Genomic DNA, 121656 nt, shown 5'->3' with positions numbered 1-121656 from the left:
TTTTAATTGATTCGCGATGTTTTATGTTTTTTTTTCTGAAATTCAAACATTTGTTTATGATTTGGTACGTACACACTTTTTGCAGTACTTGCTGTTTTGCCACTTCTTGTCTCTATTCCACTGCCAGCACCAAGAACTGTTCAAACGACTTGTCCTGTTTGTACGACACCATTCATTTCTACGACGACACCGGTGATATGTACAACACCAAGTATGCTTGAATTTTAAATGATATTGCAAAACAAACCCAAATAAATATTGTCGTGATTTTTTACGAATAATGCTCAAACACTGTAATGGCAGAATGTGATAAACTCAAATACTAGTACTTGTAAATTTCAGTTTTGGTCTAGAACGAGATCTGACTCAATTGCCCTCAAGAAACGACATTAGTTTATACCACATGTTTGAAATTTGCAGTTTTTACCATTTTCAGACAGGAGGCGATTCATGTATGCCAAGAAGCAAAATTCGCATCTTGCAATATGAGCTTTAAATCGTGTAGATTGACACTTTGTAAAAGTTACGATTCTTCATTTGGATGATTTAAGTGAGAAATAAACGTTTGGTTTTGTTCAAAATATATATGCAGGTTTATATATAAAAATAAGTGTATTTACGTAAAATATCATACATATATGTGCAAGCCGAAAAAAACATTATTAGTTTTATGCTGTTTTCTGCATCTTGAATCACCTGTACCATTCACATTGTCTTAATTTTACGTAGATTTGATATTTCATTAGCACCATATAAAATTCAGACTCTGTAGTAGATTAGCGCCATTTTAGGTTGATATTAGGAAGGAATATGAGTCAATATATACGACATGCTTATGGTACGTAGGTTTACTGTTAAGAACACAATGCACAAATAAGGGACGACGTATAAGGGAAAGAGAGAGATCCGTCCCAAACTTACAATGTATTACACTTGCACATTGTATCGCTGTCACAGGGTAGACTGTCCTCGAGCGATATGGGGATTATTTTGCCCCATTTACTAAGAAACACAAATGTAAAATAAAACAGTAATTTCTACATCAGTATTAGACATAGTCATCAGTAACGTTTTTTTTTTTTGAAGATGTCTCAAGTTTTGCACTGAATAATCCAGAAGCGTGAATTTTGTTGTCTAGCGTTATGTACAGTTGCGCCTAATCCATTTTGTTTCGCTAAACCATCGGTAACTATCAATAGTTGATCGTCAGGTTTGGGTATCGTAATTGGACGGCTTGTTGCTTTTAGCATTTTGAACTTTCATTAAGCCTTTCGGTGCCATATTCAAATTTTGAACGTTGCTGACGTTGCCACAAAGCCTCAACAAAACGACGTTATCAGCGCCAAATACTTTGGCGACATCATATATATATGGCAAATAATTGCGATTTCAGCCGTTTCAAATTGCTGTTGAGCAAATTCTATCCGATCGATATCAATGATATTTTGGAAAACGTTCCTTAATGGTCTGCGCTTGATATTGAGATTCATAACGTGCTAGCTTACTTTCTTTCAACATTCTGCTATAGTGATTGAACATTTCTGGAAACGTTTCCTTATAACGACGTTTCTTATTTGACAATATGTACTTAGTGATACAAATTAAATATAAATCATTGATCTCATTTTCAATCTGAATCGTAGTTATCATGTACCACTTATAAATCAGTCTTTGACAGGGTCGGATTCATAAGGGAGGACCTGTCATAGCCACCCCCTACTCTAAAATTTTGACACACTTTTTTGTTCTAGCATGAATCATGATTTTTTCCTAATTCACTCCAAAAAATTATCTTGCTCCGCGTCGCTCGGCCTTAAAATTTAATTCTATTACATTCCCCTAATCCTGAAATCCTGGATCCGCCCGTTTGGGGACTGTAAACACAAAAAAGCCAAAACGAATCCCCTAATCAATGATTGACACCAAAGACATAAACATGTATCTATGAAATAAAAGCATTTTTAAAAGTGGACAGTTACTATAAGATCGAGAATTAAAGGTGAATAGATAACAGGGTATCAGTAGAGCGAAGATGGGTATACTCTCACTGGGTTTGGTCACGCCCCCTAACTTGACTTACACCAGACACATAGCTATAAACTTTTAAGAGGTCAGCCTCAAATAGTTGAATAAAACATGAAGTAGCATGTTATCTTTAAGTCTGTAAGTCCAGTGTTTACAAGGTTTACCCGTTAAAACAGGGATCACTCCATGTTGAAAATTATGCGGGGCTATAGTTTCTCTTGGTTTGAATTACACTTACATTTGAAAAAAAAAGAAGACCACATGACCCTCCAAATTGTCCATCAGACTTTGCCGAATTGCATAAATGGAACGTGCTGCTTAATCTATCCAGGGAGTTTCTCGCCATTACATATTTTAGTTTAATAGTTCGGACACTTAATTTTCTCTGTGTTCATTACAAAAATGAAATTAGCTACCAACAATGTTCCTTACATAGTACAGATATTTTCAAGTGAATAGGCAGTTAAACTAAGCTGTATTTTGTTTTTGGTACTTTATTCTTTCTTTTTTGTGTATGTCAATGGTATATGTACTAGGTAACTTAACAATAAAAAATGTAAGAGTATATCAAGTATATAAATCTTAATAGATAAGAAGGGGTGGAGCAAATGTGAGTAATCAGATTCAATCAGAGCCAATCAGATTTCAACTGTCTTGATCTTGAAAGCATGATTCAAGGGGGAAAGGTCATCAACAGGGAATATAATGGAGTGTTGTTAGATCCTACATGCAGTGACTGAATGGAACATTGATAGGTCTAATTTTAATTAGATTTCAGTCCATGTTGACCATCACTTTGTTATACTGTCTACAGTTTATCAGTTCAATAATTTGGTTATTACCCTTCACATATTTGGCTTCCCATGATATTTTTTTTCTTTGAATACTTTTTATCTATAGTTCATTGTTTTGTATTTTCATTTCTATGCATTTGGATCTAATGCCGCTAATGAGAGGTGACTTCTTAAAACATGTGTACAGCATACCAATTACTGCAAGGTATGACAAATTTCAGTTCATATCAATGCTACTCAAAAAGTAAAGAAGCAGAATCACAATTGGCAAAAATTGGCCCCATCACAGATTTACATTTAACTTGCTAATAGTATATGTGCCCATAAATAGTGTTTCATGACAAAATATCAAAAGAATAAACCATTTTAGAAGAAGGGGAAATAAAGGCTCTCATTGGCCTAAAATACAACTGAAAATAATTATAAAGTGTTGAAAGATTTGATTGTGAAAATGGAGACTTGATTCCTCAACAAAGTTAGAAAACATACAGACTTTTGATAATTTTTAAATTGAAACAATCATTTATTGTATGAATGGAATGAAACAAACATGTTTATTTGCACCACTTAATATATGGAAATTTAAGAAAAATAATCAAAATATACATGACCAAGTATGGTTTCAAATGGAATAAATGATGGACAATTGTACACACAAAAAATTGTATATAAGTACTTCTCTGTATAAGAATCAGGCAAAATGTGCAAAATGTGTGGCACATTAAGAAAGAGACTTTATTTCATTAACCAAGTATTTATGCCTGTTCACCTCAAGAAATAACCATCAAAGTTAGATTTGCCTTTTTAAAATACCAATAAGTCAAATTTAGTTGAAATGCACTATGGAAAAATAGCATGAAAATTTAATCACACCTTTTTCCTTATATAAGCAGTCAAAAATTATCTATACCACACATGCTTCAGGATAAATTTAAATAGCTTTTCAGTTGTTTTCCAGATGTATTGAATATATTTGAGGCCAAAAAAATACCAAATTGAGAATTATGATGTGCCATCCATTGCCTGATTCTTACACAGAATGATATTTGAAACTCCACATGAATCTTAACACAATGAACAAAAACAAAGCCCTGACTGACAGCATACTTTTCTCAAGGTACAACTGAAGTAAAACGAAGCTGTATTACTTTTTTCTAATTGAGAACATTGATCCTTGCCCTTCTATAAATAATTTGAATGCTGCTCCTGTGTGTACAAAGCGAATATAAATTTTTATGACCTTAAATAGCAGTCTATGTAGGAATTAATCATGCACATTCTGTAATACATTTTGTATGTGATACACCATAAAAAGGGCTACACATTTTTATTTTTCAAATTAATTTGGATTATAGGTCCATATGATGAGATGTATAATTATTCATTCCAATTTGTCTGCTCTTAGGCGATAATTCACAATGAAAATCCAATAGTTTCTATTGTATTTTAGGTCTCACTAACCACTTCTAACATTTCCATTACTTTACATGTAAAAAAAGTTTTTTTTCAAAGTTTCACTGCAAATTCCCAGCACAAATGACATCTTAATGTTGCATACCATGCCTAAGCTTGGAAAATACGATTTTCAAAACCGTTATGCTAATGGTATGATTGTAGAAATTTTTCACAAAATTGACTTGAATAACTGATACTGAAAAACCACATTTTTTCCTTTTCTGCTGACTGAAAGCATGGAGGCAAATTACTCACATATGTAAATAATATTCATACACTTTTGAAGTTAATAACAAATATGTTTTTTAAGTACACATCCTAGCTTTATTGTGAATACTTTTGATCAACATACACACTCATAATACTCCTTCAATGCATAGATCTCGGTTCAGTGTGTTTTTGGTACTATATAGGGGTGGCCTTTTGACCTGGCCAGTGAGAACCTAGTGTCATTTACAGAGTTATCTCCTTAATTTTGGTACCATACATTCTATATAATTTTTATCTCCTAAGAACAAGAGTTATATGGAAAGCTACATGTTACTTTCCATTCAGTATAACATTTAAACAAAATATCAAAAATAAAAATATGTAGGCTTTTCAACCATGAATAACATTTTGCATGATTTTATCACAAGTGCTACATAACACTATCTTATCCTAAATAGTTGAATACAAATAACAAGAATACAGCAAAGTGGAAGTTTCTGATAAAAAAAATGAATCCAGCAAAAGTTAATATATACTGTGGAAGTATTATTGTTCGTGGAGTACCAATTTTCTTGGTTTTCAATGGTTTAGTAAACCACGAAATTTGGTTCCCAACAAAAAGGAAATTTTCCATTTGTTTTTATGATAGACTGGTCAAATCAGCAAATTCTAAAATCTACATTCTGATAATTTTTCCCTAAGCCGAACTTAAATTCGTGGATACCAATTTTCGTGGATTGGGGAAGAAACAAAGTTCGAGGATTCTTGAATTCATGGTTTTGAGGTCTTCGGTATACACATCAGTGGAAATCTCCATTTTTTTTGGGAATCAAATTTCGTGGTTTGGCATACCCACGAAAACCATGAAAATTGGTACCCCACAAACAATAGTACTTTCACAGTTTATAACATAAATAGACTTGAGCCTGTCACATCAATGTATGATACCTGTAAAGTCAGATGAAAGAGATAAAGGTTAACCAGGAAATGGCATGTGCTGTCATTATTTGGAGGTTGTCTCCATCATTCTACATTCACACAGTCTTAAATTGAAAACAGGTGAATCGTACATGATCTACTTTGATGAAATTTGATACTTTTTTATTTTCATATTATGTGTTACTACCAAGAAAATAGTAAAAATAAAACAGCTCAATCATGAATTGTCATGAAATTATAAATCTTAAAACAAACAACTAAGCAATCTTAAATACTCTATAGTAGAATTTAACAGGCTCCACTGAAATAAAATTACCACAAAATAGTGGTAAAACAGGCTCAAATGAATCAAAATTACCACAAAAATAGTGGTAAAACAGGTTCAACTGAATCAAAATTACCACAAAAATAGTGGCAAAACAGGCTCCACTGAATCAAAATTAACACAAAAATAGTGGTTATGGTTATGATAGTTTTTTTTAACTTTGAATCAGATAAAAAAACTTGTAACACTATGCATTTTCATCAGAACTCTTCTTAACGCAAAAATATACAATTCTTTAATGAAATAAAATGATCCTAAGGTCAGCTGCTCTTCTCTTCTACCTTGAGTTTCTGCATGGATTCATGTAACAGGTTACAAGCTGTCTTATGTTTGGACCAATGGTTCACTTGACACTCTCTGTGAAAATAATAACCACATGGTTCATGTATTATAAATTAGTCTAAGTGTAATCATTTAACCTTATACTTTACACAACTTAATATGTAACTAAACTCCCCTGGCTTGCGAAGTAAGGGGAAGGTAATAGTGATGGTGGTGTCTGTTCAACTGTTACTCAGAAAGGTATCCCTATCTTATCCTTTACTCCTCCTACACCACTGAATGGAATGTTTTGAAACTTTTTCACAAAATTTGATGTATATTGAAGATGTGTTCCTCTTATTTCAAATTTTGATCTAAATGCAGACATGATTTTTTTCAGCTTTTAAGTTAAATTCCACCATTTTTTTTTAACAAATCCGGATTTTACTTTTACAATTCTTTTTTTACTGTAAATTTAGTTCTAACTTTGCCAATTTCAGCTTTGTTTGTTGACCTCATAAAACAATTTCTGTAAATGTTTTTTTAAAGTCTCACATACATGTAGCAAACAGATTTTGCCGTCCCTTTTAACAGAGAGCATGGAGTATCAATTTAGTTAGCATTTCTGACAAATTTTCTAGTTTTAAATTGTTTTGATATACTTTTTACTTCAACTACAAATTTGTGTATATATAAACAGTTCTAACATGTTCTAATTATTTTTTGACTTTTTAAGTCTCTGATTTCTAAATAATATAAAATGTGAAATAGCCAATAACAAAAGTATTTAAAATCTACACAAACTTTTTTAAAGTTTACTCCAAATAGATCAGGCCTGGGTTTCATAAAAAAATCTCTGAAGTTAAGAATTTCCTCAAGTCCTATGTTTTCCTTCAAATCTTTTATTTCAAGTGATCTAATTGGTCGAAATTTGAGTTCACTAAAGTTGAGGAAAATCTCATTTTCAGATGTTTTATGAAACTGACCCTGGGTTTCATAAAAAAAAACTTGAGATTTTCCTCAAATGTTCATTTTCAAGCAATATGATATTTAGAAATTTTAGCTGAGAATGGATCTGAGGTAAACAAATTCAGATTATCAATAGAATGATAATTAGATGCATTTTCAAATAATTGCTTGAAATCAATGATTTTCTTTTATCATAATGTTTAATTGGATCTTTATCTAATTCAAGGAGACATTTTTTAAGATCCCCTTAGTGATTGTGATGATGCAGTCTCAGTAATCCGAGAACCTTACCTTCTACAATACCACTCATTCTGACACCTTGAACATCTCTTACTGGCCTCAGCTCCACACATGGCACATTTAGGAGGATCAGCAATCAAACTTTCTATAGCATCAAAATTGTATGTATCTGCCCACCTACAGAAATTAGAAAAATTTGGTTATAATGGATATGATTATTGATCAAATAAGGTATCCAGAAGAGTTGTGGATTAGAAGAGGGTCCCCCTTGGTCGAAAAATGACTAAGTTCATATTTTGCATCCGGAAAGTACAAATGTCATTCAGATGGAAAAACAAATTATAAGATGCATCATGTAATAAAGATTCATAAAATTTTATTCAACAGGTGCAGAGGGGTTGTAGATTAGAATAGGTGACCAACTAAAGGATGAACAGACAGACGGACTCCATAATCACTACATACCTCCCGCTTTTCAAGCAGAGGGTATAAAAAGTAAATAAGAGTTTCAGGCCTAATACAAAGCATGATTTATTCAAATATCAAATGTTTTCCAATGCACACTGGATCAATCATTCAATCAATTACAAAGCCAACACTTGGCTTTCATTGAATAGCAGGACATTTCTATAAGGTCCTTTTCAATGCTATTTAACAAGTTCTGTGGAACCTACAGAAACATTAAGGTTGCCAAATTTATTTTAATACAGATCTGAGATTAGTTTTTTTCCCCATTACTAATGGCAGTGAAAAAATAATAAACACTATGATTTTCCTTAAAAAAAAATGCAAAATATTAGCTCCTAAATGAAATTGTCCTTAAATTCACCTTTTAGCCTGGGCTCTCATATTACTTTCTGATGGATTAAATACTGTTTTAGACTGTTTCTTGGCAATTTTTTTCCACCTTCCTTCATTCTGTTTTAATATATTGTCTCTCATTTCTGGTATCTGGAATAAAAAAAAATGCTTTTAAATGTAAGTTTTTGTTAGAATCAGGCAAAATGGGAAATATCAGAAACATGCATGTCAACATGACACTGATCAGACAAGACAGTTTCACTGAAGGATGCGTTTTCTGTTTGAAAAAAAAACAACATTATTTGATCATTACATCACTGTATTTGCTCAGAATTGTTTCAATAGACTGTTAGAAAAATGAGGTTTTTGACAGAGTTTCTGCCCTTGAAATGTTCATCTTCAGTGCAAATAGTCAAATTAAGTCAAATTAACCATTCAAAATTGTGGGTTTTTTCAAACCATATTTCAGCCACTGCCTGATTCTTACATAGACTGACCCTTGAAAGACACTGTTCAATGATTCTGTTTATGAAATCATTAAATCCAGTGAAAAAATCTTTAATTTTCACCAATTCCTTAGAAAGTTGTAATGCATGTACCAATGAGTGTAAAGAAAATATGACATCAGTTCAAGGAAAACTAGATAAAGTGATGTCCCCGCATTTAACCTTCATACAGCTATATCATAACTCATAATTGTAAAAAGCACTTTGTCAGATGTGTTATCATGTCTGTGAGACACAAATGATGCCCCCGCATGTGGTTTCGAGTCATATCAAATACCTATCAAAACTAATGTAAAATTTATACTCACAAATTTTAATTATATTACATCGATTCATTTCAATGAAATTTTTAAAGTCCAGAACCCATGTCTTCTTGAAAAATCAGTGGATGAAAACGTAAACTTGATCTGTAACTCATTATGGTAGCATGTGTTTTTCAGGTAAATCAAATTTAATATCTTCAAGCATTTACAAAAAAAGTGTGGAAGACTGTTATTTCCATGAAAATTTTAAATCCATAAAACTCAACATAGCTGAACGAAACTTAAACTCAATCTGTAACAAATCATGATAGACTCACATACCAAAAACCAGTCAAATATCTTCAAGCATTTACAAAAAAAAAGCAAAAAACTATTATTTCAATACAATTTTTAAAGTGCAGGGCCCATTATTTTGGTTATACTCAGCGTAGAAGTATGAAACTTATACTCGATTTGCAACTAATCATGATAGACTCACATACCAAAAAACAGTTTAATATCTTCAAGGGTTTACAAAAAAAGTGCAGAAAACTGTTATTTCCATGGAATTTTTTAAGTCCAGGGCCCATAATTTTGGTAAAACTCAGTGTAGCGGCACAAAACTTTAACTCGATCTGTAACTAATCATGAAAGACTCGCATACAAAAAATCAGTTCAATATCTTCATGGATTTTCAAAAAAAGTGCAGAAAACTTATGGGACGGACAGAATTATGGACATAATTACAGACGGACGGAATTACGGACGGACTGACAGGGGTAAAACAATATGCCCCCAACTTATCGTTGTGGGGAATAAAAATGAAATCTTGTAATCCTTGTATCCTGTAAGCACTTTTTGCATTCACTGATTGAAAGTGACATCAATAACATTTTATCATATCAGTGCCATCTTACACCAATCTGCAGATGTACAAAAAATGAATAATCAGACTTGATTTAAATTATGGGATTTCTTATGTGCTGCAAAGTTTTCAATGGAAATTTAACAAGTTGTTTAGAATATAAATTCATTGTTTGAACTAAATTAGTACTACACAAACAACAGTATATAATGATTGTATGCCTAAGCTAAAATTGTCAAACAGTTTTGTATCTTATTAATAACATTTTGCATAGGCATTCTCAAATCAACTGACATGTTTACAAGTCAATGTTTGAATTTAGAAATAATTTCTGGAGACTCCATTTTATCATTGTTTTATCATGGCTGGCCATTTATGCCACCACACTTTAGCTTAGGGTAATTAATAACTTATATGTCAAGCAGTCTTTTTGTTGCATGAAAAGGGGATCATTGAGGAGAAAAATTCTACGGTGGCGTCGGTAAAATTGGGTTAAACTTATCTAGGACATCAGAAAAACATATGTATATCACCACCTTACCTCAGTTGTGGTCTAAAAATTGTTGTAGAACATTATATCAGAATGGAAAATGCACCACATATGTACCAATATATATTTACCCTAATCTTAAATAATGCAACTTAAGTACCTGTTCTAAAATAAGCTCTCTTTTGACAGCTGGTGGTTCCATCATAGAAAGATGCTCTAAATATCTTAAAAGTTCTACTAATACTGGAATCTGGTCTAACATAACTTCTGTCAGATGTGCTCTTAGCTATAGAATATGAAAAAAAAACATTGATGCATTAATTATCTATACTGTATCTCCAACTCCTTTACAGGAGGTGGGAGTTTAATTATTAAGTGCAAAAAATGTGAGGCTGGTTTGTGAGTTTTAGATGACCATTGTTAATAATAATATAAGTGAACTTGACATACACTTTAAACAATATCACATTGTTTTGGTAAGCAATTTAATTTCACAAATTTTGGTCAGAATGGAAAAATCATGAAAATAAAAAAATTGCTTTTTCTTGTCACATTAATTGTTACCAACATATATCTTCTTGTTTATAAAAAGCTGCAAAATTGGTTAATTTGTAAGAACGCAAGTACAGTACATACATAAACAATGCTATTTTACAACCATTTTACAGCAAGTAAAATAGTTAACTCCAAGGAATAATGTTGGAGAATGAATCTTCAAAAGAAGGATACCTCAACTTTTTATCAGATACATTCTTAAATACCTATGGAAGAAAAGAAAGTCTGAATCTCCTTATCAACTATTTTCATACCTAAAGCACTTAATCAGGTGATGGTCTTTCTATCAAGGGAGGACCAACTCTATTTTCTGAAGTTAACTATTTTACTCTCTGTAAGTTGCATGTAATAACCAACGTTTATTACATACCTTTATAATAACATTTTTTCTGTAAGAATCTAGTTCATACTTTTGCTGGCATTGCGGATCCATTAATAATTTGAATATTGATAACCATATCTAAAATTAAATCATATTCATTAGTAAAATGTTGAGCAGATTGTCTATGTAGTGGTTACCAACCACACAGGGTTACATATCTCCTTGGAAATAAAATGCACCATGAAAGATAGAAACCACAACTTGTTCCAAAAATAAAAAAATACCAATAATCAGGACTGATAATACAAGGTCAACGGACAAAGCTGAAATTGGCAAAATCAGAAGTAAATATACAGTAAAAGAAAAGAATCATAATGGTAAAATATAGATTTGAAATACCGGAATACCGCTAAAAAGCAGAAAAGAATAATGTCTGCATCAAACAAATATTGCAAATTTTGGTATGCTGTGCACATTTTATAGAGAACCATCTCATCAGCTGCATTAGAACCAATTATGTAGTAACTTCAAGATTCAAAAATTAATTGTATACAAAAAGTTCTTAAAACCATGCACACTAAGGATATTTAACCCACAAGGCAGGCAGGCGCGTAGCTGCGGTAAGGCAAAAAAGCTTTTGCCTGCACTTAATTTTGCCATTTTTTTTAAGATAAAATACATCCAGGAGAGGCATAAATGATGCTCTAAAACGCTATCTCCGCGGAGCTTCGGGGATATTGCCTATTAGGGCTCTGCCCTGGACCTACTGCCCCCTGCCGTAATTTTGCCTACATTTCAATTTGGCCTCAGCTACATGCCTGGCAGGTCTCTTATGGTGTACTCAACTAATTCACCTGAAAGTGGCAGGGTTTAGTATTGAGAATGTCAAAGGTTTGGAATAATGAATGTCATTAATGTCACTGAAAAAATAAGGTTAAAAAACCATCAAAAATTTTCCACATCACTTTCTTTCTTACCTGGCCTTCAATCTTGGTTATTTTAAAACTGTCTTGTCTACTTATTTCCTGCCATTTACTATCAATATATTTGTATATTTTACCTACAAAAAAGATATTGACACAGTGATAAATGTAGTGGAGGTACAATGCTTCAGTGAAACCTGTCTAAACTAAACCCCAAACAAACCAAAAATCTGTCTAAATCAAACTGGTCTGACAACTGTTCTTTCTTAAAAAATTCATACACAATTTGACCCCATGTAAACTGAACACCTGTCCAATCAGAACATCATCTCCAGTAACAAAGGGGTTTAGTTTAGACAGGTTTCACCAGTGCCAGATCTAGACACTTTAAAAAGAATGGGTGAAAGTCGAGGTTCCTCAGAAAAAGGGGGTACTAGAACATTATTTGTCAATTTTACACATGAAAATGACAAATTTTCCAATAAAAGGGGGGGGGGTTGCAAACCCCTGCTCCCTCCCGGAATCGCCACTGGGATTCACTATATTTCTTACCACTAATGTAAACAAAAAAACAAAATTACCGTCAAACTCATATCTATGTAAATACAAACGGCTATCATTTATGACAGGATAAGAGGATAATGTGATGAGCAATTAGTTTACATTGATCCTGTTTATAGACTCTATTGAGAGAAAATACTGGCTAAAACTATGTAATCTATCAGTAACAAATCTAACCAAAACATAAGATATTGCATTGAAAAAAACAGGGCACTGCTCTAAAATTTTACCAATTTACTATTTTGCATAAAAAAATTGCATAAACGGAAAAAAAACTTGCCAAGCTTATACGTATAACTTTCTCCAAGGAAATATTCACTTGATCTCAATAACAAGAAATGTGAATTCTAACCCCTGAGGGGCAAGAGAAAAAAGAAATTCACATTAGCTGTAGCCATACTAGAAATGCTTACCATCTTTCTCTCTAGACCAAGGTGGATTCTCTATCAAATGTACCAAGAGTATTGGGATATCTAAAGTGTTCAATGTTCTTGTTGTAACTGATAATGGTAAACTGTTAATAATAAAAAAAATTAAGTATAATAAAAATAGGTTGATACAATGTTACCAACTGCTAAAATCCATGACTTTACCAAAATTAATTGTAATAATGAAAAAAAAAAAAACAAAACTAAGAAAGAGAGAAAATTTTAGAAATAAATCTCAGAAACTTATAGCCCAAGATATACCTGAGGGCAATATAATGATATAAATGGCCAGCCTTTGGTAAAACTATGATGAAATGGAAAATGAAGTCTACATTAATTATTTTGATTTTAATAGCACTAGCTAGCTTCTTCATGTTTATTAAAAGTCACAGACTATATGTTGCATGGAAGGGCGACCATTGTTGAGTGAAATTCTACTGAATTTACATGGGTAAATTTGGTAGAACTTTAATTATTACCTAATTATAAGGTTTTTTCTTGTTTATTAAATATACACATATTTTTCTCTATTTTCAAAATTTATTCAGGACAGGGCGATATATTGCACTGTCGATGTACTATTGCACGGTGCAATAGTCTCCTTGAGGAGTCTATTGCGCTGACCCAATAATGACCTTTATCTAAGCCTTTTGATTGGTTGAACTTTTTTTAAGCGCTTCATTAAATTGGAATTTACACACAAAAAACTCATGTGTAAAAAATTTCCTATTCCTGGTCGAATGGTTGTCTCTTTGACATATTCCCATTTCCATTCTTTATTATATCTCATAGACAAATTAGGTAATAAAACAGTTATTAAATGGGTTGGATGCAATAGACCAGATCATTTGTCCTGTGGTACTGAGAATGATCAAGTGTTCTCAGTACCATGGGACAAATGATCTGGTCTATTGCATCCAACCCATTTAATAACTGTATAACACCTATGGTGCAAGAAATAAGACTGTCATATATATATAAAGGTCTGAAAAATTCCCAACGATGTTAGAACTGTCAAATTTGCTATGCAAATTTTTGGTTGTTCCCTCCGCGGGACTCGAACTAGTACCGCTGTGACATCTATGGCAACACCGCCTGCACAAAGTCCAGCCCCCTAGACCACTCGGCCAGCTAGGCTATATATAAAATATAGCTTTCGCTGGCCTGGTCATTCCTCCTCGTAGGATTAATCTAGGCCTGAAACTTAGTACACAATGTATGGTAGTATGGGACAGTTCATTTAGATGTTATTATGTAGGTTAGAGGATCAAATTAATGATGCATGTCACAACAAATCAATATTATACAAACATCTCAAAATGTGACGACTAATCACTACACTGCTCCATCGGATCAAATTGATACAGGGAAGATATGTAAACGTATAGAAAGGTCTGAAAAATTCCCAACGATGTTAGAACTGTCAAATTTGCGATGCAAATTTTTGGTCGTTCCCTCCGCGGGACTTGAACTCGTACCGCTGTGACATCTATGGCAACACCGCCTGCACAAAGTCCAGCACCCTAGACCACTCGGCCAGCTAGGCTATATATAAAATATATTAGGATTAATCTAGGGCTGTAACTTAGTACACGATGTATGGTAGTACGGGACAGTTCATTTAGATGTTATTATGTAGGCTAGAGGATCAAATTAATGATACATGTCACAATGTTGCCATAGATGTCACAGCGGTAAGAGTTCGAGTCCTGCGGAGGGAACGACCAAAAATTTGCATCGCAAATTTGACAGTTCTAACATCGTTGGGAATTTTTCAGACCTTTCTATACGTTTACATATCTTCCCTGTATCAATTTGATCCGATGGAGCAGTGTAGTGAATAGAGTCGTCACATTCTGAGACGTTTATATATATATATATATATATATTGCCATTTTACCACAGCTGTAATCTAAATACCATTGAAGGACATGATATTAGAATGTTTTATCACTCATGGAAGTATCTTTTTCAAATGTATAAGTTATAAAACTACGAAATGTATCATTCATAAATGATTAAACCCCTAGTCCATCAAGGTAAATGTTTGTTGAAAAAATGTGAAAAAAAGAGAGGTAAGTCTCAAACAAATTATGACCAGCTCTCAACTTAATTAAGTTGGTATTTTGAAAGTTTATACAATTGGTAGAAAGGTACAAAGGCCTTAAAAATAAAATGCGTTTGACTCCTTTTTATACCCCTTTTTAAAAAAACAGGGTCTAAAGTAGAAACATTTTGACTTTCAAAGTGCTAATTAACAAAGGTAAAATAAAAAACTTTAGGGTAAATCATTATTATCTGAAAAAATAGGGTGGAAAGGGTAATAAGAAACACTGATCTATTTTGAACATTTGACCTAATTCTAAAAGAACTTTTTAAATGTCAGTGCAAAGCCTACATTCTTAAGTATTTTAAGGTTTCAGTAATTGGTATCAGTAAGGGAGTAGGTCCTTCCACCCATGGATCAATTTCTGAAATTTACAACACTTACCTGTCTAAATGATCTGTGATATATCTAAGTAAAGAAAGTGTCTTTATACAAATCTCAAAGTTCAGTTTCTTCTCCTGCTTTTCCAGTTCCTGTAATATTTAAGTGAATGTGGTGATTTGAGCATTCATATTTAAACTAGAAAAACTGTTAGTAAACCTCAATAAAGGATAAATCTGCTTCCCACCCAAGAAGCCATTTAGTCAAAATAAAATTGGCCAAATATGATGTTGTGGTCACTCAAGAATTAATATGGCACACCTATATACACAAGACTTTTGTAAAAAGTTTGAGTAGCTGTGATAAATAGTTGCAGAGAAAACTGTAAAGAAAAATGTATGGACAGATAGTATGATCACTACATACCTCCTACTTTCAAAGAGTGGGCATAAAAATAACATCGTCTAAATCTATGGCCAATGTCAGTCTACTTCTGATGTACATGAAGCATTAAATGAAACTCACCTCCATGTTAGAAGCTGAAGTCATACTGGTCAACTCTTCTTTTGTGTCAATTTCCTCACTTTCAATATCTTCTTGGGTTCTACAAGTAAGACAAGTGCATTTGTTGACTTGAATATATGGGCAAAAAGATGCATGTTTATATTTTTGCCATGTAAAACTCACTATGTTATACACAATAAACATGGGCATATCCTGATACAGAGTATTGTAAAATGGTTTAAAGAAGACACAGGATTACCACCTTAATTCCAATCAGTCCTGACTTAAATCAGGGTTGCCAAAAAACAAAACAAAATGCATGAATCTATATACTTTATACAAAATATGCTTAAATCACTGTTGTTTCGTAACAACCAGAAGACACATTACAATTCCGTCTATGTAAGGACCATAAACTCAATGCATAAAAGGTAATAACTCAATTACTTTACTGATAATCTCTATAAAGCAAGGATCTAAAAGATTAGTCAAAAAGGTAAAACAAATGGCAGTATCAAGGCAAAAACCTAAAGATGGAAACAGTCACAATGGTCCTGATTTGGTACAGGCATTTTGTAATTGAAATGGTTGGTTAAATATCAAACCTTGCAATAAGTTGAGTCAGCTTTCTGTAACAATAATCTAACAAATCAGGGATAAAATTCTCTGCACTCTCACATGTCTCTTTAAAGAACATGGTAGTCTCTAACAGGTTGACCAAGGTGGCCTCATGAAATAGCTAAAAAAGAGAGAACTAAGTGTTAAAAACACTTGAAACTTTGACTTGCCATAGCATGTTAAAGTTTGATTGTGGTGACAATAGCCTATTATCATTTGTATAAGTTTCCATACAAATTACGTCTAAGACAATTTTTAAAAAAAAAATCACCTTTTTGCCTACAACAGACTTTTTTACTAGTACATGTGATAATGTATTAGACTCCACTGATTCATGTGATTTTAATTATGGTCTACTTATTTGAAATGTATGATATACATATACAACTAGAATAACATACATTGTAAGAACAGAAAAGGAGAAAAAATTATTTTAACCTAGTTTATACAGCAATAACATACTCCACAAAGAATTATGGGGAGAGAAAACTGTTTTACATATATATAACATACATCTATGTGCTATGAAAGTATGCCTAACAGTTTAGTAAGACATTTGACCAACGAAAAGGAGCACATTACAGATAAGGCCGAAAAAAAATAATGTTGTGTTACTGATTACCCCTCTAAAATTTTGTAGGGTCGGTAGGTAGGGATTTAAAAAAAAATTAAAATGAAATACATAACAATGTTGCACTAAACTCAGAATACAATAAAAACCAAAACTACAAAGATTAAACATGCAATAGATGTAATCCATGTACACTCACATGTGTGTTTAAAATTGATGCTGAATTTTAACAACCAGTATTTCTGACTCCTTGTTTTTCCATCTAGGATAAAAAAAAATATCTTTGGTTTTATTTTTCTTCTATTTTTCTATAAGACAGTGGCAGGCTTTTTAATTACCTTTTTTCAAAATCACAGATAAAAACTTAAGGGTAGGGGGTCTGAAGAAGGGTGATTAGAAACATAATAATATTTTATAGGCCTAAGAAAAAACAGAAACATATATACTAGTATATGTACATATAAACATGTATATAGCAGTTCATGTACAATGCGCATTAAAAATACTTACAACCATATAAATAGGAAATGTAGTCTTTGGCTCAAACTCCATATCAATGAGTTCAGGAAAAATCTTCTCTTTCCATATTTCTGTTGTCAGAATATCTTTAATCAAAACCTCAGTCTAAAATGTAACCAGTGTAAAATGTATATCATGATATTAAACATTTAAGAAACTAATTAATATTTGTTGTTACATTCAAGGTTTTCAATAAATAAACTAATTGCTACTAGACTGGATCATTACTGTGAGGCAGGTAAGAATAGAATCTTCACACTCTTCAAAATTTACACACAAATACACATTGTTTAAAGGATGAAAATGAAACATACATGAACCTTGCAATACATCCTTCATTCAATTAATGTAATGAATATCTCTAAACAAAGTCACATCACTGAATGTTTGTCCACAACTTAAGTTAGTTAAGCTTAGATTGAGATGAAGCTATAACATTTATACTAAAAACATTTCTCCTAAGGATGTCCCTAAAAATACTAGAATTTCAAGGGGTTCAAATTAAAATGTTCTGAACTTTTCCAAGTTTGAAATAGTTCAGGGAAATCAGAATTTAGTATACTAAACCTTTCTCCTAAGGATGTCACTTAAAATACTAGAATCTCCAGAGGTTCAAATTAAAAGGTCCTGGACTTTTCCAAGTTTCAAATAGTACAGAGAAATCAGATGTCCTCAGAAAGTGACAATGAAAAGAGTTGAAAGTCCAAGAACCAAGTAAATGAAATTCTAAAAGTCCTAAGTCAGAAATCAAAGGTCCAGAACTCAGACTTTACCCTAATATGAGCCCCTGATCTCATGAAAACAAAACCAGATTTTACAGGTTATGTTATACACTAAAGTTTCAAGCATTAGTAGAATTTTCACATGTACAAATTGATTATGTTAATAATACATGGATTTTCTAAATAACATCAGATCAAAATGCATGTACATGTATCTCTTCACTCCAGCTTTAAAATTGAATTACTGCAATCTGATTAAAATTATCTGTAATGATATGCCACAGTGCCTATGGAGCATAAGGCAGTGTATCTTATACATTCGTAACAGCTGATTTTACTAAGATTGGAATTACTGTTAACTTCCTGTACTCTTTGTATTTTGCCAAGCATTATTCAAATATAAATATCATTTGTACATGTATTTGCAACTACACATCAAGTAGTATATAATGGAGAAAAAAAATTGTCTACCTGTCAACTGAAATTGGCATGAGATTGGAAGAGGGCCTTATATGGGCTTGTATGCTGCTTAACCTACTTCAGTATAAATTGTACAATGTATATTAAATAAAAATACACTTCAAGCAAATCAACTGTTCTTCCATGTACGTGTAGATACCTTATCATATGAACACAGAAAATCTTTGACAAATTCATCTTCCTGTACAGAAGCATTTAAAACAGCTTGCATGTTCAACTTTTCTATCATCTCATGCTGCCTACTCCAGCTGGAATACAGATTCAGAAATGTTAATTTCAATGTATTACAATTCTTAATTTGAATTGAAAATTTACACTTTATGCCTACAAAAACTCATTTAAGTATATTAACTTGATCATTATTAAAAATGGACTTTAAATGTACATGTAAATGGAGGTCTACATTTCCATCAAAATGATAATAACCAAAAATATATTGTTACATAACAATTAAGGCAATAACTTATTATTCAACAGTTACACATGAGAAAAGACAGTCTTAACTTCCCATTTTTTTTTTTTAATTTGTTAAGTGCCATTTCAAACCTAAATGATGAAGTTTCTTTCATAGTTGAAAACGTTTTCTGTACTGTGCAAGTCAGATAGTAGCTCTTTGGTTTTCAAGACAGAAGCAATTATTGCCAATCTGCTCCCCAAATTTTTATTCATCAATGAAAATTGTTGTATGAAAGCTTATTTTTGAAAGCAAAAAAGCAGTAACCTATTACACATTTTTTTCTTAAATTTTTGACATAAAGTTTTTTCACAGAAGAGGACGAAAGATCAGTTGGCGTGAATTACTCCTTCAGTGATAGGGATTAAATTGGCATGTTGAATGACTATTGTGACGCGTCATGTGTATGCATCAAGTATCCATCATTGTTATTGGAGTGTTGTCCCCTACTTATGGCAGTTAAAAGGCATGAACATGCCTTTAAACAAGGTTTTTAATAGCTACATGTGGGTGTTTTGATCGCCACGTTTTCCAGGGAATTTGAGGACCAGGGAATGAAATGGTACTTTGTTGCGATTTGTTGAGATTGCATATTCTCCATCATTTACACATTTGAAAGTAAGGACAATTAAAATTGTATTTCTAAAGAATTTAAATAACTCAATAATATCAGAAAAGTATATATGGACTGGCATTTTCATTTGGAAATGCCAAAGAATTTGTTTTAAGTTTGACCCAAAACAAAAGAAGTTATCTTTTTCAAACAAAAGAAAATATTAATGTTGGTAACTAGAATCATAATGCAAGTGTTGTAGAAACTGACTTGGCAGTTGAACATAATTCTGAACCCCCTCCTTCCCTATTGAAATTACTGACGATGGTGGAATCATGTCATCTGATCCTAAACCCCCCAAAAAATTTCCAAGATGGGCAAAATCAAATTGTTACTTAACAAAGAAAAAGGCTCTCACCTAAAACAACTTAAGATTTGTGGACTATAATAAAGTACTAGTCAATACATAAGTATAAAAACTCAAACAACAGAAAAGGAAAGTGATCTGATGTGCCAATTTATTGATTTGACATATGATACAGTTATATACAATATGGAATAACAAACATTTTTACTCTTGTGGCAGGACGACCTACCTTTGTTGTAGTAGGTAGCGAGATTTAAATTATAAATAGCCAGTTAATTGACTTGGCTAAAGAATTAACTCTTCAGCCAAATTGGTTTGTCACTGGTTTGCCACCGAGCGGTCTAGGGTTCGATCCTCGGTGGTGGAGTATAATTTTGTGAGTCAAATCATGCTCTCCCGTTACATTTGGCGCCCCATGTAAAAATCCACTAGGTTTGGATAGCTGATGAGCTAGTGATAAGAGTTGTTCGTGGTTACGAAGACTCCTAAGGTGGGGGAAATGTGGCAGGACGGCCTACCTGTGTTGTACATGTAGTAGGTAGTGAGATTTAAATAGCCAGTTACAATGTAATTGACCTGGCTAAAGGATTAATTCTTCAGCCGAATTGGTTTGTTGTTAGCTTGTCACCGAGCGGTCTAGGGTTTGATCCTCAGTGGCGGAGTATTATTTTGTGAGTCAAACCATGCTCTCACGTTACACTCTTAATGAACAATTAATCTGAAGTGTAAATTAAGTTTGTTTATGCTACATTTGGTCAGGTCTTCAATATCTACGGCTACCTGGCAATAGCAACTATTCAAAATTTTGTCCCATGGTTTTTTTAGGATGGCCCTTTGAAATTGAAAATGTCTCATTGACATGAAGGGTATTGGGGACATAGTCCCATTGGCAAAATTTTAATCCCATTCACTGCTCCTTGACCAGTAGGGTACAATATATACAAAAGTGTATATTTAAGTCAGTTTAAAAATAAAATTTTATGCTCATTAGTAATCAAATACTGTCTCAAGCCACGTGATAAAGTGGGATTTTGATGTCTTGCTTAACCACTTCAAAACTAGGTCTTTGATGTAAAATCCAAGTACAAATGTACATGTATAAAAGGTGAGGCATCTTAAAGGGTTACATTTTTTCTCTAGAACACAATTATATTTATATTTTGATTGAAACCATTTCAGGTTCGTGTAAAATGTGTATTTTTGTAAGGTTGTTTACCATAGCAACAAAATTTACTTACTCATAATTTCCTATTTCTGAAACTTTAAAAGAATGCAGATATTCAACAAACGATTCTGCCTCAACAGCCATAAGAACTTGTGCGTTTTCTGAAGACATTTCTATAGTAAAACTTCGAAAACCGACCTAACAAAATAAAAGACCAAGCTGAAGCAAAACAAAAAGCATGCAGTCGCTTGTTTGTAAACTTCCGGTATCCGAATATTCCGAATGAATATCCGAATGGAGCTAAATATGGCGGGAAATGGACTTTAGATTGTGACTATGTTGACTGAGGTTCAATTAAGCTTTTCCGAAGACCGAAGGCACATTACTGTCTGAGCGTAACTAAGACCTTAGTGTACATGTTCTAGAAGTCAAACTTTTACACAGAAAAATAATGGCTAGCTATATGATATCTCAGTTTTCACAGACTTTTTTTAAAGAAATTAAGACGTAATATTATTAAACTTTAAAGTAAAGAACTGGGCTAAGCCTGTTTGATGATAAATTTAGGGAAACAGATTTTAAAACAATTAATATTTCAAATCACTAACAAAATTTCCACAATTTCCATCATAAAATATAGTGCCTGAAATTTTAGATGGCACATTGTTCTTTTTTCGTTTTGTTTTATCCTTCATTATATTGAGAAAAAAAACATCTGAGGCAAAGTATAGAGTTCTTTCAGTCGTTCAGAAGGTTTGTTGGATATCACCAGTAAAAATGTGACAGGACCAATAGAAAATTCCTAAACACCTGACCGGAATTCTGGAAAATTTTCGATATTAGTCATTCTCGATTCAGCCTTTCAGGTCCAAATGAACAATAAAACTTGGTTCGGTCCTGAAAATAATATATTGTCCAGAAAAAAAAAAAATGAACCTTTGGAAAGACTGTTCTTTTTTGAATTTTCAGACAACATACATTTTTGAATTAGAGGGCCACTCCCTAAATAACGTTCATTTTTCCTCATCCAACCCTATGTCCTGGTTTTTGGTAGATACAATGTAGGTACATGTAGGATTAATATTTTTTTCCCCAAAAATTCATTAATAGATTCTGAAAAAAAACTGATTAAAGAAGAGCTTGAAAATTATTTAGGTAGGGTCAATTTTTTGGGGTAGGTAGTGTAAGGGTAGCTTAATTTTAATTTTGGTCTATCATGCAACCAGTAATTAAAAAAAAATTTACAATGACCTCATATTTGAACTGACATTTTGGAGAATATTTTGCACATAATAAGCTACCACAAGAAAAGAGAAGAAAAAACTTTCAAATACATCTACTTTGTTTGCATACAGAAAACAACTTGTACCAATTACGAAAAAAAATCAGGACAGTACAATACATGTAGGATATACTTTTTCTTACAAATGTACCGAGCAAGCAGGCAATTGTCTAATCTCTAAACAAAGCCATTATTGAATGTTGTATATTAAATGTACAGTTCACTGTCCCACAGGAAGATATACATATACAGTGAAACTTCTCAAAACCGGCCACCACTAGGACAAGAAAAAATAGCCGGTTTATAGGTGTGGCCGGTTTTGTGAAAAATAGCAATGCATTCTAAGAGCTGCTTCCATTAATGTGTTCTATAACCCTACACCTTGTCAGTTTGTTGGTCGAGACATGTTTAATGCCAATTCAAAATTTTTGGCCTTTTATTGCATTTCAAAGCTTGCATCATTTGTATAGATTTGATTTTACAAACAGTACTGCCAACAAAATAATGTTCACGGTTTTGAAAGAATGTGTATAAAAGATCAAAGGGCTATGGATGGTAATCAATGATTTGTATTGTTTTTGTAAATTACCTATCAACAAAGTCTTGTAATTTCACCCCTATGTTGTTCAGGCTTGGGCACAGGTCACATTAATTGAAAGTTAAAAGATGATACTATTAAATGACCCTGTTGCCTGTGCACACCAATTAACAGCCAAACAGCGACAAAATGTAATGTCCGGATTAAATTTGTTGTTTAAACTACTGTCCCTTTCAATTATCATCTGTCCACTGATGCAAACCAGTTGGTGAATGAATTATTAATTACGTAATATTACGTAATCATTTACAGATTGTTGACACATTTATTACAGGCGAACAAAAACCAGGCAACCGGAATTGAGAGGATGCTTTTATTTGAAATATGTAACTATAACTGTGAAAAACCGGCCAATGTACGGTTTTAAGAGGTTACTGGTCTATTGAAGACTAAACACACAGGTTTTGAGGTATATCAGCCAGGACTTTTGAAAACCGCCGGTTTGAAGGGAAGACTGGTTTTTTGAGGGTCCGGTTTGGAGAAGTTTCACTGTAGTATAGTATGTCCTCGTACTACGATACATCGTGTACTTACATGTAGTTACAGCCCTAGATTAATCCTACAAGGAGGAATGACCCGGTCAGCGAAAGCTATATTTTATAGCCTAGCTGGCCGAGTGGTCTAGGGCGCTAGACTTTGTGCAGGCGGTGTTGCCATAGATGTCACAGCGGCACGAGTTTGAGTCCCACTGTGGGAACGACCAAAAATTTGCATGGCAAATTGGACAGTTCTAACATTGCTTAGAATTTTTCAGACCCTTCTGTAAGTTGACATTGTCTTACCTGTATCAATTTGATCTGATTGAGCAGTGTAGTGAATAGAGCCGTCACATTCTGAGACGTTTATATATATATATATATACATACAGTGTGGGAAACTACCGCTCTCCAGCTCACCAAATACAAGTAGATGTGTATTTTGGCGAGTTCTCATTAGCTTACACTCGTCAATTTGGCGACCGTCATTTGATTGACAAGTTCCACGGAGAGTTAACCAGCCATTTCTTTTATAAATATGAGTTCAGAAATGGAGTACTTATTTTGTTACTGTAAAGTACATAAAAAACTTAAATGGGAGGGAATATTCAAAAATGAAAAAGTTTTTTGTTAAATTTAAAAACAAATGAGAAGATAGTAAAAGAAAGGCAGAAGATAGTCAAATCCATGAGAAAACAGATAGTTGAATTTCTATTTGGCTAGCAAGATCAATATTTCACTAGCCAGAATGGCAAGTTGGGAAAAAAATGGTTTCCCACACTGTACATATGGAAATGAAAAAAACATTATTTGGATAAAACTGACAAAACAGACACTTGAACAACTTTGGTCAGTTTTACTCTTTTGATAAGTCTGTGGAATTTCCAGAGTGAAGGTAGAATTGTGTTGCAAATTTTGTTAATTTTTTGCCAAATTCTGGCAATTAATTGGAAAATGATAGCCTCAACCCCCTTGTTAAAAATGAATTTCTGAGTTGGAAACCCCTTTTTAGCTCACCTGGCCATCGGCCATGTGAGCTATTGCATCACTTGGCGTCCATTGTCGTTAACAATTTTTCAAAACTCTTCTTCTCTGAAACAACTTGACCAATTCGAACTTAACTTGCTATGAATGTTCCTTGGGGTATCATGCATAGAACTGTTGTGGGGAGATTTGATCCGACAAAAAACATGGCTGCCGTTACTAAAAATAGAGCATAGAGGTTTGACTGTAGTTTTTCGCATATATCTCCAAAATGGTTAGGTTTAGACCATTCTGAAAGAAGTAAAAATGTTCAGCATCTGGGGGCAAATTTTCATTTTAATCCATTAAGCCATGTTGGAGTTGCTGCCCTTTTTCAAAGTTTTTTGCTAATTTTAATGTTATTTCTTTCAAAAATCTTCTCCTTTGACACTATTTTACCAATGGAAACAAAACTCGGTATAAGTGTTCCTTGGGGGATCGGTCGAAAAACATGGCCACTGTTACTAAAAATAGAACATAGGGGTCAGACAGTAGTTTTTCGCATATATTTCCAAAACCGTTACGTTTAGCCAAATTCTTTCAATAGCTGAAATGATCCTTATTTTTATGACTACAAAGGTGTTCAGGCATAAAATTTGTCAGATGCCTTCTTATAAGAGTTATTGCTTTTGACAGTTTTTTTTTTTTTTTTTTTTTACGGTTTTCAGCCAATGGCTTGAAAACTATGATAGATTTAGACTTTTAGTTACTGATCCTTATGATAAGTCCTATTAAAGTTTTCTTGAGTCAAAATTGTTGAGCAACTTCTTTTTTAATTTATTGCCCTTGAAAGAAACCAGGTGAGCGATTCAGGCTCCTGGGAGCCTCTTGTATATAGTTCTTGATCTACACGTACCTCTAGAAATGATAATGATCTACAGAAAGTATCAATTTTTTTCTGACTCAGGAATACTACATTCATGATTTGGATCAGATTCTCCTGTTTCCTGTTGCAGAGTACTTTATATTGAAGTGGTTTGATGTGGACTTATTTGTAATCACTACAGGTATTATAAGCATTTCAATTTATTCATAAAACAGAATATTAATTTTATTTGGTAATAAACTAGTGATTTTTATTTTGGACTATAACATTTTGTTTGGCATCCTTTTTGCACATAAATAAGCACCAATGCTGTGTTCTAGGATTACATTTTCCTGAGGCAAGTGTAATTTTGGTGTTGGAGAATTATATATTATGTTCCACTTTCCCTTTGGTACTTTAAGAAAACTTAAAAGTTTCTAGAAAAGCAGAGGACGCTTACCCTACAGGTGCACCTGGTCCATGCTCCCAGTTTTTAGTGGAGTCGGAGTTGCTCATTCATGCTTCTGTTACTTTATATATATGATTTTAGTTACTTTATGTTCTTTGTTGTTTATGTCTGTTTTCCATGTCTGGTCTTTGTCCCCAGATTACATTGTTTTGATTACCGCTATAACTTTGGTTCCCTTGATTATTCTTAAACTTCTGAAAGGATCTGTTAGGGCAAGTAATTTTTATTTGAAGTTTCCCCATGGAAACCTACAATTTTCAAATTCTAGAACACTGACCAATGTTGAATAAAGAACAAATAAAAATTTTCTTTTGAAAACACAAAAACTGATCTCCAGTCAACATGATTTTAGAGATGCTACCATGCATTCATTGAGGTTATTTTTAAGGCCTTGAATCTAACTAAAATGGGCATGTTATAATGTTATGGGTAATGAGTTTTTATATCCCTGCAACTAAAAGCCAGGGACATAGTAACTTAACCTTGTCCTTCTGTCTGTCTGTTTGTTCATCTATCTCTTCATCTTTCATAGTTCTCTTGCTTTCTACTTCCACTTTTTTTTTAGTTGCAGATTTAAAACTTTGTGCAATTTTATGCACAAATTGGAGATGTGCAGGGCCAAAGAAGATAATTTTTTGTAAAATATTGCAGCAATAAAAGGTAGTTGCAGTCTTCACAACTGACTTTCCAGTTCAAATTCTTAAATACATTTTTCTGAAATTTTTATTTAGTGACTGTTGGCCTGTAGTAATTAATTTTACTGGCCCACCTCCATTTTGACAAGCCTTGGGCCTTAGACTACTACTTAACCGTGGAGACTGTAGTTGAACTTAATGATTTTAACATTCCATATACCTGGTAGGATTTAGGAGCTTCAGCTTGAAATTTTGCAGTATGTTTACATAATGAAAATGTACATTTAAAGGACCAACGATGATTGATATGTCTAAAATTTTCCAAGATATAAAGATAGTCAGACATCAGTATCATTATTCCATAGGGTTGCATGGCAATTTTTCTGAAATCACTTCATTTGCTATATACTGATATGTTTTATTTTTGATAAAGGACATTATATTATACATATATGTGCAGGGTATCAATTGTGTGTCTCAATTGTGTGTCTCAGACAAAAGTTAGTTCCCAGGGCAATCTAATACAAGTATTTTTTAAATTAAATCTCATGCTTAACTTTTCTAGTTTTTACTCGCTCGTCAAAAGTTTGAAGGAACCTATTATAGTTTCACATGTCACATGCCGTATCTAAAAAATGATTTATGATTATTGCTTAAAATTTACACACTTGTAAGTTACATAAATCTAAAAATCTGTATACTCTTTGGAGGTGACTCAATATTTTATTTTTATTGTAAAAAATGCTACATTTTTTTTTCACATGTCCCACAGTAACTTGAGAACAACTTGAAACTTGTAATAGTTGTTTCCCATGATAGTCAAACAGACTGTATACTGTGTTTTTTTTGTGTTTTGTTTTGTTTTTTTTTTTTCTCACGTCATGCAGTATCTCTAAAACTGTTTATGATTATTGCATAAAACTTTACACACTTGTTAGTTATGTTAATTTGAAGATCTGTATACTTTTTTGTGATGATTCTTGAATTAATTTTTGAGTTATTGAATTTTTTATTGAGTTTTTTTTGTACAAAAAAGGGGGTGTTTTTTTTCCACATTTCATTCCATATTAGAGGAATTCAGTAATATAAAAGTGGTTGGATCACAAAACACTGCCTTCCAATCTTTATATACATTTATTGATTGAATAGCCCTTAGAAAGAGCCAATATGGGGAATTTTTTTATAGAAACATTATACCATGGAGTTGTAACAATTTTTGTTTTATGGAACTTTAAATTTTTTTAATTTAGTATAGACTTGCAATATTTTTGTTGCAAAAATCTTTGCTCCCTTTAAACACAACAATAACAAGATAATTTATCATGGCCAAGCTTGTCAGAATGTCATGTACTAATGCAGGGACATTTAAATGACGCAAAATTGGACAAAAATGGGTCTAGACAAATAGCCAATGGTCAACGACCTATAAAATTCTGGGTCAAATTTATACACATGGCATACATGTATTGGATATTTGGGTCTAGAATTACGTGATGTTGAATAAGATGATTTAAAAAGAATATTTTGGTAGAGGAAAGTGATATGAAATGAATAATAGTATAGACACACATTACAGGTCAGTTAATTTTTTTAATAAAGTCGTGACTTTTACCAGACTAAATAATGTGTATAATTTTTTTAACATGCATTCAGATTGCCATGAGTTTTTTTAGACAGAGTTCAAAATGATTTGGTAGGCAGGGTTCTTACATGTACATGTATATCCAAAAATTCATCAAAAAATGCCTTAGGCACTAACCACTATCTATCATATACTTGAAAGGGTAGATTTGCCATTAATCATTTAGAAAAAATAGAAAGCAAATTTTTATAACAAGAAATTTGAATTTGTAGGGAAGGAATGATTACTGACTTGCATTTACATTAATTATAAATCCACACAGTATTGTATCAAACCAAACACTTTTAGGTACAAATGTACATGTAGAATCGGCTAGTATTGAAAATTGAAACAAAAATTGTCACAAGTGTCGTACAACAAGATGAATACCTGTATATGAATATTGATTGATGAGCAAGATGTGAAACTGGCGATATTACTGTATATATTGGTTCCGATATTTTTAACGGCAATATCTAAGTTCTTATGATGTCAGGTTTCCAATAAAAATTCCTGATCATCTTTTGAACAATAAGTTGATATCAGTATCTGCAGTGGTGGATCCAGAGAGAGGTGAGTGTAGGGGGTTGGCACCCCTCAATTTTATTAGAAAATTTGTCATGCAAATAATGTCATAGCACCCCCTTTTCTCTGAGGAACCCTGGTTGGCACCCCTCCTTTTCAAAGTGTCTGGTTCTGTCCCTTATCTGAAAGCAAGGCAATCAATAGGAATGCCAAAAAAATAACCAGTACTTGTACTGTAAATTCAGGGGTTTTTTTTTTGTTTTGTTTTGTTTTTTTTATTTTATTGCATTTTCTCCTTTTTTTGGCAAAACTGCTACTGTATTTTTTTGTAATAATTAAGATATTAATGTTATATTTGTTTCCAGTTTATAAAGAAATAACATAATCATGTGGTGTACGCTAAGTAGCGCGTAGGAGGTTATTTTCTATTGTGCACCACAGACATTGAGGTTATTTTGAAAAGACCATTAAGTTAACAGCCATTACTTATAAATTAGATTTAGTACAATGTATCAAATTTAACAAGTATATCATTAAAAAAGGTTGATGAAGTAACAGGCTGGCTTGGATCTTGATTTAATTCTACTTATCCCCCAGAGCTGAAATCATGGGTCCGCCCATGTACCCTCTATCAACCATTTATTTTTAATTTTTTCGGTTCCTTGTAATTATCACCTGTTAAAAATACATCTTGTGTGCACAAACTATCTCTAATGTATGTTTGGATAATTAGATGAGTTTATTAATATCTTCTATTAAATATAATTTCTGGTTTTTAAATTTTTGTTCCTTATGGTTATTTTTGATTAACCTACTAAAACAGTAATTACATTTAAAAAATGCAAGTGACAGCTGTTCTTGTTTTTTTTATTTTTTTATTGATTTAAAGATGCAGTTTATGTACACACCGTTGAGTTCATATAAAGTTCAGTTTATCAGGTGGAGTTATTTGACAATTTTGTACGAGGTCATCTGTGGACATTTTAACTTGATCCTATGTCAAAACTAGTTATGTCTGGACATATTTACTTGTAAGTTATAGTGTTGTTGAATGTTTTTGTTCTTTGTTTTACTACTAAAAGGCACTTATTTATTCATTTATTGAAATTACAAATACAGCTCAGTACGTTCATTAAATCTGTTGACAATTTTAATAAGTTGAATCTTCCCAGTGGTACAATTTATATGGAAGATAGTACAATGCTGAAAATTTAATCTTTTTTAAATGTTGAGTCAAAACTTTAATTTTAATTTGATATTGCTTATATTAGTTACTTTGCTGTATTAAAAAATGTAGTGTAATTACAGTATCATTTTGTATATTTTTATGTAGAAATTAAAAGTTTTCAGATCAAGATACAATTCATCTGAAAACATGTAAATACTGAATAATGACAGTTGTGAAGTTCAAAAAGGTTCTCAACTGATGTTCTGTTTTTTTGTTTTTTTTTTGGTGTAGGCAGTACGAACAATGAAAAAATGATTAGATGGTCTAATCTCTTTCAACGTAGAAAATATACAATAGAGATTAATAATGATGATCCTTAGTTATACTTGATTATCACCCTTCTGTAAAAGGGAAAGTTGATCATGGGTGGTCACTTCGGCATTAATTATAGAAATACCGGTATTGTTTTTGCCCAGTCTGTCTATCTGTATGTATTTCACACTTTGGTAAGTGCTAGTTGTAGGAAACGACTGCACCAAACTTAATGGAACTTTTTCTGCAAGTAGGTCATGATTTGTACAATATAGTTAGTGCATATTATCAGGAAGTTATATGATTCATTGAATTTTATTTTGTAGGCAAAAGCAAACTTTTTACAATTTTGTTCAGCAAATTTTTATCTTTGGATGAACATTGCTTTGTACAGTTGTCAATTACTTGTCAAATTAAGTTGTCACATAAGGGGATCCAGAAATTTGACAAGGGAGGGTTCAAGGCTATTATTTGCTCACTTTGTCAACTTTCTGAACAGTTTTTTTTTTTTAAATTCTTATAAAAGGGGGACTTCTAACCTCCTGAACTTTCTTTGGATCCTCCGCAGGGTAAACTACTAGTTTCTTGAATTTCTTCTGTTTATAAATGTAGAAATTTCAAACTGGGGAGGAGTGTTTGACACACAAGTTATCTTGAATCTGGAAAATATTTGAATTCAGTAGCCATTGTAATAATGTATTCCTCTGTAATTTGTATAAATTACACTCTTGTGAAAAGTTATATTTGTGTGTAATTATAAAATATTGATGAGATCATGATCTACAAAGTATCATTTTTTTTCAGAATAACAAAATCATGGATGATTTCTGCCATTTTGGTTGTTTTGTTGGCTTATTTGTACATCATTCCATCACCAATAGACCCACCACCTTACCAGTAAGTACATGTAGTTCTCAGTGTTGCATGGTCTGAAAATTTACTGTTATTTCAAGGATGGAAGTAAAAATCTTCCTAGGGAAAGTGAACAATTTGTTAAACTTTATCCTTCCCAGGGGTTCCAGGTCTGAAACCCTCAATGTCAGATAGAGGACATTTGAAATTTCATTTAAATGGGCCCTGGACGTTCACACCTTAGAATTGATTCTGAACTGTAGACTTTTAATTGTCCTTAAGAGGACTGTTGATTTGAAATTTGGAAATGTCCAGGACTCTCCACTCTTGAAAGTAAATTTGAACCCTTGCTTTCCTAAATAGGGCCACACTTAATTGAAACAGTGTAAAACTTCCAACTCTTAAAAGTGAATTTCAACCCCTGTGTTATGAGAAAATTAATAGGCTTTCAAATACAAAAAAAAGGGTAAAACATATGCTTTAACACAGCTTTTTTTCTTATTGTAGGTATCCAAAACCCTTGCCAGTTTTAGATGGGGCGTCAACAAAGAATAACCTTTTACAGAGAACTGCCAGACTTTTTGAAGGACAAATTGTTGGTCCTGAATCCTTTGCTGCAAATGACAATGGTAAAGCCAATTTCTCAGACATAAGTTTTTTTTCTGATTTTGATTGAAAATAATTCTTTTATTTTAAATATTAAATTTGCTGTTCTTTGAATTGTAAATTAACTTAAAATTTTACTGATTTCATAATTTTTGTCGGTTAAGTACATTGCATTTAGATATTGGAGCACCATTTAAGCTATGTAATGATTTTGATATTTAATTTTTTTTTTTTGATGAAGCATACTTTTCTTTCACATTTTTTTTTATATCATAAAGTATTGATTAATAGGGGAAAAAAATCTTGAAATTTACATTTTCATTATATTTAAATAATTTCCTTACATGTACATGTATTTGAAAATCTATAAAGTAATTTTAAAATTAAAAAACATTACAAAATTTATACATTAATATGAATGTTTCTAAATCAACAATCGAAACTCTCAGTTGATTTATCAACTGAACACCTAAATGTAATAACAGTTTTATCTAGTACAACACAAATTACAACAACATAATGTTATCATTAAATCACCAGTTGTTGCTAAAAATAGAATGTAAACAACTCAATTTGTCGAACATGGTTATCGTTACTGACAGCTTGTGTACTGTAAACACTTCATTGATTATTTTCTCCTAATCCTCTTATTAATAAAATTTATATGACTTTGTAAAAAAAAGCTATAATTTATTTAGTTTCCATTTTTAGATAAATTTTGAGATTGGTAAGTGTGGTATTGATCGGTTTGCTAATTTCAATTAACAATGTCACCTCGCTATATTGAATATGGAATTTCAATTGGGCAAAATTGAAAATCATGTTCAAGCATACTTACCTGGTACAGGGGATACCGTGATCACAAAGGCGGTTCCCCCAGGTCGAGGCCTTTCCATTGCACTCCGGTTAGGCTGAAGCCTGCGATTGCCCCAAATGTGGGCAACTCGGGTACGCAATTTTTTAGTGTGGGGGACTGCGTTCGCGCTATCCCCCGAAAAATCAAATAAAAGTTATAATACCCAAAAGAAAATGTTTCTTATTTTTATAACATATTTGCTCAAGTCTTTCAATAGAGGTATTCTCAGTTTAACAAAATATTAATTTGTTCTTATAGGCTATTTTTTGGATATGCAATGAAATCAAAACTAATGCAATATTTTATTCTTGAGAAATATGTGATTTGATTACAACTATGGTCATGGCTATTCAAGGCAAAAATGTGAAAAAAAGGGTTGGGCAGCAATTTTTAAGAAGTGTATGGTAGGGGGATTATTTCAAACCATAAATAGTAATAAATTGATATAAAAATTTTATTTTAATTCTATGGGTGGTGGGATATTCTAAAATGGGCTGTCCAACCCTTCCATACACATTTTCCTGGAATAGCCTTAATCAAAATTTCTGTGATTTGTTTACCAAAGCTGAAATAGGATTTTTTTGTTAATAATAAAAAATTTCAATTAAATCTGAAATTATAAAATTAAAATACTGAATATTGATATTTTATGTTTCTATTGTAGGTACTATATTCACTGGTTTGGCTGATGGAAGAGTTATAGGGTTTAAAGATAAAGAATATTGGGAGGTTACACGTTTTGGAGATAATTTGCCAGGATGTGGTAATGAATTTATTTATGTGTTGGTTGTATAAGACAGTTGTTATCATGTTCATTAAGAAATTAAAAAAAATAATAAAAGAAAACTAATATCTTTACAAATACAAAAAAAAGACAAGAAATTGATACTTTGAATATGTATATATTATTTTGAATTTAAATACACAGTTTTTTCTTGAAATAATCTGCCCTGAGGCCATCACATAGATCAAACAAAAATACAGAGTTTATTTACATTTCCACATTTGAGTGTATAGTACATGCAGAAATAGTTTTCATTTTACAATATAATACATGTGTACACATACACATATCTGATACTATTATTAAGCCTGTCATTCTAGTAGGAAGATTTTTAATCAAGCTTCTTAAAAAAAAGTAATTTTTTATTTCATTTGAGAGGTTATTCAAAAAAGAAGGTCAGAGTAAACAAAAATGTGTTTGAATTGTCAGCATATTAATTTCGTGGTTGCTAATTTTCATAGATTCCATCAATTGAACATATTCCCTTGTATCAATTTTCACAGATACATTGTACTATTTTTTGCACATTTTTGTCCTTTATGAGAAGAGCAAAAATTATTATGTTTAGAGCTGTTTTGTTTAAGGTTTGGGTGTTATTCATTATGTACAGTTATTTATGGCATCAGTTATTTTGTACAACTTCCCATTTTTTTTACAAAACTCATAAAACACTTTTTAAAATGATTATTCTTTCATGATGCATGGGTCCATTTATTTTTAACCAAATTCTTGAAGAAAGTTATGTGGTTTTAATGAAAATACATGTTTAGTATAGTTTTAAGGGTAAACTAATACCAAACATGTACATCTTTTTTTGCAGCTGCATGTATCATTTGTAGACAGTTTTATAATATAAAAAAGTAATAATGTGTTGAAAAAAGTTATGAAAAAAGGATATTGTACCAAACAGTTAACTGGTACAATTCCTGTTTTCGCAAATTCTTTAAAAAATTTATAATTATACTGTCATGGATTTTGGATGTAATATTACAAGAATGGAAATGGTGAATATGTCAAAGCGACAACAACCCCACTGGGATGAAAAATGTCAACTCAAGGCCACCTATGGGTCTTCAGTAATTGATGAGAAAACCCTCACACCACAGGGCAGGCTGCACCTGGCACCAAAACATTATACACCTGTAGGTATTGGGAAATAGTTAAACCTATATACTTTAGCATCATTAAAGAGAATTGAAAGTGAATACGAAACTACGTACAGAGGCCAGAAATTATTGACTTTGGTCAAGTTCAACTTAAAATCTAAATGTTTTAAATTCTTGTAAGTAAATTTGTATGGCTAATATCATTAAACGTTTACAGGATCGTTTGAATTAGAACCAGTGTGTGGGAGACCTAAGGGAATGAAGGTAGATAAACATGGAGATTTATTGGTGTTAGATTCCTACAGTGGCCTCTATAGGGTAAATGTCAAGACAGGAGAGAAGACATTACTGTTGTCTAGTGCTAAAGGTTAGATACTATATTCATTGGTTTTTATCCTGCTTATCTCCCTTACGATCATCTGTCCACCATGTAGCTTGCTTGCCTCAAGTGTGGGAGGTTGTTGATTGGATCCTTGACTGAGTCACACCAAGGACTTATAAATTGGTAGTTGCTGGTTTTCTGCCAAACATGTGTAAAACAGATGACACAACCTGATACAACATTTATGTGTCAACTAAGTATTATTTCTATTCCGCTTTCAATAATTTCTTATGAAATTTAGATGTTTGAGGAGTGTGTTTTTTTATCTGGACATATTGGCCATTTGCTTTATCTAACTAAATATTTAGTCAGAAGTTGTTTTTGTGTTATTATACAAATGTTAGTTTGCCCTTTTCCTACCTATACTCAGAAAACTAAGCCCTCCCCAAAATATTTTATTCTTGTTTTAAATTAAAAATATTTAAATTTTTTTTCTGAAAGGAAATACATTATCTATATTAATTATTTATCACACAGTCCTTAATTGTAAATTGTTCTCATTCAAATTACTGACAATTTAAAATGTCATTTGGGAAAGATTTAAAAAACAATAATTTGATTTGTGCATCTTGAGGAAGAGTATTACATGTATCAAGCTTTATGAGGCTAAATGGGAAGATTCTATTGGTGCTAATGATTAGTTTTTCCATCTCTGGTCTGTATCCCTGGATCACATTCTTTTGATTTCCACTGGAATCTTAGTTCCCTTAACTCTTCCAAGCAATACTTGCAGTGATTAAAAAATGTACAATTAATTTTTTTTCCATTCCATTTCATATTAAGAAATTTATTATATTCTTTTAATTGAAATTTTCAGTACCACTTCTGTATAGTATTTTCTCTATTCCTATAAACTTATTTGATCTCCTTTTGAATTTAAGGATATAACAACATACCATTCATGTTCTTGAATGGTTTAGATATTGACAGGGATGGACTGGTTTACTTTACTGATTCTAGTACAAGATGGGATAGAAGAAACTACAGATATGAGGTAAGATGCCTGGTGATTTTAGGGGTTCCAATCAGCCAGAACCCTAGTTGTTGAAAGAAAAACTTATTTTATGGCCAAAAATAGATTCATCTGCAAGGCAAATTATTTGTTTCTGCTAGGTGTGCTTAAAAACTTTCTTAAGATATCACTGGGATCCAGAACAATAACCTCCACCAGCAAATTCAGCATGAATGGATGAGCAAAGAAAAAGTCGTAGTAAAAAATTCAACCATTCAATCTATAATTTGAGAATGGGATCAGAAACAAATCTTGAGGAAAACTTCTATTTAATGAGTACAAGTTTTTTTGTGAAAATTAGAATGGCTGTGCATTTCTGCTTAGGCTTTAGATGAAATTTCAAGATTTAAAGGCCATGGAATAGTTGAGCTTTTTAAGCCTAAGGTTTACACATTGAAAATGTGAAAATGAAAGTGTTTTTATAGCACTTGTATGAATGATTGATGGTATGGAAATGTGAAGAACGAAGAATGTTCAATGGACCAAAATTGATGACTTCAATATAATTGGAAATGAAATACATTAAGAAGGATGAAAATTATTTTAAATAATAAAGCACCTTAAATTTGCAAGCTTACTATGGTAACACTGAAGAATTGAAAAAAAAAATTGAAAATAAAGACAATCTATGTTCTAATACATTGTAATGAAATTAGAATTGTTGTATTATACATGTAGGAACATATTTATATGCAGGTATTATGATGATGGTAGCATTGTCTGATCTCATGTTGTTCTAGAACTATAAAGTATACCATGATGGATTTTAACAATTTATGGTAGAATCTTTGTCTTCTTGCAAAGAAGTATGTTATTTTCATTTTTATTTCCTATTTTGTTCCAAGTTATGTTACTATAATTCAAAAATTAAAATGAAATGGATGGTTATGGTTGCATATGTTAATTTATGACCTTGTACATTTTTATTTTAAATCAGTCCAACAAAAAATATCCTTTATTTAAGCAATGATATATATGCGTTTTTCCTAAATTATTATTGCTATTTTGTAAAGAACTTTTTTTTCAGGTCATGGAACTGAGAAACACTGGTAGATTTTTCAAATATAATCCAGATACCAACCATCTGGAACTGATGATGGATAAAATGTACCTACCAAATGGTGTGGCAATATCAGCTGATGGAAGTTTTGTTGTTGTTTCAGAGATGAACATTTGTCTATTGCGTAGGTAAATGAATTTTTTAGGGTATTGTCCAAACTACGATGAACAGAGTTATTGTTCTTGTACTGTCATTGAGTTTAACTTGTCAGTTACTATCAGCTTGTGAAAAAGATATAAATGAGCACAATTTTAGTTACATATTTCAAGTAAAAACAACCTCTTAATTCTGGCCGCCCCATTATTGTTCACTTGTAATGAATGTGTTAACAAAAATGTAAATGATTATGTGATATTATGTAATTAATAATTCATTCACTGACTGGTTTACATTTCATCAGTGGACAGATGATAATTGAAGGGGACAGTAATTTAAACAACAAATTAATCCAGACATCACATTTTGTCACTGGTTGGGTGTTAATTATTGTGTACACACATCAGGCAATCTGGGTCATTTAATAGTACAATCTTTGAACCGTCAATTAATGTGATCTGTACCCAAGCCAAAACAATATAGAAGTGAAATTATTAGACTTGATAAGTAGTTTACTAAAGCAATACAAATGATTTGTTACATTCATTAGTCCTTTGATCTTTAATACACATTCTTTCAAAACCTTGAACATTATTTTGTCAGCAGTACCGTTTGTAAAATCAAATCATTTATAAATGATGCAAGCTTTGAAATGTAATAAAAAGCCCGAAGTTTTGAATTGGCATTAAGTATGCCTCGACCAGCAAACTGACAACATTCAGGGTTATATATCTTTTTGGCAAATGTTTATGTGAAAATGAAACCGTAATTTTTCTGACATGGCATAATACAAATTAAAAGTTGTATGAATACAAGAAAACAATTCCTGTAGCGATCACGAATGCTGATTTATTGATGATACAAATATCAATACTATACTGTCTTGTTTACATGTTTACTTTCTTAGATGTATCAGCTGGTCCATATAACATAATGTGGACTGGTAGGAAATTATATGGACTTGTTTGCTTTCAAATTAAGCATTTGACATCACAACCGTCCATGTATTGCCATATTATTGAACTTTACTTAAATAATGACAAACTGCCGATGTAGAGTAATGTTAGCATGCTCACCTTGAATGTGGACGGTCATGGGTGAGCTCCCTGGCCAAATCAATGAAGACTTAAATAATTGTAGTAACTACCTTTCCACTAAGCCCATTAATTTTAGGGGTTAGTGTGAATGATTTGTCTAAGTGGGGTGACATTTCTTCCTGTAGATTGTTGAATCCATGTAAAAGTGTGTTAAAGATCCAGCTTAGATTGTTGGATCAGTACAAATTAAGGTCTGCTGGATTGATCAAATGTTCTTGTTCTGGAATCCATGAAATATCTGCCAATGGGCTTTGAATTTAATCAATGAATCATCAATAGTGGTATTGCATCCTTAGTTTCAAGTAATAATTTCTCTTCTGTGTAAAATACTTATGTTCTAAGTTACTTCCCTTTCAGATTCTACTTGAAAGGACCAAAGGCTGGACATTCCGATATCTTTGCTGAAAATTTACCGGGATATGTAGATAATATTAAGCTGAACAGTAGGGGAAACTTCTATGCAGGCTTTGGAGCTGTTCGCTATGAAGGAATTAGTCGGATTGGGCCATTTTTGGACCTTGTTGCACCTTATCCAGCATTAAAAAGATTTATTGCCAAGGTAAGTGGTTAACAAATATTAAATTTGTAAAGACAAGTGCAGAACAGCATAACTATGTATAAGTGTCAATCAACATGCAGAGATCAAGTTTTACCATTTCGCAGGTTATTTTGATGGATGTAAATTTCTGTGATTTTTAGGCAAATGTATACAAAAAAATGGCGGATGCTTAGTGGTGTACAAAGTACTTGAGCCCAGGGTAAATATTTTGTGGAATTTTTCTGGTTTTTTAGAAAGACCACGAGAATATGCCAGAAGAAGCACTCCTGCAAAAATTACCCACTTTATGGTTTTTCCTAGGATTCAAACAGAACACAAGATAACAACAAAGAAGAGGTTTCACTGATTGATGAAGCATCTAAAATTTTTCAATGGTTTTCAAATCACTTGATGTCAATACAGGCCCATCTTTTGACAGACATATTATTGTACTCCAATAGCACTTCTTTCATTAATTGAAAACTTGGGAGGAATTTTCATAATTTTTTTTCTATTTTTGAAGCATGTTTAAACTTGGTATATTGATGCAAATCTTTAAACTCCCTTTCCCTTATTAGATTAAAAAAACAGTTTTGGCCATATAATGGCATGGCACTTCGTAGACTTTCATATTGTCCTCATCCATTAATACTTGGATTTTCTGGGATGACTATAGTTGGTTAAAAAAGGAGAGGGCAATGTTATGAAATTAAGCATTTTGCATTTGTTTCTTAAGTGTCAGTTTCTGAAAGAATCAGGAAGTCGGTGAAACATGATATGAAAAAAAAACAACATCATTTTGATAGTGAACTTTTACTATTTGCACTATCAGAATCAAGGAAAACAGACAAGATTTTCCATATCATGCTGGTAAATTGAGTCATAATTTCATTGAATTGCACTGAAAATGAACATTTCAAGGGCAGATAACTGTCAAAAACCTCATTTTTGTAATATTCCATTGAAAAACTTAAGAGCAAATCCAGTGATGCAGAGTTCAAATAAAGATATCATCTCTAAGTTAAATTATATTGTCAGATAGGTGGATTTTTGACATGCATGTTTCTGATTTTTTTCCATTTTGCCTGATTCTAACAAATACTTGCACTTCAACATCATTGTTTTGTTTTTATTGCAGATAACACCATTATTCGTGTTTGATGTTTTCATACCGAAGCATTCAATGATCCTGGAATATGACAACAATGGGAAAGTAGTATCTAGTTTACATGATCCAACAGCAACAGTTATACCTATAGCTGGGGAAGGCTTTGAGTTTAACAAGACATTGTATATTGGAAATTTTAAAATTCCTTTTATTGGACAGTTAAAGATGGTAGTTTAGATTATGATTAAAACTTTTTTAAAAAATGTCAATATTTGAGGTTTTTTTTTTCATTTTGTCTGTGTATATTTGCACTATTGACAAAAAGGTTGGTTTACATAATCATTCATGGATCCAGGCAGCCTTGGTTGACCCAAATCCCCTGATGTGAAATTAAAAAAAAAATATTATAATTGTTTATGTTACTGAAGCACTGAAAACACTCTGAAAGGAACATAACACCTTTAATAATTATGCAAGTTGTTAAATATCACACTATTAAAACAAGTGATTGCAATTCTTACTTTACACTTTTTTTAGGAAAATCAAAGGCCCCCTTTTGTGAGTTGCAGGATCAACCACTGATCATATGTCATTTTGTTTTGATTTTAGAAACTTCATTATATCATTTTTTTTAACCACGGCTGGCCATTTGTTTCGCATTAGTTTAAAAATCAATATAAATGGTCAGCCTGTGGTAAAACAGTGATAAAATGGAGTTTCCATAGGGCTAGTTTCTTCATAATATTTCTAAAATATATGCAGCCTATGTGTAAATGGGTGACCATTTTGGAGAAAATTCTTCTGTGATTTTGGAAAAATTTGGTAAAATAAGACTGTCAGACTTCAATGATGTTGGTCATATGCTAATCAAAGTTTTACCATGTCTGTGGTCTATAGAACTTTGAAGAGTGTTGATAAAAATGGGAATCAACTGTTTAAAATCTCTTGCCGCCAGATTCAAATTTTTAACGATGTCACATACGCCACAATTGTTTGACTTTATACGTATTTCTGCTATTTCTTTGGAACAAGAATTTATGCTGATATATGGTCTTCTTTGGGTTTATGTTAAGGCATATTCTAAGGAAGCCATAAAAAAAAAAGAAAGAATTGAGGAATGAAGAGTATGGGTAATATCATTGATAGTTTTTTAGCCTATAAAATATACACAAAACAAAGTTGGAATAAAAAATGAAAATAGGACTATACTCGATGATTACTAATCACCACACTAAAATTCTAAGGAAGCCATAAAAAAAAAAGAATGAATTGAGGAATGAAGAGTATGGGTAATATCATTGATAGTTTTTTAGCCTATAAAATATACACAGAAAACAAAGTTGGAATAAAAAATGAAAATAGGACTATACTCGATTACTAATCACCACACTAAAAACTTTTATAAAGAAGCCTTTCTACATTGAAATTCCGTTGCAGTTAAAGTACCCTTATTTCAGTTACTGTACATGGTCAAAGAATGTGAGGATAAGTGTCATTCAAATGACTATTCTTGCAATAACGGAATTAGATTGTACCGTGTTCATGTGAAAAATTTTTTCTGTGTAACGGTACAAAAATGACTGATTGTACATAGTGTAAAGTCAATTGGTAGACAAGTAAACAGTATTAGTATGGTAGGTTGTTGGAGTATACTGACTTAAAAACAATGATAACTCTTTATGGACTTCCAGAAAAGATTCGTGGATGTTGGATTATTTAATGTTCAAATATATTCTTCAGTTGGTCCTCAACTTTATAAGGCATCATCTTGTTACCTCAGGTTCATATGACTGTTGATTGTTCTTTATAGGACGTTGTAATACATTTACTTGAGTTTATTATGAATCTTTTACTGCCAACTTTTGATAGGATTTTTGTCACACTGGATGTTTAAATATTGGAACAAGGCAAAATTGAAAACATGCACTTTAAACCCACCAATCAACTGGTACAGTTACACTTACTTTGGGCCCCCGCCCCTGACTTGTTCATTTAGTGTGTTTCAAAAATATTCTCTGGCACATTTCAACAAAAAAATTACTAGTAGTTAATAACATCTCAACTCTAGGATCATTATGGTTTATCGATCTGCACCATGGGAACTTATTTGTTCACCATGTTTTTCCTTCCTCTTTCATCAACCCCTGACATGACATTTTTTTTCAGCAACTGAGGGGATGTTTCCAGAAGAGACTAGCCCTATGGAAGAGTTCTTTGTGATGTCATCACTTACCTGTAATTTAGTTTTGGTTGGCAAAAAATACATTGAGTAGCATGGGGCATCAACTTTGAATCATCATAACTTTTTCATTTTTCAAAATAATCAAAATATTATTTTGGTTTCCTACACTGTCAATAAAACTCTTATTATCAATGGAGTTTTTAATTTAATAATCAGTAATTAGACTATATGAGCATAATTTTGTATGAAAATAAAAATTAACATATAAATATTATTTCAAGTTTATTTTTCAAGTGAAAGAGTATCAATTTCTCTATAAAAATATGAATTATTTTATTTAAATAAAACATTTTAAAGAACTCAAATTGGATATAAGATAACAAAGTTATCAAGTTTTGAAAATTGGGATTCTTATCATGAAATTGTTAATTGTTTATTTGCCAACGAATTTGACATTTTATGATATGCAAATTAGTGAATATGTCATCACTAATGAGATTGGTGAACTCTCCTATTGATGTACCTGGAGTCCAGGTTGCTCATTTGCTTTTGTTTCTTTGTACATGTTATTTTAGTTTTTTCATGTTCTTCTTTGTGTGTGTCTATTTTCCCTGTCTAGTCTTTATCCTTTGAATATATTCGTTTGATTTCCCCTCAAATCTTAGTTCCCTTGATTACTCTTACAAGAGTCCATATTGACAACCAAGAATTTTTAAAATGAGCATTGAGAAATTGTCTTTTTCATGATTGGAGCACAGTGGAATGAGTAAAATGTCCATGAACTCCTCCCAGGATTGTTCAAAATCTTCCAAGTTAAAATATCATATGTTCTATACAGCCGAAGATAGTTTCTTACTGATTATGGTGTTAAACTTTGTACAAATTTTGGTAGGAAATTTCCCCATATTTTTCATAGTGAAATTCACCTAATATTTAGTTGTAAATATCTTCTATTTGTGTACTGTCACTTTTTAGAAAGCGTATGTTAATTAAGCATTTCAAATTACTAGTGTGCATAAGAAATGCCTGAATCATCGATTGTCTCCTTTCACAATATTCTTCGGTGGAGCTATACTTCAGTACCAATCCATATAAAATTCAGACACTGCCTATGGTATAAACGATTCATAGTAAAGAAAACTCCAGGAATAAACAATATTTTTTCGGTCTTTAAATCCTATACTTTTGCAAAATTAGTCTTTTCTGTCCTCAGATCTGAATCTTTGAAAAACTCATACAAACATTCATCTTGCCCGTAATCAAATCAACCAATTCAAGAACGATAACTCCAGCAAAGTGCTCATTTCATGTACAATCTATGTAATTGTTATCTAAAAAGTCCAAGAGTAATCAAGGGAACCAAGGTTATAGCGATAATCAAAAGAATGTAATCCAGGGACAAAGACCAGACATGGAAAACAGACATTCACAACAAAGAACATAAAGTAACTAAAGTCATTCATACAAAGTAACAAAAGTAAATGAGCAACTTGGACTCCACTAAAAACTGGGAGCATGGACCAGGTGCACCGGTAGGGTAAGCGTCCTCTGCTTTTCTAGAAACACCCGCCGAGTTGCTCATAAAAAGTCAAGTCCGGGGTAGACAAACGAGGAAAGGAAAACTATGACCCGTTGAATACATCAGTTTTCATGGTGCTGATGGATACACCATAACGATCCACGAGTTCATGATGACGACCATGAACCAACAACCAAATGAAAATCTAAGACTGGTCTGTAACTGTTTCTGTGGGTGGATTTTTGACATGAATGTAACTTGTCTAGATTTCATATAGGACTGCTATCCAAATTGCATCTTGTATGTGGCAATCAACCTAGAAACTAATTATACAATATAATTTCTGTAAAAGAAGAGACCCAACCAAGTATACTAAATTATACACTAGTGAATAATAACATAAAAAATAAATTTTATATTATTTATTTTTTTTTTTTTTATTTTTTTTTTTCTTAGTTTCAAATGTGAGATATTTCATATCAGAAAACAGATAAATAGTTATTTATAACAAGAATGCATTATCTGTCACTAGGACACTTGTCAATATCTGTCACTAGGACACTTATCAATATCATTTGAGCACAGGCAATATTAAGAATACAAAAGTCATACTCTCAGAAATATCAGAATTTTAACAAGAACCTTTCTTCTACGTGAATTTTGTCATTTGATATTTCATACAAAAATTTCTAGCAAAGAAAAAATAAGTTCAAGTTGAAATTCTGATACTTCTAAAATATATATATTTCAATAGCATCATGCTTTACTTTCACTTCAACATTTTTCTGAAAGTCTCATTAGCAAGTACCTCCAATTATTAAAAGCTCATTTTGACACAGAAAGATAGTCTTAAGTGCAACTTGTTTTAATTTTTTTTTTCATTTAGTTTTATCCCTACACACTATAATACATCCATCCACCCTCCCCCACCCCTTATTTTTTTTCTTTATTTTCTGCCCCTTTGTATTGCTCCATATTTACAGCCTAATTAAATTTATGAATATTCAAAAAAAAAGGTGTTAACATAGATATTTACATATCATGAATACTCAAATATGGAGATGCTATACATTGTTTATAACAGGTATATTTCTTAAAACTAAAAATTTGAAGTGGGTGCCTAGTTAAAACTTAAAAGAAAATCAGGCATGATTTTGCTAACTAGCAAATATAAATAAAACTTCTTCCCACATTTTGCCATTTTCGACTGCAGCCACAGTACTTATTTCATATTTTCTTTTTTTTTATCATAAAATTTCAAAAATCTTGAGTATAAAAAAATAATTTATAAAACAAAAGCATGATTGTCATTTTCAATGACCAATGTCCAAAAACTAATGAGAATTACTTCCCTTAGACCATGAGCCTATACCAACGAGGCACCCACTTTCCTGTGCTTTGCGATGTTCCTATACACATACATGTACACACCACCTATACATTAACCACATTTACATGGGCATATTTACACTCCAAATGATATAAACTGAATATGGTTAGTTCTGACTAAATGTTGAACTTAAGTACAAAATTATTAGTTATAATATTTATAAATGAACTAAATTAGAGATCATTTTCTGAACTTAAATGGCACTCTCGCCTTATTTTTTTCCGATTAAAATTACTTCAAAGAAATAATTAAGCATACAACATCTCTTTTTTTTTTAATTATTTTTATACAATATGTCCAATAATTAATCACATTTTTCAAATGCTTAGTATAATACTGAAACGTGGTGGATTCCTTCTATGAAAAATAAATACACACGTACTCTAGTACATTATACTTGCAGCCATAGTGGTACAAATATTGTTTGATATAAAGGCAATGTTTGACATCAACATATAAAGCTGTTAAAGCAGAGATGACTGTGTTCATTTCTTTAGACAAAAATATTATTTTCAATAAATTTTCAATCAGTTCCATGAAGACAGTGGATTAATATATATTTTAAATACCTATATCATTCAATCTGCAACAAATACGGAGGTCAAAATGATATGAACCTATCAATATAATGGTGGTAGAGGATTTACTTAGTTAGCAAATTAAAATAACAAATTAAAAAAGTCAAATGAAACTTCTGCATGAAATAAAATTCACTGCAGAAGTTTCACTATCTTCCAAATCTCCTACAACATTCAGGAAATCCCACGCACATTGTCTGCACATCTTACTACCCACAAAAATAGAAAATAAATATTATCACAACCAAAGTGTGATATCGTGTGTGCATACTGCACATAATTACCCATGTTTTCCATCACCAGGGACAAAAAAAAGTTTGAAAAGCAAGGACCCAAAAGTATTTTTAACTTAGAAAAAAAATATGGACATATTGCAAAAGTAGGGTTTTGCAGAATGCATGTACATAGATATAACATGCTGCTGTGATAACTTAGGTAAGGAAAGAGGGGTGGGGCAAAGTTCATGGTTGCCAGGGTTAAATACAAAACTAATAATTATGCAAGAGGAAGTCTGTAGAAAAAAATAACATAAGATATGAGTGACATTTTAACCTCCTTGCAATTGAATGGTGCTATTATTAAAACATAATCGAAGTATTTGGAAATTTGGATGGAATTTCACTTATTCCATCACAACAATAGTGTTTTGGAGATTAAGCCATATGTTAAATTATTAAAATACTAACATTTTAAATCTGACATGTTCAAAACAAAAAAAAAAACTTTTTCATTTCATTAGTGACTATAATTAGATTACTGAAAACTTCTCAATAACAAACTGAGTGTGAAATCTGACATCTGCACAGGTAGACAAAATAGATGTTAAAATTCCCCTGAATCAGCAAGTACCACCATGACTGCTAGACATAATGTACTCAGTAGCTATAGTTAACCTCGGCTGACTTGGATAGCTCACAATTTCTGTTATACGAAAAAGCAGGATGTTTACCAGGCATATTTTTATATGCTGAAATTAACCTTAGGTCTTAATGAATGAATATTATGGTGAAAGGTGTACTGTACCTTTAAATACTAGTGAATATTTCATTAGCCAAGAAATATTGTCTATTTCCACATTAACATAAGGTAAGGATTAAATAGGGTACTTATGGTAGTACATTTACACTTACATGTATACACCAACTTCAATTTTTTAAAGTTTCATTGAAAGGGCATAGGTATTAAATCTCTTCCAAGTATGATTCTTTGCTTAATTTAGCATCAGCAAACCAATTTCATTTCTAATAATCATGAATCAGGACAAATCTATATTACGGAAACGACACAAGTCCAAAGCAGAATGTATCGAAATATGTGAATGAGTTGGAAGAACTACTTTAAGACAGTCTGTATTTTTGGCTGAATTTTATGAAATTAACCATAAAATCCTGAAATTATTGAAATTTAATACTGGTACTCCGGAGATATTCACAATCCATAAAGCATTATTAAAAGCCAAAAATTGTAGAATTATGAAGAATCCTTAAAGGTAAGATCTAAAAATAGCAGCATTACTAAATCTCAATACAAGAAATCCACCACTTTTTCAGCTCATTTCTGTAACAAATGAAAGGCACTTTATAGTGTAACCCTGGGTTATAAAAGCTGATTAACTAATTATTAATCTTCATAACATAATATTTGCATACTTAAATATTTTAGACTGTTGCCAGACAGATTGACATGTATTATGCTTTTAACTGAACACATAACCTCACTGATCTTTCTGTAGCAATAACAAATATAATCAAATATATTAACTTTTTAGAGAAAAATGAAAATACGCCACGAGAAAGAAGAGTGTTAACTTTTCTTATTATGAAAGTAACCACATGATACATGTACTTTGTGACTTATCATTTTGGTCAAGTTCAGTCTTCAACAATAAAAATGCATGGTGATAGAGCATTCGGTGTCACCCTTATCTAACTTAGTGTGAATATCAACCTATATCAAAGTCATAATTCTGAATATAATATTTTATTATTTCAAAAGAAAGTAGCTGTCTTGAAAAATTACTAGGTTCACAATCTCCATACTCATATTAATATTATAATTCTGAAAATTTCTCTATTTTCATTAGAAGTATCCACATGGGTTTGAATTCTGCAGAATACCAACACAGTGGCTTAGCTGGAACCGTGACTGACCAAAACATTAGTAAATGGTGGGTCCTTTGGATCTCTGTGCATTTATGCAATTTGAAATACATGTCCTAATTCTTAATTAAGAAAATTTTATGTTTACAAAAAAATGTTGTTACCATTTAAAATCAATCAAATAACAAAAAAAATCAAAATCAAACTCTGTTTAGAGAAAAACCACAACATTAATTTGTTTACTGAATCAAAACAAAGATTTCTGAGACATCATTCCCTAATGATTTCCAATGATAAAAATGAATGGTTATAAAAAAATAAATATGTACAGCCTAAAATCAATAAGCTTAAGTTATTAATCTCTCTGATACAAATAAATACATATGACCAGAAATCATGTGAAATTCTCACAAAAAACATTATATTTTTCATTCTACTTGGTTATAAGATGATGGACTAGTAATACAAATCAAATGTACAAAACCATCTACAACTCAAGATATTTAAAAGTGAAAGTCAAAAATCTTTCTGAATAAATTATGCCCAGGAATGCACTTCCTCTTCCTCTGTATCTATGGTAACACATCATCAACAAAGTTTCGAGACCACTCGTGCCTCATATCAAACTTAACAAGATCAACGAAGTCAAGCACTGATAAATAATATCACAATAATATCAAGTCATTTGGATTCCAATGACGAAAAAATAAGGACATCCTCATTGTGAAATCCCAAGGATTTATTTTTAGACACAATCCATAAACATGATGACATGATTTCATGTCTATCTCCAACATTGCGAAATCGGTTTCGTCCAATGAGGATCATATTGGAAGCTTGTAGCACCTAGTGCAATAATAGCTTCAATGATCACATGACTTTAGAAATGACACCTGATTTGATGATACAATGGAAATCTTTAGTCATGTGACATCAAACACTATTGATGAGTAAGGTTAAAAGCTGGGACATCCACAGCTATCAAGATGTGAGACCTAAAGATTTCCTTTTCTCTGCAAGTTTTTCTTTCCGCAGTTCTTTTAGTCTCTGTTGGATTATTTTTCTCATCACTTTGTATTTGTATTCGAGTTGAGAACAGTACTCATTTTCTTCTCTGTCTAAGACCCGGAGGAAGTTCTTTAACTCAGGAAGGCTAAAGGCATCCCACTGAAAGGGAAAAAAAAGTTGGCATAAATCTAACTACCGTTTCATGTAACAAGCAACATGTTTTATAATTTTTAACGATCTAATGAATGAAATTACCATGTCTGGTAATTCTGATCCATTTTTAAAATTTTTTTTTTTTTCAAATATTATGGAAGTGTAAACAGATATGAATATCTTTCTCATAAATTAATGAAAGACACAAAGAAATTCCTTCAATCCTTGACGCTTTTTCTAAAATGCAATGTCTTTGTCAGTTATAACTTGTGAATAAACCTCATTCTGAATTGTCTTTGTAATTATAAAACAATCCTGGATACTACCCCAGAACAGTTGGGGCAAATATAGACAAACCATTCAAGCTTGATACAGCCCTGAATTTGGACTGCCTTTAATGTGTGACAAAAGATAAGAATTACACCAGAATTTAAGTAGCCTTTCACTATCATGCCCTCACTTCATTATATGGTGTGAACTTGAAGTACAACTTCAGGGTTTCATTAAAATATCTAAGTTAAGAATTTCCTCAAGTCCTGTGTTTTTCCTCAAACCTTCAATTTCAAGTGATCTGATTGGTCAAAATTTGAATTGAGGAAGGATTTGAGGAAAATCTCAATTTGAGATGTTTTATGAAACCAGACCCTGGACACTTAAATGTCTACACACACTTATGATACAGATCCATACGATTAAAACTGAAATTACACTGTTATTATTATGCAATCATACATTTGGTACAATTTGTTAAGTTTTATTGGCACTGATAGACAAAATGCAACAAATCAAATTTTAATTTAGAATTTTTTTTAACACACTCAGATAATTTTATCAATCTTGCAGAAATATCAAAGAGAATTATGGAAATGTTCCTGCTGTCTCTATGAAAAAGTAATACCAAGATAAAAGTTTGCCATAAATAAATTGATATGTCGTCACACATAAGTTTCTACAGTGTAACCAGCATAACAGGTGTGAAAGACACCAAAAATATCCAATAAAATATTGTAAGAAAATGATTTGAAGTTTTCTTAGGTCACTATTTACAAGGGATTCCTACAATGGACTTAATATCATATTTAGGATATAACGAGAAAGAAAATGGTAAATATGTCAAGAGACAGCAACCCTCAAAGATGAAAATTGTCAGATCAAAGCTACCCAGTAGTCTTCAACGAATGATTAATATACCATCAAACCATAGGGTAGACGGTAGCTGGCCCCAAACACAACAGGTACAGTGAAAAATTTGCCCCTAAATACTCCAGCAACATAGTGAAAACGAAACAATACACACAAAGGCCAGAAATTCCTGACTTTGGACAGGTGCACAAAAACTTTTCCAGAATATAATAAGGATGCACCATGAAGCTCATACAAACATTTTAGACATCAGGGAAAAGGGAAGTCGGTTATCGTAACCTGCTACCCACCACCACCTCCCCAATCTACAGGTATGCAAAAATAACATTAAGCGGTGAAGCAAAAAAATGTCTGGAGTTCTACAATTAATCCCAACAAAGAAAGACCAGCTTGAGTACAAAAAGTTTTAACTGGTCAAGAATGCAGCTAACAAAAACAAAGCTACAAATATCAATTATCATGTTTATATCTGCATCAATCATTGGAGAGATTACTACCATACAAAAAATTGTAGGTGTAGAACACTGATTTAACCATATTTTATTGTGGTATAATAGCAAATTGGTGCCAAAACCACTACAAACTCTTCACACTCCATCATATGTTCTGTATTTACCATGTTACTACAGCTAGTCTGCCAACTATGACTAGTGAAGACTAATTAACCGAAATAGTTAATTATTTTTAATCTTTACTATCTATGCTGTGTATTGGCATCTTGGTTTATATTTTTTTAGTTACCATATGTTTAATCACATGAAACCCCCTCTCACCCTAAAAAAAAACACACACAAAAAAGAAAAAAAAAATCATCATTTTTAAATAGTTACAGATTCTAAATTACAGTTACTGATTTTTTTTTTGTTTTAATAGCAGAGGTAAACTGAAATAAAGTACATGTACTGACAGTCATGAAGCAGGATGAATAGGACAAAAGTTAACATACTGAATTGAATTATCAACATTTTTGTCTTCTCTCCAAGCATTTCAAGATGTATCCAACATATTTATCATATGTTTACAAGAAATTTTACTTATTTTCACAGAGCGCAGAATAAATCATCAATTACAAGACAATAATAAATATATCAAGTCATTTGAAATGTTACAGTTTGGATAGAACCCAAGTCTGAAAGAACATATACAAGTATATTTAACTTCAAAAGAGAGACGATTTGGAGGCATGTAAGAAAAGACTATAATACAAATACATCATACACCAGTATATGTATTAGGCACGCAGGAAGTCATAAACTTCACATAACACTGACTCTGCCTTCAAGACTTAACAGCTGTGTTAAAACAAGATACATCCATTCCCCCTATTTTTATCAAAAGTTCATAACTCGGAAAACAATCAAAAGACAAAGGGTTTCCCCCCCCCCCCCCCCCCACCATGACAAACATTGTAACAAAAATTTGTCAATCCCTAAAAGAACTATCCATACTGTGTTTTGTATACATGTACGGATGAATGGACAGTAGTATAGCTAAGAAGTGACTACCAATTTGAATTTCTTTGGTATGACTTGGCCAGGGATCAAACCCACAACCTCTCGTACCTCATGATTCTACCACTCCATCCAAATCTTTATCTCATATTTAGACAACATGATCACAGTCTTAATATTATCACTGCATGAATCATTTTGGTAATATTTTTTGGACAGCAAGGAGAAGTGTTTGGTGTGACTGGTCTGGGGATCAACCCCACATCCTCCCGCACCTCATGTTTTCACCGCTCAATCCAAATCTTTATCTCTTATATTTAGACAACATGATCAAAGTCTTAATATATTATCACTGTATGAATCTGAACATTATTTGTGATATTTTTGGTCCATTTTTAAGGTACAAAATATGTAAGACGTTTACCCCTTTCAAATAAACAAAACCTATAATTTCCATTGCGGTCTTTTTTGTAGTTAAACAGTGTATTATTGCGAGTTCAACCGAGAAATACAGAAAAATCTTCAATCACTGTTCAATTAATAGTTATAGATTCAAAACCTCCAAGAAATTCTGACCCATAACAAATACAAGGACATGACTTTCAAACACAGCAAAGTCACAATTCGATCAGAATACTAGCATTTCTAGCAGACATGTGAAAACCTAAAGTTTCTCATACATCCTTCAAAAACAAATATATATTATAGAATATTTAGAATACATATATCCCAATAAAATTTTAGAATATTTAGAATACATGTATCCCGATAAAACTTTACAAAATCTGTCAAACAGTTTCAGAGGACAAGCACCCATAAATTCTAGACTGATTAGAAATGTTGAATTAGGTCTATATCCCATAACTTCAAAAAAAGTTGCTGAATCAAAATGACAGCGAAGTAATAGTATACACATTTAAACATGCATCCCACAAATAATAGAATGTTTCAATGAGATGAGTCCATTGATAGACCAATATCAATAATTTTTCCCTTTGTCACTTTGCAGGATTCTGGACTTTTTTAAATTTTCAAATCAATGGTCCCCTTGTGTAAAATCCATAAAATCCTAATAAAATGTCAATGAATTTAGTTAAAGCAAATGAAATTTCAAAGGTCGTAGGTCAGAAACTGAAGGTCCAGAACCTCAGACCCCTGCTAATAGAAATGCACAGGAAATGGGAATTCAAAAGCTGATATTTTTTTTCCAAGTTGAAGACATAAAACAGTTATCTGTATGTACACAAAGAGTCACTTTTGAGATCAATGCAAAATTTACACAATCCAAACAAAGGATCGAGAAACTGGGTACTACATACATTTTTTTGCATGTTAAAACATAAAACTGTTCCAGTGGGTACAATTTACACTACAAACTCACCAGTCAATCAGATTAAAATAGACAAATATTAGTTCTATTAACTTGATAAATAGTTCAGTGATAAAAATATTTGATTTCCTTCCAAGAAATTTTTTATCTGTCAGTTTATGATAAATATTTATAGATGAAAAATTATGATTTATCACCTCATTCCAATATGTCTGTCTGCATTTCTACATTTTTTTACTCAAAAACATATGTTACTTTGGAATTTTTAAAATCTATATGGTATTCAATGTTCCCTAAAATCCAGAATTTTCAAATATCCACACAATTTGCTTCCATATCTTTAAGCTAAAAGTTAATAAACTCCTCCTGACCTCTCCATAAATTTTGATTCAAGATGTTTCATGTAGTAATTTGTAATGATAAAGATGTGTTGAACAGACCAAAAACTGTCAACATCTTGTTTTGGGCCAGTTGATCACTAGATGAGACTTACTGTGTGGTCACATTATATAATATTGATTAACTGAACCATGACAAGAAATTTTGAAGTATTTTTTCCAAAAGATAAAAAAACCCTTCAGTTTAGTGAAACATATAGCCTGACAATTTTGACGTGGCAATTCATTGGTGTTAAATAAACTTAAAATAAGGAAACTAAAGGTACATAACTCTGTTTATCCTTCAGTCTATTAAGACTATCTGACACCTTCCATAACTCCTGTAAGACCATCCTGAAAGAGAGTTCAGAAGTCCCATGGGTATTTAATGTGACCCTGTGACACTCAACCTGAATGGCCTTTAATTAAATACCTACCATGACCTCTCCAGTTTCGTTCTCCTGTAGGACCATCCTGATATAGGAGAGTTTATCAGGATCCCATTCTAATGAGGTAAGTAGTGGACATTCTGCATCAGGAATTCTCCTTAGTTTCACTGTAATAAATAACATGTGAAATTTGGGTGAAAATTAAAGTAGAAGCTTTAAAAATAATGCAGACTTCCTGAAAACTTGTTTGTTCATCAGTTTTTAGTGATAAATTTTTGAAAGAAATAGAGACAGCCCAATAACTTCAATTACAAATTTTCTTAAAATGATGTCAAAACGATTGTGTGTTTCTTATGTGACCCACAGAATAATATTTGGTCAGGTAGCTCCCTAAAGTCAGTCAGACTAAACGAATAATATAGGAATTCTGGTAGATTCTACATGTTTAATTACCACAGCTGAAAAGCTGTCTACTGGCCTATCATTTGTTGATTAAAGCCAACTTGAAACTATCATATCCCCAAGATAAACTAGTATAAGATGCCATGATGACTGAATATTTTGGACACTTGCTGTATTTCAGCAAATTGGCATTTGTTACTGTGACCTATAATTTCCATTATTTTCAAACACACACACACACATCTTGTTATCTGATTATCAATGTGTTTTAAATATATCAGTGAGTGCATCAAGTCTGAAAGATATAACACATGCAAAAGAAAATTCTAAATTTTTGTGGTGAATGAGTAATATGCATTTATCAATGAATAAATGTGTCTTGTCTAAGAACTAGTTCAACTTTCACAATAAAACAGCCTTTGTTTTAAGTAAACAAAAGTGCAAGCTACAAAAAGTTCACAGCCTAGAGCAATTGTCTACACAACATCCAAAATTTTAAGACAAATTAATTCCAACAGATAAGATGGTTAACAAGGCTGAATTGAAGGGGAAGATATTTTAATCATAATGAATGCATTTACTGCAGAGAAAAAGCAACCAATTTTACATCAAAAACATAAATTATCTTTCTCCCCATGACAGCTGACTTAAACCAGATTTATGAATATTTTACATCAGAATGTCAAATTTATGCATGTAACACCATAATTGAGAGATACTTCATAGTTTAAGAGAGAAATGTACATGGTTACCAGTAAGTTTTGAGTTGTGACAAGTCAGGCGACATGAGAGTGACATATGAAACAGACCATCCCGTAATGTATGTAATATATGTACCAGCAGGTGGTGACTACATCAAAATTTTCAGTCTGATGGCCAAAGTAAAATGATGATTTAAAATTAAAAAAAAAAAAAAAGGAATGCAGAAATGTCTACTTCAGGCAAATGAAAAATTTAGTCTCTAAAGCTAAGCCTTACCCTGTTTTATAAAACATTTTAAATTCAAGATGATTTCAATGTATCAACAATATTATTAGTCCTCAAGTCTATGTTATGTTGATGTTAATACTCACCTATTTTACCTCGACTACTGAGTTCCTGCTCATAAAGAGCAAATTTCCTTGGATTATCCAAGATTTGAAATTTTCTCAGTAACATATGTATTACATCTTTTGAGGTTGCAACACTGAAAAGAAAAACAAAATACAGTTCTAGCTTTATTATTTATCATGTAAGTGTCTGAATAAAACTTGAGACATTCAGCTGGCCTTTTTGAAAATGTTCACATCATATTTTTCTATGACAGTATAGTTTTGCTCTTTTACCCTTTGCCCTTAAAGACACTCTTCTATAGAAACGCAAGTTATCTGATCGCAATTCTGTTTCCTGATTGGCCAAATACTGCTAACTTAGTGGTGTTCGAAAAAAACTGTACTGAAAATTTGAAATTGCATTTGAAAAAACTGAATCAAAAATTTCAAATTACGTGCCATGTGTTATTCTTGAAAGAAATGTAGAAACATAGAAGTGAAAAGAACAAAGTTTTACTGTGTCGGCTATCTTTTTTTTTAAAGATAGTACTTGTTTTGGCTATCTTTAGCAGACTGAATCTAGAACAAAACTACTGGTATGCACTAGACAGAACTTTTGATGCCTTTGTACATATCAAACTGTAATTTTCCTCAGAAGAAACATTTTGAAATTAATTGAGGATATGGTCAAAGAAACAAAGGAAAAATTTGATACATTATACTAATCTCTGATGGAATACACCTTAATTTAATCTTTAAAATATTAAGTACATTTTAAAGTATCAAATTCTCAACTAAGATTTAGATACTTAACACACTTCTACATATTTAATAAGTATCATGGCTTATCAGGTTGAAGTAAAATTCATTCCAATTTCATTCATATCACACATGTAACATAGGGCAATATGCACACTGTAAGTAATTAATTGGCCCTGTTAACATTAAAAACCACTTACTGAAAACCCCTACTAAAATTAGGCCTTGGAAAAAAACCTAATATATTTAAGGATTCCTTTGAAACTAAAATTCAGATGTCAAATGACTTGATAACTAACTTGTTCAACAAATGTGCTATCAGAAAGCAATCAAAAACCTATTTTCAAGGGTTCTTCAAACTAAGACTTAAGTATCTATTATAATAATCATTTGAGAACATGTTTGATAAATGCACCTCCCTATTAAAAATGTCTGAACTTTTAAAACAACCAAAAAAGTCCTGATCAACGACCATTGACAGAAGTCATTTACGAAGTATGAAAAAAAAATCAAAACAAAAAGCTATATGATTTGTGGTAAAGCTGTTCTTGGACAGCCTCACAATTTTCATATTTCAACTTTTTGACTTCACCTATAAGGTAATGAAACACTAGAAATTCTGTGAGCAAGCTCACAAAGAGAATACCTCCGCTTCAAATGGACTCAAATGTAAAACCTTTAAAATGAATTTATCTCCCTTGGGAGTCCTCCAAAGTAACTGTGTTCCTTCATGCACATCTACATATGATGCCAAACCTTCCTATACGATTAAAAAAAAATCTTTTGAGTGGTGAAGGAGCAGTTTCAATTACAATGTTTTAACATGTAAAATCCTTTATTTGGATTATCTCCCTTTGGAGTCATCCAACAAATATTATATTCCTTCATGCACATCTACATACATGTATAATGCCCAACCTTCCTATAAAATTTCATCAAATTCCCTTTAGAAGGAGTTGCACTTACAAGGTTTTAACATGTAAAACCTTTAATTAGGATTATCTCCCTATAGCCCCCCCACCCCCTACAGTATTTACTGTCCTTCATGAACATCTACATATCATCCAACCATTCAATAAAATTTCATCAAAACCCTTGAGGGAGTTAGGAGGAGTTGCCCTTACAAGGAATGTGTACAGATGGACACACAGGCCAATTTGGTGATTCCTATATACCTTCCTTGTTTGCTGGGTGATAATTATGCTTAAATACTTTTATATATTAAACTTCCTCAAAACTTGAAAACTTTGACAAAAGTCAAAAGTAACAGCCCATGAAGTTACCAGTCCAATATACTAGAGTTAAATAAAACTGGCTTAAAATCTTATTGCCAATTTTACAGCAACATTTAAATTGACATAAATTGATCAGGCAAAAAATGACGGCTCAATAGACAGTTAAATAAATGTAGACAAAGATTTACAATGTATCTGAACTAAGCTAATTCAACTGACTTCTATTATCTAAATCTCATTGTAGTAGAAAAAAATTGGGGCTCAAAGGAGACTCTTGATTAATAGCGACTTAGTCTCATTTCAATCCTTACATTTTGTCTATTTCATTTTCTAAACACTAGAACAAGGATATCCCTGAAAAACTGATTTGAACACTTGTTCAGAAGTGATGCTTTATCTAAATGAAATCTTGATAGAATATAAAATGCAGTTAAACTAAGGTAGCTAAAGTGAATAATCTGATGTTATTCTGATTCAACCAACAGATACCAAGGTGCAGTTTAATATCCTAAGATACTACCAACCACTGTTAAAATATCTAACATTAAATCTTATTTCTGAATCACTGAGCATCTGTATATATATATTAACATGGTGTTTTTCAAACATATTGTCTGATAAATAACTCTCTAGATTTAATGGCTTATGAGTAAGTCTAGGGAAAGATGCTGTAAACCTATTCATTTTTGCAAGGGATAATTATTTTTACAAATTTTGCAAGGAAGAAAGAGAAACCTGTAAATAAAGTCCTGCAAATAAGCATTAACTATAAAATAGGTGTATAACAGAGTGTGAGTTGTAAAAATAATTAGCAGCAAAGTTAAATTGATATCCTGAAATACAAAAATAAGTACTGGTACATGCATCCCTAAATATAACTTGGTTTGGAGTAAATGTTATATATTTCAGAAGCACACAGACCAGATTTCACATTTATGCCTTTATTTTTATTGTAATATTAGGAATTAAGGTCAGGAATTTCTTATTATTGTAATTGAAACTGCATTGTATAATAATAACAATAACCTTTGGTTAACACACACATTTCTCCACTGAATGGAGAGAGGTTTATCACAATAACCTTTGGTTAACACACACATTTCTCCACTGAATGGAGAGAGGTTTATCACAATAACATTTGGTTAACACACACATTTCTCCACTGAATAGAGAGTGGTTCATAACAATAACATTTGGTTAACACACACATTTCTCCACTGAATGGAGAGTGGTTCATCACAATAACCTTTGGTTAACACACACATTTCTCCACTGAATGGAGAGTGGTTTATCACAATAACCCCACAATTACAACTGCATTTGCATGTACAAATGTAATAGACAAAATTGCTACTATGAAATCATATAAAAATTTCTGACTTAACAGTATTTCTGTTATTTAGGACTTTTTGTTTTTGTTTTTGTTTTTTTTTCTTTTTTGAATTCATTAGTTTTTGTTTTTGTTTTTTTTAGATGCATTGGAAAATCACTGTCTACAATAGATACCTTTGAACGTGTATGGATTTCACTGTATCCCTGGGCATATAGAAGGACATAGTCATTGTGTTCTGTTCCACAATGTGTTCTTTGGTAAGCGCCTCATAAATAGACGGGGGTCGAGCACCAAGAGACATGCATATTGGACGAGACAGGTTCAATGTCACCTTCAGGAATCCTTGGAATGCCTCCCCTTTTTCTTCCTTCTGAAAACAGAAATAGAAAATTATTTACATCTCAAAAAGCTCTTAAAAAATCTTTTCATCTATACATGTATTTGCAGGAAGTATTTTCATGGCAATCCAAAATGGTACTCACAACTTTAACAGTTTCATCAAAAAGTATTATATGAACCTGTTTTATCATTTATCATTTTTCTTCTTTTTTTTTTTAATGAATATTTAAATTCAAGTAAATGTGATCATTCTGTTTTATTGGGGATGCTATTCTTGTTTATTATAAGTACAATGGACTGACTATAATAAAGTGTTGTATAAATTTAACCAATATTTGCACAAATGTTCTCTTGCTTGGTACAATAAATGAAATCACCTGTCAATTTTACAAAAGTTATAAAGTGTAAAGTAGATTAAAAGTTACAAACATCACAATACATCACAATGCATTTTTTTTTCATAAGATGTAATTATTTGGAATAAACTTGACACAGAATGACTTTTGATTTAATTTCTTTACTAACAAGACCAATTGAAAACTTCTGCCCTAATAAACAGTGTTGTTTCAGGTCAATGTATATGTAAAATATGTCTCCACCAATCAGAAACCTCAAGGATAATAACAATCCCAGAATTCCATACAGTTTCTGAATCAATCTATTGTAATTATATTTGGACCTAACTCTTGAATAAAGAAATTCTATTGGACAAAACAAAAACAAAACTTTTGACAAAACACATGCTGTTTGCCTGAAATACTGGGAAAATGTTTTTTGTAACATTTGAAAATCTCATGGGAAAATTGTCTACTTATTTTTATTTACTGTCATACATCCTGAATAAAAACACAGGAAATTGACAACTATTGTTAATTCAACTGAGATAAAAACCCTCTGATGTATAATCAAATACATCATAAATTTTCTTTCAAATGCATTTAAGAGGAAATTATTTTATTTGGAAACCTGGAAAACAAATTCTGATGCAGAAGTAATTTTTTTCCGATCTGAAAAAACCAGATATAAAAATTTTTAAGGGAAACTACCAATATTTGGGCATACAGTCTGTAAAAATATATTAGAATATTGATCACAATGGCTCATTTTTACAAAATATTCATTTTTGCATATTTCGCATGCAAGAAAATAATGTGAAAATATGTCACCATGAATAAGGCCTTTTAATCATGATATGCATGTTACAGAAAGTGTTGTTTTTTTTTAATTTAAATTAAACAGCTGGATCATTAAATTGATACCATTTACATCAGTAGGTTTATAGTAATGGGGGGAATAAGTTTTTTTAAACAACTTTACAGTGAGTGGCACTCATGCATATTTGTAAACAAACCATACTAACCACTGGACTTCACAGTACTTGATTAAAACAATTTCAACTAAAGTATTACAAAAGACACACCTCCCACCAAAGTGATTCATGACTTTGATTTTATCATGGTGTGTATTGAATTTTTAGCAGTAACAGGGGGGAAATGATAATGGGTTTAATTAGTACTGGTACTTACAATCAGTCTATTTTTAAGGTCACAAGTACATTCTAAACAATAAATGTAAAACAATCTTCACAGATGAATGTTCTTCAAAATATGTGTACTTTTGAGTTACAAAGTTATAATTCACAGGCAAAAAACTGTTTTTATCAGTGACAAATATACCCTAATCCGCCCACCCCCCCTCCCAAAAAAAAATAAAATAAATAAATAAATAAATAAATAAAGAGAAAGATTATACATAACCCAGTAAACTGGCTTGTTTGTGGTCCTTACAAAATTTCACATTCAAAACCAATCTAAGTTATAGAGATACCCATTGTACTCCTTTTAAATTAAATCTTCATTTATCTCCATAGAGAGTAAAAATATATATTAGGAAAAAAAACAACTAAATACACAATTGTATGGAAAATAAAAATGGGGTGGGGGGGCAAATGTTCTGAGATGAACATCTCTTATGATTACTGCATCCACATACAATCCTCCATTAAGCTTATAACATAAGGATATCTGACACTAATATTTATGTTTAAATATACAACATATGGCACCAAAATGGCTCTTATTCAGATCAAAGTTAATTGATTTAGGTAATCAAGCAACACAATATCACTGATCTTAGAAAAAAATACATATGATCATTACAGCCTTAGCAATAGTATTGTATACCAACAGATGGCAGACATGCTGACATTAGTTCTACATGTATGTCAATTTGACACCCAACAACAATACATTTGATAGTCAAAATCAAACCCTTAATAAACTGGATACCTGTCTATACCAGATGTACTCTAAAGTTATTACATATGTGTTTAACTTGATTAAATATATGCCTCCCTTTACCAAACACAACAGAACTGATGGTGCTTAACCTTGCTGGTTAATGATACCAGTTTTTAGTGGAGACTGTGTTGCCCATTTACTCTTGTTACTATGTGTGTGTTATTTCATGTTCTTTGTTGTGAATGTGTGTCTATTTAAGTTGTTATAGTGATATAGTTGTTATCCCTGGATTATAATTTCCATTATAATCTGTCAAATTTTGGTTCTTCCTTTTAAATTTAATAAGAGTTTGGATTTAGAAAGGTTTTTACTTTTGCAGGAAAGGGTAATTTCGGATATAACATCCCCTAAATATGTATAGGTGTTACCATGAACAACTTTGTAGGCACATTAATAAGAAGCAATTCATATACAAAATCATGAAATTGTTATTTTTGCTCTTTTTTTTTTCAAAACATCCACTATTCTACATGCTGTCTTGCATCAGGAGTTTGTACAATATAATGATCACAAGGAAATGATGTATTTATGAACAACAATGACAGTAGTAACACCACAGAAAATCCACAAAACTGTCAAACAAATTTTTGAAATCTCTTTTTAGCTCTTATAAAAGAAAATCCTGACAATAAACTGTATATTAGTAGCACTTAACGACACAATCATGCTTCTGTTCTTAATATATACATCCATTTTATGAAAACTGACTTCCTATTAAAAAATATTCTACTCAATAAATTATAAATGGGTGTAGTTATCTATTCTAAAAAGCAGTTTTTCAGTTGTTTACTACCTGAAATTCAAATCTTTTCCATATAAAGATATGACAAGGCAAAAACACCATATCATATTTTACAGTATTTTGAGAAACTGTTCCTTGCATTTACAGTAAAAACCTGCCTAACCTAACCAGAAAAGTATGAATACCTGTCAAATTGTTTGAAAGGTATTTTAAATTTTCAATGGTTAACCAAAGACTTGCATAAACCAGAGCAATTCTTAAGTACAAAAGGTGTTCGGTCCAGATGGGTTTAACTGTAATATAACTGCTATTTTGTATTTTACAGCAAATAAAATGCTCCACAAGGCTGGGTTTGATATGACCTCAGAGTTTCTAACTAGAACAGTCAGGACAGGTGTGGACACAAGATTCAAGATTAATACATCCCTGATCTACTCTAAAATCCCCATGGAAAGACATCAGGAGAAATATTACTCACCATGGAAAAATCAGCCCCAGGCACTAACAAGTTAAATTCCTCTATTTTAAGTTTAAGTTCCTCTCGATTGAGGGTAGCCTGACTAGGCTTTCTGGGTAATTTTTCTTCTGGTATCGTCCCAGATCTGTACCCACTATCAGTCTCGTCCTTCTCCTAAAAAATACAATAAACATCTATGAATACGAGTAAAAACCTCATCAAACTGAATGATCAATTGGACCAAATTATTTCGGCATTTGAAAAATATTTTAATGAGCAACATAGCAAACTGACCAATGAAAATGGTCTAAGGGTCAGTACCAATTAATTGTTTTGGAGGAAAAAATGAGTAAAATCCCTTAACGTAACTGAATTTGGTTGATTCAATCAAGGTGGTCCTTAAAAATACTTTACATTTTGATTTTAATCTAGATAGTTTTGGCCATTTCTTAGGGGTTAATCAAAGGTTCAAATTAGCACTGGTTCGAGGTCTGGAACCACCCTCCTTTTTTGAAGTGGGACCTTGGTCTTTGTGGTTACTGTTATCAAGGGCCTTTCACTTACTTTTAGAGAACTCTAGCATTTAGGATAAAAATAAGTCCAGGACCTTTCTCTCTTGAAAGTAAATTTGAGCACAGTCTCTAAATGTTCGATTCAGAATGTCAAAAAATTATACTTGTCCACTATAACAAGACCCAAATAGGGCAAGTTTTTAAAAGAAACCTAGTGACCTGGGTCAATGCTGTCTAACTTCTTTCAAGCATCTTAGGATTAGGCAAGCCAATGTCTAGGTTACAATAATACTACCAAAGGGGTACCTGCTTAATTTGCTTTTCAAAGTGAATTCAGCTTTACTCTTAAGGGGCAAACTAATTTTAATTACCAATTAATTTCTATTAAGCATAAAAAAACAATCTTAAGAAATAGTACTTTCTTATATATATATAAATGAAAGAATATATGTGAAGGTATAAAACATGGCCTTACCTCATGATTTCGTTTTTGGAATAAACACATCCCCATGTTTTAAAGGTTGCAAAATTGATAACTATTTTTTTCATTCAAATATGTTACAATCAGCGACCTACTGAACTAAAATAAGATCCTTATAAACCAGATTTAAAACATCTAATCCTCTTTTACTACTGTACATCTTTACAAAATTATATATATAAAATACATCTACTGCAACAATCTGGAATTAATGGTCGTTAATATGTATGTAATTAGTGTATTTGTAAACATAAAAGCATGTAGCTTAAAATGCCAATAAACAACAGATAGAACCCCTCATTACACTTATAGGAATATTAGCCATTACATCATTAGTTACAAACTTCAATGCTATTTATACATTTCACATGTTTGCTAAATTGTAGTTTTGAGGGATATGTACCTGTAAAAACGTACATTAAAGTTTGTTTTGCCCACAAAATTCAGCTAATCATAAGTTCCTGGTAATATCATGACTGAACTACCAACAAAGTTTCATGAAATTTGGTAGAGTAGTTTCTGAGATACAGTAACAAAAGTTTAATGGACAGGGAGAAAAACAACAAGTTTTCCAACAAAAACATGATTATAGTACCATAGCACATTATTCTCTTTCATCACATAATTTCATTTTTGATGTTTATTTACAACTCTCCATAATCATTGTTTTCTATTCTGTAACATTTTCAATTTGCAGTAATATTTTAGCAAGATTATCTAATTTCTTCTATTCTTTTTACACATTATAATGATAGGCTTTACAGCTTAAACCAGATCATCATTAGAAAAATATACATGCATTTTAAATTGATCTATAATTGCTTTCTATGTAGTTCTTACTTTTCCTGAGATAAGAATCACCTGTGTAGCGAATTACTCTTTAGAATGGGGCAGAAAGGAGGGGGATCGTAAGATGATTGTCTGCTTTATCAAGAACAACTTTTGAGCTGTTACAGTTAGTACCCTCAAATTACATAAAAGAAATATTTTTTTTAAAAGAGCAAGGAAAATTACAATAAACCTCCTTTTTTTACCTACACCATTACTAAAGAGTATACAAACAAGTATTTTTAAATGTAATCTTCACTCATATTTACCAGATGCTTATTACCTAATTAGATGTATCTAAAGCATCTGGGAAACAGTGATATGATTGTGTAAACACTCATATACACTGTGTTTTGAAATTATATGTAAAATACAGCCAAGTATAAATATTAAATGGTTACCCACAAGTCAGACTAAATCTGCCCATTTTCCCACTAACCATGTGCCAAAGTCTACTTAAAAATGGCCTAGCTAATTAAAATTCAATGGACAAAATGTAACAGCAATAATACATGGATACTTAACACTTTTGACAGTTGGTCATTACTATTTGACAATGACTTCTGAACCCAAAGCTACAGCACAGCAAATTGGAGGTGGGGGCGAAATAAGTACACAAATGGTTTTCCTATATGGTAAAACAAATGATAATAGAGTCAATCCTATGTGAATTATTTAATGCAGTTAATGCTATTTTCCTTCTACTTAGTCAGCAAAATTGGCTAACACTTCTAATAATAGCTAAAAGGACAATTGCTGAAATGACTATTCTAATTAAGCATACAAATATAATTAACTAATAATACTAAATGTATAAATATAGCCTACATTGGTTGGTTCTGAGCTGCCATCAGAAGAAACTGTCTGTAAGGTGTCTGTCGGCTCTAGTAGCGGTGGCTCTGAAGCTTGTCCCGCTAAATCTGGTGATGATTTCGATTTACAACCAAGCCGAACCAATGCACCACAATTTTGGTGACATGTGAAATGACAGTCTGAAAAAAAAAAGTACATTAATTGAAATTTTTTTATAGAAATAACTAAAAAGACCAACATTCTAACAGAAAATGGCAATTAACAAATATCAAAGACCAGTAATAGAAAGGTTTCATTTTCAGTTGAAATACAACATCATTCCATTCAATGACACTTGGTTTATGTACATTTGTATTATAACATTAAAGTAAATCAGTTGTTTGCAATTTGCATAGTGCAAGTCAAATTTAGAAAATTAAGTCAAAACATTCACCTTTCAGGACACCATAAACAAAATATTTCTGTATCACTCATTCCTAAGCAATATGTTATCTCACGATGCCATACCAAACCACTACCTGTGTCTATATTAATTTTTACTTAACCCTTTTCTTAAAATCAAACTGCGCAAATTTCTCTGACCCTTAAAGGCATCATTGGACACTTCAATGTCCTATTTGACCACTAGTTTTAACTCTTAAATGTCACTTCATTCACCTCTTTAGCCCTCCATAAATGACAAATTATCTTTTTCATAAGTTTATAAATGTAATTTTACCCTCTACCACCCCATCATTGACAGGAATATAATCTTTTTTTCCCTTGAAGGACAGAAGGCTACCCCTTAAACCTCTCATAAGAAAAAATGGTTACTCCAATCATCTCTTAAAGACAGGAAAAACAACAGTTCAACAGGAGATAAGATTACTAAATCAAATTTCTCCCCAATCCTATTTGTTTCTACAACCAAATCATCAACAACTAACAAAGAACTCGGTACTCTACTAAAAGCACAAGAATGATACAGCTAAAAGCCACACAGAACAAGATATGCTGCCAAGATCATATTTATCATAACACATTATCAGATTCCCTATCTTATCTGGGTCCATCATTCATGGGTCAATCAGAAATTTTGGAAATAGCTACATCATTAATCAGATCATCATAAAACAGACACACAAACAGAATCTGAAATGATCTGATAAAATAGGTCAACTCAACTTGCATTATACATGTGAACAAAATTTTAAAATAATGGGTGAGAAACCCACAACACAGCCTATAGGTCAGACTGCAAACAGCCTTAACAATTTCAAATAGAATTACATTTTAGTAAAGGTTACTTTGTACATTTATTATACAGTCTGTACGTAATTTAAATTCCATTTTAGTACTTCTTGGAAATGCCTGCCACTGGTAAAACAAGAAGTTAAAATCAGTTGTTTTAAGTCCATCATGGCTTTTTATTCAGAAACTTTTTTTTTTGGAAGTATAAGTCATTCAATGTCATGTTTTCCATTTAATGTAGTTACTTGTACATTACAATCATAGTGCAACAAATAACAAGATATTTCACACCAGGGTTATTCCAAATGATCAAAAACTTGTAGTATCTATAATTTTTCAAGAAATATTGATTGCTCTTTAGAAAAATTAATGGGAAAAACAGATGGAAAGCAAGGCATTTTACGTTTTAATGGCCCTTAAAGAAGATACCAAAGGTTCATCCCAGAGATCATTATCACAAAAGAACAGAATTTTCAACATGTACTGACAGTAAAATGCTCATAACTTCTTGTTTTTCATTTTAAATGGTTCTATGCAAAGATAACTTTTCAACCAAGAAAATTGTCCAGTAGCATTTTAGATTTTCCTCATTGTGTTTTTCCTTCATGCAAAAACTTTGCAAAATCTCATTGGGATTGAATATACAAATGCTTACAAAGAATAATGCTACATTTACAAATTTTATCTTTCACTGCACCCTCAACCACACTCACACACTTGTCATAAACATGCACATTATACAGATCTGTTTATACTTTGGTGAACTTTTTTTAATGTAAATAATTAACTATTATCCTTTTTATATATACATTTTTTTTACAAAAACTGACCCTTCCAACATCAGAAGTCAGTAATCATTTCAGTGAAACAACTACTGAAAAAAAGGTGATGCAGATCAAACAAGAGCTCCTTTTTACTAATCTAATCAAATTGATTGCAAGGATTGATCTGGGAAATCTCAAGACCTTAATGGCTGAGTTAATCAACTAAAACCCAGACCATTACCTTCTAATAGAACTATACTGTCAAGTTATGCAATCAAAATCAATTTCAATCCTTTGAAATGTACATCTCCTATTACACAGACATCAATAAAATACAGAAACCAACAAATTGTAAGGTATTGTGCAATAGACTGTCCTTAGAACCATAAGGCAATAGACCACTAATGTCTATCGCTAATTGATTTCTTATGTCATATACATGTACATTGTAGAAAATGTAATGGTTTTACCTAATAGTTGTTGTGTCAAGAATTTATTAAGTTCATAAAAAACTGTCATGAAGAAAACATAGAATTGTAGAGATGTTTAATTTAAGTTGGTCTTTATAAAACAGAAGGAGGGTTGTTTTATTATTTGCTTTTTTTGAAAAAACACAATTTCAAATTATCTATCGGCAAGTCCCATAGCAAAGTAAATGCTAAACATAAGGCTGCAGCATATACTCTTGGCAGATACAAAAGACATGTTACAAAAGAATTTTGGATAAAAAAAATCATAAATACATGTACAATGAAACCTGTCTAAACCAAATCCTGGAAATCTGAAACCTGTCTAAACCAAACCCCAGAAATCTGAATCATGCCTAAACCAAACCCTGGAAATCTGAAACCTGTCTACACCAAAACCCTGGAAATCTGAAAACCTGTCAAAACCAAACCCTACAAATATGAAACCTGTCTAAACGAAACCCTGGAAATCTAAAACCTGTCTAAACCAGATACTTTTGAAGTACCTTCTCAGTTTATATCTATTTCAAACCCTGGTAAACTGAACACCTGTCTAAACCACACCAATCTGAAAGTCCAGAAGGGGTTATAGAATATGTTATTCTGTCTTTTTGATGCATTTCTTATACATTGCAACCCATGAAGACTTCTGTGCAGGATTGTGTCCATCATACAATTATCAGGCAAACAGTTATTGTGAAAAGTTACCATCATAGGCAATGTTCACAAAGGTATTTATATTTGCAGCATACAAATGTACATGTATTAATGACAGTTGTGGAAATGAATGTATTCTCCCTGGCTATGGGGAGATTGCCTATAAATTGCAGTGTTTCAGAAGAAATAATTACTTGCTTTTGTAAAAGTGAAATCATAGTTCTTCTGATGAAAGATACTGTAAGGAGGGTTAAACAATTTGGTGGGTGTAAAATTTGGCGATTTGGTACACTGAGTACTCAAGCTCAGGGGTAAATATTTCACAAAATTTATTTTGGTCCTCTTATACATGATGATAAAATGTGCTAAAATTAGCACCTTTTGAAAATTATCTTTCCACTCATTCTAATGCACTCCACTGGTGAAAAGGCTGAATAACTCAACACTCATGAAAGAAATTTTAGTGTGTTTGAAGACATGTACACCAGAAGTAGGCTGTAACAGGCCAATTTATACATGTACTTTACTCATAATTGGACAAGGCCGTGCTTGATAAGCATTGATTAACCTCATGTTACCTTTGACACTTTCATGTATCTAATGTAGTGAAAGTTGATAACACTGGACTTCACAGGACATTACACACATGAGGCCATAGATAAACAAAACAAATCTAATGTCCACAGAAATGAACATGTGAAATTAACACTGATTGACAAATCAAAACAAAAATCAGCTGATTTGAACCAACTAACCTCATGTGACAAATATTCAATGCCCCTGAGGTTAATAACAGTAGCACAACACCTCATTGTTACAGAGTTGTTTTATAAAAGATTTTATCTGAGAAAAAGATGACATAAGTGTACAGTAGATCAAGATTGATGAATTGATAAACACTTGTGACAGCTCATAGTCAATGTATGCCAATAGTTTATCAGTAAAATCTATATTGGTATATTAAAAGTGAGGTTCTATCTCAATTACAATCTTTCAATATTTAATGCAGAGCCCGTTAACATCTATAATACTAATATATTGAAATGTCAAATTGCTCTGATAAAGGTGGTCCTGCCAAAAATATTCCATTAACAGGTTCTTCACAAGTTTCAAAATATTTTTATTTGGGTTTAACTTCTTTTTAGTCGATTAAATATTAAAAATTACATGTTTTTCTTGCAAGCATTGAAATTAGAAAGTAGCCCCGTAACTACAGAAATTACAAATTATGGTCACCAAAATATCAACCCAAAAATTTTAAGCTCATTCCTTGTCTTGTACTACTGTGTGTCAAATCAGTGTCTTTTTTATTTGATATTTTAACAAAATTCTTATCTGTTTTTTTTTCACATTTCTAACAAGTTTACATGTGTTCCTTTCTCATAACTTTTCCAATCACACTGTGAAGAATCGGTATGACATAATCTCCAGACATAATAAACTGCTTGATAAACCTGCATCAACAGTATTTATGAGGCATGAAGGAATTTACAGACTATGTCTTCACTCTTTCATCTCTCTTGGCATATTAAAATTGGCATACATGTACATTGTACATGCACTGATAGATGATGAAAGGAGGATTATCTGCCCTTTTAAACAAAAAACAAAAAAATAATACAGGGTCATATTGCTATCCTATAAATCATCACAGAGCTGTTAACTTTCTTAATGTCTTTCTAAATTAAGAATGAGGGCAAGAAAATAGAAAAAAATACTTGAGTCTGAAGGTAAGGTGATGATCTTTTGCCAAAGGTTGATTTAGGTCCAGTTGATGTCTTATTGAAACCTGGCCATCAAGAAATGGGGGCAGGGGATAAAGAACATTTTGTATATTGATGTGTACAAGGAACATTCAAAATAAGAGCAGAAATGTTGGTCATTGGTATAAAAACCCAACTAAAAAGTTATTTGTTTTGATGTATCCTGATGGATATCATATGTATCCTGCTGAATATGATATGTATCCTATAGGATAAAGTGGCCTTGAAAGGCAATTGGTAAATGAAGTCGCTTATTAAACAATATTTCCAGAAAAGATCCTTGCAACTGCAGTATTAAGGAAAAACATAATCTTATCAGTGTTTTCAATGACTGTATTAGTTTGTCAAGTTTAAATATTCCTAACACAATTCATAACCTAAATGTGGTAGATCACTGGCCTGAAGAAGGACATGACAGAGCATAATGAGGTACCAAACCATCCAACCCTTGTCTCTATGGTGACCCTGCAGGTAGTACAAGGTTAACCTAATTAAACATCACTTAGTGTATTCTTGTATGCAATTAACAAATAAACTTAACAGTAAGATGCTATCTAGGCCCTATAAAAACAGATGGTGAGCCTTAATCTACTGTTAGTGAGGTGGGGCAAAATACATGGCATGTATTTTCTGTTTCTGTTGTTTCAACTGCCTCTGGTTGATAAGCCTGTTCAAACAACAGAAACTACTAGTAAAGCCTTTATTTTGGCACTTTCTGGAGACTTGAGACTTGACAGAATGTTGATAATCAAAATATCCAGGCACTGAGTTACTCTACAAGTAACTGATTGAATTGAAAAGTAGTGTTTCTCAGACCAACATGGAAGTGATACTCAATCATTTTAGAACTTGTCAAAAGATTGTACTTCAAGTGTTCAAACCTTAACCATTTACTATATTTAACAGTTTAGGATATAAAAATAGGAGATGAGGTATGATTGCCGATAAGATAGTCAGTCATCCACCAAAACCCAAGCAAAGAACAAACTTCTACAGGTCACCAAACCGTCTTCAATGATGGGCAAAACCCACACCATAAAGCAAGCTATAGAAGTCCCAAAATAAATGATGTGAAACTACTAATAAAGGGCGAAATTCAACCAAATCTATACAAAAAAACATCTAACAAATAACAATGAACATAAAAAACAAGGACAACCACTGGACTACAGGTTCCTGGCTTGGGACAGGCTCATAAAGTATGTGGCACCGTTAAACATTTTTTTGACCACACAACCTTCCCCCTAACCTGGGACAGTGGTGGCAAAAACAGTAAAACGAACAATAAAAATTCAGAGTCATTTGTTGAATTTGCTAGTAACTCCATTAAAACAAGCACTAACCCATGCATTCCAACCTGAAGAGTCCTTCCCCCTTTTACCATGTAAAATGAAATGCCATGTTATAGTCAAACTTACCACCATTTTGATTATCAAAGTTTTGCAAATTGTCACATGATGAACACTTGTCAATTTTAGATCTTATATTGTCATTATGGAATACACATTCACATGAATCACAGTCAGGTAGAGTTACATCCTCCTTAATACTATCACAGCTGGCTGCTAAACTTGAACACGATAGGCAACTTTGGCGTTTAATTTTTTTGAAAATATAATCCCACTCCCCTCCGGAGTTCCACAACCTCGGTTCTGCCACCATAGCATCATATTTTTCGGTTGGGTCATTATCACAGAAAGCTTTGAGTTCTGTAACTATATCACAACCTGAAGTTCGATTAATTCTATTGAGCAATACTCTTGACCGTCTTTTGGCATTTAGTTTCTGAAGCTCTACTTCAAATTCTTTGAAGTCTTCATCGTTGTCAAAGAAGTCTGAGAATGTATCATCGAATGCTGATTGTAGGAAATCGTCTTCATCAATATCATCTATACTATCATCATTTTGTATTGTTCTATTATCCTCTTCATCACTGTCAGATTCCTGTTCCTCCCTATACTGTTTCCATGACCATCTTAACTGTTCCAGATTTTCTGGAACCTCCTTACTTTTGAAGGTCTCAAAAACCCTGTCAAATTCTTGAAAATGCTCATCTGTATTAAGGAACTCCATAATGTTGTCATTAAAACGTACACTTTTCCTTGTAGTTTTAGGAGATTTTTCAGATAACACACTTTTTCTGTTTATTTTGGGAGATATATCCCCAAAAAATGCTTTCCTCGCCACTTTTGGTGAATTTCCTACGGATTCATACACACATTCATTTTTCAACTTTTTAAAACTAACTAGTTCCTGTTTAAAATCCTCAAAGTCATCTTCCCCTAGGAATCCATACTTCAAATGCCTGAAATCGTGTGATGAATCAAGATCTTGGAATTTGATATTAAGAAAATTATCGTTATGAAAAAATTTCTTGGCAGCACTCTGTTTTTCTTGAGGATAGTAAACCCTTCTTATATCTATATCTTGGCTTAATTTCTTCCTATGTGACTTGATCTGTTTGCTATTTGCTCTCAGATATGTAGATTTGGGTTCCATTCCTCCAAGCTGTCAAAACAAGCTGCATAACAATTAATAGAATACACCATTCTCTATTGTAACAGGTATTTCCAGACGTCAATATCAGCAGAATAATCAATTTCACCAAACCAACAGACTGTTAGTTTCAAGTAGAGCACCAATTTTATTTATTGAGCTAATACACAGTATTCCTTGAAAAGCAAGTCTCGACAGAATTGTCAATCTGATGATGCAAAAATCCCCAAGCAGCAGAATTAGGCAAAAACTTCAACTTGTGGGATGCTGATTCTGATGTTGATTTGGGATGCAACTTACAACCCTGCAATCTGATTAGACAATTTTATCTCAGTAGCAGATGTCTATTTCAGCTTCCCTTCAAGTAAGAAGATAGTACTTTGATCTTTCATCAGTTCTCTGTATGTAACTGCAGGAATGCTAAAAATAACTTACGGTAAGAAGATAGTAACTTCCTCTAAGACTGACGTAAATAAACATCCACAAGAAGATAAAAATATTATACATAAACCTGCAATATTTTTCAAAATGGATAATTATTTCTTAACAGAATGGCTTCACGTTAATTGAAATCACATGTACACGTGTTGCTGTTGAGCTTCCCCACGCTACACTCACTAAGTAACAAAACAATTCACAGTGCCAAAAGCTGAAGTGCCAGTTAACCTTTGGCAATCAAAATGTAGACAGCTAACTTTTTATCACACTGCACAAAGTTCTGTCATTTGTAAAATGTGTTATTGCTAATGGCAAGTGCACACAACCCTGGTTTACAAGTTTGTCCCAAAATCTAAGGATGTATTTCACCTACCACTAAAATGTCCTCCAGGGAATATTACACAAGTAGCGGCTCATTGGTTCATGTATCTGTCAGAATTATGTGTTGACAAATTTCTTCCACAAGGCAACTGTGTATATAGATTAATCTGTGATTTTCATGATGTACCCTTTAATCTATGTAAACAAATCTGTGTGTATTTATGTCACATTTAATCTAATCTTTCCAAATAAATTGTGTTATGTTGAAAATAGAAGTCCATCACATTTCAAGTCCAACTTTCATTTTTGTAAAATCAAACCAGTCTTATCAAAAATTCTCCTCAAATTTTCTGTAGTAAAAAATATTCACTTAAAATGTTTCTCCTCCTACTTCATGGTTGATCTACAATGAAAATGTATTAAAATCTACTTCATTAGTCACTTAATCTTGTGGTCAGCATCTATTGGAACTAGAGAAGAAAAGATCAACACACTGATAGCTTTAACAGAACTTTGTGAAAGGCTATAATTAACCTGTGGTTCAAATTTGATGTCCAACTGAGCCCAGACAGAAATTCCCTAGTCATAAAGCCTATAATTTATTCTCACTGTGTTACTAAATTGTTTGAAACAAGTACCATAAAATTATGTAAGTTTAATGTTGTTACAACCGAAAATTACAAGGCATTGGAAATTGAAAATTACATACATGTACAAATTAATTTACCTTAGTTGTATCAGAGTGAAAATTCTCTTATCTGTTTATCACAAGATTAAAAATCTAAAATTTCACAGGGTAAAAACTACTCAAGTTGTTGACCCTATTTGGAAATATAACACTGTTCTATTTTAATCCAGATCCAGATTAGGAAATTCAAAAAAAAAAAATATGCTGAACATACTGCTGATTCACTGTTTGAATTTTAAAAACCTTGGTCAAAACTTAACAAGTATTTGATAAATAAGTAAAAATTCTGGTAATCTTTCGAACATTATTACTAAAGTATACAAGTTAGGTTTTCGTATTTAAATTGGGACCTTCCTTTCAAAATTTAAATAAGCAAGTAAACATGTATTACTCACGGACAAATTTTAAGAAGATTACTACATTTAAATTGCATAACGCATTTTATTATTTATCAAAAACTTCTACAAAATAGAAATTTCTATTCAAATTGCTTTATAATGGAGTGTCATTAATCGTAAAAATAAGAACACTTTGAAAACTTCACTCAAATAAAAAAAAAGAACAATCAAGGAAAAACTATTGTAAAAAAGGAGAGAAAATATAAAACTTACAAGTCCGTTGTTCAAATGACAATTGATAATGGAAATGTTTACCAGTACCGGTATGTGATATGGATTACCTAACAGGAAAAAATGAAATTGACGAGTCAATCACTCCATACAAATTTTAATATTTACATTGCTAAAAATAGACCTACATGTAGAAATGACTAAACCATAATTTTAGCCAAAAAAAAACAAGCTTTTAAGGGGGGAAAAAATCAGACCAGATTTATAGAAAATCTAATTTTGATAAAAGCAGTTTAATTTCCTTACCATTTTAAAAGTAACAAATATGATGGCTATGCAGGTGTCATCCTAACTGAAGTACATGTAATCACCAGCAATAAGTATTTGCTAAGGATTCATAAGTACATGTACATGTAGGTATAGAATTCTATTTTCATTATGAAATTCCTGAACTTCATATTCCAACTAATCCACTTGTATTAGTTCTGAAGAATTTTAAAAGTCCTCCTTTCTTTAAAACCTTTCTTATTAAAATCTTCATCCACAAACAAATGCTATGGTCACTTAGCAGTCCACATGTTGTGACATTTACTTGCAAACAATCTATCCACATAGACAAGTGTAATCCACTGGCAGTTTACAATACTATTGTATTATCGTCACTTTCTTTTTCTACTTTATCTTTGTTTCCATACTTCTTTGTCCAAGAAAAAATCAATTCCCGTTAAATCTTCATCTGTTCAATTTTTCTATTTCAGGTATCAATCTATCTTCAGTGCATATACATTACTTTCATTTTCTCCAGAATGAGTAATTCACCTGAATGGTGTACATTTCACCTTACCATTTAATTATTTGTCATCTCAACACATCTTAAATTCATATCATACACAAGGTGACTAATTCGTCAAAGCGTCATTTGTTATTTCCAAGTGCATACACCATAACAAAATCAATCTTAAATCAATAACAGTTATCTCCCCTTCATCACAAATCTTCTATAATTCATCACAAAATTCTGATCATTGGAATACTATTGTGAATATTGATTAGGATCTTTGATTTTTGGTTCAATAAACAAACATACAAAAATGCCTTAAAAAGTGCATTAGTACAGAATCGATTGATAGCTTTCTTCATTGTCACTCGTCATAATTTCAAGTCAGGTTGTTCCCAAGTTTAAGTCATTTATGGTGATTTTATATAGATCATTGCTGATCAATTACAGTACAAAAATTGGTATATATTCTATAAACAGTTAAAAATATTAAGCACAAAGTACTTGTGATCTCTAACTGTAAAAAACTCCAGTTCAAATTTCACAAATCATCTTATAAAAAATACTGGAAGAATAAATTGATGGATTAAAGAGTAATCAAGGGAACCAAGGTTATAGTGGTAATCAAAAAAATGTAATCCAGGGGCAAAGACCAGACATGGAAAACAGACATACATAACAAAGAACATAAAGTAACTAAAATCATACATACAAAGTAACAAAAGTAAATGAGCAATCCGGACTCCACTAAAAACTGGGAGCATGGACCAGGTGCACTGGTAGAGTAAGCATCCTCTGCTTTTCTAGAAACACATTTATTGTTTTATAAAACAATAAATGTGGTTTTATTTCCTACAGCAGGTGTTGGTAATTTTCAAGACAAGAACATTTGACCAATCAAAAAGACCTTGCTTAGCATGATTTCGATAGGCAAAGCTAACATTTTTTCAAAAGTACTGGTACAGTATTGACCACAGTTCTTTGAAGGAAAATAAGAACATCATATACTGATCAGTAACCTACATTTAATTCATCATGCTCACAAAAACCAAAATGATTGTCATGATTTGACATGTCAAGTATACTGCTACTAGTCTGGTGTTTATTGAAAATTGTTTAATTCTTTGTTTGATGTATTTCCTGTTATAAAATTCAAGACTCAGAATTTAAAATAGAGTTCTATCATATATAATTGTGTACTTTGTTGTCTGTATTCACTAGAGGAAGGGGAAGGCCCTTTTAAACTTGTTATACTCCCAAAACATTTATTGCATGTCAGGAACTGCTTCTTAGAGTGAATTTGAAATTTGGCTTATTTCATGCATATGCTTTAGATATAGTGTTCTGCAAAGTTTGCTGAGCCAGTACATTTCATCATTTCAGGGTTAGAATCCTGATGTGGGAAATTACTCACCATTAACTGAAGGTCAATGGATTGCTTTGGCAGTTTTTTTTTCCACAGTTGATATGGTTGTTTCTTGTCTTTTTGAAAGATCCCTAGTTTCCATTTTCTTTTCATTTCATTATAAATTTATCATTTTGGCATCATATGAGAAACTTTATTAATTTTGATTTAAAGCTGTGGATATTTTGATTATAACTTCTAAATAAACCATTTATACAGAAGAAGTTAACATTTCTATCTTAAGGTGTTTTGATTCAGTTTTGATGCTATTCCTCAAATTTTCAAAGAGGTAAATGTGCAAGTGAGATAGAGTTATCCCCCTTATAACATGACATTCTAAATTGCTATAAAGCCAGCACTGACATTATTCCTCAATATGAACAAAATGAATGTGTTTGTTTGTTGGGGTTTAATGCCCGAGCAGCAATATTTCAGCTATATTCAGAACAAAATGAAAGGGTTAGTCATATTTTTAGGGCTTTGGAAAAACTTTGTTTCTGATTTGTTTATCAAACTTTGCACAGGATGTGGAAAATGCTGTGCAAAACTTTGCATTTTGCCAAGTCCTTGATCCATATTTTTTTCAGCAATACTTTTAATATTGTATATGTATACAAACTATGTGCAAAATTCACTACTGTATTTACACAAAATACATTCTAGGTATTTTTAAGTGTGACATCAAGACAGAGTTGAACCAATATACAAAATTTATATCTGCACAATATGACCTCAAGCCAATTGACTGATTGATTGAGTATGATTTAACACCCTATGAAAGATATTCAAGCATATCAAGACAAGAACGACTGACCAATCAAAAATACCCTGCCTAGTAATAGTCCTAAACAGTGAGCCAGATCTTTATTGTGCTAGCTCATAGAAGCAACAGTGAGCAGGTAGGCATGTCAACCCAGTTGGCTCCATTATTCTGACTCCAAGCCAACCAGTTGTCAATCTTTCTCCTCAAATATCATGTGTGTAGAGGAAAAGCAGAGACTACCACTAATCAAGGCTTTGATGTAGCTTTGCTGGGAATCATCCCCATGACCTCTGGCACTGGAGGTGAACATACTACCCTGTGACCACTGAAAAACAGTTTTCCTCCCATTATAATCCTCTTTTTCATGCTTTATTTTGATGCATTTTCCTACCACTATTTAATTTTTCTGCACTTCAATATGCAAGCACTTGACAATATATATTTATATACACAAACTTTTTTTTTAGTTTTTATTTGCAAATTTGCAAACACAAACCATACTGAATTTTACAGCATCTGTTAACCCTATAAGGATCTATTTGAAGCTCAAATGATTGTTAAAGTCTTTTAAATCTGACACACCTGAATATCTTCTTATACATCCAACTGCTTCATGCATTAAACATAAAGGATCTTAAACCATTTTAGGAACACAATTCTCATATAAATCACTACTAAGGTTAAAAAAAGCTTCATTGAACATATAGAAAATCTATCAAAAGACCTTTAAATCTTAACAACATATTAACCCATCACATCAGCTCTCCAAATTTAAATACATGTATGGCAACATATTTTAGGATGAAAGCCAGGATTAAAATATAAATTGTAAGACTTGACTTTTTAACTCCAAATGTTCTCCCTATCAAACTTAAAGACTTCAAACAAGTACATATTGGCAAAGGCTACAATTTTATGGACTGTCTGTAGTCTAAAAGGCAGGGATAAATGAAATAAATTCTGGATTTTTTTCTCCTACAAACTATATGTAATACACTTTTTGCAGCTTGTAATGATTCATAATATCGAGTCCGAATACCATATCTGTTACAAAATATTGATGAACCCAAAATTTCAAACATTCTGACAAAGTGACATCCCATACAGTGATCTAACATTAGAAAGTTACATGAAAATTCAGTGAGTGGAAGAATTGTGGACAATGTGATGTCAAAGAGGAAGCTGAAAAACTGCTACACCATATTGTTCACAAAACCTGTTCAAAGCCAAATTCCTTACAGTAAGAAGATCTCCATAATGAGATAAAAAAAGTTCCATAAAAATCAAGCAAGTAATAAAGAAGCACTACAGAAAAAGGTTGTGTTTTAACAGATAAAGACAATCAGAAAACTATATACATGTATTTCCAAAAATTATGTTAAAGTACGTAAAATAAGCCTGTAACATTCTTACTGAAATTGAAATTCTTTATAGCATAAATTTGGTTTTAAGAAAGAGGTCCACAATGTTCAAACACTTATTCCACCCCTCCAGTGCAAGTGCTTCATACAAAGTAGTTGCCTTAAGTGACTAAAGATACTGAAATATCATGTGATCTCTTCTACTTGTTAAAAGTTCAAGCACATTTACAAATATACTTATACATGTATCAATTCAATAGGGAGTTGACCAACCAAATTAATATATTATCATAGTAATGTAGGAGGGGAAACTCACTCAAATTCTAGCCAGTCCTGAATACAATTTTTCAATACATTTACTATACAGCTATATAGATTTTTGCTAAAATTAGCCAGCCCTGCCAAATAATAGCCAGTCTCGGGCCGGCAGGCAGGCTACTATTTCTAACTCTGAGTAATGTACACAACACAGAATGTACAGACCATTTACGTGTACATGACATAGCTTACTAAATTCTATTTACTATATCACATGTACACCATTGGTCAACCGAAAAAAGCCCTTTAATACTAATTGAGTGTCATCCATACAAAAATTCGGTAAAACAGTTTGCAAAATAAGTCATGGAATTATCCATTTACAAATCGTCCTTCCTGAAAAAAACCTCATCTCACGTCAGCCTCAATAAAAGAAGCCACTTCTTCCTATCATTTTGAAGTAGTGAGGGCCCTGCATGTACATTTTGTACAAACACATGTGAATATTACAGAATGAGTAGTACCAACAAAAAGTTAAATTGGTAACCCATTTCTTTTAAGAATATCATGATTTGTACGGAGTACTTAAACTTAGGGGTGTAAATTTGTATTTACAGATTTACAGGAAATCACTTAAACCACAACAGGAAATCACTTAAATTCTTAAACAGTTCAATAGTACATTTTGTAGAACTTGTACAATGAATACCTTTAAGTAATGTGTTTGTACTATAAATCTATAACCATGCAATAATATAATTTGGATATACATGGTTAACTTTCTGTTGCATAAATGTTTGAATATTGTTTGGAGTCAACACAGGGCTAGACTGCACAAGTCTAACATAAAAATGGACACCTCCTGCACACTGGTCCAGTATTTCAGAACCCGACTCCTTTTAAGGTCATGAAAATGTACATGCCTGTCTGTTACATCATAAGTCAACTAGACTATCTACAAGTATTTAACTTTCTTTGTTAAAAAAAAAATAAAAACATCTTTCCAGTTTTATTTTGAAGAAGTGTCATTGTTCTGTTATCATGGGTTATATTATATTTGTTGTCAGGCATTTCAGAGCATATTCAATTCAAGCCTTCCACTGGTTGTATTTCTAATACCATCTGGCTAGTGGATGGATGCTCTGCCCAGGTGTGCACCCCAGGTGGCTGAATAGGGTTATAGCCCTTGCAGTGTTCTCGCCCTTTCAGGTAAGAGGAACATAGTGGGTCATCATGTGTTGAGAGCAACATGATTAATGCACAAATATGACATCCTAGTGCTCGCCTTTGGGTCCTTACTAATAGCAAAATTGGTCACTCCTTAGACTTGGTACTAGTCTTTATTATATAAATGACACAGAAAATCTACGTAATTAACCTCTCTGATAACACCACTAATAACTACTCTTCAGCAATAATAAGCAGATTTTGTATCTGAGAGAAACATGTACACAGAATGAATGATCTTTTCATTTAAAGAGAGGGACTTGTAGCAAGTCTAGTCAGTCCTATGCATGTCTCTTATTTATGCATGGCAGTCAAAATTTGGCTTTTTCTTCCTTTCCATTCCTCCTTATTTTCATCTTACATTTACATGTGTAACTGATTCATGTTCTCATCCAAATTATGCATGAAAAATTTGCAACTGCCAATATTAAAACAGACAACAATCAATCAATCAGTTTATTTTTGCCCACTACAATAATTCAAAATTGCAGTTCACATTCCATAACTTTTACAACACCCTTACTCAATATCAGAGATATATTGTACATGCTAAAATACAAGACAACCAGACATGGCAAAAATGTACAACATGTTACATAGACATTGGATACTGAACTTACATCTTAGTAGAATAAAATGTACATGGCTATAAATAGCACAGACATTTGAAAGGATGAAAGTAAAGGACAATGATACTACCTACTGGTATTTGATTCTTTTCAAAATGTTAATGAAATTTATGATTGCTTGTTTTGTCTACCAAAATAAACTATAAATACTGTGAGCAAGCTCACAAATAGTATACCACCTACTTTAAACAGTGTTGATTAAGTTGAATGTAAAATACTTCAGTTCAGTTGTCTTCCTTTGTAGTCTTATGACTGCAAATTACATTTCTTCATGCAAATCTATGTGTGATACATGTATCAAATCTTCCTAAACAATTTCATCAAAATCCCTTGAGCTGTTTAGGAGGAGATATGCTGGCAAGGTTTAAACATATTAAACCTTAAGTTGGATTATCTTCCTCCTGTCTTCAAACAGTAATTACAACCCTTTTTGCAAATTTACAAACAAATGTGAGATGTCCAATCCCTATAAACTTTCAAAATCCTTTGAATTGTTTAGGAGGAGTTGCACTTACAGATATATGTACGTGGACAAGCAAACGGACTGACTGACATAAAGACAGAGTAATACATTATATACATGTACATTGTATTTATTTTGTTGGCCTTATGTGATAGCTTTGAGAAATGTTAGTCTCAAGATTTTTTTTTGCTAACTTAGTAGCTTATCCATATTTTGTCTACAGCAATCATTTGATTACAAATAACAAAATGTACAAGAATGGGCACATGTCTCCAAAATCCCCCACACATACACCATCCCCTTACACTGCCTAAATCCACCCTGAGGTTCGATGAAAAGAATTAAATCATTTTATTAATGGAATACATGTAAATTGTACATGTACAAAATTTCATCAAAAAGCCTGTATCACAATACATACAGATTTCAATTAATTTGCTCTATACAATAAAGACCATTGATTACTAAAAAATGAATGCACTTAAACATTACATGACGTCAATCGTATTTTATTACAATCTTTTCCCACTATCAGAGCAACAGATGGCTCCAATACACAACGTGTTAGACATTCGTTTGATTAAATCAAAATAATGTATTAGGGAGAATACTGTTTACATGTATGTTTACTTTGAGTAGGGACTGGATTTCATAATTGTGGAAGAGCAAAGACAACAAAACCCATAAATCCAAGAAGCATAAAAAGGAAGAAAAAAGAAATGTTTCAATACATGTAAATGTACATAATGTACATGTAGAAGACTAACATCCTGACGATCTACATGTGCATGTGTATTAAATGCCATGAAACAATGCCTTTCAAGATCATATCTTCACTTGTATGTATATTATATAGTAGTGAACCAGGTTACTTAATTTCAAGATGAAAAAAATGCCACATCACTGTGCCTTGGTAGTCATAGAATAAAGGCTTTTACGCTAAATGAAACAGAAACCTTACTAACAAAGACCTACATTGTACAAGTTGAACTGTTCATTGAAGTTATGACTTTCCGTTTGCCATTCATACAGACATTGTAGCATTAAGTAAACAATATCATCTTTTTTACCTAATGTGATACATGTAGCTTTGGGAAATGTTAATCCAAGATTTTTCTATCAGATGCCCATTGGTCTTCAAATAAAACACAAACAATAAAATCACCAAAGTAACCATGAAGTCAATATTTATTGATTATACACAAAAAAATATCCATATGGGGCTTAAATAACTGCTAATACATTGTAGTTTTAGGTGTCATTGATATTGTTGACCTTTTTCAAAACCTCTTTTTAACTGGAAAATATGGTTTAGTGTTTGAATTTGGGAAATTTAGAATAGTAAAAATTATAAATCTCATAGAGGATAACTATAAAAAAAAAAAAGACAGGTTTGTGCAATTTTTGCACAGAAACACCTGATCAATGAACCCAGTTTTTAGTGGAGTCCAAGTTACTCATTTGCTTTTGTTACTTTGTATTATTTCGGTTAACTTCATGTTCTTTGTTGTGTACATGTATGTCTGTTTTAGATGTCTGGTCTTTTTCCCTGGATTACAGTCTTTTGATTACCACTATAACCTTGGTTCCCTTGATTACTCATTCTGTCACTATGACTACTAATTGGGAAATAATTCATCAAATTTGGAACTTAACTTCAGCTATTTTTTGGGCTGAAATTAGGAAAAATTTTATAATGGGAAATAGCCTTATTTTTGAGGTAATTAAAGGCAAAAAAAATAATTCCTTTTCCTTCCTTTCAAAGAGAACATACATGTACAGCCTACAGATCTTTTAGGCATACACTGTAATAACAATATATTACATGTATGCAAGCCAGAAAAAAAAGTTAATTGTATCCTTTAGCTTTCACAGAATATTGACTAATTTGAAATCCCACATTCTAAAAATAACTTCATTTTCATGATTTCAGTGTAGATGAAATACTTTCAAATCTAACTACATGTACATTTTATGAAACAAGGCTAAAGTAAAATACATGTAGGAATTAATGCACAATGCACATGTACGGTTGTTCATTTTACATACACCAGTACATGTATACGTGTACAGACTGTAACCATGACAGAAGCAAAGTGATGGTTAAAGGAACAAAATGTTCATGTACATTTATACATAAATATACAAGTTCAAAAGTAAATATAAGGTAATACTAAATATGTTATAAAGTACAGAAAGTAAAAATACTTACTTCGGCACCTCAGACACTGTTTGTACAACCCCCATATGAAGTCACCACATTCGTCACACCAAGTGGGATTTGACAAATGCTGTAGTACGAAATCGTGTCCTTTCATCATGAGTTGCGACTGCTGATGATGGAAGTGTGCCATCTCAATGTCTTCCATACTTTGACCATCATCTTCAGCATGGTCGGCGCTTTTGCTTTTTCTCATGGAAGGCTTGGCTCCCCATCCAAACAGGCTTTCCGACAATCGAGCAAATCCCTGTTTGAATACACCAAACATATCAACAGGGTTCTCCTCAGAGGCAACGCCATTAGGGAGTTCCCTGTTGTTTGTAGCCTCCTCCATGATGATTCGAAAACAGAACCTCTCAAGGGGATCTGTGGCCATTTGTTTTTATTGAACTAGCCATGCTTGGCTAGTGATCTGCAACAGAAATAAATGTGTAAATACAAATGCACTACATGTACTTTTGCACGTGAATTTTACTTTAAAGAAATTACAGAATATTAATCCTGCAGAGTAAAAAACTAAATACATTAAAATGTGAATAAAGTACAGAAAAGAACTAATTGTACACATAATTGCTGTTTTTTTAACAGCCATATACTATTACATGTATAATGCATTTTCCATATTGTCCTGGTGTGTATCAACAGAAGACTCCCAAATCATGGCCAAGAGCTATCATTGAGAGGTGATATACATGCATGCTAACTTATGGGGGGTGATGCAATAGACAATATAGAACAATGCAATGTCTTAATATTTTCATCACTATTCACATATCTAAATAATCACAAGTATGTGTAACTCTATGTGACTATTGCAAGTTATACTTGAATATTTCTTAATTTATAAATAAGTGATTTGATTTATAATCAGAATGTTACATTCTGTACTGATGACCCTACCCATTGACTACAGGCCAATAACAAATTGAGCTTAGGGCTGGTTTTGGCTTGCAACTTCCAGGGTTATTTAAGGGGCAAAACATATGTACATTCATTTGTATCATTATCTACTTGAGCAATATAAACTATGTTTGTCTCCATATATGTGATAAATACAATGTATATGTACAGTAACATGTACACAAACAAATGTATGCGAGTTATGCATTTCCTTTAAAATACTATACATGTATTACTTTCAATACACTATAACAAATGAATTATTTCAAGGATTACATGTAGCTGCATGTATGCTGTACATGCAATATGTAACATGAAATAGTGCTTGAGCCAAATTGGCCATAAAATGTTTAGCATAGGCACAAAAAACTAAGTGCAAGTACATGTAGGGTACATTGTAGCAGGAAACCGAGATATATATATTTTTTTTGCCTTAGGAACTATCAATTTTCAGCAATAAATGGTCTGATATACTATAATAGAAATGCATGTATAAAAATGTACACATACATTGTAGTGCATTCTATAAAAAAATAGCCTATCCAGTTTCACCACCTGTCTCACATACCATGTACAAATGTATGTATGTGACCATGATCATGATTTTACTCTCCCTTGGAAGGTCAACTAAGACATATTTGACAGTAACTTATACTGAATGGGAACTTGATAAGTAAAACAAAGGAATTTCTCAATATTCATCTTACAAACTAGTAATGTGTCAACATTCCACTGTTTATTAAGGGTTTCTTTGAGTGTATTTGTTAAAAATCAACCCAAGATTTAGGATCATTGTTTGGATTTAATCCCTTGAAAAATAATCATGTCAATATGCATCTTACTACATGTGTACTTCATCATACATGTACATGCTCTTCATGTTTATGGGGATGGAGCATCCATGATGTTCTCTGTGTGTAAGGGTCTGGGCATCATTTCACAAAGCACTTGTAAGACTAACAAACCAAAGGGACTTATGTGCACATAAGTCTTACGTAAACTTTGTGATACGATGCCCTGAACCATAAAGCCTCAAAATTGTTACATGTATATTGGAAATGACAAATGTAATCTGGAAGTGATTATATGAACTGCAAATACAGGTGCAGAATAGATGTTATGATAAGTTTTTGATATTCCTGTTGGTAGAGACATCACCCATATAACAACATGGTGGTGCATTATCAACAAGGTTATTACAATAAAAAATGCTTTGTCAATCACAGGCAAACCCTAAATCCAATTACTAAAGGCAGTATGACGGTTACAGGACAGAATGATGTATAACTGTACAAGTACAAACATATATTATGCTACTGAACATACTTCTCTCATTGCTGTCAACAAACTGCTATTTATCCACATCAAGTGGTTCCGAAATCACTGTTATACATCTTCATTAAACTAATATTGTTCTCTTTAGTTGTGTTTTTTGTTGGTGACAGCAAAGGATAGGACACTTCGGGGGTTAATCCTGTTCTGCAAACAATGACAAGAAAATGCAAATAGTGAAAAACAATTCTTAATTCAAAACGAAAAGTCAATCCTTATCTAAACCGGAAGTTAGGGATACACCATGTTTTGAGATGATTTTCATCATCTTAGAAAAAAAGCTTCATTCTACGGCTTTCAGCCATATTGTGGTGTTTTAAAAACTCGTGTATGAAAAGCTCATGCATCCCGTTTTACAAAAGTGCGTCTAAATCATCAAGGGACTACTATTATAGTCGAAAATGATACTGACATACTTTTTCAATGGCACTGTTTCTATTTCAAGTTTCCAACCAATCAAACAAAGAACACGCTTGCGATGATGAATCACTACAACGACTTCCGGTTAAGGTTTCATGCTTCTTTTCGCCTCTTTTCTTCTCCCCATTTCACAAAAAATAAATAAGTGCTTGTATGTGTTATGTACAGTAGAGGGTGTAAACTTACCGACAAAAGTTAGGACAGGAGTATCTGTTGGTTTACAGAATCTCTGGTGTTTTCGAATTTTGATGGACGAGTCTAGAGAGAATACGAAGAAAAGTTAAATTCCCGCGAAACTGTAAAACCGGGTTAGATATCAAAATTATGAAATCGGAGAACAGTTCGGAAACAAAAAATGTGAGAAGCACACTTGTCTCATATAAAAAGATTATCATAATACCATGTATCATACAAACCCGTATTATAATACCTCAAGTCTACATATATACCTTGGGTGTAGGTTATTTATGCTTATCTATATGTACGGTCACATCGTACTATCAAAGGGGGACCCGGTGTCGCATAATCCTGAGTCCTTTCGGATAAAGAATGTTTAAATCGCTTGAGTTTACATAATTTTCAATGTCACATATTCTAGAGTATCAATGCTTCGGTAAAATAGTTCTTGGGGTAATTATATTTATTTATACCGGATAACCTTCAAAAATAACCATCAAAGTGCTTGTAAAATTTGCCTTTTTAAGATATTATAGATAGGTCAAATTTAGGTGACATGCACTGTGGAAAAATGGCGGGAAAACCTTCCCGCACTTTTTCCTTGTATAAGCAGTCAAAAAATATCTACATCACAGATGCTTCAGGGTAAATTTAAATAACTTTTCAGTTGTTTTCTGGATGTATTGAATATATTTGAGGAAAAAAAGACCCAAATGAGAAATATGATGTGCCACCCATTGCCTGATTCTTACACAGAATGGTACTTAACAATTGTTACTTGCGATATTTTTGTGGCTAATGACGATTTTCACAGGAAGAAATAATCCCAAAAAATCTAAAAGCGGGATATTCGGTTTTATTATTTGATGACTCACATTTCCGACTTAATTTAATTTCTTCATTACCAAAAATACAAACGAATCTTACTCTTTTTTGTCCCAAAGTAATGTATATACCATATGCATGTCAAAAAGTGTAAAGTTGGTTTTGAATCGACAATGGATGGCTCAGGTTTTTTTTTTAAATTCCCTAACAAAGCAACCGAATTTTGCTCAAATTAAAGAGCTATCTCCTATTTTCAGGAAATTTCAATCAATGCTATGTAATTTATTTCTCTTTTATTGTTGCAGTTAATCCAAAACCAACATTCTACTTTGAGGAAGGATGCATTTGTGATATGAATTGGTTGAAAACAAAATTTGTCATATACCACCACTGCCTGGTTTTTGCCTGGACACCCTCTTCAAGACTTAAAAATTGGGATTCAGTGTTTCTCCGGAAAGCACGTGACAATTGAGGCGATAGACTCAACTAAAGTGATGACTGGTTGGCTTCGATACAGAAAAATGTGACCGAGTGTGTGGCATGCCTTCCTGTGGGTTGCTGATTTTGTGATATAGCTAGATCCGTCTTGAACAGCGTGTTGATCTGTTCGGATTAATCTAAACGGCTTGCTCCATATCAGTTATGTAGCCCGACTAGTATAGAAGACTAGAAGGACTGTATATTTGATATAGTGGGAACAAGCCCCTGTAGTGAATCGCTCTCGTCCTAAATTGAATGAAATATCTTCCATAGGACGTTAACTTCAGTAAACCATAATTAATCAATCAATTATATACACTGTCATTTTAATTTGTTGTACTAGGCGTAAGTTCGAATCTATATTTTTGTCGGATATTTAGGCCTAAAAATATAATTTCCAAACTACTTAAATGCTCGGTAAAAATGAAAAAAAAAAAAATTGAAAAATAAACACTTTAAAATGATATACATGTATATTGATTTCCAATACTAAATATTAATTTGACCAAAGAGGGGGTCCGCTAAAGTGAGTCCAAGTGATTTCCTTTATAATCAACCGAATTTTTAGAGCATATAGCCCCCCCCCTCCAACCGACCCCATTTTAGGCCCGCCTGTGATTAATATATATTCACGGGTCTTGAAAGAAAGTAGTTAAAGAGGGCTGCCAGCCGGGATTCCTCAGAAAAAGGGCTGGTGCTAGGACATTATTTGCCACTTTTTTTGTCGATTTTACGCACGAAAATGACAAATTTTCCAATATAAAGGGGAATACCAACCCCCTTGCGCCTTCCCCCTTGATCCGTAACTAGTAAAACCAGTTCACCACGTAACAAAATGCGATATCTTAAATTAAATCAACATCACATTCAAAGTAAAGCCCACCACAATAAGATAAAAACATTTAAATCGAAGAACGGCATTCTACTCTTTAAAACAACACAAGAACTGTTGTCGGATTTTGAATTCACCTGGTATGCTGAACGTACTATATGAATACAAAATCCCACCTCATACAGATATATTCACAACCCTTAAAAGACCCCCCCCCCAAACAAACAAAAAACAAAACAAAAACAAAACAAACAAACAAAACAAAACAAAACAAAAACAAAAACAAAATTGAAAAAAAGACAAAAAAAAATAAAGAAAAAAAGAAGGGCACATCACCGGGACGAAATAACACCACGCGCGCTTAAAAAAAGTCTACATAACACCATGTTATGTTCCACTGCCAGTGTTCCTTAAATCGAAATAGTTTTACCGCATTACCATATGTTGTTGGGTATGACTGTATAGATTTTAATCTTTGGCCTACAGCTAAACCTTTTCGAAGCAAATGAAAAATATCTCATGGTTTGAACTTTTTGTTCTTATGAACGGAGCGAAATATGGAGTTTGAATGTTCAAATCATTGTGTTGATTTAATTAGGAGTGTATTTAATGGTGAAACCTGTGATTATTCATTAGATTTGTCATTTGTCAAGTGATTGATGAGCAGTAAATAGTGATGTATTCGATTTTATTTGAAAAAAAAATGAGCTGAAGCGAGGCACTCCAAATCTGGGACAACCCTTTTCTAGGTTATATACTGGTGGTGCTGCATATTTGATATGTGACCCTGACTTTTGACCTTAACTAAACTTTCTGTCCTTTTTCATCAGCGAAAGTCGCCGGTATGGGACTAATAATTAATTAAGGAAGAGATTTATCGTTCTAAAACAGTTTTACCTATGCACCTCACTTCTAAAATTTGGGTTTCTCCCAAAATCAGATTGTTTTCCGACGCTGCTTTGAATTGATGTTTACATGTATAACTGTTATTTCATACAGAACCATTTAATACGGCAAAGTGTTTTCACGTTTTAAAATAATTCATACAGTTTAAGTATAGCTTGTGGTATCTTCAGTGAATATTTTCTTCTTTAAATTCAGGCATCAGTAAACATTCGGCTCATGCAGTCACATGGATCCAGTTGACATCTCATCAAATCACATAAATGTATAAAGCACAATGCATTGTTATATAATTTATTATTAATATTTCTAAAATAGACTATATTTAATAACTACAACAGTGCTATAAAAATATAGAAAGTGGTAAATCTTATTTATTTCACTTTGCACAAACTTTCATAGTGGTTACTGTGTATCTCCTTTCCTGCATAAGATATATAACACACTTTGTGATCAGTAAAAACTTTGCCTGGGTGCAGACCACCATCGTGCTTGTAGCGACCGATGTACATGATGCTGCCATCAGTAGCTACAGCGCCTGCTGGAACTTGTCCATCTTTTCCAGGTTGCCAATCGTAATAGCCTTCACTGGAGGATGAGTGAACCAAAACTTCATACTCTTCTAAAATAACCTCCTTGCCGCCATATGGAAAATGTGCACCAGGCAAGTGATGACCTATTTTTCCCGGTGTCATGTAACCATCTGCCATTCTTGCGCGGACTATAAAGAGAGATTTTCCATCCTTCTCGTACCCTCCCCTGACTGCCCCTTCTGGAATGGTTTTGCCACTAGCCTTTACCCATTGAGCCATTCTGTAACAAATTAAGTTAATGTAGAGTAGACGATTTAATAACACGTACATGATTTACTACTTAACTTTGTAGGCACTGTCGAAGTTGTAGATCACAAAATGTGTTTGGATCAAGTCAACTCATGCAAAATGGCGACATTCAACAGACAAGATTGCATGATTCTTGATAGGATGCAAGTTGCCACTTGTGGATCTAAGGACGTTCGGGGTTGGTCTCACTTTCGTGGTAAATTTGTCTAATTCGTGTAAAACTTGGGCAAAAATGAGCTAAGATAACCTGCATGTTAACCCCTTTTGTCTTTTCGGTTTGCCTTCGGGAGCTATAGCTTGCTCATGTTGCCCTGCTTTATGTATCAAACGAAAATGTAAAATTTTGACCTGCAGACTACTATGTATCAATTTTTTATCTTTAAATTTGTGATGCATGTCCCATTTACATTCTTCAGTTATTTTACGAAAATGAAATTAAAACGACGAAGCCTTTAGCCTTTAAAATGTTATATATAAAATGTAAAAAAACAATAAATATATAACAAAAACAAGAGGCTCCCAGGAGCCTGAATCGCTCACCTGGTCAAAGTTTGTCTTTCAAGAGCAATAAATTTAACAAGGAATTGTCCAGCAATTTTGACTCAACAAGACTTTAGTAGGACTATCTTAAGGATCATTTCAGCGATTGAAAGTTTCTTCTTATCTATTATAGTTTTCAAGATATTGGTTGAAAACTGTAAAAAAAAAAAGTCAGTCTGACCCTCATGTTCTATTTTTAGTAAAGGCGGCCATGTTTTTCGTCGGATCACATCAGTTCTATGAAGGATACCTTAAGGAACAATAAAAAATGTAATTTTTGTAGCAAATTTGGTATCAGCACACAGGAAAATGATTCCGGAATCGAACTAGGTAGGTGTGACATGCACAATTTCAACTTGAAATACGTTTCAAGCGGTTGAAGGGCGGTACTTTGCGGTACCACTGAATCTCCCAACTTTTTGTATGGCACATCGTTCTGACCCCAACCCGACATATTAATATCCGAATAAAAAAGAGGATTCATGCAGGATTATAGGAAATTCGGACTATTGTTTGACTTGACTATACCATAAGCCTGTTATCAGATTAAATTTAATTTAATTACTCGCTTACGAAAATTACTATTTCGCAAGTATGCTCGCGCATTCTTTTATTTTCCTGCCTGCAAGAATGCTTCTCTTTTAAATGAAATAAAATCAAAATGACATTGTCCTGATTCATAAAAAAGAGAAATAATGAACTGGGTTCCATTATAGAAAACAAAAACAATACCATTGACAATAAAATAATTCAATTAACAGAAGACCAAGTTTCTAGAGAAACTATTTCTGAAAAAAAAAACATTCGCTAATAAAAAAAATCACAAAAACAAAAAAAGAAACCACACATAACTAATTCGTAATTGCTTAAACAACATTTTTAATTAAAATCTGCACTTCACTTAGATATACATGTAGATCTCATTTAGCAAAAGCTAACAGGCTTAATGATATATCTATTTTAGTACTCACGTATTGCTTACTGCGTTATATTCTGTCGTCTACGATGAAGGCAAGTCTATAAGCAGGTGGGTGTTACTCGATGTGTATACGATCCACTCTTTATATAGGATCTAGAAGGTGTGTCGCTGCCGGATGTGCGGGTTTCATAATATTTAAATTCATAATTTCAGTCTAAAAACAGTCGATGTACTTTAAGTAACAAAACATGCTTTTTTTTTGGTCATACGAGTGTATACCAACTCAAATAAGAACCCGGCAAAGACCGGTAAATACGAGTGTATACAAAATCAAATAAGAATCAGTCAATGACCGGTAAATACGAGTATATACAAACACAAATAAGAATCAGGCAATGACCGGTAAATACGATTGTATACAAGCACAAATAAGAATCAGGCAACGACCGGTAAATACGAGTGTATACAAACTCAAATAGAAATCGGGCAACGACCGGTAAATACATTATAAAGCGATGGTAGTCTATGTAGGAAGTTATGCGTGCGAGTCTTTGTTCACATTTGCACGCAAACTTAGTTGAAAGAACAATTAGCCCCAGCGTGTCAGCAACCGGTTTTAAAAGCGAAGGAAGAAAGTAACTCGGAGAAAATATAATAACATTTTTCATTAAAATGAAGTAATCGTTTTCTGAGCAAACCACCATTTTAAAGTAGTTTTCGTTGTAACAGTTCTTATTTGCACTTATTAACCACAATAAGCAATTAAATCATCCCAACTCGTAAAGGGTTTTTGGGTTCATCTGCCTTTTCTCAATATCAGAATTGGTTTGAGCGAACAAAAGTGGACTCAGTACTCTGACTTGTTTAAAACACAATCAGTTATTTTAGACAATTGCCGGTTACAAGTTTTTTTATATTCATATTTGATAGTATCCGACAAATGATAGAAACAAATGCCTGTACTCTAAACCTCAACTTAAAAGGATGCAGTGTTAAATGACGATTTTGTTGCTCTATTTACGAGGTAATAGACCATGAAAAAGCATTTATTTTTATTTTTTTAAATCTCTTGAACGTAATATTATGTAATAAAATAGATATTCCATCGTTACTTCAGCAAACTTGATTTTCGTGAAAACTGTAAATTTATTTGCGTTTTTAATACTTCGGTCCACCGATTGATCACAGACTTCAGTAATAAACCAAATATAAATTTGAATAATTTAATAGACCAAATTTTGCCAGTGCTTGTCGCATCATTTTTTATTGAACAATATGAGCAGTGGAAAATTATTCTCTGTCGAATGTATATTAAGTATAGTTTACACCTAAGAGTTATGCAGAAGCAGATGTCTTTTCAACGAAATTGACTAGAAACCATAAATTGTCTCAACGATGAAAGTGTGAGAGAAAGGTAGTTTATTAGAGTAGAACTAAAATCAAGATTCTGAAGAAAAAAACAATTGTTAGAAACATTTGTTGATCTGGGCCATTGTAGGGACAAAACGAACTTTCCAATGTCAACCGGGAATCGACCCTCGACCTCCAGTGCACTCGAGGCGAGCACGCTACCCTGAGATTACCAAGGTGGTGTCCAAATGAGGCGATGGTGTTTGCAAGAACTTCGTCGTACACACCTCCTTTGTTGTTATTTTAAGAAAATCCTGATGTCCCCTTCCATACAGTAATCAGATGTGGATCTTCCTTTTTGGTAAAATTGAAATTGGAATATTAATTCAAGCTGCCTGCCACTGCGCGAAGCTATGAAAAATCAACCCCCCCCCCAGTCGTCGCATTACTAGCACTCAAATGCGCCGTTGGACACACTGGAGATGGTTTTGTACAATATCTTATTAACTGTGAATGTTTGGATTAAAGATTTATGTTTTTCTCATGTAAAACTGTATTTTGTCTTTACATGTGTATAATTATGTTAAATATTAAGTAAACATTGTAATAATTGTTTGTAATTTATATGCCCCTCGGGCCCCTTATTTGGAAATAAACCGTCTTCATCTTCTTCTTCTTCTTCGTCGTCGTCGTCCTCTTCTTCTTCTTCTTCTTCTTTTTCTATACAGATATATTTGTATGTATATAGAAATATTTTTTTCAATGGTATTATCATGGATTATATGATGTACCAGTGATTTAAAGACCTCTCCAATTTTTTACTGAGAGTAGATTGCTTTGTCTGTTATACAGTGTCATTTTCTTTCTTTATGTTAATACTCTCAGTTGATGTATGTATGCAAATTTTTTCTGAGTTGATTTTTTACATCATTTTAATAAACGACATTAACTGGAGACCGCTTTCCTTTGTCATTGTCCTTACCAAAAAATCCGAGGGGAGTAGCGTGTATTTGTAAAGCTTTAAGAATTTTGAATTACAGGTCTGTGCATATGGACATCATTAAGGTTGTTAACGAAGAAATGGACTGCCTTGATATTATTTTTTTAACTTGCAACGACAAACTAGAAGACGTTCGGTTATAAGCTATTATAATAGAGAGATATGTCTGGGTGACCCTAGACTGCGAGTTGGTAAATATTCAGCTCTAGTGTAGTGCATTATCGTATTTTCCTGTTTATAATATTTCTTATGGTGTATGCCATTGTGCATGATTGCTCTATAATACCTAACAATAAACATTTTTGAGGGGGAACGGTCACTGCATCATTTTAAAAATTATCGTCCAAAAGTTGCTTGGTAAAAACTAAATCACCCTGTAATTAACGACTGCGTAAAAAGAGAACTTAAGTTAAAAACTACGTGGGTCATAAGTTGTGGCTGGTGTGATTTGCATTGGATAAACCAACCACTTCGGACCTCCAATACTCCAGGCAATTTATTTGAATTTAAACTGGTTAATTGTAACATTGTTAAACCAAAGGTATACACTATTTGCATATTAAATTTATTCTATACAGGGGGAGTAATTCAGTTTTGTCAAATATATACGCAATACATGTATATTGCCGAAAAATATCAAATTTATTTGACGAGCCTTTTCAACAGTCAGATCGAAGCGAGTACAAATAAATTTACTATTGATATCTTCTGAAATGTTCATGTATTGTTTTTATCCTGCAACCACATTTTCTAAATAAAAAATGGGAAATTTGTCCCAAAATAGTTGTATTTCAAAAATCTTTGAGCGCGGTGGTCGGCGAGGGCACCTTTAACATTGTTACCTGTTTCCTTTTATTAAGTTGCTGATAACTGAAAAGGTAACCAGGAGACGACATTATGCAGTGGGGGAATAAAGTCTTGCGTTATTCGACACCCGTTATATTTGCATGGTAGAAAGAAAGCTATTTATATCATATAATACCAACCATTGTTGTTTTTAAAAAAAAAAAACAATTTTTTTTCTAAGGGAGGCCCGGGCCCCCGTCTTCTCTGGATCCGCCCCTGTTTACAACTATGTTACGATCATAATGCTTATCTCTTTTAGAATACTTTGGTAAAAATGAAACCTGTTATTTTTTGTTTTCATCTTTTGGTATTTAACATGCAATTTTCAACATGTGTAGCAGTACTACATGTAACATGAAATGAAGTTGTATGTGTTTGTCGAGCTTTACATGGAGTATAACCAAACCTAATCGTACAAAGCATGTTCTATCACATCACATTTTAAATCAAACTGTTCACTAGGAGCTGAGATTTTTGTGCATGACGAAAATTTTCTCTATCATTCAATATACAGTTTTAAAAAAACCAAAACAGTATTAAATCAAGTTAACATCGGACAGCAACCAATATTACATTCAACGTATACCTCTTATAATAATATATGCAAGACGCTAAAAGACAACGTACAATAATGGCCGTTTTTGGCCCCCTCTTCAAATAACTTCATATATTCCATATTAAAAGGCAAGGTATAGTAGCCCTCTAAAATGACAATTTTTTCTTGTTAATAAAAATCGTTCGTTGCCTAGCAACGGATTTTAATGTATACCATCACACTTGGGGAAAACCCTTCTTAATTTCAGATATTGGTCAATATCAATGGATTACGTCCTGCTATGAGAATATATGGCAACTACATTAATGTGGAGTAATTAATTGGATTTTGTAAACGACATTTAAACAGAGAATCAACTTTTTCCCCCGAAAACCCATTTGTTTTGCATAGCAACCATTTATTTACATGGTAACCAACTATCATTTCTTTCATGTTGCCTATATATTTTTATTGCATGTTAAACAATGTATTTTTATTACACCAGTTATACTAAAATAATATAAACTCCTATTTATACTGTAAAAAAAACTATTCCTAGGAACAAGGTGTTCCATGGTTACCCAAAAGATTACATAGCAACCATTAATTATCATGGCAAAAAACCATTATTGTGATATATTTTAGCATGTTCTAAAATGAATAAAGCTTTATGATGTATTTTTATAAAATCACTATCTAACGTTTTAATTCCATTATTTTCAAAACTAAACCAGGCGACATTGGTTTCCATGGTGACCAGAAAAAAATCTCCATAGCAACCATAAGTATATTTTGTCAATAATGGTTATATCTAATTATATGCTGACAACATTCTCTTTTATTGGGTTAGAATTAGATAATATCACATGGACTAAAAAACTGCAAATTCTTGAATATTGTTTTGTAGAGCTATCAGAGACATACAATACATGTATTATATGTAGATTCCCGAAAAATGCATATGCTTCATTAAATGGCCAACTTCATTTTAAAAACTCATTGATCATGTTCATAATGACAAGTATCGGTCAATCACTTAAATGTATATGGTTCATAAAAATGTTAAAATTGACTCAATATTTATGACTGAGTTATATATCCCCTTGACGTTTGTAAGTATGTATTTTGCTTATTTAAAAAAGGAGGTTATGGAGTAAATGTGCATTTGACAACAACTCACACGATAGAGTGATACTCGAGAATTATACAACATATCAAGGAACGTCATATTTACATGTACTTGTTTAGCTTAGTTTGTGTTTTGTTTATTAGCTTTTTTTGTTTTTGTTTGTTTTTGTCTGTTTTTGTTTGTTTGTTTTTTTTTATTGACTTTGTGTTAATACATTACTATATTTCATTTCTTGCGATACTGACAGACATTACAAATCTCTTGTTGTATACCGAGTTATTAAATATGATTTGCTTCCGTGTTCTTTTATTTTATGCTGAATGTTTTCACAGTTTGATATAATCATGGAATATCTGAAATCCAGGATCATCAGCATAGAGTACTATTAAATGTAGGGGAAAATCCCATAACAAACAGACGGACAGACGCGACAGAACAGAAAACCGGGAGCTGCGAGATCGGTTTTTAATCAGATTGACGGACAGACAGAAAAAAATTTTAGCCCGAAAATTAATTCCTCACAATATCTTTATAGCATTGTAGTCTACATGTAGCAGAAGTGAACAACACAATACGGACAGACCCTCCAAAAGTTCGTTTGCGAGAATAAAGTGATTTGTTTTGAATATATCAAAGACCAAAGATAATCCAATATACGTCTTCCTTTGTATTATCATTCCGTGTCTCAAAGTATTTTATTTTTTGACGGACGGATGAACAACGGTATTTCTACGTCCCCACCGCAAATGGTTACAGCGGGGACGCAAAGAAAAGCAATTAACTTTATATAGGCAATAACTCCTCTAATCATACATGTACTTTAAAAAGTTAATTTAAATGTATTTCCCCTATATGTGTAAAGGGACTTTAATGTAATACTGGCATATGCATTCATAATCAATATCACTGACATGTCATTCCTCGATTGGTCCACAACTCTCTGATTCTGACTCTGTTTCAAGCGGTGGCATATCTCTAACATTGATAATAGAATCGACAAGACGGAATTGGTTGTTGTTGCCATCTACTATACCCTAGATACCAGATAGTGGAAGATATGTGCGCACAGCACCCAACAACTCGTGCACTGACTTTGCAGGTACAATACCAGCCTGTGATGTCGTCATCGCTGAACTCGATCCACAAACTATAGACCTTAGACGAGGAATGTCTCGATGACAATTTAACTCTAAGCAAGTTGGGTCTATCCTTGCATGTTTGCAGAACATAGTTATCATCAGACAGATGACTCTCTGTATACCTTGGCGTTAGCTTGAGTTGGTAAATACCCATAGTTATGTCTCTGATTAGTTGTAAGCTTAGCCTAGGAAAATCTAGCAGATTTTCAGTTCCGTTAACCTCTGTATAGATAGCCTTTTTCCTGGTAAGATTGTTCTCTTCTACAATTTGTTGCATACGGTATGGTTGTTGTGCTCTTCCTACCATTATTTGCCCCAGCTCATCATTTCCGAGGTCATTAATCAAAGGAGCACGGAAGCAGTTTATCAAAGCTGCACAAATCCTTACAAAGTCTCCTATTTGAGGGACGAAATGGTTCGATACAATTTTTTTGTCCAAAAAGCGCCATTGTTTAATTCCATGATAAATGTCGATAAATGTTATTTTATATCAAATACAAATAAATAGTAAATACGTAGTAAAAAAATGAGAAAAAAAAAATACCAGCACTGAGATTCGTACCGGCATCGTCTGCTTGATAGACCGACACGCTGACCATTACGCCATTAATTCATTAATAATTGCGACGAACGGACGGATGATGTGACGCCAATATTTAACCCACTTCGAACATACACAAATTTTAATAGCAGAAAAATACTAACGAAGTTTCGCATAAGTGATTATAATCTAGGAGTGAAACTTGATAGATATTAAAATACACTCTGTGAGCACAGACTTCGTAAAATCTGCAAAGTCTTTGACGACGTAAACATTACTATTTCAATTCTCAAACTAATAACGGTTTAAGAATTGTTTTTTGTTTAATCTAATGTATGATTAATGCCCAGGTTTTATTCAGATCGACTCTTCCAATAGACTGATTTGTATTTTAAATTCAGATATGAATATTTTATCCATTATTGATTTTGGAGTTGCGAAAAGTGAGATCCATATCGGTCAAATGCATACATTTTTGTTATCTCTTTAATATGACATAATTACTTTATAACTCCTTGTAATAATAAAAATATTTTGACCATAGCAGTACCAACTCCAGTCATGTAATATCTATTTTGTCAGATTTATTTTGGACTTGACTTGACATGTGTTTGGTAATTTTGTCAGATTTATTTTGGACTGGACTTGACATGTGTTCGGTACTTAAGTTGTTACGCTTATTTATAATAAAAGAAAAACCTCCCTTATTTGCAATGAAAGATAAAGCTCCTTTGTCAAGCGAGAAAAATGATCGTGAACATATCGATAGCGGGAGTCAAGTTTTGCAGCTTGACCGTGACGATTGAAAATAAGTAGCCTTGCTACATGCACAAGTTTGTAAAAAAATCATATAATTATCATCAAATCATTATCCACTTTTGCTTCAAAGAGAGAACGACCCAAGGAAATCAAACAGTTGTAAAGAAACTGGCTTTATACATTAAGGAGGTAGACCTAGGGCAAGGGATACAACCCTTACAAATCACTGGAACGTTTGTATTCAGCATTTTACATCAGTCTCATGTAAGTATCAAAATAACTTGGATTGATTTCATTCTGTTTCAAATGAAAGCTTGATAGACTTGAAAGCTTGAAATTGAATATGATACAAACATATCACTGATTTCAAGATTTATGTCCCTTACCCTAGGTCAATCTCCTTAAAGCAAACAGGTAAAACTATAACTAGTGTCTGTTTATTTCTACATAAAACGATAATATAGATATATATTTAATTTCAATGTAGTCGCACATCAGGTTCGTCAGAGACTCAAGTAAAATTGTAAATATGGTTCGTTATTTACTAGAATTATTTTAGTGTGACTTACGGAAAGTATTTAGATTGTTAACATATTTAGTAAGTTGGCAAAAATTTCGACCTATACATACCGCATTTTCCTTTTTAATGCACGATTTTAGGTGAGGCTGTTACAGTACTTTAATTCAACTTAGTGCTCAGAATTTGTAAGCTATTTGTCAACAAGTTTAATCAAAGTCATCCTCCCAAGTCAGAAGTCAGGGCTTCGAGTCCACCCTTGCTCCCTCAAACCCCTGACACCACTCATTCATATTTAGCGGGTATCGTCCTGCGCCATCTAGTGAGTTACTTAATTTAACCCGGATCCAAAATCCAATCAAATCATTCGTAATAGAAACTCTTCGATATAACTTACAAAATGGCTACACATAACGTCATTTTTTTTTTCAGTAAAGACTCTTAACAGAATCTACAGTTATCATTTTTGCTCATATTGCATCATTTGTGACACAATACAACTTTCAGTTACTGTATCGGATCGCCCATTACCTCGTGTTATTGTTTACCTTTCCACAGACATTTTTTGTAATATCGATTTCCATTGGTGCTTCGCACCCGGGGAAGCAACCAATTGGAATTGGCTGGACGATACCCGCTAAGTACGAATGAGTAATGTCAGGGGTTTGAGGGAGCGGGGGTGGACTCAAAACTCTGACTTGGGAGGATGAATCGAAGTTTGATCTCTCTAAAAATCCCATCTTCCACAAAAAAATAATTCAGTTTAATTATTCGATACTGAAGCAAAATGAAAAACAAAAAAGAATCATATTGCTTTTTAAACCGAATTAGGTCCTATAGTGCATGACTAGTGCTCTACCTAAAAATCAGAAGGAACAATGCACGTATTCGACAGGAAATGCAATGGAACCTTGGTATTATAAGTTAGCATCATGTCACACTGAAGTCAATATCTCAGTACTTCTAAGGTCTAAGGTAAAATTCGCATTGAACCTCATCCTTAATATTTGAGGACTGATTATTCGGCGTTATTTTGATTTTTGTTCTCGTCTTTGTTTGCGGTTGTTGTCTTTTCCTACCTCTCGGTCAGTGCAATTTGCCCCTGACGAAGGCCCATAATTTTGACCCCTCTTTTTTTCGTTTTATCACGTTTTATTTTTATTTTATTTGTATTAATTTCCCTTAAATCTTTTAAATGTGGCTACTTTTCGCGGTTAACTACACCAATATTACATATTCTCTAGATCCACCGTATGCTTTGCTGTCTTCTTATAATCAATTGATCGCTTTTAATACAGCTTTGATGTCTTTGCACTTGTAAATTAACTTTTTTACTCTATTTACCATAACAGGTTTTCATTTATCTTTTAATCGGACATTTTCAGTCTGTGACCAGACCGCATTGGTAGTTATCCATAAATAACCACAAAGTTATCCATTAACAACCAAAAACAAATTAAAAGACATAATATTTGTAATTAAATGCACGTTTGTGGCTGCACTGAAAAAAATATTATTCCCCCATGTGAAACATGACTTTCAAATTATTTCATTTTTTTTTTTGTGATAAAAGTATTTTCAACTAAATGCAGTATCCACAAGCATATTAAAACCCAATAAAAATCAACATGTTTGTCGCAATGTTTTGATATGCGACAATTTACTTTTACTAACCTGTAATTTTCTATATGATTTTTTTTATCCAAACAAAACCAAGAAACATGTTATGATATCGTTACAAATAAGAAGATATATCAAGCTGCAGTCAGGTAAATCTAAAGGAAGTCATAATATATTCTAATTTTATTATTAATGTTTGTTGAAAATAAATATAATTATTTTACTCTGCATAATACTTCATAGTGATCACTTTGAAACTCTTTTCCAGCAAATGACACATAACAAATTTTGTGGTCAGTAAAAACTTTTCCAGGATGCAAACCACCCTCATATTTAAAACGACCAACGTACATATTTTCATCCGCCTCCACTGCACCATCGGGTACTTTTCCGTTCGATGACGAAAGCCACTCGTAATAACCATCTTCGGTGGTTGGATGTATCAATATTTCGTAGTCGGTAACAATAACCTCTTTCCCATCGTATGGCATGTGGTCACCCGGCAAATGGCGACCTATTTTCCCTGGTGTCATATATCCATCTGCCATCTTTGCACGGGCGATAAATAATGACTGTCCACTTTGCTCATAACCTCCCCTTACGGCATTTTCGGGAAATGAATTGCCACTAATATGTACCCATTTAGCCATTCTGGAATGAAAATAATGTCGTTTCGCTTTGAATTATTTATACAATGACGAAACATACATGTACAGGTACATTTCAATTACAAGAAAATGCTTCGCAGGGTGCAGCTGATTAATACAACAGAAGAGGTCGAACCCTGAATAGTTGGGGCAAGTGTGGACACACCGTTCAAACTTGATACAGCTTTGCATTTCGACGATTATTTATTGTAAATTGTTTCCCTTAAGACACATTTCATTTATATAATTATGTAGTTTGACAAATTTCCACCACGAGATATAAAAAATTACATTCAAATTGTGATGTTTAAAATTGTGTTTTTAAGCCCAAAATTGGTAGTTGCTAAGGAGTAGTTGTTGGTATGGTAACTGTGAAAATGTTTTTCATTTTTTCATTTTATGTATTGTTTTCCAATATATCCAACTAATTTAAAGTCAATTTGGATAAAATATCTGACATCGATAAATCACTTACAGTGAAAATTGCATGATTCTTAGGCGGACTGCTACTTAAATATTTGACATACATGATACGAATTTGACCAGAATAGAAGCGTTCACTTTTGTCCCCTCATTCCTAAAATGGTTAAACTCGAAACCTCAAAAAAATAAATCCAAACCTTCCTTTGGGGTAAGGCACTTGTGATACAATTTCAAAATGATACATTCCTTTTTGCTCATATCATTATCCAGAAATAAAACAAAAATAACACAGGGGTACTGGGAAATCAATCTTCAGCACAGAGGGTATATGTACTATTTCAATCTTTAGTGATGCACAGTAAATCAGGAAACGGCTATACATTTAGGTCTGCGGAGGAAATTGTTGAGAATTTTGTCGACATCCGTGAAATTGAATCATAAGACGAATTTAAACTTATGATTTGAACACAGGAGCTTGCTCCCACTACCCAATATGCAGCCCGACAATACTAGTCGGACTATACTGGCCGGGCTGCATATTTGGTAGTGGGAGCAAGCCCCTGTGATTTGAGGGGATACCTGCCATATAATCATTGATACGAGCCGTATTCATTATCAGGTGCAGAAGGATAAGGAATTGCACTTCAAAAAGTATTAGCTGTTTGTTGATTGCTCCTTATGTACGCGTACATATACCTTATTCGTTTCATCATATGCTTTTGTGAATTCTTCGAACTTACTCACATTATTATCCAGAAATAAAACAAAAAATAACAAAAATACTTGTTTTTGTCTCCTTCGTGGCCCCTTATTCTTACTTTGCTCACACCAAAAACCAATCCCATTCTTCATTTGATAGTATGACACCATGTAGGGTGTGAGATCCATTCATTTTTACTCAAGTTATTGCCAGAACAAAAAGAAAACGCTTATTTCAGTTTCTTGTTTTGCACTTAGTTCCAAAAAAGTCGTCTTAGCCCCAAGAGCAATCCCATCCTTCCTTCGGTGGTATAACACTCAGTAAGCTTGTTATTCGATTTCAAAGCGACTCATGCACTAGTAGTCGTCTAGATATCAGGAAAATACATGTATCTGCCCCCTTTTGGCCCCTAATTTCTTAACTGTTTTAAAACCTCAAAATTAATACCAGTCTGACCATTGTGATTTGGAATATTGTAGAACAATACAAGACATCACTATGCTTTTACTAGAGTTATATATATTAATTATATGAAATGCTTGTCTTTGGCCCCTAGTTTAGGCCCTTATCTAAAACATGCAGTTGGCGCCATAACTCCCAAAATTTTGTGTTTTGGAACGTTTGTTATAAAACTTTATGAAGATTAACTAATATTCAAGTTATCGCATGAAAACCAAGTTTCTTCGGACGACTAAAACGTTGAGTGAAAAAAAAGCACTATAGAAAGAGGAGGTAATTATGCAAGCATGGCCAAGTATTTGAATGAACTACAAAACCCAAGTTTTCAATAACACGAGTTCGTAGCGTTGGGTTTTAACTATTGAAATGAGCGCTATCAGATTCAGAGTCTTACCGTGGAGTGTATTCCACAGCTGAAGGGAAGTACTAGCCGTTGAATAAGATAGAAGTACGACATCATTTTTTTTTATATTTTGATAAAGTGCTATCTAATATAAAATTATTATACACAAGTTCAATTAGACATGTACAGACAATAATATGGTACTATTGCATAGTGATTTTCATAGTGATTTAGTTACAGGTCTAAGGTTGGTGATTATGAGGCAACGCCCTATCAGAGTGATTTGATTGAATCAACAACGACTTAACTGATGGTGGAAAACAAGCATGTATAAGAAAGTATATACCAAATTTCAAGTCCGATTTGGGTCAAGGATTGCATGCAGATTACTACCTGTATAGATACGCATAACTGACGAAGTCCAAACGAAGCTATGTTGATTGCTTACCTTGTTTTGTACTTTCAACTTATGTCGACGCTACAGTGTATGCATATGTATGTACTTTGAACATAATGATGCAGACGCTATGTAGTGTATGTGCACAAACCATACAGTCATGGTTGGCTAGGTTGTAAACATCATCATATTAGTATAAAATGCCTATGAGCTTACCTATCAATAATAAAAGGTTAAGCAGTGACCACTATTTCAAAAAAACGAAACGAAACAGTGCCGAATCGAAACAAAACAGTTTCGTTACGTGTTTTAGTCTAATGTTATATTTAGCTACCTCTAAAGAAATTTTCTCATAAAATATGTATATATGTAACTGCACTTGCTATTTAAAAGTATATTATAAAAAAAAAAATTACAAAAACATTTTAGTTCATATATTGAAACGAATAAGGTTTTAAACTGTATACGTGTGCATGAGGAGCAATCAATTAAGAGCTAATACCTTTTGAAGTGCACTTCACGACCCTTCTTCTGCACGTGATAATGAATACAGCTCATATCAATGATTATTTGGCAGGTATCGTCTCAAATCACAGGGGCTTGCTCCCCCTATCAAATATGCAGCGACTTGTATAATCGTACTAGTATTGTCGGGCTGCATACTTGATAGTGAGAGCAAGCTGCAGTGTTCAAATTATGGAGCATAACAAGAGATTTAATTTATGATTGAATTTCACGGATTTCGACAAAATTCTCAGCAATTTCCTCCGCAGACCGATTTACTGCGTATCACTAAAGCTTTGAAATAGCGCATATACCCTCTGTGCTGAAGATTGATTTCTCAGTACCCTTTTGTGATATGATAGTAAATATTTCACATCTGAAATGGTCTTGTATATATATTACTAGTTAATATTAAGAAAATATTCCTTAAAATTCTTCATCCTAGTTTGAGCGTCAATTTACAACATATTCCTGAAGTTCTCTTTATGCAAGCAATACCGTACTCAGTTTACATGTTTTGTTTCTTTATCATCATCTACAGACCAGTTAGGACTTATAACGTGCATTTTACGACTTTGGGCAAAATTTCTATCCCTTTCAGAACAACGTTTCGAAGAGAACATGGCTGTCCGGTCACCTTACTTGAAAGCCAACTGTAAGCAATGGTGTTAAATCAACAGTCCATTGTTTGAGTTTTTCGCACGAAACTTAATAGTCCGAAATTCGAGAGAGTGCTTTTTAGCTATTACAATACAATAAATCCTATTTCAGACTGTATCGTAGAATGAATGTAGATCGACTGTAAACAAGGAAACAACGACATATGTAACTCAGAAGAGGATGCATGTTTCAATCTACAATTCAGTGGGTAACATTTCCAGGAGCGGATTCAGGGCGGGAGTGGGGGGGGGGGGCGTGGTGGGTGTGCCGCCCCTAAAATTTGCAAAGCATGGGTTGATTTAGGCGGTTTTAGGTTGAAACTTTAATTTCTCAATAATTTTACCACAAAAGATATCTACATTGCCCCCAGTCTAAAAGAATATTTCAAAAAATTAACCTAAAAAAATTTTTCGCCTCGCTTAGCTTTTCTGAAATTATGTTTCATGAATTTAAATAAAGTGAATAGAAATTTAAGTTAAATTGTAAATAATGCTTTTAAGTTTAAGAACAATGCAAGTGCGTAGACTTTAAATTAATAAGTATTTTTGGCTTGCAATGTAATGTTTTAGCAAAGTGATATATTTAAATATAACAGTATAAACATTGATAAGTTGTAAATAAGTTTTATGTAATTAAATAGAGTTAGAAAATAATATAAAATTAAGTTGCAAACAGTTTTATTTCCGAGTTCAAATGCAGTTATTTGAATTGCCAGTAAATATGCCCGGATTCTCCACCAATTTGTTACGACTGTATTTTTTATTTTTTTTTTTTTGGGGGGGGGACTAGCTTTTGTCGAACTGTTGATCTTGTTATTGTAATTTGTACTGCTTTGCTTTCTTGTATGTTTCTGCTTTGTTTTCTGTGTGATTTCTAAATAATATAAAGATTGTCTAAGTTGAAGAAGGGGGACTCGTTTCAGGCTATCATTTGCTCATTTTCACCAAAATTGTGCACGAAATTGACAAAATTGTCCATCAAAACAAGAGGCTCCCAGGAGCCTGAATCGTTTACCTGGTTAAAGTTTGTCTTTCAAGGGCAATAAATTCAACAAGGAGTTGTCCAACAATTTTGACTCAAGAAGACTTTGGTAGGACTATCATAAGGATTATTTCAGCGATTGAAAGTTTCTATCTATATATTATATTTTTCAAGATATTGGCTGAAAACTGTAATAAAAAAACCGCAATTTTTCATCTTTCAAGGAGTCACCTACCAAATTTGATCCCTTAAGACTTTTGAAGGCCTTATAATAAGGGTCATTTTAGCAACAGAAATATTTTTGCTAAACCTAACGGTTTTGGAGATATATGCGAAAAGCTACTGTCTGACCCCTATGTTCTATTTCAGTAACGGCGTCCATGTTTTTCGACGAATCAAAAATCCCCACATCACATCAGTTCTATGCAGGATACCCTAAGAAACATTCATACCAAGTCTGGTTCAAATTGGTCGAGTAGAGGAGAAGAATTTTGAAAGAAATAACATTAAAAATAGCAAAAAACGTCGAAAAAGGACAATAACTCCAACATGGCTTAACAGATTAAAATGAAAATTTGACCACAGATAGATCTCATCATGCTGAACACTTTTAATTATGTCAGAATTTGGCTTAACCTAACGGTTGTGGAGATATATGAGAAAAATACTGTCTGACCCCTGTGTTCTATTTTTAGTAACGGCGGCCATATATTTGACGGATCAAAAATCCCCACATCGGTTCTATGCAGTATACCCCCAAGGAACTTTCGTACCAAGTTTGGTTCCAATTGGTCAAGTAGTGTCAGAGGAGAAAAGTTTTGAAACATTGTTAACGACGACGACGGACGACGACGATGACGGACGCCAAAGGACGGCAATAGCTCATATGGCCTTCGGCCAGGTGAGCTAAAAAGGATATCTTCCACCACACCCATTCCCTGTACCCAACACTGAATAACTTGCTAAAGATGATAAAATCCCGAATATATGCATGTTTCGTCTCGAGTATACGATACATTTCATTTTTACACACACTTTTTTTACATTAGCAAATTACAAAAAAAAAACAAAATAAAATAAAAAAAAAATAAAATAAAAAATAAAATAAAATACTCTTTTCAGTATTTCGATTTTTTTTAAAGCTGATACCTTTTCGTTATCCAGATGCTTCCTGCCCACAGTGGTGAGGTGGTAGTGGAATTTAAAAAAAGTTGATGTTTAAGATTTTAAAGACAGGTATTGATGCAATTAATTTGGCTAACATCCTCCATCACAAAAACGTAACCAACAAAATTCCCTCATACTTCAAGGACAAATCAATATATAGATTGTTTCATATTTCAAATTTTCAGTATGGTCCTTCCGGTCACGTCGTTACGGGAGATTTAAGCATCATCGAAAACGGATCTCTGCGTAAGGGCCTTTCTAAAGGTCCCGTGTACCGTAAACCACGCTCCATAAATTGGAATTATAACTTTAAAGTTCTTATGGATGCCGTAGAGGAATACGCAAGAAAATGGATAAAACGAGAACAAGAAGACATTGATTCTGTGTCAGAGTGGGTGAAGGCCGTGAGGTGTTTAATTTTGAAACGAATGAAAGTTTTAAGTAGGTCAATGCGTGTCAATGCTCCATCAGTTTTCAAAGACCCCGATGTAGCAGAAAGATTGTCATCTATACACGACAAATATGTTGTCGTACCAGCAGACAAAGCCCAAACTAATATTGTTCTTGTCTACAAAAAGTATTACATCCAATGTTTATCATCAGAGGTAGACGTAGAAAATAATAGCAGTGATAAGACCTATACTGCCACTACACTCTCCAAAGAAGTGATAGTAGATAACCATAAATCTGTGCTATCCTCTTTTGGTCTCTCTACCAAAGATAATGATTGTGATGTCTATATACTGGATTTATAAACTCTACAATAATCCATAGATACAACGTTACATAGCTGGATTTGCAAACCACTTTCAAAACTTTTAATTCTATACTCACAGCTGCTAAAGAGGGTCTCCATACTTACTACAACACTTGTTACTCCGTAGTGGTATTAATTCAATGTGGGTCCTGAAAGATCTTTTGGAGACCTTAAATTCAAGATAATTATCAGAATATAATAACATTAAAACCTATGATTTCTTCAACACTGTATACTATTCCCCATACTCAGTTGAAATCCCGACTGAAAACCTTATGCATCGTTGTTTCTCCAAAAAAGATGGTACACCTAGATACAAATAATCATATAGTTCTTGGTAGAGATTCCTCATGCTTCGAAAATCAAAATCAAAACCATTTACCAAATATACAGAAGCAGGTGTTTTCAAAATGCTGATTTTTTTATCCTAGTTTTGGGGATTTTATACATCGCATCTACACCAAGGAACTTGAGATAAACGATACTATAGACACTGTGAGGTCAGCCTCATATTTTGACGTACACTTAGAGATCGATGGTAAAGGAAAACTATTGACCAAACTTAAAGACAAACGTGATGATTTTTCAATCAGAATTGTCAATTTTCCTTTCATCTGTGGCAACATCCCTTCAGGACCTGCGTATGGAGTTTTCATATCACAACGCATACGTTTTGTAAGAGCTTGCAGTAACTACGCAGACTTTTTGTATCGCGCTAGACTTCTAAAAAGTAGGCTTCTGGAACAGGGTTATGTTGCTACAAGATTGAAGTCATCACTACAGAAGTTTTATGGTCGTCATAATAAACTCGTGGATTGTTACGATGTATCCATCTGCATCATGAAAACTGACCTGTTCAACGTGTCATAGTTTTCCTTTCCTCTTTCGTCTACCCCGGACTTGACTTTTTCTGGACAACTCTGCGGGTGTTTCTAGAAAAGTAGAGGGCACTTACGTTACCGGAGCATCTGGTCCACGCTCCCAGTTTTAGTGGAGTCCGAGTTGCTCATTTACTTCGTTACTATGTATGTGGTTTTGTTACTTTTTATAGTGATTTAACGGTGCGCTCACAAATTCCGCTTTTTTGGTAATGAAGAAAACAGACCTGTCTGATCATACGTCATCAGGGTCAGGTCAAGAGGTGTTTATTAACCTTTACCAACTTGTCTTCTTTCTCTGGTTTGGTTATAGAACCTTCTCAAAAGATAGAACTTAAACTTTATGAATTATTGAAGTTACCTTTTTTCTGTTTCTAAAATGATATTTCTTTTTGCATGCACCTTTGTCTCGTGTACAAGCATCAGACACATTGCCTTTGCCTGAATCAAAATCTTATACCCTCTACTAACCCCTGTTGTAGGGTGGATAGAAATGCATTTATCGACCTCGCTTTCATGACTTTCCGATTGAGAAATGTAGTGCCCACCTGCAGATTTTCTTTTAGACTCGAAATGACCACCTGATGTGACAGATGTTTTTAGATATTAATTGCCGTTTCTAGTCAATTTTACACATGAAAATGGCAAATAATCAAATAAAAAGGGGGTACTGCACTGCATTTAATCAGGCAAGTATTATAGTATTAATATAAAATTAAGATGATACTAGGTGCAGAAAACCCCAACCAAACAAATGATGCTTACTTTTCAGTATATATTTTACATGTCAAATTTTAACTAACTTTATGAAGTCATTTCTATATATAAGTCCGTATCTTAGAGAAAAAATACACTCATCTCGAATCGAGACAACTATTCCAATTTCTTAAACAATGTGTCTAAAGTCAAAACCCCAGTGTTAAACTAAGACTACCTGTCTGAAGCCATTTTTAAATATATAAAATCACCCCGTCTGAATTTCATAAAGACTGATACCTTAATTCACTACTTGAACCTGCTAAAGCACAGATGGACTGTCACACCTACTATTAACATGTGCATGTTATGTTTAGTAGTAACATACGAAAAAAATGTAAATATTTAACTGGCAATTCAAGACTTGAAAATATAGTATTACTCCACAAAAAGATTCGGGTAATGTCGATAATTCTACACCTTTGTTGCCAACCCACTTACATGATAAATGCAGTTAAACAAAACTTAAGTTTCAAATTGGACCTAAGACTGTGTTCATCACACACGCAACATATCTATTATATTAGTGCGTACGCTGAATGTCATTTCAATGAAAACTTTCTATATTTATTTCATATTTGTTAAAATCATATTCATATCAATTAGGCGGAAAATATGATACATTTTTATTAAATTACCTTTAACTATAAGCCCATTTCTATCTTCAGAAGAAAATGGCATCCAAAAGATGCAGCAATTGTAGGATGCAAGATCAATCCAGCCTTTAACCCGCGTGGTGTCTTCAATGTGAAAAGTGTCTTTGTTTACACTGCAGAAAACACCATCAAGTACAACGAGTAGCAAGAGACCGTAGTGGAAAATGGAAAGGGCACCATAGAATCATTTCTTATGAATATTATAGCAAAGTACCTCCCTTTATACTTAACGTTCAGCTCAATTGTCAAGAGCATAATGAGAAACACCTATACTACTGTAGGCCACACGATTGTCCGTGTTGCAAAATTTGCCTGTTGAAATCCCATAAAAAGTGTGAATACACTCAAGATATCGAAGACGTCATCCACAATGTAGGTCTGCTTATTATGACGAGGGAAACAAGCAGTTGACTAGACAGTGAATATGACTAAATTTGGACAGACAACGCATATCAACATTTTCACTAGATTTGAATTTTAACATAATGAGTCCAATTTATTAGGATAATTAAAATATTCACTGGATGTGGCCAATTTGTTTTTTCACATGATGAGGCCAATTTGCATTTTTCATGACTTACAAGGCCTACTTATTACGTTGGAATTTCGGACGAACACTAAGCTAATTTAGATTTTCACTTGATGGGTGAGGCCTAGTGAATGTGTCCATCATGAACGTCTATCATTTAATGGTAAAAGATTCAACCAGTTTAAATATAATGTTAGAATAGGATCGATCAAATTCCGGACAGATTCTTACGCCTTGTGCCTCCGATGTGTTTCTTTTGTTTAAGGAGAAAGGCTGAGGAGTTCCGATTGGTTTAATATGTGAAACTTTAACTGGAATTATGGGACAGTTAAACTACCTTAATTAACTTTTCTTTCTCGATCGTAATGTTTCATGCGTAATTGTAATGTGACAAAAAAATTCAGTTATTAATTCTTGATAATAATATCTTGAAAATAATTTTTATTATTTTAGATTGATTATTTGTTTTCATTTTCAAATTGAAATGTACATTTGTACATAAATCAAACCTTGTTTTCAAAATTAATACTTACTGGGTTTTAATTCATGTCAAAACTGCGAAATTATTGCTATTGAATTTCTACACTGTCCAGATGTTTAGTTCTTATTTAAGTAGAAAGGACAAACTACCTGGTATTGTGTAATTGTCTTCATACACTGACTTCTGATTGAAAATAATAAAATTTCATTAGAAAAAAAATGCCTTCGTTGATTCGTTATGTGTTGCTGACAGATAACTGGATCAGTACGATTAGTAGTCTATTTCTCTGTCACATGCACATCAGAAATGTAATTAAAGAGTGACAACTGTTTGGTTTGAGGTATATTAATATTAGATAATGTCTCTGACTCTGGTAAATGATTTTGATGATAGATGTTGCTTCTTTGATCCAGCACAGTGAGCAAATCTGCATGATGATCTGATCAAGAATAAAGCATCACAAATTGACAAATTATGAAACAGCATGAAAAACGCTTCACTACATCGTTGACCTATTCCTTCACTTTTAAAAAGGCTGATTTTATAGTTTATTTAATTCTAGGGAAAGAACATCGTTTACCCAGATCCTCTGACGTATGACGTATTATCTTTAAACAATCCTAGTTTCGAGGATTTATAATTTACATACATCGCATCTACCCTAAAGAACTTAAGATAAAGGATACTAAGGACACCCAGAAGTCAGTCTCATATCTTGACTTACACTTAGAATTCCACCCTTCACACTTTGTAAAAGTAGCTATTTAACTTATAGGATACAAATTATTAACAGTTATGTTAGATATAAGTCATATAGCACTTAACTACTCCTTTTGTCCTTTATATGAAAATATAGTTATGAATACTTATATCAAAACGACATTACATATCGAAAATAAAATATAACAGTTTAAAGTTTTTCACAAAGATAAATAAACACATTCAAATTTTGCAATCTAAGTAAGACCGTAATATCGAGAGGTAATAATTCAAAATATTGAAAAAAAAACCAAACTGCTAAATTCAAATAAAGATATTGGGTAAATAACAATCAACACGGGTGATTTTTAATATTAATAAGCCAAATATAGTACACCAGCTTGTACAGTTTTCTGTATACCTAGACGGGTACTAAGGGATGTCAGAAGTGTGATAGCTATACTAGGGTATGATATTTAAAAAAATCAAATATATATATCACAATTCAAACCAGCTAACTCATACAAACAAAATTAATGTCCATTTAAATCAAGTAAATTATTATAATCGTACCTAAACCTGTTATAACAGGAAGTAAAAAAAAATAACATAATACAATAGTAAGACAAACTATAAAACAAATGATAAATAATATTTCTTTCTTTTATGGATAAAAAATATTTGAACAAAAATGGCAATAAATCCGTTAAAAACCTTATCATATAATGTGCGGACTACTTGATAGAAAACGTCGGGGAAAAATACAAACTATATGTAACGTAGAAATATAAAAAAAAATGTAATAATTGGACTGGCAAGCCAAGTATATAAAGTTCTACTACACAGAAGATTCGGGCAAAGGTTGCAGTCCCATTCCTTTGTTTCTAAACCTTTTATATGATAATGCATTTAACCTAAACAACAGGTTCCTCACAGATGTAAGACACTTCAATATGTACTAATGACTAAGATCAGAAGGTTCAATGAAAAATATTAGGATAATTATTTGGAAAGAGTGAATAACTAAAATATTAACACGAGTGCCGAAGAACGCCTCGATTTCAAGAGTGTGCGGAACTTGTTCCGCGCACGATTTAAATCCTCAAGCGTTCTTGGCACGAGTGATAATATTTTGGTTATTCACGATAATCAATTGATTATCCTATTTATTATATAGATTTGCTTCATGATTTATCGGTATTTTCATTATGAATTTTAAATTCTGTGATTTCATTAGCGGATTAATATCAAAGTTTGACGTTTTGGCGGGAGTGAATTTACCGAATTTATTTTACAGTGTGAATTTTCGAAACTATTACACTGGGAACATTCGATAAAATACTGTTATCTGTATAATAATCACGTTTGATTGTGATGATATCACAAAATTTTGAACAATTAAACACGCTAACTTCTTGCCACTGAATTAGTTTCCAAATGACAACAATTTTCACACAAGTATATATTTATAACCACAGAAAGTCATATTTTGATGTTTTTAAATGAACATTTGAAACTCTGAAAGTTTTAATTATTTCGTTTTAACACGCACAATGTTGAACAAGAAAATGTTTATGATGAACAAAATATCGCATATCGCATAACACACGTTGATACGACTGCAGTGGTCGAACCCTGAAAAGTTGGGGCAAATATCACCACACCATTCTAGCTTTTAATTGTTTCTAAACATTCTACACAAGATAAGAATTTGAACGGAGATCCACAACTCGGGAAAAGATTACAATTATTTTTACTAGAAAATATAAAAACCTAGTGATCTTCATGATAAATGATTTTGTTAAGTTTGAAATATTCATCATAGGGTTCTCAAGTATTGATGCGGTATATGTTAACATGGAAAAACATTTACAGCACAATGTTATTCATCGGTCCTTTTGTTTAGGCGCATGAATAACCATCCCGAGAATCTCATTACTATGATCGAAGAATAAAACCTTTTTAAACTTTCTTCATTAATGAGATATTTGTTATGTGGAAAGTTACCTGAATCGAATAATAAAAAGTGGTTATTTAGAAGTGAAATGTAGTAGGCTGCCTGATGGACTCCTGGTGTTGGCTGATAATTATAGGGGTGTAGAAAAAGTACTACACGACGATGGTATATTGAAATCGCCAGTCAGCTTTAAAAGTGTATATGATATAACAGTCATCAATGAGAATAATGTTGCTGTTTCTAATCCTAGCCTACAAACAATTTCTATTATAAATGTTGACAGCAGTAAAGTTATTAAAGTTATTTGTCAGACAAAGACAGATGTTAGGGTAATTTCACATAGTAGTAGTCATATATACTTCTGTGTATCGGGTAAAGGTGTAATGAAAATCATTATTGATAGTGAAAAATAGACAAAGTACATGATGACCAGACTGTTCGTCATAATTCACACATAGACACAGATGGCAACAGAATATGATATGCAAGTCCTTTCAAAAACACAGTTACTGTCCTAGATTCTGACCTCAGAGTTATTTTCACATTCAAAGGTGACAACACGTTGTCATATCCTACTGGTGTATCAATGGACCAATATCAGAACATTTTTGTGTGTAATAATTACAAACATAATTTAATACTTATTTCAAAAGATGGGGATAAACATGAAGTTCTATTTAGTAAAGATGATACATCGTGCTATCCTCGGACTCTACATTATGACAAGAACAACAATCGGGTTACTGTTGTTGATAGCAAACTTGTGGTCAGCATATTTTCTGTATTATAAAATTTGGGGCCAGGGTGATAAAGGCTTGTTGTCAGAAAATCTTACGATATCAGTTTTAAAATTTATTAATATTTTTCTTGTAAGAAGTTTACACGAACATATGTACAGAAAGTGTGATTTTTTTAGTATCATGAATTAATTTCGGACATTAAATGAAAAAAAACAAATTAAAAATCATGTTTTCGTGTGGTTAAAATATTTTTTTTTGCAATAATACTTGGAGAGAACCAATAATTAGAATGGAATAAGAAATGATTTCTTGGGAAATAAACTAGTTTGTTTTCTCTTGACTTAATTAGAAATCTAACTACTTTCAGTCTTTTCTTCTTTTTTTCCTTATACATACATGATGTTATAATTATTACATAATATGTATAAATGTCTTACAAGGGAAAAGTAGAGAAGAGCTTGATTGAAAATCTATTTTAAGAAAAGAGAGTGTAACATTGAGTACCCGGTCAGATATAATGAATTGTTTTAAAGAATTCTATAAAATATCATTTACCCCCCAAAAATGTGCTGAATTTCTGTCTTTTTATCTAATCTTTTGAAAAAATAAAAAAGATGTGACAGCTTAGAAAAAAACATTTACTTCATTTTTTCGATTGTATACTTATCTTTTTAGCATTTTATATTTTTTTCTCTCCTACATGTCACATCTGTTAAAATATATTTTTTTAAATATTTGTAATTAAAAATACCTGTCTTAAACGAACTAATTTTAAAATCCAGAAAGTGTTCAGTTTTAACAGGGCTATATGTCCTTAAAACGCTCCAACAAGATGAATTTGACTCAACTCATAACTTCTTTTTTCATTAATTGTAGATATATTTATTTCATGATTTTATGTAGCCATGTTACATATTATTAAATATTAAAAGTCTAAATTTAGTTTTGACAGTTAAATGATCAAGTCAACACAGTGCCGTAAAAAATAAATGGGTTGCTTTGTGATGATGAGCTAAATTTAGTGAATATAGATTTTTAAATTTCGGATAGAGCAAATTTAGATTTTCTTATGATGAGGCTAAAATGAATTAACATGACAATACCCGTTTAATTATTACATATAAACACTGGAATAATTTAAATTTACTCTCGTTGGCGAGGTCTGGACAGTGGAGGAAAAGGATTTCTCAAAATGGACGTGCGAGCGTAGATTTATTATTGATGGACAAGGCCGGTTGAATATGGATTTTTCATAATGAGCATTCTAATAGAAACTTTCTCTGGATAAATAAATCAATTCCTAAAATGGATATCGTATGAACGGGCCAAAAAAGAATTATTACTCCTAGATTTCCCATGATAGATTAGGCAAATTTGAACCTCTCAAGAACAATATAGATTTCTTACAATAGACTATGTTAATATGGACCTACTAAATGCGGTTTTACATTGATAGACTTAAGTCTTTTGTTATTGACTTGGCCAGTACTGACTGTCTTCTGATAGAAAATGCTCATTTTGATTTTCATCAGGTGGACTGTATCAATAATTATTGATTTATACATTTGTTATACAGTGTACTTTGTATATCTGAATTATTTTTTGAAATAGGGTGCTTGAGTTATTTATACGGTTATGAGACAGGTTCTTGTGTATAGTTTTGAAATAAGAACACAGCTATTTTTAAATATTTCATTCACTTTTGTAATTCTATTAAGGCTGATGTAAATTAGTGGATTCATGATTGTTCAGATATATATCATCATTTATTTATTCTGTTGCTGATATTTTAAGTTGTCTTTTTTGTAAGGGAGATAATCAATTTTGCTTCTATATTTTCTATATTGTAGATAGTTTTGTCATTTTATTGAACTTGCTACATGTAGATTTATTATAAGTGTGCCCAGGAGAGGGATCCAGGATTTCATGTAAAAGGGCGTAGTTGTAGATTTATTATAGGTGTGTTCAGGAGAAGATCCAGAATTTCATGTAAAGGGGTGTAGATGTAGATTTATTATAGGTGTGTTCAGGAGAGGATCCAGGATTTCACGTAAAGGGGCGTAGATGTAGATTTATTATAGGTGTGTTCAGGAGAGGGATCCAGGATTTCATGTAAAGGGGTGTAGCTGGTTCTAAAGTCGATTGAAGAGAGGCAAGACATGTTTGGGGTGTAAAATGCACGAAAGAACTAGATACCAAGCAATTTTTCTTCCATTATTAGGGGGCGTACGCCGGATCTTTCCTATCGAATATGCGCCTATGTTTTTTTTAATATAAAACATAAACTTAAAAATTGATTAGTTACATTGTAGGCCTACGTGAGATAATCCATTTTGCTTCCATGAATCCTGCCTGGTATTTTATCAATGACAACACCTAGTTTGCAGGGGATTTTTTAGAAAAGAAAAAGAATGGTACATTTTACAACAAAAATCTTAAGATAATAGTTTTCACAATCAATGTTAGTATGAAATAGTATATTATTATTATTTTTTGTTTTTTGTTTTTTCTTTAACTTTTAGCTGCGAAACAGGCTGAAGTTATAAATTTAGTACAACAAAAAATTCAAATTTTTCATTTTAATACAGATTGAAATAAATTTTCTTTTAAATTTTACTTGTACATTAACTTTAACTATTTTTTTTCAAAATTAGTGTTACAAGTAAATTTTGTAAAAAGAGAAAGATGACATATTGTTCTTGATGATTTGTAGTATTTAAAATTTCGCCTTTCTTTTTCAAGCCGAATTGATGAAATATTGTGTCTTGGCATACTGGCTGCTAATTCGAATACAAGAATACGAAACTTTCTTTCATTAACTGCATTTGTAATGTGTTGCCTGAATGATTTATAAATTATTAAATTTCTTTTTACAATTTTTTTCTTTTTTTATTGTCTTAAGGGTCTAGTTATTATGTTAAAAAACGTGATCTATGTTTTAAAAATAATAGTTTTTACCTCTCCGGTACGTGACTGCAGAAACACAAAAGACTGACAATTAGTTGACTGAGGGTTACCTTATCAGATAATGTCCGACTCTGGTGAATGATTTTGATGAAAGATGCATCCATGAACAATTTGTACCATGGAAACTGATTTGTTCATTGCGTCATAGTATTATTCCTTTCTTATCCTATTTTGTCTGCCCTGGACTTGACATTTTATGAGTAATTCGGCGGGTGTTTCTAGAAAAGCAGGGGATGCTTAGCCTACCGGTGCACCTGGTCCATGCTCCCAGTGTTTAGACGAGTCCGAGTTGCTCATTGTTCTTTTCTTTTGTGGCTTTGTATGTATTATTTTTTGTTATTTTATGTTCTTAGTTGTATTTGTCTGATTTCCCAGTCTGGTCTGCGTCCATGGATTAAAATATTTTGATTTCCGCAAGAACATTGGTTCTTTCCTTTATTACTCTTGCACGAGGATCTGATCAAAAGTGGAGCATGCAGGATCATCACAGTTTGATAAAATACGAACAAAAGTTACGATTGAAAAACATGGAAAAGACATTCAACTAAACCCAACAAATCTATCAGTTGATCTCTGCTCATTAACAACACAAACCAGATCCACGATGTAAATTATTGAAAAGTCCTAAGACAATATTTAAAATGAAACAATGCATGAACAAATAGCAACCCGCTATTTGTGACACTAAATATTTTTCTACTGACTGTGCAGTATTAGAAATCTACATATCTGTTGTAAGGACCAGCTATTGCATAGGGATCCATAAACAAGAAAGAAGTGATAATAAAGAAACTAGAAAATTCACTGAGTGTTTTGAAACTAGAGACTCTAAAGGGTCCGAATCGCTCAAAATTTCAAAACAAACTTTGATATGTTCAGAATAAATCATCTGGAAACATGTATAGGTAACAAAAAACTCCCATGAGCCTGAATCGATCACTTGGTTCAAGTTATTTCAAGGGAAATAAATTTAACAAGGAGATGTCCAGCAATTTGACTCAAGATGGCTTTGGTAGGACTTATCATAAGGATCATTTCAGCGATTGAAAGTTTCTATCTATTATAGTTTTCAAGATAGTGCCTGATAACTGCAAAAACGACATTTTTCATCTTTCAAGGGCAATTCTCACAAGGAGTCGCTTGATAACTTTGATCCCTGAAGACTTTTGAAGGCCTTATACATGTAATAAGGGTCACTTCAACATATGAAAGAATTTGGCTAAACCGATCGGTTTTGGCGATATATGCGAAAAACTACTATCTGACCCCTTTGTTATATTTTTTAGTAATGGTGGCTATGTTTTTCAACGGATCGAAAATCTCCACATCAGTTCTACGCAGGATACCCCAAGAAACAGTCATACCAAGTTTGGTTCAAATTGGTCAAGTAGTGTCAGAGGAGACGAGTATTGAAAAATTGTTAACGACGATGACAACGGACGCCAAGTGATTGCGAAAGCGCACCTGGCCTTCGGCCGGGTTTGCTTAAAATGGGGGGTTGGTGTTAAAAACAGAAAATGGCATAACTCGAAAAGTTTTTTTTTGGATACAGCTACATATTAAACTTAACCTGTATTTTATAGTACTTAACAACCGTGAAGAGTTTCAAACAATGATCAGTTCTTAAACTAACAAACAATTAGTAAGTTTCAACACAAAAATTCAAACGTACGTAAATTCTTTTTCTTTTTTTACCACAATGGCTATCCATATATACCACAAAGGTAATAACACGTGGGGTGGTGGCTATTTTCCCCAATCGATTTGTGTTTCAAATTTTGAATTGTTTCAATTGATTTTATTTCTTATATAATTAACTCACTAGTAACTGGACGACAATTTGGGTAATAATATTTAAGTAACACTATAACAATAAAGTTGAAAACGATAGCACTTTCCGTGTATCCGTTACACATTTCATTTCGTGCATTATTAAAGCTAGGACATCGTTGCTCTTCTAGCAGATTACGGAGTTGATAATTCGACTGTTTTTGTGAATATAAACAGGTTCAGCTAATCATTTGCACGATATGAGAGCCACTGACAATCAGCTGACTATTCCTACACTTGGTTCAATTTTTGTTTTCGTGCTATACAGACTCAATACTGTTACACCCGGTTTGCACTCATATGTGGTATTTGTAATTCATGACGGACTCAGGGGTTTCTTAACGCATTTGGCTATCATCTGGGGTCTCTCACGAACGGTGTAAAGCATTGAACGTTACACAGTCCCCAGGCATAGTCATATTCATGAATGTACACGCGTAGGTCAGGGTGTATTCTGGGAAGTTGTAGTAATCATGTGACCAAGTTCATTCATTCAATTCATTAAATGCATTACCAGGTGATTTGATGTCGATCCGTGACCTAATGATCCAATTTGTGATCTGCACGCTTATAGAATCTTTGACCAAGCAAAATACTTTTCGGGATAAAATCAACACTTTCAAGTGCATGTAAGACAGGTAGGTAAGTCAACTTATCGGTGCATGCCAGTCAATTGATGAGAAATCTCCAAGGCCGAAAAAAATAAAGTTATGTTTGCGATCACCATTCTCAATTTTTGTATTGTCGGTAGGTACGGATTTATTTTTATTTAAAACTTTTGAAATGAAATAAGTCATTCTCCCTCAGTACTATTTCTCCATTGCGAATGGTAAAATCTGATTTTCAACATTTGAACTTTAGCATAATATTTAAGTGGAGAAATAGTTTACGAAATTGAAATGAGATTGTAATTATAATCTCCTTTTCTGAGCTCATTTTATTATGATATTGTACACATATGCGTATGCAAGTTTATTGCACATACAATGTTCTTTAAAAACGTTTTATAGCCATAGTGATGTCAGAAGATGTTTTCCTTAGAATATTCAATAGACATTGATTTTGAATTGCACAGTTAGATTTACAATGTACTGTATATGATGATAGATGTAGAGTAACACCATACAGTCAATCAACAAATGCAGTCATTGATATACAACTACAGGTTTGATAAAAAAAAAACAACATTTTTGATTATTTTTGTAAAGTATTAAAAATAAATGTCAACTCTTTTTCTTATATTTGTAGATAGGCAAATATGGATGAATCGCTTTTCTGTTAAAAGGATGAGGATTTTGTATAGGATCAAGACATTATTACTACACAAGTAAAATAACTAGTGAAGATTTACAGGATTTAATGAAATAGAGATTCCAAAGAAAAGTCAATGACAGTGTTTTGAAATGTTGAATGTATATACACGATATGTTGGTTCTGAAACCAAACGATACTGGTAATGCCTCTGGATATACTTTATACAGCTGCATAACTATAGTATACAGTTTTTGTCCAAGGAAACATTTTTCAGGATACAAATGTATATAACTATTTAAAAGTTGATTAAAATTGTTTGATACAAGATTTAGTTGAAATATTGATTTTGAAGTGTTAACTGTGAGCCAGTTTCGATGGATTTAGCTTTAAAGTCCTTCATATACCGGTATTGTAATTTTGTTTCATAAGAATTTCGAATGTTTTCTGTTTAGTACATGACTGTAAGTGGGAAATTTTTCCATTATGCAGTTTTATTCTCTTTTACTAGAGAACTGTTTAATTAGGACTAATGTAAAAACAAAGACCTTATAGATGTAAATTCTTAGCAAATCACACACTACTAAGTTGGTCCTAAGGAAGAGTAATCCATAGGCTATTTAGGGAATTGAAAATTGAGCATTCCCTTCCCAAACCTCGAATTTGCCTATACATACAATTATGTATATATTTAATATAATAGTGTCACCGTAAAACATTGTATATTGGTATGGTGCTGACGGCAGCGACACTGTCCGCGGCGTCCGTGTCGTCGTCCATATTCACTTGATTTTTTCGGCGATGACTTTATAGTTATGGTTGATCAATTGATATGAAATTTTGATATGATTTTACTAACTACTAAAGAAATGCTCTTATTTGATTTAAAATTTATGGCCCCTACCATTTTTAAATAAAGGCCATACATGTTACTGACAGATACCACACTGTAGGTTTCTGTTAATCTAAAAAAAACTTAAGAGTCCAGAATATTATGAAGTTAACCTATATAAAGTGAAATGGCCAATCCTTAACATGACATACCAAGTTCAACAAATCCATGCAAGTACACCTTCAAGGAAGAAGCAATTTGATATGTATATGACTTGTCCTATGACAAGCCGTAGTGGATTTTGCCCCAATTAGGTGTTTAGTAACACATGTTAATGGATATTTATCAAAATGTGCATAATTCAATTATTGATATCAATAAATG

The 121656-nt window shown here is 32.6% G+C and overlaps 4 protein-coding genes, 1 long non-coding RNA gene and 1 other non-coding gene across 18 annotated transcripts; 2 read left to right on the top strand and 4 right to left on the bottom strand.

Moving 5' to 3' along the window:
* Positions 1-3312: 3312 nt before the first annotated feature.
* Positions 3313-21548, bottom strand: LOC148628302 (zinc finger MYND domain-containing protein 10-like). Of its 3 annotated transcripts, none has more exons than XM_088585876.1 (13): positions 21366-21548; positions 18893-19001; positions 17543-17656; positions 16449-16582; positions 15865-15943; positions 15403-15491; positions 12897-12997; positions 11977-12059; positions 11048-11137; positions 10283-10408; positions 8048-8169; positions 7270-7395; positions 3313-6105 (listed from the first exon to the last, which is right to left on the bottom strand). In XM_088585876.1, exons 1-13 carry the CDS (start codon positions 21461-21463, stop codon positions 6009-6011), a joined length of 1368 nt encoding a protein of 455 aa, XP_088442002.1. In that variant the 5' UTR covers positions 21464-21548; the 3' UTR covers positions 3313-6008. The 3 variants fall into 3 exon arrangements, with proteins under 3 accessions (XP_088442002.1, XP_088442012.1, XP_088442021.1); XM_088585886.1 differs by lacking the exon at positions 21366-21548 and adding an exon at positions 19658-19736; XM_088585895.1 differs by lacking the exon at positions 21366-21548 and adding an exon at positions 19300-19648.
* Positions 21549-21589: 41 nt separating this feature from the next.
* Positions 21590-40217, top strand: LOC148628300 (adipocyte plasma membrane-associated protein-like). Of its 10 annotated transcripts, XM_088585854.1 has the most exons (11): positions 21865-23934; positions 25579-25678; positions 31011-31103; positions 31566-31687; positions 32376-32391; positions 33185-33283; positions 34628-34777; positions 35674-35786; positions 36832-36992; positions 38415-38616; positions 39734-40217. In XM_088585854.1, exons 4-11 carry the CDS (start codon positions 31592-31594, stop codon positions 39938-39940), a joined length of 1044 nt encoding a protein of 347 aa, XP_088441980.1. In that variant the 5' UTR covers positions 21865-23934; positions 25579-25678; positions 31011-31103; positions 31566-31591; the 3' UTR covers positions 39941-40217. The 10 variants fall into 10 exon arrangements, with proteins under 10 accessions (XP_088441944.1, XP_088441935.1, XP_088441963.1 ...); XM_088585809.1 differs by lacking the exons at positions 21865-23934; positions 32376-32391 and adding an exon at positions 21592-21687; XM_088585862.1 differs by lacking the exons at positions 21865-23934; positions 25579-25678 and adding an exon at positions 21646-21687.
* Positions 32495-32658, top strand: LOC148628301 (U1 spliceosomal RNA). Its single transcript, XR_015919380.1, has one exon. It is a non-coding gene; the product is annotated as a U1 spliceosomal RNA (small nuclear RNA).
* A 4419-nt stretch (positions 40218-44636) lies between the features above and the next one.
* Positions 44637-72713, bottom strand: LOC148628299 (uncharacterized). The gene is made up of 7 exons (XM_088585741.1): positions 70854-72713; positions 64570-64733; positions 61942-62094; positions 58256-58452; positions 54798-54910; positions 53371-53489; positions 44637-48638 (listed from the first exon to the last, which is right to left on the bottom strand). The coding sequence occupies exons 1-7, from the start codon at positions 71932-71934 to the stop codon at positions 48453-48455; spliced, it is 2013 nt and encodes a 670-aa protein (XP_088441867.1). The 5' UTR covers positions 71935-72713; the 3' UTR covers positions 44637-48452.
* Positions 72714-89199: 16486 nt separating this feature from the next.
* On the bottom strand, positions 89200-91428 carry LOC148628298 (pfs47 receptor-like). Of its 2 annotated transcripts, none has more exons than XM_088585754.1 (2): positions 91275-91428; positions 89200-89734 (listed from the first exon to the last, which is right to left on the bottom strand). In XM_088585754.1, the coding sequence occupies exon 2, from the start codon at positions 89731-89733 to the stop codon at positions 89296-89298; it is 438 nt and encodes a 145-aa protein (XP_088441880.1). In that variant the 5' UTR covers position 89734; positions 91275-91428; the 3' UTR covers positions 89200-89295. The 2 variants fall into 2 exon arrangements, with proteins under 2 accessions (XP_088441880.1, XP_088441891.1); XM_088585765.1 differs by having other exon boundaries at positions 91286-91404.
* A 9401-nt stretch (positions 91429-100829) lies between these two features.
* LOC148628297 (uncharacterized) lies at positions 100830-103834 on the bottom strand. The gene is made up of 2 exons (XR_015922602.1): positions 103679-103834; positions 100830-101309 (listed from the first exon to the last, which is right to left on the bottom strand). It is a non-coding gene; the product is annotated as an uncharacterized LOC148628297 (long non-coding RNA).
* Between the last annotated feature and the right edge of the window lie 17822 nt (positions 103835-121656).

Source organism: Perna viridis, chromosome 1, assembly GCF_037379345.1.
Source record: "Perna viridis isolate PV_CMFRI_1.1 ecotype Kerala chromosome 1, ASM3737934v1, whole genome shotgun sequence".
Lineage (NCBI taxonomy): Eukaryota > Metazoa > Mollusca > Bivalvia > Mytilida > Mytilidae > Perna > Perna viridis.
This window is presented reverse-complemented; position numbering and strand designations above follow the sequence as displayed.

Coding starts and splice junctions, on each gene's coding strand:
- LOC148628302 (XM_088585876.1), bottom strand. CDS start 21,463: ATGTCTTCAGAAAACGCACAAGTTCTTATGGCTGTTGAGGCAGAATCG. Junction 16,583..17,542: donor CATTTCCTATTTATATGGTT/GTAAGTATTTTT, acceptor TCTCTTTTTTAG/CTATTTCATGAGGCCACCTT. Junction 12,998..15,402: donor ATCACAGATCATTTAGACAG/GTAAGTGTTGTA, acceptor TATTATTAACAG/TTTACCATTATCAGTTACAA.
- LOC148628298 (XM_088585754.1), bottom strand. CDS start 89,733: ATGGCTCAATGGGTAAAGGCTAGTGGCAAAACCATTCCAGAAGGGGCA.
- LOC148628299 (XM_088585741.1), bottom strand. CDS start 71,934: ATGGAACCCAAATCTACATATCTGAGAGCAAATAGCAAACAGATCAAG. Junction 64,734..70,853: donor CTTTGATAATCAAAATGGTG/GTAAGTTTGACT, acceptor TTTTTTTTTCAG/ACTGTCATTTCACATGTCAC. Junction 53,490..54,797: donor CAGTAGTCGAGGTAAAATAG/GTGAGTATTAAC, acceptor TATTTATTACAG/TGAAACTAAGGAGAATTCCT.
- LOC148628300 (XM_088585781.1), top strand. CDS start 21,744: ATGGCTAGCTATATGATATCTCAGTTTTCACAGACTTTTTTTAAAGAA. Junction 21,800..31,010: donor TTTTTTAAAGAAATTAAGAC/GTAATATTATTA, acceptor ATTTTTTTTCAG/AATAACAAAATCATGGATGA. Junction 31,688..33,184: donor CTTTGCTGCAAATGACAATG/GTAAAGCCAATT, acceptor TTTCTATTGTAG/GTACTATATTCACTGGTTTG.